Source organism: Prionailurus bengalensis, chromosome A2, assembly GCF_016509475.1.
Source record: "Prionailurus bengalensis isolate Pbe53 chromosome A2, Fcat_Pben_1.1_paternal_pri, whole genome shotgun sequence".
NCBI lineage: Eukaryota > Metazoa > Chordata > Mammalia > Carnivora > Felidae > Prionailurus > Prionailurus bengalensis.
Window position 1 is genome coordinate 125,975,730 of NC_057348.1, and position 144,179 is coordinate 126,119,908.

At 45.1% G+C, this 144,179-nt stretch overlaps 1 protein-coding gene across 1 annotated transcript; it reads left to right on the forward strand.

The window, feature by feature from the left end:
• Nucleotides 1-6,656: 6,656 nt before the first annotated feature.
• EEPD1 (endonuclease/exonuclease/phosphatase family domain containing 1) lies at nucleotides 6,657-118,992 on the forward strand. Its single transcript, XM_043589251.1, has 8 exons — nucleotides 6,657-7,164; nucleotides 7,630-8,697; nucleotides 76,223-76,274; nucleotides 104,805-104,915; nucleotides 108,593-108,727; nucleotides 110,957-111,095; nucleotides 115,856-116,050; nucleotides 118,275-118,992. Exons 2-8 carry the CDS (start codon nucleotides 7,820-7,822, stop codon nucleotides 118,472-118,474), a joined length of 1,710 nt encoding a protein of 569 aa, XP_043445186.1. The 5' UTR covers nucleotides 6,657-7,164; nucleotides 7,630-7,819; the 3' UTR covers nucleotides 118,475-118,992.
• Nucleotides 118,993-144,179: the final 25,187 nt, after the last annotated feature.

A 144,179-nucleotide genomic window follows, 5' to 3' on the forward strand; every position in this document is an offset into this window, starting at 1 on the left:
TCATTTATTTTTCTAAATTTTATTTTCAATTTTTCTAATTTTTAAACTTTTCTTTTTTGAAGCTTTTCTTTCTTGTAGGAATGAGTACTGAGCAGAATGTACAATATTCTCTTCTATATGACAGTGGAGTATGAAAACCTCAAGAAGTTCTTCATCCTCAACCCAATCAAGGGGGGTACTTTAGAGGAAATCATGAAGGTTCTGTAGGTAAACATGGACCATGGAGAGGAACTAGTACCTTACATGGAGCCACTCCCTGACTCCAAGGATCCTGGGCAGACTGACTTGATGGTATCCCAGGGCTACACAATGGGAAGGGATCAAGGACTCATAGATGGGCCAGAAGTATGATGAAATGATGGTAATCTATGTGCTTCTGGCCTATAAGAGATCTGAGCTGGAGGGTGACACCATCATCCTGAGCCCCATCCTTTGGCTTATCCCACCCACAGCTGCCCTTTAAACTCATCCTGCAAGGTATGGCATCGTGACTCTGCTAACCCAAAGCAGAGGAATTTCAATGAGCCTGCCACTTCCACCTTTAATTCCTACTCTGAGAATAGTCAGAAGAGCAGGACAGAAAATCAGTGGCTTGAGGAGAACCAGGAGTTAGGATGGAACGCGAGCAGCTCAGGCAAAGCATCTGACAGTCCCCTACTTGGCCTAGAGAGGAGACCACCCAGCACAGCCCCCAGCATGGACCTTTGGCCTCCCCTGAACCCATACACCAGCAGCAGTGATGATGTCCTGGATGCAACCAAATTCCCCCAGGGTATATCCTCCAGGAAAGCCCCTCCATACCGGCAGCTTAGACAGTGGTCTGACAAACAGAATTTGCCTGATGGTGTGATCCCATCCTCTGCCTCTAGCAGCAGCCAGGGCCGGCAGGGGGTCATTGGGAAGGATGAAGGTTCACTTTCATCCACACCTGTGTTTGAGGTCAGCCAGAAAGAACTGGCATGAAGCAGAAAGAGTGGAGAAGGAAACTTCAGGTGGCCAAAGCAGTGAGATAAACAAGGAAGCATGCTGGGAGGTCAGGCGTGCTCCCTGTACTTTACATGAAGCATGGAGATCACGAGCTCCTTGGAGCCCATCAAGTGTGGGAGATTGGCCAGGTGCTGAACACAAACAGCTGCACTGGGAACTGGACAAGATGTACATGATGCTGTGCGTGCGCGGCCCGCTGAGAGAGGACTTCGTGCACTGGGGGATAGAGAGTATGACCTGCCCAGCCTTCGCCCCCAGGGCTCAGATAAGGGGCTGACACTTCCAAAGCCTTCAAAAGCAGTCTCCAAGATAATGCTGTACCTACAGGATGCCAGGGGCCACCTAGAGGACAAGATGAAAGGCCTCTTTGCCCCACCTGGGTGAACTTCAGAGACGGATAGGACTGTTGCTTTTGGAGCATTTCTCCTCTTCCCTGCTCTTCTCCATCTTGTCTTCCGTGTTCGTGGGGGAGGGGAAATAGAGCTGTAGAAATAAACGCGATTATAAAAATGCTAATTTATTCTGTTTAAATACGATAGTTTAACAAAACCATTTTCTTTTTATTGCTACAGATGTCATACAATACTCATCTACTGCTCTACAAGAGAAGGGCCCTGAAGGTTTCCAAATTCTCCTGTGACCCAACTGAAAAACAAAAACAAAAACAAAAACAAAAAACCTCAAACCACTTTCCTTGAGGGAAATCAAAGCCTGGTGAGGTCACCTGAACATGAACATGAACATGGGACAAATGTCAGTGAATTGTCAAGGGAACTACATTTGGAACTATGACATTGGTTTTTCTTGCTGGGAAAACAAGGCCTGAGGGTCACATCTATATGATAAATACTTCTGTGAGGCAACCTTTTCAGTAATTGTAAGCCTATAACAATGACACTCTTTGGTAGTTCTGTAGGTTGGCTGGGCTCATCTGGGTTGTTTTCTCTGCTCCTTGTGGTCTCTCCTGGGCTCACTCCTGTGGTTTCATCTAGCTAGTGGCTGGGCTAGGCTGGAAGGTCCTAGAAGGCCTCTCTCACCCATGTGAGACCTCAGTGCTTATTGAGGGTGGGGATGCCCCCTGTCACAACAGGATAAGCCAGAACTTTCCGATAGCACGGCAGCTGGGTTCTAAGAGGAAACATTCCAGGGAGATCCAATGGGCAAATGCTTATCAAATCCTTGCTTGCCTCTAGTAAATGTCCCCTGGTCAAAGCAAATCACATGGCCAAGCAAATCACATGACAAGTGATCACACAGGGATGAGAGTACTAGGACATATGACTCACTGGGGGCCACCAATGTCACAGTCTGCCACATACCGCTGTGTAACAGAGCAATAGACTCATTTAGAGAACCCAACGAAAATGCTTCTAGTGGCGAGATTCATGGCTGAGTGTCTACACACAGAAGAAGAAATTTGAAGACTGAGGGTATATCCATTGCCACTGTCCATGAGATCCATCTGGGGGCATTCTGGGCCATCAAACACCGTGACTCCCAGGGAGGCAGGGTCTGATTTAGAAAGTTCCCATATACTGTCAATGTCTCATGCTTCATCAGTTTGGGAACACACAGAAGCCTACTGTGGTAGAGAGTGACAAATCTGCTGTTGAGGTCATACCAATATTCAGGACAACATCCAGTTTGGCCATTGCGTGAGTGTGGGTGCCAGGATAGCTGTCAGTGGTCTGACTGAACCCCTTGTTGACTAGGAAAATGGGGACTTCTCTGCAAGGGCTGAGGTTTTGTGGGTTGCGGTATCTTTCCTTATTCATCTTTCAGATCTCATCTTCACCTCCCAAGGAAGTCCCCTACACTCAGTTATTTTTAATTTACAGCTGTATCCTCCTCCCCTTCCCTTTATTCTAACATGCTCTGTTCTTATCAATTTAATGTCTGCATTCCTGCTGGCCTCTCTGCTCTGGGAATAGAGAAATCGTGTATCTTCCTCATCAACATGTTTCTAGTGCCATGCATGTTGAAATTTTAAATTGAAAACTTCTCTCCCTTCTTCCCTTCCATCACCTCTCCCTTCCCCTGAAGCGCCATTTCCCTCTGAAACTGCTGACTCAGAAGCAGGCCAGAGACCTCCCTCACTCTGTCTCTCTGGCCAAAGCCCCAGGTGAGATCTCTGTTGTAAGGAGCAGTGGCCACGGGACGTGGCACTCAGAGAGGATGATGTGACCCTTGCTCTTTGACATACTCAGGTAACACAGGTGTCAGCCAGGTCCTCACTTCCTGTCCTTCTGACAGGCAAATGACACTGGCTCAAACTTCCATTCTTTGTGGAGCAGGACCTCTCTCCCCACCAGCCAAGCTGCCAGTCTCAGTAGGGATTCTTGAAAGTCAGACATGTCACCGGGTCACTCAGGCTGTGAGTTTTGCTTGCAATGAATCCTGGATCTTTCATCTGGCAGCTTGCCACTGGCCCCTTCTCACTATCCCATATCTCTCCAGAGAGACTCAGCTTCTCTACCTTATGTCCCTGATAGCACTCATTCGAGGCCATTACATTTCTTATTAAAGATTCTGGGTGTGGGGGCCCCTGGTTGGCTCAGTCAGTAGAGCGTATGACTCTTGACCTCAGGGTCATGAGTTCAAGCCCTATGTTGGGAGTAGAGCCTACTTAAAAAAAAAAAAAAGATTCAGAGTATAAGTGTGGGGGTTACATCAGAGAATAGCACATTGGATAAAATAGACTGTCAGACATGATTAGTCTTTTTTTAAGTTTGTTTATTTATTTATTTATTTATTTATTTATTTATTTATTTATTTAGAGAGACAGCACACGCATGAGCAGGGGAGGGGCAGGGAGAGAGGGAGAGAGAGAGAAGGAATCCCAGGCAGGCTCTGTAGTGTGAGATCACGGCCTGAGCTGGATGCTTAACTGACTGAGCCACCCAGATGCCCTGAGACATTATTAGTCTTAAAGCCTTCAGGTGTCCCCTCTCCTGGGGCCCCGTCTTTAACTGGGATTGTTCACTGGTCTTCTCTTCTGTTGGCTCCAGACTCAACTCCTTCCTGGGTCCCTTTGTTCCCCTTCACCTCCCTCCTCATCACCCTGGCTCACCTACTCCTTCTCCCAAAATAGTCCCATCTTCTTCTTCCTCTTATTTTCCATCTTCTCCTCCTCTTCCTCCTCCTCTTTCTTCTTCTAGTTCAAGCAGCATTTCTTTTTATCTTTTGAGGATTTTTTTCAGTTTTATCAAGGTGTAATTGAAGTACATTAAACATCACAAAAAGTGTGTGAGTCTCTGTTTTGACATACATACACCCATGAAACCATGACCTCTCAAACATTTCCATCATTCCAACGGTTTCCTTGTGCTCTTTGGCCAGTTTCATCCACTCCTCCATGCATCACAACCCCAAGCAACTGTTGAGCTGCTTTCTTGGTATATAGATTAACTTGTATTTTCTAGAGTTTAGTATAAATGGAATCAAGCATCATATTCTCTCACTTTTTTGCCAGGCTTCTTTCATTCGGTGTGATGATTTCAAGATTCTTCAATCTTGTGTGTATTAATAGTTTGTCTTTATGGCTGAGTAGTATTCCATTGTATGGATATACCACTATTTGTTTATCCATTCACCTACTGGTGGATTTGGGGCTATAACAAACTCCTAGAACATTCACTACACATCTTTGGGTTTCATGCTCTCATTTCTCTTTGGTAAATACCTAAGTGGAGTGGTTTGGTCATCCGGTAGATGAGTGTTGAACTTTTTAGGAAACTGCCTAACTGATTTCCAAAGTGGTTACACTGCCTTGCATTCCCACCATCAGTATCTGAGAGTTTCAGTTGCTCCATACCTCACCAACATGTGGTGTGCCGGTCACTTTCAATTTAGTCATGTTATTTTGGTTTTGTTAGTTTGTTTCAACACCCAGGGGTTTAGCTACCTCTTGGCTTCATTTCTACTAAGGGGGAGCATATGCTTCGATTTACAGAGAATAAAACCAGGTTATGCCTCTTGTGCCAGTAAAGTTGGCAGTGCCCCTCTTACCCTCCCATGTGTCCTGGTTTGTATTATAAAATATGTAGTTTCTCTGCTTCTAATCCCACTGGCCGTGCCCCCAGGCTCTTCGAGGCATTCTGCTCAACAAAGACTTTTCCTTCCTCTACAAGGGATTTTCCTGCTTTTCTTGAACATGTTTTTCCTTATCACAACAGGATTTCAGGAGGAAAGGAATGGCATAATGTAGTTTAGTACTGGGGTTGGGGAGTAGGGTGGCAAGTGAAGGGGATAGAGGGAGGGAGTCAGATTAGGTCCTGATGACATCATTTGAGCTGGATGCAGCCATTCTTGACATAAGCTCTCTTCCTTAGTTTTAGCACATAAGAACCTGGAAATCCCTCCCTCCCTTCTTTTCGTCTAAGCTAGTGTGACTGGGATTTCTGTCACTTGCAATTAAGTCCTGACCCGTATACACAGTAGGGGAATGTGCCTCAGAAAGGCAATAGCATTTTGCCAAGCCCTGGCTGCCTCTTACTTCACATCTGAAGTACTTTGTGCCTTCCCTGAGAGTTACTGTTTTTGCTGACCTAGCCCTGGGAAATTTAAAGCAGGAACATTGGTCACAATGGTTGGGACGAAACTTCAGAGCACACCAAATGCCCAGGGTCAAAGTATTCAAAACCATCACCACATGGTTTGTTTAATCAAATACTCTAGCTCCATGTATCTGCTGTACTTCAGCAGGTTCTTTAATCGTTAACTGAGTTGTCATTTAGTGGTTATGATCCAAGGACTGTTCTGAATTTTGGTAAGCAATCTTCATTTCCAAGCAGCATTTCCTTTCTCTTTAATGACTAGATTTAATACTTATAGAAACATATCGATATATACTCAGAGCGCTATACGTGCCAAAGAGCAACCCTATTAAGTGTTGTGTGCGAACATATCTCTGAATAATCGGTGGTGCGTGACCTCTCCTAGCAGCAGGAGTTACTAGCATTGTTTGAAGACATCTCTGTGATCGCAGCGCAAAGGCAATACTCCAGTGAAAGAAAAGAGGAGGCCAGAAGTGGGGGGCAGAAGTAAAAAAGATCCCATTCAGTCCCCTCTGGGAACGTTCTCAGACTTGACCGCAGAGCTGAGCGAGACCCTTGACACGCAGGGGTGCCCCCCCCCCCTCCACAACTTGGAGTGCCGGGACCTTAAGCCACGCCCCAAAGATGATCTAAACTCAGACTGGTGGCCTGGTAGTATTTGCGCCCATGGGCGCCTTCTCTTCTTTCGGGCTCCTCCTGCGGAAAAGCAGCTCGGCAGGTCTCGCCTCGGTCAAGACCAAACACTCCACCTCACACATATAGCCTTAAGTCTTTGGTAGTATCTCCACTCAGGAGCTGCAGGCCCCAGGGCAAGCTCCTCTGGACCCGACACTGCAGCAGCGATATCGGCCCCGCCCATTCAGTCCCTAAATCCCGCCTCCGCGCCTCCGTGGCCCGCCCCCTTCGCCATGGCCCCGCCCCTGCGCTCCTGCATTCCATCTCCACGCCCACGCGCTCGGGGCCCTCCCCCCGCGCAGCAGGGCCCCGCCTCTCAGATTTGCCGGCCCCGCACTCCACCCTCTCGCGTTCTGGCCCCGCCCCCGCGCTCCGTGGCCCCGCCCCCCGCACTCCAGGGCCCCGCCCCAACGCTCTCTGGTTCCGCTCTCCCGGGCTCTGGTCTGGCGCTCGGCCCCGCCTCCACGTTCCCTCTGGAGTCCCCGGAGGAGTTGCCGCGCGGGGGGAGGCGTGGCCGTGGTGCCGGCGGAGGCGCGGGCCGAGCCGCCAGGACTTTGGCTTTGACACGGACGGCGAACTGGAGCCGTGGCTTTGGTACTCGGCACCGACGCGGTCCTGGCGGATCCCGCGTCCGAGTCGGGCGCAGGACTTTTTGCTTCCATCAACGCAACTGCGGCGACGCCGCAAGTCCTGGTGCAGCCTCGGCGGCCGGATTTCACCGCCGCTGCCGCCTCCGCGCAGCCCTGCAGCTCTTGCTGGCTCTGGGAGAGCGACTCTAAGAGTTTCTCCCGCAGAAAGAGCCGGGACGCGCGGCTCGAGGCGGCCCAGCCACTGACCCACACCTGCGCGGGCACCAGAACTGGAGGCAGGGGGCCCGCGCAGTCCCGGGTTGAGCTCAGGCTTCCGAGCCGCAGGTGGAAGGACGCCCCGGGGGAGCAGCGGAGAGGTGGGGCGCGGGGACTGGCGGCGGGTCTGGTGGGGGTCCGTAAACCCCTTCTTGGTGCCTATACTAGTGAGGACGGGATTCCCAAGTTGCAGGTGGTGCTGAATGTCCGGCGGCGGGGTGGGCGTGGGAGATACACCCTCTCTGCTGCCTGAGCCCTGGTAGGGGCGACCTAAGGGGGGATGGTGGTGAGAGGAGAGTAGAGGCAGGGATCAGAGGTGTGGACTGATGAGGATAGGTCTCTTTCCAAGAGAAGAAGCTCATAGCCTTTTTGGACCCGAATGTGATAAAAACCAGACCTCTTCAGAGGGAAATCCATACGGGCCAGCCTCGCTGTGTGTTCAGGGGTTCACGGACAGCCATTAGCCTGAGACTCCTGGTTAAGAACTCCTGCTCTAGGTAGGGAATGCTAATGCAAACTGATTAACTGATCCAATCGATTTGTGTGTTTATTAATTTGTTTTCCAGGTGGCCAAGTGAAAGGTACTTTTGGACACCCTGGGCATGGAGATTTAGTGTTTGTCTTTGGTAACCGTTTCATTCCCTGCATCGTGCACCTTCCCTCCTTCTGTGCCTGTAAGGTTTGTTGGGCTTCCTCCATAGCCAGAGAGTTCTTCTGCGGTGGTGAGGCCTCCCTGGGCCACTGACCCTGGCCGGCATGGGGAGCACCCTGGGCTGCCACCGCTCCATACCGCGGGACCCCTCGGATCTATCCCATAGCCGCAAGTTCAGCGCGGCCTGCAACTTCAGCAACATCCTGGTGAATCAGGAGCGGCTCAACATCAACACGGCCACAGAGGAGGAGCTGATGACCCTGCCTGGTGTGACGCGTGCGGTGGCACGCAGCATCGTGGAGTACCGCGAGTACATTGGTGGCTTCAAAAAGGTGGAGGACCTGGCGCTGGTCAGCGGCGTGGGTGCCACCAAACTGGAGCAGGTCAAGTTTGAGATCTGCGTGAGCAGCAAGGGCAGCTCCGCGCAGCACTCTCCCAGTTCCCTGCGGCGGGACCTGCTGGCTGAGCAGCAGCCTCACCACCTCGCCACCACTGTGCCCCTCACCCCACGGGTCAACATCAACACGGCCACCCCTGCTCAGCTCATGAGCATACGAGGCCTCACGGAGAAGATGGCTGTGAACATCGTGGACTACCGCCGCGAGCATGGGCCCTTCCGCAGCGTTGAGGACCTGGTGAGGATGGGCGGTATCAACGCCGCCTTCCTCGACAGGATCCGGCACCAGGTGTTCGCGGAGCGGTCCAGGCCCCCCTCTACCCACACCAATGGGGGCCTGACCTTCACCGCCAAGCCTCACCCCAGCCCAACCTCGCTGAGCCTGCAGAGTGAGGACCTGGACCTCCCGCCAGGGGGGCCCACCCAGATTATCTCCACTCGTCCTTCCGTGGAGGCCTTTGGAGGCACAAGGGATGGGCGGCCGGTGCTGAGGCTGGCCACCTGGAACTTGCAGGGCTGCTCAGTGGAGAAGGCCAACAACCCCGGGGTGCGAGAAGTGGTGTGCATGACACTCCTGGAAAACAGGTGAGGACAGGAACCATGGAGGGGGTGGGGTGTGAAGACAGTTCTTGCGTGGCCTCATCTGTACACGCAAATGAGTGGACTTTTGGGGGGTAGGGAGAGGGCAAGATTATTTAATCAGTGTTCTTGAGGCCCCAGCCAACATTGTCACCTGCAGCTGAGCTCTCTCTCCTGCTCCAGAATTTTCTGAATACAGCTACCTGGGCTTGTGGCCCATGTCTTAAACCTGGCGTATCTGAGATCAATTCATAATTTTGGGGTAAGTGGAGATTGTGTTGGTGTTATTGTTCTGGAAAATGTTGTTGGACTTAGAGGACTTCGTGGGGTTTACACCAGATCAGACACTCAGAACCTGGGAAGCGTTGCACAGTTTTGCATATGAGAAAGAGCTAGTTGGGATTTTTTAAAAAATGAGACACAAAGTCACTTTTGTTTCACCAAATATGCCTATTTGTGTGCACAAAATCCACTTAAAGGCCAGGTATTTGCAAACACATACACGCTATATATTCACCAAAATGCTGTGAATGAATCACTCCTCATTCTTTTTCCTTATTTAGCCTGAAGTTGGTGTTCAGGCCCACAACTGCAACCCCAAATGTATGTAACCTCTCCTGTCCCATAGCCAGGAAAGGTCAGGCTGACATGTGGTGACTGTTGGCCAGATTTTCCCATTTTGAACCACAGGAGAAGAGACTTGTAGGATGGGCTCTTATCGCAGCGTGTTTACATTATTCACAACACTGCTTTCTGTAGGAGCTTCCATTAACCCCCTGTAAAACAAAACAATATTATTGTAGCAGTAACTCCTGCTGTTAGTAAAACAGTGTGGTGTATAATGTAATCAGCTTGGGGAAGGAAAGAAATATCTTTAATGGTCTCTTCTTGGCCAGAAATCCTCTGGTCCTGGTGTTGAGGGATTACGCCCTGCCACCCACCAGACAGACATGTAGTGTGTCTGTGGCCACTAGCTACTTTCCTTTGCACTGGATTGTTGGTGAGCCTGACAGTTCAGTGGCAGCAGTTTAGTGATGCGAAGTGAGTTCTCAGCGGGCAATCACAGTGCATTGTGGCAGAGCATCAGGATAAATGAGTGAGGAGAAAACCAGGTCACACCGTTTCCCTGGCACTGTCCCCGTGGCACACTCTGATCACAGGACTGAGGGAGCACGCACCAGGTCAGAGAACTGGACCGGGAGAGCTCCCCAGCACTCTGCCTGCGCTGCTGTGTCCTCTGTTTTGCACTGTAACTCACTCCTTTTGCAAAATCATCTTGTTCACAGGTGAGAACTGAACTTGATGCTGGGTGATATTTATCAGGAATGGCTTGATAGTTGTTTCTCTTCATCCATAGCAACTTGGGTGCAAGTATGGGAAAGGGGAAGGGAGGGTAAAGGACGGATGGCTGTTTAATTCTTATCCTCAGTTTTCTTTTTTTTCTTTTCAAATTTTTTTTTTAACATTTATTCATTTTTGAGACAGAGAGAGACAGAGCATGAACGGGGGAAGGTCAGAGAGCGAGGGAGACACAGAATCTGTAACAGGCTCCAGGCTCTGAGCTGTCAGCACAGAGCCTGACGCGGGGCTCGAACTCACGGACCGCGAGATCATGACCTGAGCCGAAGTCGGACGCCCAACCGACTGAGCCACCCAGGCGCCCCTCCTCAGTTTTCTTAAGGCTCAATTTGGGGGGATGAATCAAGATCTGAAATTGCCCAGGGGGAGTGACAGATCGGGCAGCTCTTGTCCATTTACTGTGACAGTGGTTTTTAAAGTGTGCTGTCTGGACCAGCATCAGCGTCAGCTACTGACTCAGAAACTCTGGGTTTCTGTGTGTTCACGCATCCTCCTGGTGGTTCCGATGCTCACTGAAGTTTGAGTCCCATTGTACTATGTGCTGGGTGATCAGCTGCCCCCTGTTTTGGCTGTAAAGCACCACCTCCCCCTTACTGGCTTTTCTGACAAGGCCAGTGAATCCATGCAGAGCCTTCCAGGTATTATGTTTTCTTGGATCGTTCTGATCATCCCTATAGTTGTCCAACGTACGATGTTCTTTCTGGCCAGAGTTAAAGGGCTTATTCCGCTTTTAGAACAGGTGAATGTGAAGGCTAGAAAATGGGAGAGAGAGCAGGGAACAGCTGGCCTCAGAGAGTGCTCTGCTCTGCAGTGTGGACCTGGGTCAGCCAGGGAAAGAGCTAGCAAGTCGAATCCAGCATGGGGTTAGGGTTTGTTCTAGAAGGATGATGATTTGTTGAAGACATTTAATTGTTGTCCTCAAGTGAGAGTGCTAGAGCTTACCCAGACCTAGTAGGGTGTAGAAGTAGCCAGGGCAGTGACCTAGGTCCTCGTCACATATCTCACATTTGGCCCCCTGTGTTGTCCTGTGTCTTGGTTTCTTTTGCGTGTTCACAATGTGTTCGGAGCGTTCTCGGCACTCGTACCACCTTATTAGCATCTGGTAAACATATAGTAATGGGCTTAGGGCTTGATCCCCTGTAGAGCTGGAGTGGATCCCTTTGCCTGTGTGGCTGTCCTAGGGTACCAAAAGATGGCTGGCTGTTCCAGAGTGGCTCACATGTCCTCAGAACAGCAGTGCACATTCTCCAAGGGCTGTGTGTTCATCCTGATTCACAGAAATCTCTCACCATCCAATTGATGCCTTCATTAGCAAGAGGAAATACATTTAGTGTGGGCAAGAATGGATGCAGGAGATTTTCTAGGTGATTCTTATTTTCACACCTGTGTGTGTGTGTGTGTGTGTGTGTGTGTATGTATGTATATATGTGTATATATACGTATATATGTATACATACATATATATAACACAAGTATTCTGGCTATGTCTTTTTTTTTTAATTTTTTTTTCAACGTTTACTTATTTTTGGGACAGAGAGAAACAGAGCATGAACGGGGGAGGGGCAGAGAGAGAGGAAGACACAGAATCGGAAACAGGCTCCAGGCTCTGAGCCATCAGCCCAGAGCCTGACGCGGGGCTCGAACTCACGGACCGCGAGATCGTGACCTGGCTGAAGTCGGACGCTTAACCGACTGCGCCACCCAGGCGCCCCTCTGGCTATGTCTTCATAGTGTCTAACGCTTCCATATTCATTTCATTTCCCCATTAACCTTGGATGTAGGTAATGCTTGCTTTTAGCAATGATTCTCCATCTCTGTGTGAGGAAACTAAAACCAAAGAAGTTAAATGACTTGCCTCCATCCCATAGCTCATTAGTGACTTGGCTGGGACTAGGACCCAGACCTTCTGACTTCAGTCCCGTGCCCTTTGCAAGCGTGCTGTGTTTTGTAAGCAAGCCACGTTGATCCTACCTCTTGTTCAGGCATCCCGCCCTCTGCCCAATCAGGGGCACTTGCTGATTTGTGTGCTAGTCACATTTAAGAAAATAAGTCCATTGTAAGGGCATTTAAAAAACCCATGGCTCCACCTTTTTCGGTGTAAAATTGGTGAAATTCCTTAACATTTCCAAGCCTCAGTTTTTCCATCTGTTAAATGTAGCTAATGAAAGAAAAAAAAAAAAGAACCCTTGAAAAAACATAAGAAAAAAAATACTTCTTTTGCAAAGAGAATAACTAACTGGCTCTTCATTTCCTTTCTGTGGGTTTGTTTTAGCAGGTGTGTTTTCTTAGGCCAAAGGGTACCTGTGTGGGACCCTAAAGAGTTAGAGTCCCTTTTTGCCTTGAGATGCTACTGCTGGGTGGACAAGAATGTGTGAGTAATAAGAAACCGTGTTTTGCAGGAAACTGAGGTAGGACAGCTAGATAATCATCCAGTCACCAGTAGCCTTCAGGGACATCACCCTATGGCACAGAATAGATGGGTTTCATCAGATTCCTTTGCCAAATCTCAGTCTTGGGCAATGTTTTCCCTTGTTCAGTGTTTATGGAGCAAGGCAGAAAGAGGAACACTTCTGCTAAACATCCTTACAAAATCTGGTGGCAGCTCACATATGGAATGAAGATTAATTTTTAATTTTTGGTTTTTGCTGAGTAGTTGTCCTATTTTGAAAAGTCCCTTTGGTTTGTGAAAGTATAAGCCCTGGAGGCGCCGACTTTGGTAATCTCCAAAAAAAAATTAATAAATAAAGAGATTTAATATCCCACTGCACACTGGGGCGCCTGGGTGGCTCATGTGTTTGAGTGTTTGACTTCAGCTCAGGTCATGATCTCACGGTCTGGGGGTTTGAGCCCCACGTCAGGCTCTGGGCTGACAGCTAAGAGCCTGGAGCCTGCTTTGGATTCTGAGTCTCCCTCTGTCTCTTTGCCCCTCCCCCACTTGTGCACACATGCATGCTCTTTCTCTGTCTCTCTCTCTCTCTCTCTGTCAAAGAAGAAATAAACATTAAGAAAATATCCCACTTGCACATTCTCCCCATCAGAAAAGAACATGTCAAAGTCTTCGGCCTTATAATGGTCTCAGTCTGTTTTCTTGCTACATGTCTGTCTGTAGTATCCAAGCACAAGGTGAATTAGTGCCTGGCAACATGTACTGATTGTGAGAAATGGGATTTTAGTTGATCTGACTTGATTAGTAAGATCAATATAGACACAAGCCATCTTGTCATTTGATTCATTCATTGAAAAATACGTATTGAGTAGCTGCTGTGTACATGCATGTGCTAAATCCAGGAATCAGCCTGGCCTATTGTTTAACACAGTTAAGTAAATGTGAATCAGCTTGTACGGCTCAGCCTCAGAATAGTCTGAGAAACCCAGATTTTGGGGGAAAGTGACTGAATGTGATTGATTTCTGGTTATATTTTCCTGTATGAATAATGGGCTGATCCTGGGAGATTGAAGGGTGGGGAGATGCAGCCGGACATAACGCCTGGGGCAAAACGCCCAGCAGTCTTCTTGCAGTAGAAATTGGGAGAACTGTTTTGACTATGGAAACCGAGGCTCAGACAGATTAAATAGCGTCTGTGTGGCCTTCAGAAATGTTGATCGGAGTTAGGATTTGAAGCCAGGCGTTTGTCTGATTTTCGAGTGGGGAGTGTGAGTGTCTCTTCCCAAACACCATGTCCTTTCACTGACCCCTGGCACACCTGCTTTTTCCTCTCCGTCTTGGGTCTTAGGCTGGCCAGGCATCAGGGCTTCACCTAGACTCCTAGGACCATGTCAAGCCTCCCGAGGCCTCTGCTCCCTTCCTGTTTTTGTTCCTCTGAAGGACAGGGCTTATGGCCAGAGGTAGAGCAATCCGGAGGGCGTCAGGGCCTCTCCACCCAGCCCCTCAACTCTGAGTCTGTGACCTTGGCTCAACTCCAAGGTAGAGTTCCGGTTTTGTGAGCCAACGGGCTCTGGGTGGTTTCCAGAGGGAAAGGTGGTCAGTAACAAGACTGCTGTGTATTAATAAGAGAAGATAGTGTGAATGAAGGGAAATCCTGGTGTGTGCACCATGCAGACTTTATTTCACCCAAGGGGAAGATGTTAGTTTATCTTCCAAGAAAGATGGGCTCATTTGGGATCTGATTTTGGAGGCTTGATAGTATTGCTTCTCCCAAGGGATATTCATTCCTTTATTATCTGTTCATTCGGCAGATATTTTTTGAGCTCTTATAAGGGTACTGGGTTCTGTGTCCGACTCCTAATAACAAGACACGGTCCCTGCTCTCATGGAGCTTCCATGTAAGGTGGAGAAATGGACAAGTCAATGCATAATAGATAATTACAGATAGTGGTAAATGCTGAGGAGGATGGTGGCTGGTTGAAGAGAAGCCTGCTGAGGTGGATGGGGGACAAGGAAGGCCTCAGCTAAAGCTGATGGATGAGAAGGAGGCATAGGAAAAGTTGGGCGAAAGGGTACTCCCCTAGAGGAACCAGCAAGTGCAAAGGCCCTGAGCATGCTTGCTCCAGACAGAAACCAGAGTTCTGGGAGCGGTGGGTGGCTAGGGGTGCAGGGGGAGGCAGGGCCAGATGGGTGGGGCCTCCACAGCTCTTATTTTCCCAGGAGGAGGCCACAGAAGATTAGAAGCAGAGGTTGGCGACTTAACCTGTTACCAGCCTGTTCTAGCTGCTGGGGTTGGGGGAGGCACTTGGAGCAGGTCCTGGAAGGTGGGTAGTGGGTACAGATTGAGAAAGTTAGATTTCAGAAGAAAGGCTACAGAGGATAGTGAGTGCGAGAAGGGAGAGTGGGGTGGAGATGAGAGCATCCTTTAGTGGCAAAGACTGGAAAGCCTTGCGTGTATTCAAGATGTTGTGGGGATTAACCATGTGGATCCCTAGAAAACAGGCTCAGAGGTGAGGAATCCCGGGCTAGCTCACACACCTCTATGTTGTGTTGACATGATGCAACTTGCCGGCCTCACCCCTCCCCTCTATTCTTGCCTCACTCTGGACAGGTACACAGTGCTCCTTTTGGACAAGGCAGGTCTCAGTCCGTAGTGGATAGAGGAAGAGGTCTTGTGGTCTGTCCTCTGTTCAGACCAGGTGTCTAATGGGGCCACTTTCTTTTAACTATCAATTATACATGTAACAAGGGCATATTTGGCGGGTTTGGGGTAGCTATTTGTATTAAGAGACATTTAAATGAGTTTAATTCAATATTGATTGAGCACCTACTCCTTGTCTCTTCCCCAGTTGGGTTGGGGACACAGGGAGAGCCTACCCTGTCATCAAGCCTACCCTCACAGTCTTACAAGGGGATGCATTCACTGGCACTTACCAGGGTGCCACGTGCTAGAAGGGAGGAGGTGAAGCTTAATCACAGGGATCTGGTACCTGTCTGCTCAGCTCTGGAGGTATGTGAAGTCCTCAGTAGAGAGGAAAGATGAGGGGATAGAACCAAGGCAGGTGGTTGGGAGGGAGGGTGGTTGAGAGGAGGGTGGGATCTGAGGTGTAAGAGCGTCATGGCCCTCAGGGTGAAAGTCAGCAGCCCCCCCCCCCCCCCCCCCCCCGCAGTTCCTGACACTCAGGGGTCCAGGCTGGCTCACTGCCCAGGCTTATAATCTGAAATATTCAGGCGGGGAACACAGCAGGTTTCCATGAACGGTGCCTCACAGCAGAGAATCGTATTGAGGTATGTGTTATTTGCAGCGTGTTATTTTTATCTCAAAATTCCCCTACTTTACAAAAAGATTTTATCTCAGAATTCCTTAATAACGGTCTCTGCCAATAACAAAATGATGCGTTTCATTCAAATTTGATGTGCTCATCACAGACACCCGGTCTGAGTGCAGGGATGAACAGTTGAGTGGAAATTTCACACCAGTGACTGCCAGCATTGAAACATCCCACAGATGCCACAAAGATGCCCTGCTCTGCTTTCAGGCACGTGGTCCTCAACAAATACTTAGGAGGCTCGGAAGCTCCCTGACTGTTGCCTGTGACTGTACATAGGTGTGGTCTGGACAACAGCTCTTATTGTAATATTTGGATTGACAGCTGTCAAACAGCCGGATAGGAACCCTGGGGAGGTATGCTCAGAGTAGACGTTTCATTTTAAAGACAAGGCTTGAATTCTTTCACCAAACTCCTGGGTAGAGAAACCCTGGGTTTTCTTTACTGAGCACAGATCCCTGCCTGTGTTGCTTTGTCATTTGTTTCCAGCAGCCCTATTTCCTGGGAATTCTATTTTGGCTCAGCCATTACCTGATTAAGCTGTTAAGTTGGGCCTTCAATGGTTTTATCTAGAGGCCACCATAAACTCCCGAAACATAGTGGTTCAGCCAAGAGAATATTGTTGCCGCATTGAAGGCTGTGTGCATTTTGAGTGTGGTTTTATCACATTCCAGGGATCTGAATCCTGTTTGCTCACCCAGAAGTCAGTGAGTGAAATCTGTACTTTATCTTTCTCAGCCTGTGCTAAAAAACACAGTGCCTTTTCAAAAAAAATTTTTTATGTTTATTTATTTTTGAGAGAGAGAGCAAGTGAGCACGGAGAGGGGCAGAGAGATAGGGACACACGGAATCCGAAGCAGGCTTCAAGCTCTGAGCTCCAATGCAGGGCTCGAACTCGTGCACTGCAAGATCGTGACCTGAGTCGAAGTGGGACACTTAACTGACTGAGCCACCCAGGCGCCCTCACGATGTCTTTTAAAGCAGATCTCATCGGATGGATTGTTGTGGGTTGTTTTGTTTTGTTTTGTTTTTGGACTGTTGTTTTTAAAAATACTGATCCAATACTCTGTTAAAAAAATGTAACTTCAGAATATATTTTCACTAAGCAAATCTAGTCTGACTTAAAATTTTTTGCAGTATTCTTTTAATTAAGTGGCGAAAAAGTAAGCATTTTAGTGGCCTTGAAGTACCATGAGTGGCATTAGGCCGTGGACTCTTCTGCCAGTAGACCCAGGGCGCTGACCTTCTGTGCTTGGCGGGCAGCCTCTGCAATGTCAGGTTACTGTGTCACGTTACCGGTCAGTTCTTTGCAAAGTGGTTCCCCGTTGTTTTTAATTTGAAGACTCGTTGTTTTTTGTTTTTAAAAAACAGCAAAATACTGCATGTCCCTCCTATCACCCAGTGATGGCTGTACTTAGTGTCCATGTGGTAGTGGTCATTGTACCAAGAACAGAAACAATGATAACTAACGCTGACGACTCCTGGGACTGAGGTCACAAATGGGTATCATCACTACTCCTCTTGTACAGATATAGAGAGGTGATTCAGAGAAGCTGAGTGATTTTTTCCAAGATCGTACAGCTTTTAAGTGGTAGAGCTTGGATTATAACCCAAGAAATTAGACTCTAAAGTTTAATGATAAAAACGAGTCTGAGTTCACTAATACTTTTCCATGTACCTGTATTTCATTCATTGCCCTAGCCTGCCTGCCTGCATCCTAGACTAGACATTCTCCTTCACCAACTTGGTTTGAATTCCCTAGGTCATGATCTTTCATAAATATACTGATCTATAATGATACCTGTGTGTGTCTCTTATATTTGTTTCTTCAGAGTGGAGCAAGGATATTTGCAAAGCAATCTGAGTGCAGGAAACTGTATTTTTATGACTTTTCAGTCTTTAACAGTTGTCTTGCCCACACCTATTATGACAACAGTTTCTTTAAACGACTTGCTCTTATGCAAGCTTCCCAAGCATTTGTCTTAGTTTTCTTAGAAACCACTTCTCGTTCTGCTTACACCCCTGTGTCATCAGTTGATGTCACATTTTAGAAGACCACAGTAACACATACAGCTGACATAAACAAATTTGGGGATGGATACAGCTGACCCTGGGTAAACACATGATGCACAGTTGATCTAGCCAGGAGTACTCCATGTGCCATGGGCATCCGTCCCTTGGTATGTTTTCCAAAGGGACTAAGGATAGTCTGGTGGGTCCCCTCGAGTAGAAGTTGGTTAGGAGAATACTTGTGTTGTTTTAAAAAATACTGGTATCTGGGCACCTGGGCCCAAGTTATATTATTTATGTAGCCTAGAGACAATATTTGCACTGTATGTATATTGCAGATCTCTGGCAGTGACTACAGGTTGTTACTGACCCACTATTCTTTTCTCTAGAAGATGGACTCAAAAACTGTTACTAGTTATAAGGTCAAGGGCTCATCATCCCCAAATTCCCACACCCCCCAAAACTCTCTTGCAACTTTTAGAAATAAAAGAGGTGAAGAAGTAATGAGCTTTTTTTTTTTTTTTTCGACTTAAGACCTGTACTAGTCAGCATTTTCTTCTGTGACATAGATGGGCTGCTTATGAAATTCATGAATAACAGCAAGCTGGGAGGGATTTAAGCAAATGGACTGGACTAGATAAAGTATCTTATAAAGTAAAAAAAAAAAAAAAAAAAGTACCTTATAAAGTTAAATACATGTCCATACATGTGAACCTGTGTAAGAGACCGTTGTATTGCAGTACCCACGTGCTGACCTCAGTTAAATGCCAGGCAAGACTGTTTGGGGTTGACTTGTAATCTTCAATTATGTTACTATTAATGCTTCCAACATTTCTAATAAAAATGCAAGTAGTTGTTAGGTATCGTTAGAACTTCAACTTAGAAAGAGAAGTTGCTTCTGTCTTTTAAACTCTTGACTAAATTTAATTGAAGAGCTTCTGAGATCATGAGATGGTTGTTCAAAACGGCCATTCTCAACCGTTTATCAAATCTTTGAAAATCAGGCATTTCTTGTCACTGACCTACCAAAACAAGGTATAGCAATAAACTAGGTGATGGGAACTCCCCTCTACTTGCTAGATGGGGTACTGCCCAATTCACAGATAGATAGATCTTCAGGAAAAAAAGAGAAATAAACTGGATGGAGAGTGAGAGGTGATGACAAGATCACCCATAACCCCCGGTTTCAAATGCAATGTTTGCATTCATCAAAGCAGCTGCAGTGTTTTTATTGATTGGTTGTATAGGTAAAGGTTATCCATTTAAATGTATACATTTCTTCTAAATCACAATGATCTCTTCCAATCCTGAGGCTTTTTCCACAGAGAGGGAAAATGATCACCATTTCTGGCAAATGTGCCCTTCAATTCCGAGAAAAAGTGGTTGTTCCTATGGGTAAGATGTATATTGGTTTGCGAGGGCTGTCCTAACAAACTACCAAAGACTGGGTGGCCTAAACAACTGAAATTTACTTTCTCCCTATTTGGGAGGTTGTAAGTCCAAAATCAAGGTGTTGGCAGGTTTTTACTTACCCCCTGAGGTCTCTCTCTTTGGTTTGTAGATGACACCATCTTCTGACTGTGTCTCAAAGGGTCATCCCTCTGTACCTGTGTGTGTCCAAATTTCCTCTTCTTATAAGGATGCCAGCCATATTGGTTTGGGGCCACACTAATGGGCCTCTTTTATCTTAATTACTTCTTTAAAGACCCTGCTTCTAAATACAGTCACATTCTGAGGTGCTGGGCGTTAGCATTTCAACGTATGACTTGTGGAGACACAATTCAGCCTGTTACAACAAAATTTTGTAAGATATATTGCCCAGGGATTCCTTCTTGGCTATTTGTGAGGAACCCGCACCTCTGGGTTTTTCCTGGAGAGATGATGATTCAAGGTAGTTGTTTAACCATTTAAATGCTAGAGATCATTGTATTAGAGTTTCCCGATGACAGTCTGCTCTATTAGAGAGATGGCTTTCTTGCCAGCCACAATCAGCATGGATCAGCTCCTATGGGCTGTGATCTTTCTCTCTTTGCAACTTGCCAATGCTTGGTTTTCTCCTGAAACGTAGCAGTGACCTGAAACCCTTTACCCACCCTACCGAGGCAGCAGCTCCACTTTGCCGAGTTCCTGGCTTGCCCTTGGCCTGCGAGTTTACCCCTTAGAATGTAGCACCCTTTAGAATTGTTGAGGGAAGGTGAGATTCAGAGGGACCACCGTGAAGCCAACTCAAGTTCAGCTCTCCTTGGCTTGTGTTGTTAAGCGCTGCAGCTGTGGACTCCCCTGGCTCATGTTTCCCTCCAAAGTGGCCATTCTGTTGTAGTTGCCCGTGTGATGCCATCTGCACGCCTGGACTATATGAACAGCCTACTTTCAGCACAGTAACAATCAGGAATTTGTGGAAAGAAGAGACCACCCCTGACATTTATTGACCTATTTACTTTGCCCCAAGTGTGATTGCTAAGCCTTTTACCTTCACACCATCCCAGTGAGGTAGGTAGAGTGTCCCCATCTTACATATAAGGAAACGTATCTTAAGGAATTTAAGTAAACTTGCTTAAAGTCAGATGGTTGGTGAGCATGGAGCAGAAATTCAAAGCCAGGAAGAATTGCTCAGAGCCCAACGTCTTTCATATTCACAGGCAGAGAGTCCATAAACTTGGAGATTTCCTAGATTTTTTATATCTAGAAAGCATGAAGAGACAAGTTTAATCGGAGGGTACTCCCCGGAGTGGGTCCCAGCTGGTATTGAGGAAATCATCCCATTCTGTCATCTGGTGAAGTCAGGAATGTGGGACTTTGGCGTGCTGGATTTTTTTTTTTTAATGAGATGTAATTTACATGCCATACAATTTAGCCTTCTGAAGTGTACAATTCAGTGGCTTTTTGGTATATTCACAAAGTTGTTCAGCCCTTACCACTATACTAGAACATTTTCATCACCCCTGAAGAAAACTCCATATTAGTGATGCATTAGCAGTCATTCCCCTCCCTCCCTCAGCCTCTGGTAACCAGCCAGCTACTTTCCGTATCTTTGGATTTCCTATTCTGGATAGGTTATATAAATGGGATTATATAATATGTGGCCTTTTGTGTCTGGCTTCTTTTACTTATTAGCATGTTTCAAGGTTCATCCATGTTGTAGCATGTATATTTCTTTTTTTTAATGGCCGAATAATATTCCATTATGCGGATACACCACATTTTCTTTATCCAGTTGTAACTGATGGACAGTGGGTTGTTTCTGCCTTTTGGCCATTATGAATAATGCTGTGAATATTCATGTGCAAGTTTTCATGTGGGCCTGTGTTTTAATTTCCCTTGGGTATATATGTAGGAGTGGAGCTGCTGAGTCATGCGGTAATTCTATGTCTAACATTTTGAGGAACCGCTGGACTCTTTTCCAGAATGGCTGTACCATTTTATATTCCCCTCAGCAATATATGAGGTCTCCTATTTTGCCACATCCTCTCCAGTACTTGTTATTCTCTTTTTGGTCATAGCCATCATGGTGGGCATGAAGTAGTGTATCATTAGGGGTTTGAGTTGTATTTCCCTAATGACTAATGATGTTGAGCATCTTCTTGTGTGTTTATTGCCATTTGTAGATCTTCTTGGAGAAATGTCTGTGCAGATCTGGGTGGGATGTTTTCACACCTGTTTCCAAGCTGATAAAATACAAGATATTTTTATACTGACTCCCTTTTTATTCCGTATTCCCCCCCTCTTCTTTGCCCCTTAATCATGGGGTCATTATACTGGAACCTAAACTAGAATAATTCCTCTGTAATAGGAAAAAGTGCTTGCCATCCTACAGGAATAAATATCTCTCGCCCTATTCCTGCCCCCCCCCCCCCATCCTCCTGCTCAATCTGGGAAGGAACCTGGAGAATTTCACTTTGTGCTTCATTATTCTGGCTGGAGCAGTCTGTCTACACTGGACTTTTAATACTGTCCTTGGGAAGTACTTGGTGTCCTCTGATTTTTATATTTAAGGTATGTGTTTTGGATGAAACTTTAGCTCTTTTTATCTAAAGCCAAATACGGTACGCCAGGATCTGCAATGAGAGGCGAGCTTTGGATAGTTCATAACAATATCTGCAAATCACATTCCTGAGCCAGGAAAGAACCTTGAAGGAGCACTGTCCATGGGAGTCTGCCTAAGTCATCACAGACAAATGAAATTTTATATATAATATTTCTATAATTCCTTATTCTTTTGAACCTGGCTGTGGAGATTTCAGTCATGCTCTTCAGTTTATGGCACTCTGTCACCAGTCAATGCTAGGCCCCACTGCCATTTTGTTTTATTTGTCAAATGTCTTCTTCATCCCCTTCCCCATTCATCCCCTTCCATAGATCTCCAGTACGAAGTGTTAAATACATAGCCTGAGACGTAGATTTTAAAAATGGAGTGTTTTTAATCTGAAGAAACCTTGTATTTTTATGGTTGCCAGCTAGTCCTTTGCTCCTGACTACTGCTTAGTCATTGGCCGTGCATGAGGGTGGGGACCACACATACTTATCCATCTCCAGATGGGGACAAACCAGTCCGCCTTGGGCTCCCTGCCACCAGCGAGGCCAGCATGTCCTTCACATACTTTTCAACCATTTGGATTTCCTCTTTGGGGAACAACTTTTCTCAACTTTTGCTCATTTCATAAATTTTACAATTTCCTTAAAATTTTTATTGTTATTATTATTATTTTTAGCTGTTTGGAAGTGTTTGTGCACGATCTAGATGCCAGTCCGCAGAGATTGCAAAGCTCTTCGCCCAGTCCATCACCCCCTGTCAACTTTGTCTTTGGTAGCCTTCAAGCAACAGAAACTCTTTATTTTGATATGGTTGAACCTGTAGCTTCCCTTTTGGCTGCTGTTTCACAAACCCATCTCACCCAGAGTTCATGTCTACATTTTCCTCTCCTCCTCAGTTCATAGTTTTCTTTTGCATCTAAGTTTTTAATCTATCTGGAGAACATCTCTGTGTAGGCATAAGGTGGAGAATCCACTCTTAGTCTTTCCAGTTTTCATAATACCATCTGCAAACAAGTTATCCTTTCCCCACTGATTTGGGATGCCGCTATTAGCATCACATTTAATGACCCATTTGTGTGCTCCTATGTTGTTCCCACACTGATACTGTGGCATCTGGTCAGGTGAGTCCCCTCTGTTCTCCTACTAAAAAGTTTCCCTAACCATGTAAATTTTAGAATCAGTTTGCATCTCAAACATCCTGTTGGGGATTTGGGAATTTTGACTGGGATTGCACTGACTTTATAAATGAAGTTTGAGAAAATCTGACGTCAGTGCGACGTTAAGTCCCCCTTTCTTTGAACATCTGTATTTCATTTATTTATATCTTCTTTTGGAACATTTCATGGATCTTAACATATTTCTCCATGGAGGTCCTATGCATTCTTTGTTAGGTCAGATCGTAGATACTTTGATTCCCTGTTTTTAAAATCCCCAGAGAATGAAGTTCTACAGTTTTGTTCTGTTATTCATTCTAGTGTTTAACTGTCCTTGTTACCACAATGCTCTTCCTCCACTTGCTGTACATCCTTAATTTGTCGTTTAGGCCTATTTTGCTGACTGTTTCCTGGTAGAAGTAAAAACCAGCCAGTCAGAAGCTCTGTGACATTTGGAAGGCTCGGTTTAATCGCCTTTCACCTTATCCTCTCACCCTAAATAATGTTACTTCATTTTGCCTTTCTCTATGATTCATATTTTTCAAGGATAAATCAATTCTCTGACTATATTCTAGACTTAAGATTGTCCTCTTTTTTTTTTTTTTAAGTTTATTTATGTTTTAAGGTAATCTCTACACCCAGCTTGGGTCCTGAACCCACAACCCTGAGATCAAGAGAGTGGCAGGCTCTTCCAAATAAGCCAGCCAGGCGCTCTAGAGTGCCCTTCCTGTATGAGTAGATCTACAAATATGAGTGGACTCGGTGGGAGAGCCAAAACACGTTCCACTGGCTTAAACCAAAAGAAAAAAAAAAGTAGTGGCCCTAAATTCTAAATGTTTAAGTTTAAAATTAACGGATTAATGTTATTTGTGCAGAACAACTCTAGCCGCGAGTCGCATTTGGTCAAATTTGAGATCAAAGACCCTAGAATTATTTTTAATAGTTCAAACATCATTTATGGAGTCTCATTTTTATAAATCTTATTTGCTTCTCACGTGTCCGTGGATTCCTGTGTGTCTGACCACAGACATATGTCTGTACATGCCTCCACCCACAGAGTGTCTGGGTATGTGTGAGTTATAAATATACCCATCGTTTTAAATAGATCTTTATCTTTAGTGTTAATTGCTTCTTTCTTCTTCCACTTTCTCAGTAAGTCAAGTTGGGAGGACCTGTATGCGGTTGGCTGTGCACTGCCTTCTAACTAATTACTTGTAAGTTCTCCTCTGTAGTTGGTTTCAGCCAAGCCCAATAGTACCTGGTGTCTGATTTTACCTAAAAGAACCCAGGTGAAAATGAGAAATTTCTTTTTCTATCAGGTTTCCAAATGGCCTGGTGGCTGCTAAAGTCAATGTCAGGTGCCATGACTTAGGTCATTTGCATAGTTCAAGGCCAAACTGTAGTTTGTGTTTGGTGTCCAAGTAGGCACCTTTAATTTTGATGTGAAACATTTAAAACATGCAAAAAATATATATAAATGGTACTTAAGCCTTTCCCCCCTCTTGTCAATGCATTTTACTTCCTTGAGAACCCAGAGCCCTTTTATCCCACGGTCATTCTTTTAGATCTGTTCCACCCCACCCCATTGGTGCTTGGAATATTACCTTCCTTCTAAGGACTTGGAAATGCAGGCGCTCACTTTCCCAGCATCCTTTGCAGCTAGGGCCTAGCTGCTCTGCAGGCTCTGCAGGTGGATGCGTCCATCCTAATCTTTGAGTTGGGAGCCTGTGGCACTGACAGCTCAGGGACGTGAAGAGCTTGCTCTGGCCGTGGGGACAGTTTACACAGGATCATGTCTCTGGGACAGCAGAGGGTGTGGCTGCTGGCAGTTAGTGATGTGCAAGGGTGGTGCTGTTGGCTGCACAGGCTGCAACTTCGAGTTTGGAATTGTGGCAGAGGGCTTCTCACACCCCGGTTCTGGGGCATGTTTGCCTCTCATTCCTGATTGCCCGGTCTGAGCTTCTTGATATGCTGTCAGTGAAGTACTTTTCTGCTTAAATCAGTCACTGTTGGTGTCTGTTGCTTGCAATCAAGTTGGTGACTGATACACTCTGATATATAGGCCCTCACAGTGGTTTTAAAACTCTTTGTAACCAACAAAACCTTTTCTTAAATGAAGTCACACACATGGGGAAGCCAATGAAAGGAGAGCTTCTCTGGGTGAGGGGCCTGGGAGGGGCCTCCACTGTACAAATCACAGTTGAAATCCATGGCCCTGGATATTAACTGTCCCTGGATCAGTCACTGCCTCTTTGCCCACATTACCCAAGCCCTGTTTTCTCTGCCAGGCAGCCTCTGGATGAGCCGAGGGTGGCATTTGCTACCGGTTGTTCATTGTTTTATATGTCCAGGCCCCTTCACGTGCCGTCCATTTCCTCTAAGACTCTGGCCTTCTCTCTGATGGCTTTCACCAGGTGAATGGTTACAAACCTGGCCCACATCCAGACCCTATGCAAGTGTGGATACCTGGATCAAAGGACATTTGTTACACGTCTCTCTTAGAATCTTCTTCGAAACACACACCCATTTTTAAGATAAAAAACTTAATAGTCAACTACTCAGTGAATTTTGCCCTCACATGTAATAAAGGATGTGCCTTAGAATGACGTCTCTCAGCCTTAGTAATTTTGACTTAAAAATTTTTTTCATTTTGAGGTTATGATAGATTCACATTCTGACATTTTGAACTAGATAATTCTTGGTTGTGGGGACTGGCCTGTGCATTGTGGATGTTTAGTGACATCCCTGGCCTCTACCCACTAGATGCCAGGAGCACCCTCCTTCTCCAGGTGTGACAACCAAAAATGTCTGCAAACATTCATTGCCAAATGAATGTCCCCTGGGAGCCATTTGTACAAATCTGGAGCCATTTGTAAAGAAGGCACAGAGAACAATGTAACTACTGTGGGGACAAGGGCTCAGCCTGGCTGATTTTCCTTGGCTTTGGTAGAAGTGCTGGACCCTGGGGCATGGACTGGAAAGGGAAGGAGGGAAGCCAGAGGGGCTGACAAGAAGACCACTTTGTTCCAGTGAGGTTGAAGAAGGGGCGTGGGTGACTTCTCACAGCTGGAGAACTGGGGGGCGGGGCAGAGGCTGGGGCATATACGGTTTCCACCATGGAGCATGTGGTGTGGATGGAGCCGGTGGGATTTGCGTGGACTAGAAAGCCGGGATGAGGAGGTGAGGCCTGATAACCCTTCTGCACCCCCGACCCATGCTGGGACTGCTGAGTAAAGAAGGAACTTGGGAGCCACAAACTGACCCACCTGCCTGGTGATGGGGGTGAACCTGGGATGTGGGAAGGGCAGGAATGCTGAGCAAAGGCCCCTCCCTAAAGAGGACAAAGCAAGGCCTTCCCAAGGGAGATCGATGCACCTGCTGGACTGCAAATCAGTGCAGGAGTGGCCTGGAGAGAATCCCTTCCCTCACACAGTCTGGGGCAGAGCAAAAACCTGGAAGGGAAGAAGAGGTAGATCTAATTATCTCTGGGCCCCATTTTACAATAGAAAAATTGGGTCTCATGGGAGCTTAGGGACTTCAACAAGTTCTCTTATGCAATGGCTATTTGAATAAAATTATTTCTGTCCTCCAGTGCTGAGAAACATCACTATTACAGTTGTGGATGTGTAGGGAAAATATTAGCAGGGTTTCAGATACTCAAGCATTAGTGTTCATACTTCTATGGGGGATGTTATCATTTTCACTTATTAATGACCCTCCCTTAAAATAAACACAAAAGCCCAGTTGAAATAAAGTATTGTTTTTTGTGTGTGCAGAGAAACCTCTCAAATTAAGAAGATAATCGTATTTGACTTTAGATCATGCTAATTTGATATGTGCTTGGCTGTATTATAAATACAATCCTAAATAAATTGCTAATGCCAAAAAGCAGACTAAATCATTTTCAGTAAGGAAGAAGATGTGGGAGGGAAATAGCATATGGTATAAAGTTGTACAACCTAAAAATAAAGCTACTTGGTTCTCCTCAAGACACCTTGAGTGTCTTCTGTGGAAAGAAAAATAATGAATCGAAAAATGATAAAGCATATTTTGGCTTATATTGTTAATGCTTAAATTTTTAGGGAGAGAAAGTGGGGCTGGTATGATGGCAAATGGGCACAAGGAAGCTTTCGGGGAGGATTGACGTGCTCTAAAACTGGGTTGTGATGATTGTGTGACTGTAAGTTTCCTAAAAATCGTTGAATTGTACATTTGCAATGGGAGGATTTTATGGCATGTAAATTGTACCTCACTAAAGTGATCAAAGAGTTATCGCTCTGTGCTTTAGGTAATATCTTATTTGACTTCTCAGCAGTTTTTCTGTGTCTGTATTTCATCGGCCTTTTTAACAAGTATCTCACTTAAGGTAAATCTTAAACCCTCTATCCCTCATCCTTTTCTCCTGGAAAATGGGGGGGGGGGGGCGGATAGTGTACCTCCTCGGAGGTTGTTGGGACATGTAACTGAATTAGTGAGTATAAAGCACGTACAGCTTCCTCTCATCCTGGTGTTATCGTAACCACCATCATTATCATCATCGGTATTCAAGGCACTTGTCATTTCCTTCTCTGGCTTGGCCCAGGCCTGCCTCTGAGCCTCCCGCACCTTCCTTTCCACATGCTGCAATTAGGCTGCAGCTTCTAAAAGGACAACTTGATCTTTCTGAAAACCCCGTGGTAGGTGGTTCCCCACAGCTCTTTGGGTAGAGTCCAGACTCCCTGTAGTAATAGGGACCCCCACCCCAACTGGGTCCCCTTTGTCTCTGGCCTCACCTTAAGCTCTCCAGCCATCTCTCAGCTCTCTGTGCTTCTGCCAGTCAGGAATGCTTCCCCTTCCCCATCTGGGCTCTTCCTGGGAGGGTCTCTCCACCATTTTATCTTTCTGTAGGTGCTTGTATCCCTGTGGCTCCGGGAGAAGCCAGCCTGGAGCCTGTATCAGGCCCTTCCCAAGCCCTTCAGCACTGGTCATTACTTTCTACCTGCCATGAGCCCCACAAAGTAGGGCGTGCCCACCTATGCCACCTATATCTCTTACGCCAGCACCGTGCCTGGCACTTGATCACCAACCCTTGAAGAACAGCTGTGTCTTTCAAGTGCTGGCTTGCCTTCCTGGTTCAGTTGCCCCGGGGAAATAGCCTGCTAAGTGTTTGTTCTGTTCATCTTGGGAGGCCTCACGTCTGGAACCCTTTCTCTTTGGGTCTTTGTTCCAGAGAAAGCTCCGTTTTGTCTTCCGTAGGTTTGACTTAAACTGGAAAAGACATATGACCTTAGCATTTTACAGGATGGTACCTTTCCAAGGCAAAAATCTTTCTCCATCTGATCTCCTGGGATCTTAAAGCCCTAAATTAGAAATGCTTTCTTTGCATGGAATAAAAGAGCTTACCCATTAGCCATCTGCTCACCTGTACACCAACTTTTTCCTGTGGAGATGCTCTTCAGTTTTTCTACGCATGTATTTTAAAAATGTAATTAAACAAAGCAATGTTTCCATTTTAATCTGAGGGATTCTGTTGTTTAGCTCCTACTCTGGTAATCAGCCTTCCCCCCCCCCCCCCCCCCCCCCCCCCCCCCCCCCCCGCCACTGCTGGGCCAGCGGGGGCTGGCAATTCCCTGGAGTTTTATTGATGTGAATTTTATTTCATCCTTTTAGCATTACTATGTATAGAAATGCCATATAGAAATTCTATACATGTATGTGTATATGTGTACATACGGTAACTATATATACAGTAAAACCTTGGATCAAGTAACTTGTTCTGCGAGTGGTGTTTTGCAAGACAAACATTTCTAATAAATTTTAACTTGGTAAATGGGCGATGTCTTGCAATATGAGTTCTATGTGACACCAAACGTTGCATGATCACAGCTGAACCAGCGGTTCATCTCTCCCTCTCCTTCTCTCACTCCCTCTCTCTCTCTCTCTCCCCTCCCCCTCCCTCTCCCTCTCCCTCTCCCTCTCCCTCTCCCTCTCCCTCTCCCTCTATCTCTTGTTGCGGGATTGTGGCTGATCGGCTCCCATGCTCGGATGCTCGGTCTCAGGCTGCGGTGTTTGGCTGAAACCAGTGATTTTTCCAAACGTTGGAAGGTGCCCACCACTGGCACTAGTGTATTTTTGGTCACTTCAGAGCACCTATGGACGGTCCTTTGATTCTCCAAACAAGAGTAAGGAATGCTTTGCTTCATTCTAGGTCGTTGGATAGGTTCCTTGTTAAAGTTGCACAAAAAGAAAAAGATTCCATTGAGCCAACAGAGAGCAGTGATTCTGTTAGTGATGGTGAAAGTCGTCCTACGCGATAACCTTCCTCTCTCTTGTCTCCCTCACGTCAGCCACAAAGGTTTATCAGAGATAAGTGTGGGTCAGTTTGTTTATTTTACTTTATAGTTTGTGTTTTCTTCATCGTTTTGTGTTATATTACAGTATTGTAATCATTTTTATATGAATATTTCTGGGTTGTGGAATGAATCCTCCGAGTTTCCGTTATTTCTTACGGGGAAATTCATTCTGATATACAAGTGCTTTGGATTACAAGTGTGTTTCCAGAACGAATTATGCTCGCAACCAAGGTTTTACTGTATATAACCAAGAATATACGATATCAAGAATATTGGTGGTGCTCTAAGGATGGTGGCGGTAGGGATGCATTATTTTAAAATTAGAAACAGGATTGCAACCACGTAGAAGCTTATCTACGTGCAGTGGTTTGCAGACTTGCACAATCAGCAGAAGCTTTTCCTGAAAGGAACTTGTAGGTGGGACTCCACAATGTGCACAGTACACACCCCCGTGTGAGCATGAAGGGCTGGGGCCTGGAGTCTTGCCCACGTAACTTCCCCTCGCAGCGCTGCTCAACCCTCTTTGTGCTTCACAACTACCTAAAGGAGCTTTGAGGATGTGTTCCCAGGCCCGCTTCCACCCCAAGATGCCCCTGTGCTGGCCCGGGGTGGGGCGGGGCGTGGGAGTTTTCCTCAGGGCTCGCTCCTGGTGCTGAGGGCAGCAGGTTGAGAACTGTCCCTCCCAGCAAGTGAGCAATGACTCCAAGAGGCGCTCGGGTACGGAACTATAGAGCAGTACGAAAGGCTCTCTGAAGACTCTTCTCCACAAAACCAGATTCACGGATAAAGGAATTGGGTAACTGGCAGGGCATGATATGCTCAGAATAATTGTGCAACCACAGGAGGAAGTGCCATGGGATAATTCTCCACTTGTGCAGTAGGCGTGACAGTCTTCTGTCTGATTTACCATTTGTCTCGTCATTAGCAGATGGCACGGCCCATCGTAGCCCTTCACCGCTTGGCCCGACAGGGGGTTTTAAAGATAAAGGTGGCAGGGGAGGGGAGAGGTGATGGGACCACAGCTATTTGCTTCCTTCTCCTCTTGCGCTGCCCACTCTCCTTTCCCATTATGGGCTAGTGGAAGACAGGTGTCCAGAAAGGCTCAGGTCTACCCTGATGTCCCTTCCCAGAAACCAAGGCCATGGTGCCTCTGCCTGGCACTGCTTTTGGAGTCTTGGGGAGCATGTGACTGTCTTCATAGTTGTAGCTTGTCCTCAACCATAGAAATAGGGAGGAGAAATGACCCCCTCGGGACACAGGCATGGTGGCTCACAGGCAGGGTGAGAAGCACCTTGGGTTGGTTTGTATCTTAAGGATCTTTCCTATTCTTAGTCCCCAACCACCCCCCTCATTTTAGATGGAAATGTGGGTACATTCAGAAAGACTTTGGTGTAGGAGGTAAATAATTATGGCAACACAGTTAGAAAACATCCAAGTTTCTCTTGGTGCCCCTGAGACCTGAGCACCTTAGACCAGCAGGGAAATAGAGCACATGGCGTCCCTTTTCAGATACTTGTTCGGTGCATTTACTTTTATGTCCCACATGCTCAGTTGTTCTTTCTCCAACTCTTTGTAGTATGAACAAGAAGGAGGAGGAGGAGAAGGGGCAGGGCACCCGGACAGCCTTGCCACAGAATATTATCCCCTCTCTAGTGTTGCCAACAAAAGCACGGATTCCTAAGACTCCCTACCCCAATTGTCATCTCTTATGTTTTTTACCATTGACTAATTGACTAAAGCCATTGATAAAAATAAAGATGATTTATAAAATGGTAGACTGGGGGGTGGGTGGGATTAAAATCTGTGATCTGCTGCTGGGAGTTTATCTTGCAAACAAACCTAAACACATCTGAGGGAAGTCTGGATAAGGTTGCATGTTGTTTGTGACAACAAAGCCTAGAAATAGCTTGTGTTTCTACTGTTAACAGACTAGGCCCAGCCACACAAAGAGGACTCTCTGCAGCTGTCACAGAAGAAACAGAAGGTCCGTGCAAAAAGCTAGCCATTCTGTATTGTAGAGATCCAATAAAATGGTAATCCATGGTGAGGGACACATAGGGGTAGGGACAGGGTTTGGAAGGGACAGGGGATGGGTGGGGGAAGCCAGATCTCTCAGCATGTGTCTCTATTAGCACCTTGATTTTTTGAAGTATGTGAATGTATTTCCTTTAAAAAATTATATACAGATAAAAATATCTCCAATATGGTTTTATGTAATGCTAAATCAGCAGACTGCTTATTATTTTGTAATTAAAACCAGACTGGTTTCAACAGCTTTTTCCTTGCCTAAGTTCCCATCAAGCTTTCATATTCCTTCCATTGGGTCTTTACAAGGAAGTTATGGACTTTCTCAGGGGCATGTGGCCGGAAGTGGGCAGGCAGGCTGGAAATTTCTGGAACTCAGTCTGCACCATCATAGAATAGAAGCAAAGAGCTTCCTTCCCTTCAGCAGATGGACATGGGACCGCCATGCAGATGCAGGCATTAAAATGGCACCCTTGAAGTAAAATCCAATATCCTGGGTATTTTCACCCTTTTAAAAAAGTTTTTTTAACGTTTATTTATTTTTGAGAGAGAGAGACAGAGCATGAGGGGGCTGGCAGAGAGAGAGGGAGACACAGGATCCGAGGCAGGCTCCAGGCTCCAAGCTGTCAGCACAGAGCTCAATGTGGGGCTCAAACTCATGAACCACGAGATCATGACCTGAGCTGAGGTCGGACACTTAACCAACTGAGCCACCCAGGTGCCCCTCTTTTCACTCTTTTAAAGTTCTGCTTCACTTCTATAAGTGCTCTTTAGGGTGTCCGTGTCCAGTTATGCTCCACTGTTCATGTGTTGATGACCTTTGACCTCTTGCCTTTTCCTTTTTCCGTGGACAGCAGTAACCACGGCCGCCCCTAAGTTCTGGTATTGGTGAGTCAGGGCTTCTTAGGTGGATGGGGTCAGGCAGGCCTCAGAGAGGAGGGCCCAAAAGGGTGCCAGTCCTTCTCTGTAATCCCCTGCTTCTAAGCCAGCTCACATTCCAGTTTGTAGAACTGTTCTCAAATTTGAGCAGCTGACTGTGGGCTGTTCCTGAGTGTCTTCGGATGTGCAGATGGCATGCACACATCATCGTGTTCTCCACAGAGACTGGAACCTGGCTTGCTTGGCACAGGTTTTGTACTTGGCTAACACACAGTCAAGTTGTGCTCTTGGGAGAAGATGATGAAGACCCAGTAAGGCTGAGCATGGTCTCCGTTTGAAAAATCTGATCACATCTACCTACTAGACCATCCTGACCGAGGGCTCCGCGGAATTGTACACTTGCCTTCTGTCGCCGGAAGCTCACTGTGGGGATGTTGTCAGGACACTGCCAGTCAGTGCAGTGGCTTCACCCCAATGGGGGAGCATCTTTGCTCCAAGTAACTTACATTTTTGTTTGTTTTCCTCCAACTTTGTGAGTTTTCCCACAGTACTTTGGCTGCTCAAGGCACAGATTGGTATTCCATTATCAATAATGGTGTAGATCTCATAACCTGGATGATCTGTCTCTCTGGGCCTGTCTCCCCATTCTCGTCAGATTATTCCCAGCCCTTATTTTTAAAATCTATATTCTACTTTATTGTATAGTTTCACAAAAGCCATAAATTCTTTATGGAATAAGGCTGAATATAAGCAAAGAAGCAAATTTTGTGTCTTAGGTTCTTCTCAACTTGACCTGAGCATTTTTTAAACCTTTCTCTGGGATGAGGGTTGGGAGATTTTTTTTCTGCAAAGGGTCAGGGAGTAAATATTTTTGGCTTTTTGGGCCATACCATTTCTATTGCGGATTACTCTGTTCACTGTCATGGAGTGAAAGCAGCCACAGACAACACACCAAAGGTAGTGGTGTTCCAGTAAAACTTCATAGATACTAACATTTGAATTTTATATAATTTTCTCATGTTAAAGAATATTCTTCTTCTTTTGCTATTTTTCAACCATAAAAAATGTCAAAACCATTCTTCGTTTACAAGCTGTACAGAGACAAGTGGCAGACTGGATATGGCCTGTGGGTGTGCAGTTTGCTGATGCCTGCTCTAAATCACTGATGTCTTTTGATCACTTCTAAGAAAAAGGAGGCCTCACATACACTCAGCTGCTCACAGTGTTGAACCCACAGCCCATCTTATCCAAGTGACCATCACAGAGTCAAGAATCAAGTGGACCCTGGGAATATCAGACCTGGGAGTGCGTGAGGGCAGGAGATACCTCTGGAAGGACAAATCTATATTTCTTCCTTCCCCTGGAGAATTCCAGTCCCTTCAGTTTGAAGCAAGAATTACACTATAGTTCTCTCCCATAACCAGGAGGCAGGCTGTTGACTCCCTTTGCTTTTTAAAATAGCATTTTTTGTAAAACCACAAAAACTTTCATAAAATATCGGTAAGAGGTAAAGAATTAGTGATACGATGAATACCCATAGGCTACCGCCCAATGTAAGAAAGAGAACACCATTATTTTAAAGTTTCTTTTGTGCCCTCCACACACAGAGATGACTCCTTGGGGAATTTGTGTTCATCGTTTCATTTTTTTTCTGGAGAGTTTTGCCACATGTGTCTGTGTCCATAAACAGATGCATTGTTGAGTTTTATATCATGGAGTAAAGTGCCACGTTATTTGTAGCTCAATTTTTGTTGCACTCAGCCTCATGCTCCCGAAGTTCATCCATGCCTGTAGCCGTAATTTATTCAGCTCCACCGCTGTGCTGTTCCATTGTGTGGGTGTACCACAGTCTACTTATCCATTCTACTGTTGATGGACATTTAGACTGTTTCCAGTCTTCTGTTATCACAGGCAGTATTGCTGCAAACATTCTTGTATTTGTCTCTTGGTGCATGTGGGCAAGAATTTCTCTTGGGAGTAGGTTAGAAGTAGACTGGCCGGCTTTTGGTGTCTGATTAATAAATTTTTATTTTATTGATCATGCTAGCATCAAGCATCCCTTTGCCAGACAGGATTTACCAGTGATTGGTGAACACGTAGATTCCCAGATCCCGTGCTCCCAACTCCTGTGAGCTGTGGCCCTGCACATTATTACCCTAGAAAGATGTTGCGCTTTCCAACTGATGAAGGTCGCTGGTAAGATACGAGCCTCCTGAGTTGGAGATGGCTTCTGTAAGGGAGGCAGAATCACGCCTCTGCATCTGTTCATGGTTCCTAAGCAGCCTTGATGTTTCACTGGGTGCCCTTTGTGTTAGTGGCAGTGTGTTTGTTTGGCGTGTTGTTAGGCTTTGTAGGGATCACATGCTCTATATCAAGTTTCTTTTAAGCTCCATAGAAGGCCTTCACCTTGGCATAAAAGTGTACAGCATAAATCAGAATATCCCTTTACCAACTGGCAAAAGGGATTTAACACAAGGACCATTTAACACAAGCTGTGATAAGTATAGATACTTGAGGTGCATTTACTCCCCTTTTCCTTTCCAGAGATTAGATTTATTTTGCTTGGTGGGTTTCTTATTTTTCCTGGCATTTGTAGGAAATCAGCAGCATGTGATCCTGTCTTTGCATTCCCCAGGGTTCCAGAGGCCAGGTGGCCGAGACTCTGTTGGCACCCAGACCCCACTGTAACACCTCTCCAGGCCCTCCCTCCCTCGAGTAGTAGGACACCGATTTCTCCTGCCACTTTCCTTCCTTTTGTCTTTTACACTCCTCTTCCTCAAAAATCTAGCTGTCTCGTCTTCAGCTTCCTCAGGGTTCACAATAAAGGGTGCCAATGGCCAGTGGGGAAGGGGCTGTCGGGCAGATTGGCTCTTCTGATTCCAGAAAGTTTATCCCAAGTGGGATCAGCCTTAAGTTCTGACCGTGCTTTCCAGAGGGAGAAGCAGGGCTCATTCCCCTGGCTTCAACTCCAGACCTTCACTAGGAGTCTTAGAGGGTTCTGTCAGCCTCATTTAAGGACATAAGAAACGCATCCCCACATCTTCCTATTGGATTATGAAAATATAGCTGCAGCCTACTGGAAGGACCCAAATAATTGTCTGTTTTTCCCTTCACAACTTCATAAATCAGAATTTCTGCATTAAGCTAAGGGGAATAGCGTGAATCAAGGCAAGCAATTAAAAGTAATTCAAAATAAATGGACAGTTAGGGATGCATAAATGTGTACTTGTGGGTGGAGGTATAGGCAGGGTCATTGCTGTGGCAGGGGTATATACAAAATTTGGACCGATTAAAAGTTTGCAAGCTAACCATTCTTTTAGCAGTGTTAGGAACTATTATTCGAAATGTTAGATACCAAACTCCTGCCGCATCACGTGTTTCTATAATGTAGGCTAGCTCCTATACTGTTATGATGGTAAATATGGCAGTGATATCAGTATATTATGGAAGTCATTTGTTCCACATTAATATGTTCCAGTGTATTAATATTTTCCAGCAGTGCACAAATCGAGCAGAACTCTGCAAGCCAAGGAGGAACCCATTCACCTTGTTCTTGGTTTGTTTTGGCTGTGCACTCTGTTCCGGAAGTGACTTTGCCGGATCTGTCTGAGCGCTGTGCAGTTTGCCCTTGTCATTAGAACTCAACACCTCCAACTCCCCCATCTTTCAATCAAGCCACCTTTACCTCTTAGAATTTTAGGCGAAGTCTTCTTTTTAAAAATTTTTTAAAATTGTGGTAAGACATACATAACATGAAATTTACAGTTTCACCATCTTTAAGTATATAGTTCATTGGCACTAAGAACATTCACATTTTTATGCAAACATCACCACAAGACATCTCTAGAACTCTTTTTTTTCTTGCCAGACTGAAATGACGTGCCTGTGAAACACTAATTCCCCATTCCCCTTTCTTCCCCCGACCCCTGGCAACCTCCGTGCTGATTTCCATCTCCGTGAATTTGACTACTCTTAAGTACCTCAGATAGTGGAAATATACAGTATTTGTCCTTTTGTGACCGGCTAGTTTCACTTAGCTTAATGTCCTCAAGGTTTATCCATGTTGTAGCATGTGTCTAAATTTCTTTCCTTTTTAAAGCTTAAGAATATTCTACTGTATGTATATGACACATTTGGTTTATCTATTCACCTGTCTGTAGATACTTGGGTTGTTTCTACCTTTTGGCTGTTGTGAATAATCCTGCTATAATACAGGTGTACAAATAACTGTCTGTAAGTCCTGTTCCTCTACTTCCTAGTGATAACATTTACTTTTAACTGTGCTGATAATTTTTTAAATTGTAATTGCTAGTTTCTTTCCTTCTCTGGATACAAATTTGCATCAGTTTTGAATGGTATCTTTCTCTTTTTTCCATAAGCGCTGTTATTTTTACTATGGGATTTTTAGAACACGTACTTTTTTTTGATAATTAGTATAGCAATAATGATTAAATGTGATGATGAGGCCAGAGAGGAGTAGGAAGAGGCACTTCCTATTCTACCAACATCGGTTATGGTGACATAACTTTATCAGTCATTCCGCATGTCTGGCACCTGCCAGCACAGTGCAGGGGTCAGTCTAGATGGTGTGGTAATGGCCTTCGATCCCTGCAACACTGTTGAGAGGTAGGACACTGCAGCCGGCAGCATTGTGACTGTAATTAAGATGGGGGGGCTGGATGGCTGTCATCTGGATCCTGCAAGAACCCAGTGGCTATGAATCAATAATCAGCTTCGATGAAAAGCAAAATTTCCATCAGGCCTTTCCTTCATGCAGGTGAGATCTCCAGTAATTAGTTGATGAGAGTTAATTCAACATCCTTTTCCTCTTGTCCTGATTTCTAGTTATCTGCTGACACGAGTGGTTTGTGTTAGAGAAAAAACAAAACAAAAAAAAAAACCCCAAAAACCAGATTGGTGATAACCAGAGAGGTGGGGGTGAAATGGGTGAAGGATATTGAGAAGTACAAACTTGCAGGTGTAAAATAAATATGTCATGGCGATGTGCTGTGCAGCATGGGGAATCTACTCGGTAGCATTATATTTACTATGTGCAGTGACAAATGGTAACTAGACTTACCGTGGGGATCATTGGATGGTGTACACAAATGTCAAATCACTATGTAGCACACCTGAAATGAATATATTGTGTGTCAGATAAAAAAAAAAAAGAGCCTAAAAAAAAATCAAGCTCTGAAGTATGTATATAAATGGCTGACTATAGATATTTATTTTAAATGAGTTGGAGAAATGAGTAGATGAATTCTTATGAAGCTCATTGGTGGACTTTGTTACGGAACTGCCAAACATTATCAAGGATTTATATGATTTCGTATTTGGAAATGCTTTGTAAGAATATACTAGCAAATATTGACATCCACATTTAAAACATATCTGCTTAATGCATGACATGTTGAGTGTCCTTTACTGGGTTCAATTGGACAGATACTGTGGACATATGAATTGTAGCCAATGCCACTGAGGCATTCCTGCCCTTCATCCTGGCCTCTGCAGTTGTCACTAGTAGGTGTCTGACCATTTCCTCTGTGCCAGCCTTCACAGGACGAGAGATGCAGTGATGACAGCCATTGTGGAGGCTCCAAAGCATCGAGCCCAACACGTGGTGTGGTGTGGTGTGGTCCTCAAAAACATATTTGCTGACTGGTTAACCCAATTTATAAAAATTTCAAGATGAGCACTAATCTGAATTCTGAAGGGTGGAACATTTGTCAGTTTGAAAAATAGGGATTTTTTTTTTTTTTAGTGCCACGTCCCAGAAAAAAAAAATAATGAATGGTTTTATTCAGTCTTGAAATATTAATACTGATGTGATTATTAAATATTCAGTAACTGTGGTGTAACATAGTCAACTTCTTTATGTTATCAGCGGACATTAATTTTCCTAAATCTTTTGGAAGGTCTTTGCTTCTGTTATCTTCTTGAGGTAGATTTTTGTTGGATGTGAGACTCTGGAAATCCAGCCGGTACCTGCTGTGGGTAAAGAGCTCCAGTAGCGTAGGTGCTTAAGAGATGGAAGAAAGTGCGTACCCGACCATTCCCTAAGATGACTGAGAAGGAAGGCTTCCCCAAAATTCATTATGGTCATTCCCTTGCTGAGGTTATTTAATGCTGTGGTTAAGGGATCTGCAAATAGTTCAAATTCTATGCCTGATGTTTGCTGAATCTGACGTGTTAGATTACCTAACCTTCCCCTGTCTCAGTTTCCCCATCTATGAAATAAAAATAACAACATGGGCCTCTTTGATTTTGATAACATGTAGATGAGAAATGCACCTAAGGCTCCCATAGCCCAGGGCCGGATCAATGCCGACCCTTATTTTTAGCTTGGGTGACTCTTGACTTGGCTCCTGTGTCAATCTCCCATTCTTAATTCCTGGGCATAAGCAGACAAAAATCAATATAATGGTGACCAAGAAGCGATTCTTGTTTGACTTTTCAAAGCCGCACATTTGATCCTTAAGCACAGGCCACTCTTGAAGGTGAAGCTGGGCAGGCAATAGCACACAGGTTGGCCTTCGTGGACTCACCGAGAGAAAAACATCTGGCAGCTTCCACTGGTTTCCTTTGTTCTCTGCGTTTATTTTAGTTCTCTGAGTCTGATACCTAGTGGAAGCCTGACACACAAAAATAACACTAATCCGAGTACAGATGTAAAACAGCCCTCTCTTTGAAGGTGGGGGAGTTGGGGATGAAAGCCTTGTAGCTTGATGGTCCCCAGGTTATTTTCAGAGAGGAGAAACCCACCGTCAAGTAAATTGCATATCCATCCTGGTCTCTGCCTTCTGGGGTTGTGTGGGAGCTTCTGAGCCTGGCTGGGAGCGTGACTTGTGCCCACCACACCCAGAATGTTCGGGCTTCCTCATTCTGGTCTCTTGCCAGCCGTCTTCTCTTAAGTCATTACTGGTCATTACCGGTCATTGACCTCTTCCCCAGAAAAATGATTAAGAGGTTTCTGAACTTGAAAAGATTTCTACATTCGATTTTACTCAGAAACTTTGCAGTTTCCTCATTTGGGCCAGGTGGTGTAAAATCAGATAGGACCAGGAGACAGGTTCCTGAGGCCAGCCAGTCTGAGATGGCTTTCGTTTAGAACCTGAAATTGGCGTTTCAGCCCTTAATGCTCTGCTGTGGGTGAGGTCTTTCTGGCACAGCTGTATAGGTAAGCATGAAAGAGGGTGTTTTCTGAGCACCCAGGAGATGGGGAGAGGGACACAGGACTAGCCTGAAAGCAGCTGCTCTCCAGCCTGCTGGGTCCTCCCCATTATGGCCGAGACCAGTGGTGGTACTGGCCAGGGCTGTCATTTGCTTCCCATGGTAAGACTTCCAGCCCACACGGAATAAGAGAGGGGAACGCTCGGATCGGGAATGATTTGTGACCCATTCAGCTGCCTGATCAAGTGTGAGCCATCTCAGGTGATATACACGTGGGCATTTCTGATTGAAACCAGATGCACACTCGTGTCCTGTCCATCCCGGACGGCAACACAGGGTCTCCAACCAGACACCCTTCATGTTGTGACTCAAGGGTGCTCTGTTTTGTTAGTCTGAGGGAATATATCCCATTGAGTTGATGGCTAGAGACCACAGCCTTTTCTGGAGTCTGGGATCGTGAGGGTGATTGGGACCCCTGCCATGTGCTTTTGAGATTGAATGGGCAGGTCTGGGAGGCCACAGTTTGGGGGCACAGAGGCGCTCTCAGGTTGTCGGAACCCTGCAGGTTAAATTCTGTACAGGCTCTGCACAGGCACATAAGGGCCTGAGTCGGATTGAAAAGAAGGCTCTGGGCACCCAAGTCTTTCATCCTTTTCTAAAAGTGGAAGGCCTGAGCGTTACATTGCAGATGCAGTTTTTATTTTTAAACACCGAGAGTGATGGTGTATGTGCAGTGACGCATCCCCAGCCAGCTAATCTGTATTGTGTAAAAACACACAAACCACAAATTATTTTTAAAAGGGAAGAAGGCCAGAGAACAGATGCAGAGAACTCCTCACGTCATGTGAATCAAGGGAAAAACTCGGCAGGAGGCATTTCTGAGCAGCGGCAGAGGGAAGACCAGCTTGACCAGAACGAACAGGCAGCAAATTATCTGCTTGTCTTCTAGGGGGTAGCGGATACCTTTCTTTGTGATGTTCAGAGCACTGATGGTGTCCATCTTTATGTGGAAGGATCCCTTCTTTCTGTTAAAATGAATTTGAATAGCTTTTGTATACACACTGCAAAATGCAGAAATCGGAAGTATAGAGTGTGCGGTATTACCACAACGTGAACAAACCTGGGCACTCGAGCAGTAGAACCTCACCGGTCGAAGGGCTGCATCTCCACACTGGGTAATACCGGGCAGACCTGGTTTACTGAAGTCAGACTGTCCTATCACCCAGCTCCTCTTATATTACCAAAAAAAAAAAAAAAAAAAAAGGTTTAAAATCTGAGGCTAGAAATGATACTTTTTGGATCAATAACTAAATTGTGTTTCCATGAATGAATTAGAGACCTTCTGGATAGAGTAGAAAGAATTCCTTCTTCCCCGTTCCTAGGTAAGGGGGCTGGTTGTTCTGATGTTCTCCCTGAGGATGAGTGGCACCCAGATGCCCCTGGGCGGGAACAGAAGGCTATGGCACAAGGTTCCTTCTGTCCCTCGGTCTCCTGTGTGGGGCTCAGGACATTGGAGGAACAGCCCAGCCAAGACCCTTCACTGCTGCTCTCCAGTCACAGCCTGACCCTGCTGGACTCTGGCCTGTGTCTGTATGAAGCAACTCGTGGGCCAGTGGAGGAGGCAAGCAGGGCACAGAGTGGGACGTTCACGGCATGGAAGCTAACCCATCTTGGGGTGAATGGGGTGTTGTGGAAGGCTTCCAGAAGACTTGATGATGAATTATAAGATCCAAAGTGCCAACCAGAAGTTTGGTGGAGGAGGAGGAGGAGGCTTAGGGAACAAAGTTCCAGAGAGAGAGAAAGTGTGGAGGCCCGGAGCCAGAAGAGGAGAGGATACTTGTAGAGTAACGAAGGCAGAGTATGGCGATTTACAGGAAGAATCCCACAGGGGAAATGAGGGAGAGATGAGGCTGGACAGGAAGGGAGGGACCCCCTCAGACAGACCTTGGAAGGCCACTCAGAGGTCCAGGGTGACCAAGGGCAGAGGGAAGCCGTGGAAAGAGCAAAGGAGGGCTCAGGAAGCTCTGGAGTTTTCATTATTCGTGTTGATGGAGTTGTGCCCGGAGGTGGCCAGATACCCTCTCCTAGTGGTGACGTAGGGCTAGAAAAGCTCCAGGGACCACAGTTTCCAGAAGGGCCAGCCTTTGTACACTGTTGGCTGTTGTTCCATGTTCGGTGAGGGGCAATCTTATTAAGGATGTGCTCAGGACTGTGTTTTTTAAGGAATTCAGGAATCCAGACCATCAGTAGGTGACCAGTAAGCGACTAGTAGCAAACCAGCTGCACCCCTCCAGGCATACACTCTTCTTAAGGCTTTTTCCAGAATAATCGTCACCTCCCTCTAAGGTGGCCTTTGGAGCCATATCACCGTGCTGTGGCAGAGCTGGCCGTAATCTAGACTTGGACAGGATGTGAGGAGTTTGGAGAGTTTTGCCTAGAGCCTCTCATCTCGGCTTGAGTCCTTAGGGCCAGGCAGACCCCTGTCAATCCTGAGATGTGCCAGTCCTGGGTTTATTCTGTGTGGCCTTTTGAACCCCATGTTTTGAGTCTTTTTCATTCCAGAAGAACGATGGCTACTTCTGTTGGGAGGTGAAAACAAGGTCTGAGTTTAAATGTGAGGGACCTTGGGATGCCTGGGTGGCTCAGTTGGTTAAGTGTCTGACTTCGGCTCAGGTCACGATCTCATAGTTCATGGGTTCCAGCCCTCATTGGGCTCTGTGCTGAGAGCTCAGAGCCTGGAGCCTGCTTCGTATTCTGTGTCTCCCTCTCTCTCTGCCCCTCCTCTGCTCACATTCTATCTCTCAATAAATAAATAAACATTTATTTAAATGTGAGGGACATTTTGGATTTCTCATTCCATGTGGTAAGGAGGATTTTACCGTCCGAAGTAGTGGACTCAGGAGGCCACCGCTTGTAGTGGCTGTCCTCTCATTCGCCATGTCCTCTAGACCTCAGGGACCTCCTTTGCAACAACTTGAACATATGTGGAGCCAGATTCATGCTTTAGGTTCAGACCCATATCCCGGCACATTAAGTGCATGTTGGTGGAAGAAATCTTGGAATTTATGAAGGAATGAGTAAATAAATCAGTGAATGAATTCCAGGTCCAAACTGGCAGTATTTTCAAGTTGGTAATCGTTACCCAGTAGTTCTTTTGACATTCTGCCCCGTACATTCCCTGTGCCTCCCCCTCCATGATGAGTATCCCCTAGGGGTGAGGGCATCTTACAGGACTTCCCGAGTCCTGGTCCCTCCCGCTGCCACCTTCTTTCTGAGGCTTGTTACCTCCGCATTCCCCTTGCTTCACAACCCGAGTGTTATGAATTGAATCTTCTGCTTGTGCACACTCCTCTCAAGTCTTAGTCTCATAGGAAAAGCCCCCCACGCACGTGGACATCCGGGGATGCTACTCTAGTCCAGGGAGGCCAAATAGGATGGACTCTAAGTGATTGTTAGTTCTTGCTAGACAGTGGTCCTCAAATGCCCCCCTACTGAAAGCTCACCTGGACATCATTTTAGAGATGCAGATTCCCTGACCCCAGTCCCAGTGAGTTTGACTTAGGAAGCATGGGACGCGAGCTGGGCGTCATGATCTCTAACAGAGCCCCAGATACTTCTGAGGCAGGTAGCAGTGGGGGTGAACGGTACGGTTAGTGTGCACTGGGTGAAGGAGTCCCAGGCTAGGTCTGGGCTGGCCCCGGAAGAATGGAGGGATCGATTATGGGGGTCTGCCGTGAGAGACGTAGACGGGAGAGGCAGCACTGGATCCTAAATCAGCCCTTGTCATTGCAGCCTGCCTGACTCATTAGTCTGGAGGTGTACGTTTTTAAAATGTGGTCAGTGTATCGGAAATCCACGTGTCCCTCTGTGTGTTAAGATTGGTTATTTGGTTCCGGTGCTGACTTGGGTGTGTCTTTACCTAGTCTCCAAATACCAGACACTCAAACTTATGCCCTTAGAGACTATGAAAATCTTTATTATTATTATTTTTAATTATTATGTTTATTTTGAGAGAGAGAGAGAGAGAGGTGGAGTGCAAGCGGGGGGGGGGGGGGGGGGACAGAGAGAGGGAGACACAGAATCCGAAGCAGGCTCCAGGCTCCGAGCTGTCAGCACAGAGCCCGACGTGGGGCTCGAACCCACGAACCATGAGATCATGACCTGAGCTGGTTGGACGCTCAACCGACTGAGCCACCCAAGCACCCCTAAAATCTTTATTTTTGAAACGAATCCTTCATTGTGCAGTCGGTCTCCTTCTAACTCATTTCTTGTTTTGTTCCTTTCTGTATTCCCTTGATGATCAGGTATTATTGAGTGCTTTCTCGGCAGGTACGTGACCGGGACCTGGTGATACAGTGAGAAGCCAGAGGCAGGCTTCCTGTCCCAGTGCCACAAGTAGATACCCTATTAGCGTGGAGTGTGGGGCCAAGAGGGCTAACAGGGCCGAAGACCTGACAGACTGTGAGGTAGGAGAAAGGTGAGAGAAGCAGGTCTGGTTTGCTCGTGGGAGAAATGAGGGACTTAGAGCTGCCAGGCTCAGAGGAAGGCTTCCCTGATGGTGGAACCCTGCTGGCAGAGATTCCATTACCTGCCCATCCCCAGGAAATCAAGGGTGGGTCTGAAAAATGGTTCCCTTCCTAATAATTCATAAGAGAAGCCAAGAAAGCCATCAAGAAAGTCCTGATGCCTTTATGTACTGAGAGTGTAGTGACTTCTCCAGTTTTAGTTGAGGACTCTGACAAAATGTGCAAAGGTGAGCAGGGTCTGCATACGACATGCAGAGCACTTAAATGCCAGAATGTCCAGGACCTTCTTCCCTGAAGATAAAAGAGAGAGTTTTAAAAGATGACACATTCTGCATTCCTTAGTTTGTGGGAACAGAATGAGTGCTATCTTAAATCAAGGCACAATGTATAGTACATGCTTTGGTCATGATTGCCCTTTGCCCAGAGGCTCCAGCCAGCGCTGTCTCCCCACGCCTCTGTTCACGGTCACTGGTATGGAGCCCACCTGTGCCATCCATCCCTGTCTTTGGGGGGGTCTGACTTACTAATGCCTTGTGGCCTGAGCAGTGAGGCTGGTGGGATGAACTAGATGTGCCAGGGGTCCTGTACAGTGAGGGGAGGGCCACAGGGAGGCCCAGGAGAGTCTCCTTGCTGCTCCTGTGAGGTCGAAGAGCACCTTCCACCCTGGGGCAGAGGCGGGTGGGGTGGGGGGGTCCTCCAGACTGCATACCCACCCAGCCAGCCCAGGCAGGATGCAAGCTTTGTATAATGCCTTCTACTGGAATCCAGACCCAGAGATGCAGATTTGTCCTTGTGAGATAGGAGATAGGTACTCTTTTTCTGTCTGAGAAATCTGAGAAAAGTTCTCTGAAAGTTGCAGTGTCTCTCCAGCGCTTAGCACGTATTGCCTTAGGCCCATTTATTTAGGATGCTGCCTTCACTAGCACTTTCTCCCTTGGGTGTCAAGAAATGCCTTGGTTTTCCAGGGACTGTCTAGATGATAAGTATTTTCTAGGAAGGGGGATTTATCACTAATGTCATAATCATTATTATTATCATTAGCAGTAGTATTAAAAGCTCTTTAATCCCCTCCCTTAAGAATTTTAACTTTTCTAACTATTGGCATGGCCCTCAGAAGCAGGGAGGGTGGGGGCTTGCTAAGAGGTGGCAGGACATGGTGTTTGTGGGAAGTGAGGCCTCATGCCCAGGTTTAATAAGAATCCATAATAATCGTAATGTCCGGGTTTAATATGTCCACGACTTTTGAAACTTTGAGGACACCTCGGAGGAGCTTGGCAGAGGCTTAGGAGAAATAGGTGCCATTGGATGGGCCTGGGTTCGGACCCCTGTTTTCCCTCTGCGGCCTGGATGATGGTATCCCCCAGAGTCTTAGCTGCTTCTTCCCCCAAAATGGGACTAATATTCTGTCTCCAGAAATTGTGGTGCCCACTGCATCTGGGGTGGGAGGAATACTTGCCCTGGAGGCTGGGAGCTTCCAGTAAATCTTGAACTCTTCCTGTTCTTTCCTAAGATTTCTGGGTATTTTCTCCCACATCACATTCCTTTAAGTACTCCCAGTTTTGCTCCAGATGAGCCCAGTTCTAGAAAAACAAACAAACAAAAAACTTACTTTAAGGAAATCATTACCTGCACCTTCCAATTTTTTTAGCAAGGATGCTTTAGGGTGCTAAATATGCCCTTGAGAACATTCCTCCTGGGAAGATGACACCAAGGGATTTGTTTGTGTTTTCGTTTTTTTCTGTCACTGAGATTACCAAATTTCCCAGGCTGGATTCATGCCTAAGGCTGTCACTGCAGAGATTTGCTGTAGTCTCTCAGGTTGTCTGTTGTGCGAACTGGCTGCTAACAGCCATATAACCAGGTTTCCCAGAGTCCTGCAGCTTTAGCCCCAAGGCATCCACATGTCAATGTGCACCAAAATCAGCCGTTTGGACATTCTGGTGGCCCCCAAGTCTCCCCACAGGATACTTACTAATTACAAAGGAAAAGGTGGAGACTTTCCAGTGGAGACACCTGAGGATGCCACCCTAACATGACCTAGGTAGCTCCTCATCCATCTCCTGATACGAGCCCATAGCCCTGGGAAGAGCACAACCTCACTCCTGGGGAACTTTTGCCAAAAGTGCACAGTCTGCATTTAATCACGAGGACACAGCAAGCGGACACAATTGAGACCTATTGTACAAATTCCAGGCCAGTACTCTTAAAATATGTCAGCGTCATGAAAGACAAAGAAAGAAGGGCAGCGGAAAGAAGGGCTGTTCTGTCCTAGGTTGCAGGGGACCAAGGAGACGTGGTGACTCAGTGCAGTATGGGATCCTGGATTGATCCTGGAGCAGGAAGAGAACCCTAGTGGACAATTGGTGAGATGTGAATATCGTCTTTAGAGTAGTTAATAATAGTATTGTGTCACCATGACTTCCTTGATTTTGATAATTATACTGTTTTGCAAGATGCTGACCTTTTTTTTTTTAACACTTATTTCTTATTGTGAGAGAGAGAGAGAGAGAGCGAGCGAGCGAGCATGAGTGGGGAGGGGTAGAGAGAGAGGGAGACACAGAATCCGAAGCAGGCTCCAGGCTCGGAGCTGTCAGCACAGAGCCCGATGCGGGACTTGCACTCACAAACCGCAAGATCATGACCTGAGCCGAAGTTGGACGTTTAACCAACTGAGCCACCCAGGCACCCCAAGATGCTAACCTTTTAAGGGAAGCTGGATGAGGGGTCCCGCATCTTTCCCACACCGGGCTATGGAGAAAGGTGCTCAGGTTTTGGAGCCCAAAAGGCCTGGTGTGGGTTCAAATCTTGCCTTTGATAGTGACGTGCTAAGTGACACTGGTCAGAGCCTCTGTCTCCTTGGCTGCTGGTCTCCCAGTGTTACTGTGAGCATAGAGGAGTATATGCAGCCCACAGTGTACAATGTTCCCTTCCCCGGGTAAGCCAGGGATTCGTCTTCTCTCCCACCTTCCAGCCCCTCCCAACCTGCCCCTTATCTCTGCCAGCCTCCACCATGCACCCTCTCGTGCAGAATTTTCAGAAACCTGAACATGCCCGTATGCCCAAGGTCTAGAAAGCTGGTTCTACAGGTGAGAAATTCTCTCTGTGGCTCTTGTCCGAAGAAGCCTGAAGTGGGATTAAGCCCCGGTCCATCCTGCCTCAGCTGCCCTTGTGGCCGCTCTGGCTTCCTGTGGGATTCTCCTTCAAAGGCTTCTAGCCCCTGCAGCGGACCAGCAGCATCAGCGTCACCTGAGAGCTTGTGAGAGCTGCAGAGGCTCAGGTGCAAAGGCTGTAGCAGGGGCTTCATGACACAAGCTCCAGAAGTCCTTTACCTGAGGACTTGACATGGAAGTAGATCCCGAGCCCGGAGCAGTTTGCCTTCCTGTGTGTGTCTCTGCAGGAAGGGACTAGGCGAGGGTCGATGGGATAGCTGAGAAATGTGAACACAGTTAGAAAAATCTTCAGGATGCATCGTTTTAGGCCAGGCCCTTGTGTGGAATTCTCCCCCCCGGAGACTTCAGAGGCATGAGATCCTGCCAGCAGCCTGGAATTTCAGCCAGGGCCTCTGCGTGGGGTGGCCTGGCCAGGGTCTTGCTGGGGAAGGGCTGTTTATTTTCTGCGGAGACTTGGGTTTCTCACCCTGTTTGCTAGCCTGTGCCAAGCATGCCTGGGGCCTCCACACACAGAGCTAGTAGCATCCAACTGCCCCGAGGGTATCCACAGGAAATGGATAATGGCACAGGTTGCTTTTCAATGCTAGGCTTTGTGGCAAGACTTGATAACCCACAGCTTGACTCGGGTACTGCACGGCTTGTCATTTAAACTGAGCTCACATTTCTTAGATGATCCGGTGTGCCCAAGAACTGAGCCATGTGCTTTTATGTGCCTTGTGTTTAACTGTCACCATGCCCCTACAAGGCAGGACCACCACTAGCGCCATTTTATGGCCCTGGACATCAGGATTTAGAAAGGCTAATAGGGCTCGAGGTCATGTAGCTGGTAAGTGGAACGAGGATTTGAACCCAGAGCCGGGTTCCTGAACCCTCTGTTGTTCCCTTCTAGTGTCTGAAGCGAGACAGCCACACCAGTGCTTTCCTTCATGCGGGGCAGGAGCGAGACCTTGCAGCCTCCTTCCTGTGATTCTGTGCTTGCCCTGACACCATGGGCCAGGACCCCATACCCCTGCTCTCTGGTGAGGTGCAGGGCATATTGGTTTCAAGTGTTGAGTTCTGGGTTTGGGTTAGAAGGGAGAGCTGCAGGCTGGGAGACCAGGCAGAATGTATGGGTAAACGATGCCTTTCCTGGTGGCCAGACCTGGGCCAGCGTCCGGGCTTCTTTGCACCGTGGTTGTGAAGTGTGGCCATTTGGGTTGGGCCTGGAGCATTCACCGAATGGGCTGCGCCTGGACAGAAAGTAGCTCAGGAGGGTTCCGCAGTTCGTGCGCCACACCACCCAGGCTCGTCCCCGTTCTGTGGGCATTTTCCTTCCTTTCCCTTCCCTTTTGAACAGATGAGCAGCAGAAAGCGGAAAACCACCAGAAACTAAATTAATACCCAGCCAGTTTGGTTTCTCCCCGGGACTCCAGCTCAGGAGAGGCTGGTGGTTTTGAAACTGGTTCTCTTTTAGAATCATCTGAAAGGCTCAGAGGTAATTAGCCGTTATAGGAAGACGGGATCGTCATTTAAAAAAGCTGCCTGGTGGGAGTAATCGTTATTTGTGATGGGGTGGGAACACGGCGGTAAAAATAGACCCCGGACCTCACTTGCAGGAGCTAAAAGAAACCGGCCAATTGGCTTCATGAAAATTAGGCAGTGGGCCTAAAGTTGTCGCTCTCTTGCTTTTTAATGTGAAAAAGAAAAAGTCATGAAAAGAATACATTTTACTGTGAAAATTTCGAGGAGTCAGAAAAGAACAAATAATGAAGAAAAATCACCCCTAGTCCTACCATTTGACATAACTGCTATTATTCCTGCTTGTATTTCCTTTGCTCACAGGTCCATGCTTGTTTGCACAAAATTGGGATCCATTGATGTATAGTCTTCTAAAGTACTTTTTTCACCAAATGTATTTCAGGTGTCCCCCATGTCATTAAATGTTCTTTGTCATAGTAAAATGACTGCATTAGATGAAGGCATTGTAACTCACCTAGAAACAGCAGCAACTGCAGTGATGAGGAGGGACAGGAGGTTTTGTGTGGAACTCACTCTGTGTCAGGCACTGTTCTAGGCTTTACATACGAATCCACTTTATCGTCACACAGCCTGTCAGATGGGTCCTGTTGCGCTCCCCATTTAATCTGTGTTGTTTGACATTTAAACTTTTCTCTTTTAAAAAAAAAATTTAATGTTTATTTTTGAGAGAGAGAGAAACAGCATGAGTGGGGAAGGGCAGAGAGAGAGAGACATATACACAGAATACGAAGCAGGCTCCAGGCTCCGAGCTGTCAGCACAGAGCCTGATGCCAGGCTCGAAATAACAAATCGTGAGATCATGACCTAGCTGAAGTCGGATGCTTAACCGACTGAGCCACCCAGGTGCCCCTAAATTTTTCTCTTTAAAACAAAAATGTGTGTTAAACAACTTCATAATAAGCACACATCTTTAAGCACACCCGTGTTTTCCCATGGGTTTCTGCTGGGTCAAAGGGCCTGCACATTTTACAGCTTTCATGCCCTTTCCCTTTGTCCTAGAGAATGAGTCTTCACTCCTGTCTCATTTCTTCTTCCTTTCCATTTGGTCTGGAGGTGGCCTCATAGTGGCCTGCAAGGTAAGTGAGGGCAACCATCTGGTGTCTGCTGAGCATTGCAGCTTGTGACCAAGGGGTCTGGACAGGGAGCATTGTCTTTAGTCCTGATTCTTTAGGACTCATTGCCCTGATCATTTGCTTGCCCCTTTATTGCCTCATAATGTCGGTGAGCTCCAGTGCCTTGATTTGGTGTCTCCCAATCAGATGGAAAATTCTTTGTGGGCAGAACCTTGTCTCACGTGATTTCTCAAAGCTCAGTGTCCGCCACAGGGTACTTGTTTGGTAAACATTTACTGACTGAGCAGAGAGGAAGAGAATAGTGGTAGTAAATATGGGTGGATTTTACTAGTGGCTGAAATAGATTTAAGAGGGGGTGAAATGTGATCGCTACTCCAGGCCAGATCTCTAGTGAGCAGGCCTCCTTTGGAAAGCCCTTTGAGTTGTGTGAGTGTGGATCATAGAGCCTTGAGTCTTAGAGCCCCCATGCAGGTGAGTGCTGTCTGGCCCTCTGGGATTTGTAGCTGCCCCAGAACAGATTGGGAGTGAAGTCTGGGTGTCCAAAGCCTGGCAAAGAGATGGGGCCACGTGGGCTACAGAAGTTGGGGCTGCCGCTCTCCTAGGTGCGTCTCCCTTTCTACCCAGTTTTGGAGAGCCTACATGGAGTTCCTGAAGTGGCTAGAGATTACTGGGCAGGAGTGGTTTAAAAAGAAAGGTGTGCCTTGGGACAGTGTAGCAAATATCCGTTGATTACTTCCTGGGTGCCAGGTCCTGTGCTGGACACTAGGGGTATAGGAATGAATCAGTCATGGCTCTTATCCTCTAGGAAGTGGGGGGAAAACCATCCTGTAATGGCTTTAAGACAGGATAAAGCTTAGCGGTGCGTGAAGCTGGGAGCAGTTTCTGTTCCCATCAGTGGCCTGCAGACACAGGCCATACCCCCCCCCTCACCCCCCCCCCCCCCGCCGCGATGATTCTCCATTGGGGGAGGGGTGGCTGTGCCTGGAACCTTGGCCTTCAAGGCAGTGCTGATGGGCAGGGGAGTGGGGGCCAGCAAGCAGACAGGACAAGCAGACGTTGAGTTGCATGGGGAACAAAAGCTGAGAACAAAGTCCTGGAGGTGGCAGTTGTGTGGGCTTTGTGTCACTCTCGCTTCTGTATTTTGGGGATTATTTTCACAATGAGGATGCAGCCATGTGTTATTTGTATAAATAAAATAATTTAGAAGGTAAACAAGAGAAAAGAAAATTATTCTTTGACTCCAGACTCTCCAAAGACTCCTCACCTTTCAAAACTATCGTATCTAACTGAGTCACTGCCCTTTGATTGGCTTGTTCTATACCTCAGATAGGGGAGGGAGGAGCGGCCTGCAAAATACTTCTGGCCTCTGGTGAGCTTTGTAAATGGTTTCAAGTTTCAGGGCCCAAGCAGCCCCGGTCCTTCTTGGTCCCAGTGCTGCGTGGGGAAGGGGAAAAGCATTTGTCTCAAGTGTGGTTTATAAAAACTGAGCTGCAGGTGAAAAGCACAGAATGTGATTCTTTTCCCCCAAATGAAATGGCACTAGATTTTGAATGATAGATTTAAGTTTTGAAAACAGTAACACATTCCCAGAGTGCCTAGGCCATTTTATCAGGAAGGGTTGTAGTGAGTAGCACGTGGAAACCAGATCTCTGGCTCTTTTGAAAATAAAAGTTTTAGTGCCTCCGCAACATGGTATTTTCTGCAAAGAGGGGACAAGGGTAGCAAAGAACGGCAAAGACAAAACCCCATAGAAACTCTCTCTCTCGGACTCTGGGGTAATGGGGCCACTGACCTAAATAAGGGCAGGAACCCGCTGGGTACAATGAGCTCACGCTGCCAGAATGGGCTGAATTGAGGCCGCCGCATCCTCCATTCACACACCGGCCCCATGTGCATTCAAGCCCCAGACGACATGTGGGCTGCCTTCCCGAGTCAGCCAGACTGTCCCAGCACCACCCACACGAGGTCTCCGGGCTCCAGGAGCCTGGCTGAAGGCTGAGTGATAACAGTGCTAAATCCCTGGACAGAGACACTAAGGAACAGGATTTTTCTCCCAAGAACCCGAAGAAATGAATGGACCGTGTTGCACTCTAGGGCTGGGTCAGTGAGAACAGTTCTTGGTGGACTCTCTAGAACACACCGTCCTGCTGAGACGCAGTGTGAGACACATATGCAATTTGAATTTTCTGACAGTGTAAAAAGGAAAGACAAAACAAGTGGCATTAATTTTAATATTTTTTATTGAAGTCAGCATTTCCAAAATATTTACATTGAACGTTTATGTGCACAATCAACTTGAAAAGTACTCACGAAATGGTTTACATTCTTTTTGTGTCTTGGCTGCTGTATTGGAGAGTTGAGGTCTAGAAGACATATCCTTCAGCATTTTACAGAGTGAGAGGGTGGAAAGCCGCCCGGCTGCTGTCGGGGCCTGTGAGATCAATATAGTGTTTGATGTAGCGTTCTTCTAGTATTCTTTTGCCATTAAAACTAAAAACCTTTAGACCTTAATAACTTAAGTTATAAATAATAATTCTTTACATTTTCATTTTCATGGGGCTTTTCCATTAGAGGATGCTTTTGTATGTTCTTTCTTGCAGGTACCATTCCTTTGGCAGATGTTTCTGGAGGGTGTTCTGGGTGGTAGGCCCTGATTCACATACAACTCCTGCTAATGTTCATAGCATTGTAGCACCCCAATGTTTATAGCAGTACTATCAACAGTAGCCAGATTATGGAAAGAGCGCAAATGTCCACTGACTGATAAATGGATAAAGAAGATGTGGTATATCTAGACAATGGAATACTACTCAGCCGTGAAAAAGTATGAAATCTTGCCATTTGCAACAACACAGATGGAACTAGAGTGTGTTATGCTAAGTGAAATTAGTCAGAGAAAGAGATGTCCTATGATTTCACTCAGATGTGGCATTTGAGAAACTTAACACGTGAACTTAGGGGAAGGGAAGGAAAAATAAGATAAAAACAGAGAGGTAAACCATAAGAGACTCTTAACTACAGAGAACAAACTGAGGGTTGCTGGAGGGGAGTTGGGCGGGGGATGGGCTAGATGGGTGACGGGCATTGAGGAAGGCACTTGTTGGGATGAGCACCGGGTGTTATATGTAAAGTAACGAATCACTGGGTTCTACTCCTGAAACCGGTACTGCGCTGCATGTTAACTAACTTGAGAATAAACAAAAAGAAAAACAACAACCACCTGCCTTCTTGGAGCTCAGATTCCAGTGGAGGAGAAAAACTCATCATTGTGTCAGTATGATTGGAACTGTCGTGAGAATGTGAGCAGGGGCTATAAGAAACACAGAAGAAACACCTGAATTCTGCCTGAGACATCAGAGGACAGATAGTTGAGTAGAAAAATGCAGAATGAGGAGGCCCTTTTTTCTGGCAGAGGGAGTGAAAGGGACAGGCATTCTGAACGTGATCCATTTGGGTTAGAACTTCCAAGACTGGTGTGTCCGTTTTACCGTGCAGACAGGGTGGGCCACCTGCTTGAAGTCCTACTGGCTATCTATAAGGCAAGGGTTCTGGAGCCCAGGAGTTTGGCTTAGCCATGCCTAAAGCTGCTATTCATCTGGAAAAAAGTGGTTTCTGGGCAAGTTCTTTAGGGAGTAAGTGATGGGAAGGGCCTTACCCTGAAACTTGATGATCTGATAACCTCTATTCCAGGGCCTTTCCTGCCCGTAGCCACCATGTCTTGTTTTGAGATCTGCAATAAGAACATCCTGCATAGGGGGCACCTGGATGGCTTAGTGGGTTGAGCATCTGACTTTGGCTCAGATCATGAACTTGCAGTTCGTGAGTCTGAGCCCTGCCTCAGGCTCTGTGCTGACAGCTCAGAGCCTGGAGCCTGCTTCAGATTCTGTGTCTCCCTTTCTCTCTGCCCCTCCCCTACTTGCGCTCTGTCTCTCTCTGTCTCTCAAAAAATAAAAATAAAAAAACATTAAAAAAAAAGAATATTCTGTATATAATTTTGTATTGTCATTACGTTCAAAATCAGTAAGGGTGTATGCTTTAAATACTGCTTGCTCTATTTCTGTTGTAGTTATTGAGGAGTCTTGGGAGAGAAATCACTCTTTCTGGATGATTCCATCCCCATGTGAACTGACTGCCCATCTGGAATCTCAGTTCACGGATCTTAAGCCAGACAGGGATCTGGGCTCTTGCCTTTTGTGGACAAAAGGCCCTTGGCCACCACTGGGGCGGGACAGAGACAGCACCCACATGCCTGCCTGAGGCCTGCTGCCCTCCAGGAACGGCAGCCTCCTCTATACTCAGCAGGTTTTATTTTTATCTCATCAGCGTGTTCCTCCTTTTAAAGTGTGAATCCTAGTGACCCGAATGAGCTGTCTGCCTGGGCCTGGGCCAGCGGGACCAGGTTACTCCAGTTCAGAGGCGGCCCTGGGCTGGGATTGCAGGGATGGGGGTTTCCTGTGTGACTAGCTGGGAACAGGGCAGGGTGGGCTCACCCTGGCCAGGAGCGAAAGTGGCCTGCCAGCCTGACCAGTTTCCAAACTGGGAAAACGGTACGCTAAATGTAAATTGGGGCTTTTCCCCCTCCCACACCCCCTTTATAGCAGCCCTTTTAAAAGAGCAAGTAGAGTTTGCAGAATTCAGATGTTAATATTTAGAAACACAAAGTCAAGTGCGGGTACCTCTCAGAGTTTGGCTGTAGATAAAATTCAGGCCCGTTGACTTTGACGTTCACGCTGAAGCTGTGCTGAGATTTTATCCATGCTGATGCATCAGAACGACATGGTTTCCTATTCAGAGGTTGGGCATCGGGGGTGTGCTTCCCCTGAAAATGAGTACTCCACAGCAGCTGCCCCAGGCTCTCAGGGGAGGCTATGGTAGAATTTTAGAAACGGGAAGGTGGATGGTCTGCGCTGCCCCTCTCTTGGCTGACGCCTGAAACTCACTTGAAATCAGAGGGAAGGAAAATAGTGTTTGTGGGCCCCGTGTGCTATACTAGGACCTGTGTTAAGCACTCTTCCTGTGTTGGCCCGGGAGTTCTACACAACTGTTCTGTGAGCTTATCATCATTAGAGGGAGTTTTCCTTCCATAGGGCAGTGGTTCTCCAAGTGTGGTCCCTATACCAGCAGTGTCAGCCTCAGCTGGGAGCTTGTTAGAAATGCAGATTCTCAGGCCCCATCCATGATCTCCAGAAATGAGGACACTGGGGAGGGGCGCAGCTAGCTGTGTTTTAGGAAGTCCTCCAGGCAATCCTGAGACACTCTGAAGCTTGGGAACCCCCACTGGCAAGGTGAAGAGCACAGATTTCACCTAGTGAAGGCTAGTCTGGGCTCAGATCTCAGATCTGGCTTTGGGAGAGTTGGGCCACCACTCTGTGCCTCAGTGTCCTTATCTGTAGATTGTGGGGCAGTGTTAATAGTGGATTATGCAAATGTGTGAATTACATTAAGTCATTTATGTTAAAACTAGGAACAGTTTCCCTAGTGCTCAGCATAAGTGCACTAAGTGTTTGCTTTAGTTATCTCACATTCGGCCTTGATCCTAGGTCTGATTAAACGAAAGGCTGTTTACTCATTTATTATACTGGCTGTTTTGTAGAAACCTAATTCATGTAGCTGTTACAGCATCTCGTTCTATAGAAATGTAGGATGCTCTGTAAGCCCACGGTGCCTTTCTCATTGCCAGCTCTAGTTCCTTCCTGGGAGCTGCTTGAACACTGAGAGAAGGGTTTTAAGACTAAGCCTGATCTTAGCATATTTGTGTCATTGTTGATTGGTGATGTCTCTCCTGCATGCCCATGGCAGGATTCTTCCTTCCTGCTGTTGGTGGTTTTCAAGCCACCTAGTGTCAGTTTCTGATCCTTTCCTGTTACTGCGTTTTAATGCAAGGCTGTTAAGAGTCACCACTAAATGCCGCAGGCCGGAGGAATTATTGTGGGCTACGTGTATTCAGGGTGGGTTTGTAGGAGGCTGCATGTGGTTTGTGGGTCATGCCTGGCCCAGGAATTAATGTACTCCTTGGGCTGGTGCTGTCCCTTTTGGGACTTGTGGGTGGCTGTGGCCACAGGAAAGGACTGGTTAAGGATCTGGATGTTCTGGATCCTGGCCAAATAACTTTCTATTTTATCATGATTAACAGGATTAACATGATTAACAGTCCCATTTTGCAGATATGGTAAGGGCTGTCACAGCAAAGTACCACAGACTGGGCAGCTTAAACAACAGAAATTTATTTTCTCACAGTTCCAGGGGCTAAAAGTCTGAGATCAAGGTGTTCCCAGGGTTGGTTTCTTCTAAGGCCTGTCTCCAAGGTTTGTAGATGACTGTCATCTCCCTGTGTCTTCACATGGTCTTCCCTCTGTAGCTGTCTGTATCCAAATTTCTTCTTCTTATAAGGAACCCCCCCCTCCCATATTGGATTAGGGCTATACTATGACCTCCTTATAACTTAATCCCCTTATTGGGGATCAATATTTAGATTTTGAGGGGTATAATTCAACCCATAACACCTGCCTTAGATTATCCATATGGATCTTTTTTTTTTAAGTTTATTTATTTTATTTTGAGAGAGAGAGAGAGTGTGTGAGCAGGGGAGGGGCAGAGAGAGAGTAAGAGAAAAGAGGTAATCCCAAGCAGGCTCCACACTGTCAGTGAGGAACCCAACTCGGGGATCAATCCCATGGACCGTGAGATCATGACCTGAGTTGGAATCAAGACTCAGGTGCCCAACTGACTGAGCCACCCAGGTGCCCCTCAGTGTGGGTCTTTCATAAAAAGGAATCTTCTGAGGGACTCACCAGTATAGCGGTCTACTGTATATGTTCATACTATGATTGCCATTTCTAAATATAAGACATACAAAACCACATGCACATGTGGAAATAAGAATGTTATCAGCGGTTATTTTCTAATTTCTTTCTGTGTATTTTCAAAATTTTCTATAATGAGTATGTGTTTTATTATAAGCAAAAAATATACATTGAATTAGGAAAGTATGGTTATGGCTTTGGAGAACCTAACATATGACAGGAGATGAATTCAGAAGATGGTTGGATGGACAGAGTTAGCCTGTATTGGTGGGCTTTTTAGGTGGTGGACGTGGCAGGGAGTAGGCGGGTTCAAGAATAATGATGTGCAGGCCTTGATTGGATATGTCTAAGATGGGGGAAGGGGATGTAGAGCAGCTTGGCTGGCGGACATCTGATTTAACGTGTTGAGTCTGAGGTCCCGCTGGGACATTGTAGTGAGAGTCCAGCAGATGTTGGAAATACAGAAGTGGAATGAAGAGGGGAAGTGGGTACTGGAGAGAGAAATATTCTTTTTTTAAATCACTGCTAGTCACTGTGAGAGAGAAAATATGATTAGGATCCTTGAAAATATGTTTAGACCCAACATTTAAGGCCCTGGAAGACAAGCGCCAGGCCAGTTCCACTGGCCAGACACTGTTCAGTGTGGCTTCACTCAGAAGGCCTTCCCTGCCCCAGCCCCAGACTAGGTTACCCACCCCCCTGCACCCCTTTGTAAGTACTTTCAGCACTCTGTGCTTTTCTTTTGGAGCACTTGGCATGTTTTTAGTGAAATGACCACTGGTATAGTCAGTTCGTCTGTGGGAGTGGCCCCACTGGATTGTCAACTGCATGACAGCAGGGCAAAGCCCCATCTTGCCCACTGCTGTTAATCACTGTGGTCTGGCCCCGGGTTTTCTGGGAGGATGAGTGAGTGAAAGCATACACAGCAAGCAAGCCAGAGAATAAATGTGTAAGAAGGATTCAGAGAAGGTGTTGGGGGTCCAGCAGCATTTCTGGAGAAGGGTTTCAAGGAGGGAGCAGGCACCAGTACCATGCAGTGGCTAGAGGTGGAGAAAGATGGGTTCTAGAAAGAGTGGAAGCAGATCCGGGGAAAGAGAATGTGATTGGTCTTTTAAGAGCACAGGTGAGTGAATTGGTTTTGGAAAAGTGGCCTAGGAGCTCTTCAGACTGGCAAGGATAGGAAAGAAGATGGAATGAACCATAAGAAAGAGGAGGCCATGCAGTAAATGGGCATCATGGCTCAAGGTCAGCTGGGCTTTGGTTTTTCAAACTGAGTGTCCACAGAAAACAGATATCCGACTTGAGAAACAAAGTGATAGTCCTATTTTGCATCCCCACCAAGCCACCCAAGAGTCTCCCCGGAGAGCCCTACTCGCCGAGTCCAGTTAAGGAAACCTCAGATATCTGCCATGTAAAGTTGAAGTCCTCACCTAAGTGGCATTCCTCGTCAGATATCATGTTCTGATTCAGTGCTTCTTAAAGTAAGGTTCCCAGTCTGGCAGCACCTGCCTCTCCTGGGAACTTGTTGGAAATGCAAATTCTCAGGCTCCCTCTCAGACCTACTTAAATGGAAAACTCCAGGCTGGGGTCCCAGTCTGTTTTAACACTACAGCTCAAGAACAAGTGTGCTAACTGCAAAACACAAGCCAGCGCTTCTTGGAAATTAACTCACTCCACTGACATTTATGCAGGAGCCTCCAAGAGCAGGGATGTCTGTTTTCTTCCTGCCTGCTCCCTGGAAGAGATTTTGAAGTTGTCAACTTAAAACCTACTTTGGAATTCCCTGAGAACTGGGCTGATAAAGTCCGAGTTATCCAGCAGTTTCTGCAGGGATCTCAGGCAGCTTTCTGGGCCTGACTCCACCACACAGGAGGCTCTGAGCCAGCTAGTAAGGGGTGAGGGGAAGAGAGAGGGCAGGGGAGGGGACCTCTCGGTCTCCCTGAATTCAGCATTTTAAATTAAAGACAGTTAAGAACTGGAGGGGCTTGAATTGCAGGCTGGAGGATAAGGTTTCACACTCAGCAGCTGGAATTCATAGCGGTGGTGTCTGGGACCTATTGCTTTGAAGATACCGGGTGAGATGCTGTTGTTTAACAAAAACCAGTCGCAGCCCACCAGCCGCTGTCCTCACTGTGACTCGGCACCCTGCTGGGACACCAAGCTCCTAGTGCATCTTGGGATTCCTGGGAGACAAAAGTTCAGCAGTGGTGGCTGCTGCTGTTACTTTTAAGGGACTTAACTTTTTAGCTGCAGTTCGTAGAACGGACACCCAGCAGCAAACATTAATTGCTAGAGAGATAGAGGGGGTTTTCTCCCCTTCATAATTCATAGGGACAGATATCCAGAGACCAGCCAGATCCCCGCACATCTGAAGCTGACTCTAGAAACCAGAGGTTGAAGTTTTACAGGGAACCAAGGCTCTCAGCAAAGAGTAAGTGCCATTTGTCCCTGCATTGTGATACTCAACTTTTGAAGGGTTGTAGATGTGACATTTGGGGAGCCTGGGATTTGTGTTCCAGTTTGTTCTGCCCTGTTGAGTGCAGTGTTGTGGTTAGATCCTGGGGAGCCATGACTGGCTCCGTTCCCTGATGTTGGGGTTATTCCCGGGTGGGAGGCCAGAGCAGGCAAGTACGTGTGATGCCCCTCAGGAGCACCCTCTCCCCTTCTGGAAAACTGGTGGCTTCCCCGCAGACTGCAGACCTATGTCCAATCTAACTAAATTTTTTGCATTTTGCACACTTGTATAGCTACCTCTTCTGCTGCCTCCAAAACCATGGGGAAGATGGGAGCCCTCAGTTCTGGTTCTGGTTTACCCGTATGATTTTGAGCCAACAAGTAAATGTTTCCAAATACACTTTTTATACTCTTTCTCCAGTAAGTAGGCTTTCATCATACTTCTTCCAGCTGTTATGCCCCTATGCAAAACTTTTTTTGGGCAAAATATTGATAGTAGTTATTTACCAAGAATTTTGGGGAATTTAAAATCCCTGTATATTCCTGTCCTAGTGTCTCCAGAGAAATAGATCCAATTAATAAAGGAGAGGAAGGAGAGAAATGGCTTCAGAACTTCCACTAGGGTCTAGAGGTTTGGTTGTTCCTTGATTACCCTGCACAGGGCTGCTGAGCCCCACCCCCCATCCCTATACCGGGCCTTCCAATGTGACTCACAGGTGCTGGAAGATATTTCCTTGGGACTGCCCCCCTCCCTCGCCATCACTCACTGGCTCTGATGAAAGAAAATTAAAATGTTCAGTTTCTCTGATAGTCAAATAAATGTAAATTTAAACAGCTTAATAACAGCTTTTCCATCTATTGGATTAGGGAGTTTTTACATAAATTATACAGGGTAAGGGAGTGGGTCATAAAACTGCTAGTAGAAGTCTAAATCTGCCAAGCAATTTTGCAAAAGTTATTTAAAATCTTAAAAATACACATAGCCCTTGACCTCCTGGAAATTTATTGTTTGAAACAGCTAAAGTTATGCAGAAAGTAGTATGTTCAGAATTGTTCACCAAGTGATAATTAGAATAGTGAAAAAAATTGAAACAGCTGCTGGGGTGGAAAAAAGTTTATTCTACCCTTCTAGGTTCTTCAGCTGATCTAATAATTAAGTTGACATAAAATAGATTAATAGGAGAAAAACAACATTTTAATTTCACACCAATGAGAGCCCCATAAAAATACGAGACCCAAGGGCAAGTCTGGCAATTGAGGCTTATATGCCATCCTGAGCTAAGGAATGGGCTAGGGACCTGGGGCTTCAAAGGGGAGGAGGGTGATTCACAGACCGAAGGATGCAGGACAAAAACAGGTGTTTGATAATTAGCTGTTCGCTCTGCCCTACAGATGGGTCATTCACATGAAAAGTTATCTGCGATAATAACTCTCTTTCTGGACCAGCCTCCATATCTAAATTCTTTTTGGTAGTTAAGGGAAAGGTAAAAGTTTTTCTTGCATCTGCTGACTCTTGATAGCCTTTAGCTCAAAACAATCCACATGCCAAAGTGGCACACTGTAGGCCAAGCTATTCTCACTGTGACAGCTTTTATGTCCAACAAAAATTATTAAGTATAGCATATATATATTTATATCTCTTTATATGTCTCCATTAAAATTACATCAAATAATACTTAATGACATGAAATCATGGCAATTCATAATAATGACAATAATTTATAGTGTAATGGTAATTTAAAAATAATAGAAACAGCATGGACAATATAGTCCCAATTTCACAAAATGTATATATTCATTTTGTTCAAGTCTAAATGGATATACATGAAGAAATTAATGGTAATTCCTAGGTAGTAGGATTATGGTTATTGTTTCTTTTCTCTCTCTCTTTTTGTATTTTTCTAAATTTTTTCAATAAATATGTGCTTTGTAAATGACTTCTTTAAAAACATAAAATAACAGATTCCTGTGAAATATGCCCTCTTAATTGCTGCTTTAAACAACTCCCTGCTCAAAGAATCTTACTGGCTGGTTTGCATTACAAGGAGGGATGACTGTTTGCTTTTTAAGCTGATTAATGAGGCCATTGCTTCTGACAAAACCCAGGGGTGAATTTTGTCTGGCCTAAAAGGAAGAGGAGCCTTGCTAAGAGGTGAAAGGTTAACACTGAAGCCAGATGAAAAATTTTGGCTGGAGCCTTAAGTTGGAATCACAGACCCTGCATTGTGTTAGATGATTTTCTAATTTCTAGTATGTTCTTGAAAGGGGAATTTTTTTTCTCTTGAACATTCAGTTAAGCACTCTTTCTTTTTCCCAGTAACTAAGTTCTTATGACGATGCCAGTGCATAGTTGAAAACAGCAGCAAATAAGCCTCCTTGAGCATACCACTCTGGTGGTTTCTAAGACATTGTCAGTGGGCTGACACGGCCATGAGAAAAGCCCGTGTCCTTTGGTTTTGAAGTGCACCAAGAGGAATCATTTATACTGAGTACTGTGTGAAGATAGCACTCTTTTCCTGGCTGAAAATATGTGATCAAATGTGAAGTTGAGCTTTAGAAATATTCATTTCATGGTGGCTTGATGGAAACATTAAAAGGTGGAGGAGTTGAAGCTGGGGTGGGCGGGGAGAGTGGTGATTTAGCCCAGGGTGAGAGGGCCTTTGGTTAATGAAAGCTTCCCAGGGAGCCTTGAGAAAGGCCTGGAGAGCAGGCCTTCATACCAAGGGATCTTCAGTAGAGTCCAAGGGTGGGCTTTCACACTGGGCTCTAGGAGTCCGCAGGGAGTGGTTCAGTTGAAAATGAGAGGAATTACTTTGAAGCCAGCCTTTGTGTGAAATACCAGACAAATCACGGGGTGGTAGCTTACTTTGAAATGTGTTAAAAAAATAATAATAAAAGGTGGGTGGGTGGATGGTTGGAAGGACAGATGTGTGATAAAGCGAATAGAGTGAAAATGCTAACAATTATAAAATGTGGGTGATAGGTGTTTGCTGTAGAGTTCTCTGAATATTCCTGAAGGTTCGAAAATTTTCATAATGAAAATATAGGAGCAAAAAGAGCAACTAGTTGGCAAAACCTAAACTTGTGGGCATTTACAGAAAAAACTAGGTAACAAGGAATCCCCCGTGAATCCCAAAATACAAGAAGGGTGGGGACCAAAAAAAACCCCCAAACCTATCATTATTGACATGATAGCTGGCCAGTACTCATAAAAAAAAAAAAAAGAAAAGGAAAAGAAAAAGAAAAAGAAAAAGAAAAGTGTGTGTGTGTGTGTGTGTGTGTGTGTGTGTGTGTTGCTTACTTCCATCCTCACAGGATTTGATTCATATAAGGAAATACATATAATGCAAAAAAGATTATGGGGCCCCTGGGTGGCTCAGTTGGTTAAGCATCTGACTTTGGCTTAGGTCATGATCTCGCAGTTCGTGGGTTTGAGCCCTGTGTCAGACTCTGCTGTCAGCTCAGAGACTGGAGCCTGCATTGTTCAGATTCTGTGTCTCCCTCTCTCTCTGTTCCTCCTCCACTCACACTCTGTCTGTCTGTCTCTCTGTCTCTCAAAAATAAAACATTAAAAAAAATTTAAATGTTGGAAGGAAGCTTTGTGAATGGAAAGGGAAGACAAGATCACCCTTCAAAGTATATCCCACATGCTTCTGAAGGAGCTGCTAGGGGAAGACTGCAGGAAACTCATTTTATCTGATTACTGCTTTTACCTTCCCCCAATGAAAGCCAAGGAGCAACCAAAGAGGATTTAGGAAAAGCAACTGGAGAGGAGTGTGGTGAAAAGTACTTCTTTCTGAAGGAAAACCTCTTCAAATGATATCTGCAGCATTTTCTGAATGGTCTTGGTCAGATGGCTCCTTCTTGGGCAGAAGTGTATTGAAATAAATTAAGGAGGAAGGTATGAGTTCCAAGAAATCCCCAGGTCATTTGAATTAGAGAAGGAACAGTACCAATTTGAGAGCTCCCTTGGTTTAGGGACATCTGGGCCTGCATTATCGTAACCACGTGGGGTAAGAATGACCCAACAAGAACCTCATCCAAGTTCTAAGGCTCCATCATTAACCAGTTGGATGTGACACCAGTGTGGGAATTTGGAATGAAATCAAGAGGTACCAGTCAGGGCCCCGAGCCCTGGGTTTGAATGATGGCTTCGCTCCAGCAGAGCTCTAAAGCAGAGCTTATGACGCCAGGTCTTTGCGATGGGCAGACAAACTGGGGGTGTTTGTGGGGCACCTGGCTCTGTGCACGACAGATGGCAGGCTAAGAAGAAAGTTTTTTCCTTTCTCCTTTAATCCTCTGTCCTGATAATGAACCTATTACTGTACCTCAGTTCTTAAAGAAATAATAAAAGTAGTTGATAATTTTTCTCAGTTTGAGGGAAAAGTTTCACTCTTCAATTTAAAATAACTTAACATTTAATTTCTTTTCAACATTTGTATACAATTTTATCTTTGCAGGGGGGTGGGTTCTAGTCTTTACCCTTTTGTCAAGAGACTTGCATCCTGTGTGACTGTTAGGGCTTTGAGCAAGTTTAAGAGCCAATTCTATAGTATATGTTTTACTTATTATCTGTGTGTCTTTTTGTTTTCGGTTTAGAGGATGAAGGAGAACAAAACTCTGTGGTCTACTCAGCTCAAGAAGAGTTATGGCGTCCTTTGTACTTCTTTGAGGGAGAGTGGCCTGGATTGATCTGGAATTATAGTGCTATTAAAGAATTTAATCAAATTGTTCAATAATAATAGGGAAACTGCAATGGCAGTGTTAAAGGGCCTCGCATTATTAAACCCGAATTTAGCAACTCCATCTTTATGGGAACATTTCCAGGTTGTTGCTCAATCATTTAGAACTTGTTTAAGTGGCTAAAATACCAGTTTGGTTTTTAGGAATGAAATGAAAGCTTTAGATATGTATTAGTTCTAAGGAAGATGAGAATTGTGTACTAGGTCATCTCCATCTCAGTTCAGATCAATATTAATAGCTTTCATTTATCGAGTACCTATTATATACTAGAAGGCAACATTTTACAATCGCTGCCATTTCACTGAATCCTTGTGATGACCCCATTAACTAGTTAGAATCATTATCCCGATTTTACAGATGAGAAAAAAATCCAGTGTCTGATCCAGGTCATCTCATGAGATAAGTGTTCCTGATTTCCTCACAGCACACTGGCCACTTGCTACTCCTTTATCCCCCTTTAATTTTTATAAACTCATCACCACTAGGCACATTACATAATTACGTAATTTATTACATATTCAATCTATCATAAATATAATAGAAATACTGATTTGTTGCCGATCCCTCCTCACCAATGATGTGCCGGAGCTGGTGTGAGATGGTGTGCCCTTCCCGTCTCTGTGTTTAGTCATGTCAAGTTGGTGGCCTGAAATGGGCTCTGATGGTAGTATTTACACCATGGAAATTGGCAAATGCTATGGCTCCCCAGGCCCCACTCCCCTAGGGCCGGGGGCTAAACATATGCCAGCAGACCACCACTCCTTACCCCTCAGTAGATGGAAGCATCATGAGAATAAAGATTTTGTTTTGATCATTGCTCTATCTCTGCTGCCCAGAAACGTGCCTGGCACACAGTAGGTGCTCAGTAAACATTTGTCGAATGAATAAAAAGTGGAGAGCACTTTTAAATCATACAGACCTGGGTGCAATTCCCTGCCCTCGTGTGGATTTTTCACAAGACACCGAATCTCTCTAAAGCTATAAAATAGGAGTTGAAATCCCTGAGTCTTCAGTTGAGGGTAAAACATCCCAAAGCCAGGAGTAAAAAAAATAATATTGTAGCATTACAAGCCAAGTCAATCCCTGAATACTCTTTAGCTTTGGAGTCTGCAGTTTGTCACAGCTATGGCTACCATAGCTTTGAGGTCTAAGGAAACTTTGAGGTCTAAGGAAAATAACGTGGTAAAGGCTTAGTGCCATACCTGACGTCTGGAAGACATTCCATTAACGACACCCCTTCATTGATTCTGTCAACATTTCAGTCTGTTCCTGTGTCTTTTCTTCCAAATTCCCCATGAATAAAATTGCCCAGTCTACTGTAGCTTTTTCTCGTGCCGTGAAACCATGCTATTAACTTTCTAATGTGCTCTCCTGTGGGGCTTCAGACCTTAGGTAGGTTAAATGTTTCAACCTTTTAAAAAGTGGCATTAAGTAGGCAGTTTGCTGCTGAGAAAAAAGCGCAGGTATGGAAAAGTGATTCCCAGTCTCCAGTTGGGAGCCAACCTCACTTCCACTGTTAGCTTGTCCAGTCTTGGGTCTGATCATCTTCAGCTGTTTTCAGTTAAAATCAGGCTTCCTCACTTCTGGCCATCCCACTGGTTTGTGCTTGAAGAGATTTCTGGAAGGTACTATCCTGATTCTACCCTGTGGGCACCCTGCCAGGTGCTCAGAAGCCCTGAAGCCTGAAGCTCTGGGAGCCCTGAAGAGCCAGATCTGACTGAGGGAGATGGGTGTCTTTTGAATATTTTTCCCCACGTGGGGCATGAAGAACCCTGCACTTTGAGGAAGAGCCAGTCTTTCCATTTACTGAGCAAGCCAATTGCTAAAAACAAGAGACTAGACATTATTCTGCCCTTCAGAGACCCATCTCTGGAAGGTTTGGCTGAGATAGCCATTATGACACAGAAAAATAACAAAAACTCGCAGGCCAGCAAAAACTGAGAAGGACTGACAAATGGCAGAATCTTGGAGGCCTCAACCAATGACAGTGATGAGGCAGACAGTGCTGGTCTCAGGGAGCCTTTCTGGGACATTGCTTATGACACAAAGGGTCACCAAGAGGAGACCCCTCCTCACCACCCCCCGACCCCGCCTGAAAAAAAGTGAGAAAGTAATTTATACCCTTTTCATCGTTAGTTTCTGACTCATGCACTCAAAGCAAATTCCAACTGGTTAGCCTTTCTTTGCCATCCTCAGTTACTGGCCTCGTATGTGGGCCCTTGTAGAGCCATCTCTTTGGGTTTTTTTCCCCCATTGCCAAGTAGAGAAAGAAAACATCAGACTATGACCAGATGGGAAATAGGGGGAAACTGGCATGAATTCAGTGCATTCTAGTAAATCTACTCCCCAAAAGCAAAGTGCTACAGGCAAGGTGCCCTGACAGCTGCACATGCTGGCAGATAGGATGCTTCCGATCTTGGATTGATTGAGAGTCTCAGAGGAGGAGGTGAACCTCACTAGAGTGAAGGTTCTGAGCTGGCTGGGAGCTATGCCCTCAGCCAGTCCCCTTCCATAGCAGGTCTGAGGAAGAGATTCATCCTTTACACAGAGGGGCAGAAAACAGAACCATTGTCAGTCTGCTCATAATGTCTGTTGAAAATCAATCACCGGTCAGGACAAATTTCTCCTTATTTATGGATGAATAAGACAAAAAAGGACTTTGTGGAGAAGTCCGGCAGAACATAATAAAGACAGCAGCTTCGGAAGACCCAGAAAATCATCTATAGCAGGCCACAAAGTACAGTTTTGGGGAAATGTGTGGCATCCTTAGCATACTCCAAAAAGACATGGCCTCTCTCGAACAGGGGCAGAAAAACATAAGGAAAGTATGTGTTGATGGGAAAGGGCAACAGAAATAAAGTTTTAAAAAGTAATGGAGTAAATAAGGAAAGGGTTTTGAGGAAACAAAATCCAACAACAGGAGTATAAAGAGTATTAATGTGTGGTAGGCTGCATAATGACCCCCAAAAGATATCCATATCCTAATTCCTGGAACCTGTAAATGTTATTACCTTATGGGGCAATAAAAGACTTTCCAGATGTGATTAAGTTAAGGATCTTGAAAGATGGGGAGATTACACTGAATTGTCCTAAGTGCAGTCACAAATGTCCTTAAGAGACAAGCAGGGGGACATTTGATAGAAGAGAAGGCATTGTGGTCATGGAGATGGAGACACATCACGGACGCTGGCAACCATCGGAAGCTGGAAGAGGCAAAGAATACATGCCCCTCTAGAGCCTCCAGAGGGATTGGGGCTGCTCTGACCCCTTGATTTCTGTTTAGTAATACTGATTTGAGATTTCTGGCCTCCAGAACGGTGAGAGAAGAAATGTGTGTGGTGTTAAGTCACTAACTTTGTGACAATTTGTTAGAGCAGCCCCAGAAAACTAATACAAGTGCTATGGGAAATCAAATCAGTGATGTGAGTTGGGGGGGGGGGGGAACTTTGAGAAATCATTCTGGAAAATACAAGAAAGAAAAAGAAAAAGAAGAGACAAGGTTATAGATGTAGAAAACCAAACCGATAGCTCATATTCAGATTGTTGGTGCTGGTGATTACAGAGATCAGTGATCTGGCATCAGCTACCTCCCAGAGCTACGTAGAGACTGGGTGTGAGAATTAGGCGCTGGCTCACCACATTCTGAACATTGTCATGGAAAAGAGGCCCCCATCTGGGCATAGCCTAGGAAACACAGGGAATAACAAGGATGAAGGGGGATGGGGAAGTTAACAAGAATCCAAACAGGGAAAAGGGTAACAAAAATCAGGTTGACTTTAGGCTTGTTCTTTGTAATAGAGAATCTATGTCTATGGAAGCTGTTGGAAGATTAGAACACTGAGAGTTTTGTTTTGTCTTGTTTTGAATTCAGGTATTTTCCCAGCCCCTCTATCACTCCTCCCCAGGTGGGTTCTGTAAATAGGACACATTAAAAGTTCTTCTGATTATCAAGTAAGTTTGCAAACCATCTATGCAGTTTGGGTAGTTATGTTGTAACCCAACAATTTCACACTCAGCTGAGTTGTCTTTTCTGTATGAAGCTGATCAGAAAGACATTCTCGGACATGCAGGGGCTTGGAAAACATATAAACATGTTCCTTTATTATTTTTTTAAATTTATTTTTTATTTTAGAAAGAGAAGAGCATGAGTGGGAGAGAGGGGCAGAGGGAGAGAGAGAGAGAGAAGGAGAGAGAGAGAGAGAGAGAGCACGCGCGTCCAAAGCAGGCTGCATGCTCAGTACAGAGCCCAACGTGGGCTTGATCCCACAACCCTGCGATCATGACCTGAGCCTAAATCAAGAGCCAAACGCTCAATTGACTGAGCCACCCAGGGGCTCCTACTTTAAAATTTACTTTAAAGATATGTTGTAGAAGTTCGGGAAATAAAACAAAATACTGCTCAGGAAGAGGTAGCACAAGCCCAGGAATCAGTAGACGTAGAGAGCAATTTAAATTATTATTTTAAGTCTGGTTATCAAGCAAATATGAGTGTCAGAAATTGTCCTTAAGAAGAGCTATAGAATGGAACAATGACAAAGTGACCTTGCCTGAGAAGTAAACTGTAGCCTATTGTTAAATGACATCAAAAGGAGAGCAGGAGATAAAGGTTTGTTGCGCTTGTCTGGAAATGGGTTGGTAGCACAAAAAAGCTGTTTCTTTCTTTATTCTGATCTTTAGAGGAGTATTAATAGCTAAAGAAAGGCTCTGAACAATATTAGTACCAATATCCACCACTGATGGTAGTTTACCCTGAGCTAAGCAGTGTGCTAAATACTTCTCCTGTGTCATCTCTGGTCAAGGTCACAGGGGTGGATGCCAGGTCCCTTCCCTGCCTCCCACTTACTATTCTTAAAGTTCCTTAAGCTTGTACACCAGGGAGACTGACTGCAGAGCCCTTCCCTATTCCCCCACACTAATATGAAAACTTAAAGGTACACACTGGGAGATCCAAAAAAAAAAAAAAAAAAAAAAGTTCTAGAACTACTCAAACCTAGGAAGTAGAAAAGGATCATAAAATAGACCCTGCAAAAATTATCAAGAGATTTTAAAAAGCAGAAAATGTACAGGGTGCTTCCTTTAACTTCAGTGCAGTAGAATTATAGAAAATACAAAATGATAAAATTTGAATCCCAATTACTTAGAGATAGAAAAATACAATCCAAAGAACCGTGGGCTCCAATAAGAGACCCAAATTGCAACTGTAGATTTGGTGGAAGGTAACAAGGAAGGTACATAATGAAATTTGAAACAAAGACGAATATTTACATAGAGAAAAATTCATGGCTTTTATATAAGACATATAAATATGAATACCCCACTCAAGAAGGTAAATAGAGAAACAAAAGAAAACAGTAGACATTTGGAGAAAGGAATTAATGAAGGTAAATGTTGACCTACTTAATTAGGAAAAAAAAAGGTAGGATTGATGAATCCTGGAGGTATTTTTTCCAGAAGACCAACAAAGTAGACTGATTTCTCACAAATCTAATTTTTTAAATGAGAAAAAATATTTACATGCATTAAAGAACCAGGAAGAGGACATAAGCACAGAAGCAGAGGTTGTTTTTAAGTTAAGAGTGATGGTTAGTACCATTCTGTGCTCAAAATCTGAAAATCTGAATGGTTTGGTCAATATGCTAAGAAGTTTGTAAGAAATAGAAATTACTGTAATTGATTCAAGCAGTTGAAAACCTAAATAGCACAGAAACCATGAGACTGTCATCAGAGAAGTTTCCTGCCCACCGTTTGGCAGACCACTTTTTTCAGACCTGCCAAGAACAGCTACCCAAGCTAAATACCACATAGATTGATCTGGTGCTGATGTTCTAGTTCAGTGCCTGGCTTTGGAAAGGAAGGATGAGATGGCGAGCAGGTGCTTGGCGGCGACTGGAGGAGATGCTGAAGAGGACATATCTGAGAAAAGCAGTGCCTTCCCTGAGAGCCTGCCTTCTCCCTGCGGCCTGTTGTCACTAATATCCAGAGGCGGATGTCTGCTGTGTTTGCCCAGCCCTGAGCTAATGGTGGGAGAAAATAAAGCATCAGGGAAAACAAGTCTGCATCTAACATCCATGGCCCCTTCTAAAATTTGATGACCAAGAGAGAGCTCTCCCTTACTTTGTTCAGGGGAAGTTAGTGTGGAGCCTTCCTTCAAAGAAAAAGAAGAAGCATTCAGACAACTGGGTTGACATAGTTTCTGTTCCTAAGTGGCTCCCATGCCCTGTGGGGGGACATGTGGATAGTGAGTCGTCATTACCTGTGGCCACTGGCTGCGACTCCACCTCCTCTCCCGATTCTGCTCTTCGGACCCCTGTCCCTTGCTGGAAGGCTGCCTGCAGTGTCCTTTCTGCTGTCACGGAGATTCAGATGCTGAAGACGCAAGCGGAAACCCCTCCTTCACTTGTCTGGCTCCCTGTCCCAGAGACAATTTGGGCTGGTATGCCGGGTGCAGAGCTCAGGTCTCACTGCCTCCACTCTTGTCCCCACCCTGACCTGACCCGATCCCAAGTCATTCACACCAGAGCCATTTTTATACCTTTATTGGGCATCTTGAGTGTCTTGGGCCCTCTACAACACCACTGCCCTAGCTCATCCCAGGGGCACCTGGTTGGCTCAGTCAGTTAAGCAATTGACTCTTGATATTGGCTCAGGTGGTGATCTCACAGTGGTGGGATTGAGGCCCAAGTCAGGCTCTGCACTGAGCATGGAGCCTGCTTGGAATTCTCTCTCTCCCTCTGCCCCTCCTCTGCTTGCGCTCTGTCTCTCTCTCTCTCTCTCTCAAACTAAAAAAAAAAAAAAAAAAAAAAAAAAGGTGCAGTCCAAACTCCTTAATGTGGCTTAACAAACCCTCTAAGCAGGCTTGGCCTCACTTGTTTCTGCAGAATCATCTTTCAGCATCTATCCCACCCTCCCCTGCCCCTGTGTTCCCTGGTCTGTGTTCAGTCTTGGGGTGGTGGTGGGCCATGTTCACTCTGTCCCCCGGTTCCTTGGCTCATGCTTTTCCTCCCACTCGACCTCTCAGCCTTGCAAGCCTGTAGGCATTGGTCTAGAAGTCACTTCCCAGGGACCTGCCAGCTTTGTGTAATGCCCTTCCAAAGGGCCTTATGGCATCCTTGAGAGTGCTCGTCTTGTGGCTGATGTACATACCTGGTTCCTCCATTACACTCAGGAGTTTGAAGGCAGATGCTGTGCTTGCTCATCACGGAATCCCCAGCGCCCATAGTGCCTGGTGCATAATACATAACCCTTAAATATTTTATCCATGTGGTGGGTGGATGGCTCCACCATATTATATATCCATCCTTTATGCATTTATCGAATGCTGCTGTGTTTCGTGCACTATCATGTGTCACTTCACAAATGCAGTGGAAACTCCGTGCCAAAATCCTCAGAGAAAGGGAGCTGGAGTGAATTCTTGATTCTGATGCCCCTTCAGGCTATAATCTGTTCTGGCTACATGAGTTTCTGCATAGTTGGGAGCTGTCCTTTAAGTGTTTTTATAGCACCCATAGAGCTATCTGTCTTTTATCTTATCTGCCTCTTATCTGCCTTTTCGGGGCCATCAAGGTTCATTCCGCAGTCCTAAGCCACCCGAGACTGCAGAGGTGCCCTCCAGCTTCTGTCTCTTCAACTTTACTGCTTTTCTTCCCTGCTTTTGGTGTCACCTGGCACTTTCCCCATTGCCACCTCTAGTTCCTTGATAGACCGCACTGTACCAGGCTCTATCCAGCTGAATAAGACCTTGCCCTCAATTACCTTACTCCTCGTAGCTTAGTTAAACAAACATTAATTGCATGCATTCTAGGTCTAAGTGTCATCCATTTAGACCTCAGAACTTGTCCATAAAGTTGTCATTTTTCTACGTAAATCGCCACTGCCAGCTGCATTTGTTATTTACCTCTGTTCTTAGTGGAGTGCAGAAAAAGAAATTGTATGTCATTCCATCTGATGGGAGCCCTGCTGTTTTCAGAGGATGCTGGCCAAGCCCCAGGCAGCCCAACAGATATGTCCTCTTTAGTCCAGCTCTGCCGGTCCACAGAAGCAGGAGAGTCTCAGGGACACATCTCCCCAGCACATGCCCAAGCAGAATCCTAGCCTCTTTGAGGGCAGAGACAGTATGTGTTCATCTCTGTCACCGTGGTGCCTGGCAGTTTCTGAAATATAGGAGGTATTCAATATACATTCATGGAAGTAGCAAAAGGATAGAAGGAGGGAGAGGAGGAAGAAGGGAGAGAGGGAGGGAGGAATAAAACAGACTGAGAGGGGCACCTGGGTGGCTCAGTCGGTTAAGCATCTGACTTCAGCTCAGGTCATGATCTTGGGATTCGTGGGTTAGAGCCCAGTGTCAGGCTCTGTGCTGACAGCTCGGAGCTTGGAGCCTGCTTCTGATTCTGTGTCTCCCTCTCTCTGCCCCTTCCAAATAAATAAACATTAAGAAAAATTAAAAAAAAAAAAAACAGACTGAGAGATGAGGCTAAGAAATGCCAGTTGGAGGATTTGGTAAAAGGGTTTGTTGCTCCTTGGTATGAGTGACATTTCATCCCAGGGACTATCTGATGTGTTAGAAGAATCTGATACCATAAATACTGAAATAAATACCCCAAACTTGGAGAGTTTCCAATAAAGTAAGAAAAAACATTAGGAATAGTTATATAACAGGAAGCATCTCATATACTCTTAAAGACTACAGCTCTAAGGAGGAAAAAAGCCCCACAGCTCCCTGAAGAAATCCCATGTTACAAGCCGCTGTAGCATTCACTTACTAGCATGTGTTCTTTCCATTTTGAAACTCAAGCCGTATGGATTTGAGTGTCCTTTCACCTTCTCTCCATCTTTTCTCCCCCTGCCCGTAAAGCAATCTCATCTCACGGTGCTGCATTTTAGTAGTGTGGGGATGCCCCTGTTTTTTTTCTGACCCGTCCATATGTTAATACCCTTTGGTATTAGTTTTAGAGTAGATGTTAAATCAGTGTAATCTCATGTGCCAACCTGAGTAGATTGGTTGTGCCTCACTGGAGTGTTGAGAAGGATCCTGAACCTGTGTCTAAGTTAAATGGGGCAGGGTTTATGGAAAGAGGTGGAGAGGGTTGGGGAGGGGCGATAGTCATGCCACATATTTGCCACCCCCATTCAAGAGCAAAGGAAGGCAATGAGAACAGGAATCCTTCAGGCTTTGACTTAAATGAGAATCCATTGATTTTTTTTTTTTTTTTGAGCGAGAGTGGCGGGGGAGGGGCAGAGGGAGAGAGAGAGAAACTTAAGCAGGCTCCACACTCATTGCAGAGCCCAATGCAGGACTTGATCCCATGACCCTGGGATTATGACCTGAGCTGAAATCAAGAGTTGGACACTCAACTGACTGAGCTACCCAGGCGCCCCTGTTTTAATTTCATTTTCCTGTAGAGCCTGAAACTGTTGATTTTCAGCTCATGTTCTACAGTTGCTTGAGGGCAGTATCTTTGCAAGCAGAGAGGAAAAGAGAGCTGAAGATCTTAACAGTGTTTAAACCTTTCCTCTACTCGGTGGATGTCTGATATCTGATCTGGAGTCAGACTTCATAGCCAGGGATAAGGGCAGGAACAAGAGACCACTGAAAAATTTCCTCTGGTAGAAATATTTTCCAGTGCTTATTTCAGAAGCAATTTAAGCTTCTGAAACTTGAGCTGCAACTGGAAATCCCTAACCCAGCATGTAAGTCGCCATCCAAATTGGTGGCCTGGAATTGAGATTCATGTGTTGGGAATCAGAATGTGCTGAGGAGTAGCCAGTGACTTTGACCGGCCACCAGGCACGTCCCATTAATGGCAGGCATTTGCACAGGAATGTTGTGCCTGTCACCAAGGGAAAACACACATAGTATTCTTGTTTGAGGCATTCTGTTTCAGAGGGAGAAACTAAGGCCTGGCCAGTAGATCCAAGCTGGAATGGGTCAGCTGTAATATCGACTGGGCCCTGCTAGTCGGTCAGTGAATGTTCCTTGAGTGCTTTCCACGTGCCAGTGATAGACATTGCAAATGTATAGTGAAAAAACCCTCGAGCACCCAGGTGCCAGGAGCTTCCATGCTGCTTGGAAAGAGACAAGCAAGAGCACCCCAAGAAATAAATGCTTTAAGAGATCAGCAAGTGTACTGAAGAAAATAAAATGTGATCATCAGGGACACTGCTTGACCTCGGTGTCCAGAGAATGCTGCTTAGAGGACATGGCCTTCACATCTGGCCCGGAATGACACAATATACCAGCGTCAGTGTTGGAAAGATCTTGCGCAAGACCCAAGCCAGACAAACAACAAAACTAATGTCCAAGAGATGAAGGAGAGTCAGTGTGGTTGGAGCAGAGGGAATGCCCAGAGTCCTCTGAGCTCCTATATTTGCTAAATTGTTAGCAGTGGTCATAGTGTCTTATAAGCTTTAAAACTTTTATTGTGCTTCTTGGAGTTGCTTTTATGTAAACCATTGCATTTGGTTGGATGTGCTTGCTTAGTCATATGGAGATACTGTGAAGAATTCTGGGGGCGCCTGGGTGGCTCAGTCAGTTAAGCATCCGACTTCAGCTCAGGTCATGATCTCACAGTTCCTGGGTTTGAGCCCCGCATCAGGCCTCTATGCTGACAGCTCAGAGCCTGGAGCCTGCTTCAGGTTCTGTGTCTCCCTCGCTCTCTGCCCCATCCCCCACTTGCACTCTCTATTTCTCTGTCTCTCAAAAATGAATAAATGTTAAAAAAAATTAAAAAAAAAGAATTCTGTAAATTAAGGTGAATCTTAACATGAGCATGACCCCCTTGGAGGGAGGCTCCTGGTACAGGTGGGCAGTGGGGACATTTCTACTCCGGAAAACCCATGCAGGTTAGCTGGAGGTAGAGAACACAGTGGCCAGTGGCCATAAACAGATGAGCTCAGTGGGGAGGGAGCGTCATGTACCATCGGAAGCTGGCCCACTCCCTGAACAATCTCAGTGAGCTCTCATGCTTCCTTCCATGTACTGATGAGTCCATGTACTGATGAGTCCTTCCATGTGTCCACAGACATGTCAAAAGCAGCATGCCATGAGGGAAAGATATCTTCCCTGTAAATCCTGCATCCACTTCTGAATTCTCTCATCTGAGTTGCTGGCTACAGCTCTGGCCCCTAAACTGGAAACGGGCAGGTTGTGTACACTCCACACCCCTACTCTAGGCTTGGTGCCTTTGCCTCTGCTGTCCCTCTGTGGGTCGCCTTTCTCCCAGGTCAAGGCTAGCCAGACCCTCCTCCAGGAAGCCTTCCTTGTTCTCTGCCAGGGCCAGGCTTCTCTCTGCATCTTGGCCTGTCTACTTGGTACCCTGCACATTGTATTCTGACTGTGGTCTGACTGTGGCCTCCAAGAGGCTGTGAGCTCCTCCCGGGCTGGGACCATGTCCCAGTCCTGGGTACCCTCGGCCACCCACATATTGTAGGGCTTGATCACTGTGTGGTAAACAGATGAGCAGCTGAGCCATCCATGTTTATAAGCAGCGAATTTAGCTGTTGGCTTGTTATCATCAAAAGGACATCGAGGGAAGACTAATTTTAAACATGGGCAACTGTTTTCTTCTTTATATTCCTCTGAATTTGTTCATATTCCTTACATGAAGCCGCTGTCATGATTTTTAGAATTTTTCTGGTGAAATGTACATAACATAAAATTTATTAATTTAACCATGTATAGGCATGCATCTTAGTACATCTATATCAATGTGCAGCCATCACCGCCATCGATCTTCAGAACTTTTTGGTCATCCCCGACTGAAACCCTATACCCACTAAACAACAGCCCCCCTTTCTCTCCTCCCCCGTCCCTGGTAACCACCATTCTACTTTCTGTCTCTTTGAATTTGACTACTCTAGGTATCTGATATAAGTGGAATCATAACAATACTTGTCCTTCTGTGTCTGGCTTTTCATTCAGCATAATGTCTTCAAGGTTCCTCTATATTATAGCATGGGCCAGAATTTCTTTCTTTTTAAGGCTGAATAATAATTCCATTGCATGCAGGGTCACCTGGGTGACTCAGTCAGTTGAGCGTCTGACTTCGGCTTAGGTCATGATCTCAAAGTTCATGAGTTTGAGCCCCACATCAGGCTCACTGTCAGCTCAGAGCCTACTTCGGATCTTTCTGCCCCTCCCCTGCTCACATTTGCTCTTAAAAATAGAATAAACATTAAAAAGAAATAATCCTATTGCATGTATACACCATATTTGTTTATCCATGCATCCATTGATGGACATTTCAGTTGTTTCTACCTTTTGGCTGTTGTGACTAATGCATCTATGAACATGGGTGTGCAAGTATCTGTTCCAGTTCCTATTTTCAACTCTTTTGGGTATGTGCCCAGAAGTGAAATTTCTGGATCATATGATGAAATCAGCTGTACAATTTAGAAATATTTTTAATAGTTCTGAATTGGTTATTTCAGTTCAAAGCAGAGGTTGATTTTAGATGGGACTAAGCAGAAATGCAGGCTGACACGTCAAACTTTTGTTCTCGGGACTTGGCTGATGCTTGGTGACGTGAAATGATTTGTTCTCAAGTGTGGTTTCCATTTTTTCTTACAGCATCAAGCTTCTAGCTGTGCAGGAACTACTTGACAGAGAGGCCCTGGAAAAGGTAAATACTTTGTTCTTTCTACCCCACGTTCACAAACTTAGAGCGGAGTGCCACACGCAGGAAAAATTCAGCTTCCTGTCGCCAGAGACAGCACTTACTGCAGAGTGGCTCTGTTAGTTTGTGTTCTTAACAGTGAGAGAACCATGCAGAATTTTCACCAAACTCCCCACATTGCTCACATCCTGTTACAAACTCAGCCTTGCAAGGCTCCTTCAGGGTTGTGTGACAGCAGGGACTCGCCATGTAGGCTTTCTGTTCCTCTTAACACCGTGCAATGGGCCAGACTCCATGCTGGCCGCCGCACATCATTTCTGCTTGTGGCTGTTGCCATCTGGGCTTACGGACGGTAGAATGGAGGCCCAGCGAAGTTAGGTAACTTGCCCAAGGAAAATTAGCTAAGTGGCAGAGTAAAGATTTGAACCTCTTGGTTCCATTTCTGAAATCAGTGCTTCTGTTCGGCAGGCAAGTTCACGAGTTTGATCTTTCTAGGCTGTTTGTGAAGATTAGCAAATTCCCTCCGCACCTGAAACTTCGGTTTCACTGTGTTATGGAAGAGATATCCAGTGTCTCAGCTTTCTGTGATCAAGCCAAGCACACATCTGGGGATCCTTTGCCAGTTATGAGTTCAAGTTCTATGCACATGGTGGTGCAGGCTCTGGAAAACAGATTGGGCAAGGCCAAGGGCCAGCCCATGGGCCTCCCAACTCATACCAAGCGGCTCTCCTGGGGCACCTCAGACTCTTCCTCAGTATGTAGCTATGTGCAGTAATTAGAATCTATAATGTTAACATAAAAGAAAGTGGTTAGAGATATAAACAGTGAAGCAATATTATTGTATTTATAGAATTTTAAATGTTTGGATTGGCGGTCAGTCTGCTGGTTGGCATGAAAACAAAGTGTTTAAGCACCAAGCAGTGATGTGAGGGGAGGGGATGCTGAGCTCTGGCTCTGAATGTAACATTCCTTCAGCCTCATTTTCATCACAGGGATAATGCTGCCTGCCTGACCTCAGAGAGGCACCATGAGAACCAAATGAGTTGGTGTTGTGGAAGGGCTTTCTAAATGCCAAAGCACTCGACTCATATTAATTCTTAATTACTTGTATTAATTCTTAATAGACATCCAGCCATTAAAACGTATGAGGTCCAGCTCGAAAAGGCATCCTTGGGCCAAATGACAATGTTGGATGTGGATTGTAGATTAAAGTATTAGATCAACGTGAACTTTTCCCGGAGTCGATGACTAGTACGTGTAAGAGAATGGACTTATTCTTAGGAATTATACACTGGGGTATTTCGGAATCAAGGGGTGTGCTGTTTATAACTTATTCTCCAATGATTCAGAACAAAATAGTGGAGATCTATGTGTGCATATGTGAGCCAGAGGGAGAAAGAGCAAGCATAAATGATAAAGCAAATGGGGCGGAGTGCAGGCGGGTGGCCCTTCCGGGTGAAGGAGTATATGAAGATTCTTTGTATGTTCTTGAAACCTTGTAAAAGTGCGCTCTCCAAAAACAGTTTTTCTTCTCAGTATTCTCTACAGTTTTTTGTTTGTGTGTTTGTTTGTTTTACTCTTCAGTTAGGGAAACTGCAGAAACCATCCGACAAAGCTCATAAACATGTGGAGTCTGTGTGCTAAGGTGTATCAGTATAATAAAAACACAGGCAACGATTAGGTCTTTAATGCTGTGTTAATATTCAGTTTGGAGAAGCCGCACGGGCAAGCCAATTTGGGGTGCTAACTGCTTGTGGAATATAGCAGAGAAGGGGGTCAGGGCTTGCTGTGGGGGGTAGCAGTGCTGCCCTGAGGGTTAAGTGTTGAGGCTGCTGTGAAGAGGGGTGTATAATGTGCAGCTCAAGCAGCCTGGGCCCAGAGCCTGCCTCCTCCTTCCTCACTGGGGTGTCTTGGGTTAGTAACCCTCTTGTGCTTCAGTTTCTCAGTCTATAACGTGGAAATCTTTATAATCCCCAGTTCACAGAGGTTTTGAAAAGATGAAGTTACGTCAATGTGAAGGACTTAACTCTGTGCCCGGGGCTCAGTGATCCCCATAAGTTACTGGCTACACGCATTATTTCCCCATCTCCTCCTCCTTCCCGTTTCTCACCAAGGCTGATGATGGTTTTGAATTGTTACCCTATCTCCATACATGACAAGTGGAAAGATTTACAAGATGGTCCAAATATGCACAGAGGCAGGGTGGGAGCCAAGTTCACTTAGTGTCCTTCTTCCTTCCGTCTTTCCTTTGTTCATTCGTTCATTCATTCATTTATACTACGGGCCTCTGTTGAGCTTTCTATGTGCCAGACAAGTAGGAAAGAAACATTGTAAGTTTATTTATTTTTGAGAGAGAGAGAGCCAGAGTGCCAGCCGAGGAGGGCAGAGAGAAGGAGACAGAATCTGAAGCAGGCTCCGGGCTCTGAGCTGTCAGCACAGAGCCCAACGCAGGGCTCGAGCCCACGAACTATGAGATCGTGATCTGAGCCAAAGTGGGACGCTTAACTGACTGAGCCACCCAGGTGCCCCCAAGTAGGAAACATTTTGAGGAAAGTCCAGAAACAGCCAGTTGACACGAGCTTGGTAGTCAGTGGCACTTTGAGTGACACATAGTATATTACCTGCCATGGTACCATCTTCTGCAGCAAGATTGGCCCAGTTCATATGCTGGAATAAGGTACGTTCCCAAAGAGGTGACATATGGATTCTCATCCACCTGGATAAGTTAAAGAACCACCAAGAAGAGTTCTTAGTAAGCGGGAGAGCTTTGCTACCCCAAGTGTGATCTGTAGATCAGCAGCGTCTGAAGCTTATTAGAAAGGCAGAATCTCAGTCTCTACCCAGACACCGGAATCAGTCTGCATTCTTTTTTTTTAGTGTTTATTTCTTTTGAGAGAGAGAGAGAGAAAGAGAGAGAGAGAGCGTGTGAACAGGGGGGAGGGGCAGAGAGAGAAGAGAGAGAATCCCAAGCAGTTTCTGTGCTATCAGTGTGGAGCCCGACATGGGGCTAGATCTCACAGCTATGGTACCATGATCCGAGCTGAAATCAAGAGTCAGACACTTCACTGAGCCACCCAGGCGCCCCCAGAATCAGTCTGCATTCGAACAAGACCCATTGAGTTGTGCGCACTGAAGTCCAAGAAGTTGTCCTGAGGAGAATCATTCATTGTCACCATCTCTGCTATCGACTAGTCCATCTTAATAGAGAACTTCTGCGGTGTCAGACTTTTGCTTCTGTGGCCAATTAAGCTCTGTTTTTTCTTTTCACACCAAAAGAGAATTAAACATCATTCTATTGGTAAGAACCCAGTTTTTATCTTTAGTTTTCCTGCTTCTTCCTTTCATTTAGAAAATAGTCTTAATTTATTTATTTATATTTTTTAAGTGTTTATTTTTTGAGAGAGAGAGAGAGTGAGCGGGGGAGGAGTAGAGAGAGAAGGGGACACAGAATCGGAAGCAGGCTCCAGGCTCTGAGCTGTCAGCACAGAGCCCGACGTGGGGCTCGAGCCCACGAATTGTGGGATCATGACCTGAGCTTAAGTCAGATGCTTAACCGACTGAGCCACCCAGGCACCCTGTCTTATTTAATTTAATAGGTAGAGCCAGAAAGGCCTCAGTGAGACACATCCTACAAACCTCAAACCTCTTCGACTATCTTCACCGCTGGGCTTCCAATGGCAATCTGCTTTTGGGGTTTGCGATTACTGGACTCCTGAGATCCCGCCATGGTGGAACTAGTCACCTCCAGGCACAGTCCCAAGAATGGGAACCCGTTACCTGAATGCCTTTCTCTTGTAAGATATAAGCTATTGAGGGGTCATTTCCCTCACAGGTACTTGCAGGTTCAATATGACCAGTAAAATAATCATATTATGTAAAACATAATATAAAAGGCAGAAGAGAAGCAGCAGTGTTTTGGAGTGTCCTAGCCAGTAAGATTTCTAGTGCTTTTTCTCCCTAATAGTGCATTATGGTCTTTGTATTTTAGCTTCAAATTTGCCTGGCTTCTACTTCCCCTGGTTTCAGGTAGAAAGCCTGTCTGTCGTAAAAGTGCCAAGGCTTTCCTGGCTTCTGCAGCACACAGGGCCAGCTCAGGGGAGGCTCTCTTATGGGAGAGCTGAGGTCGCCTCCCAGCCTCGCCCCTGTTTGGCTGTTGGACCTGGCAGAGGACCTTCTTTGGATCCCCTTTCTTTACATAAAACTGATCTCTCTGGTTCCTTCCCACCCTAAAACTCTTGGGTTTTATTTTCTCAGTTGATCCCTGATCCCATTGTGAAGAGGGGAAATTCTTTTTCTCATACCCTGTTTTCTAGTATTTTCTCTACTTCCTAGTGGGTTTCGGGGCCTCTATGTTTCATGTGCCCTACTCACCATTAAAACACACTTTCTGGGGAGAAGCGATGGTGAGTTCATGCCCAGTGACCCTTGCACACAGAGCAGTAGGCTTCTAGTTTTTGCTTCTTCTAATATTATTTGTCTTAAGTGTAGTAGATTGGGGTGGAGGTTGGGGACCCCGGGTAGGATAAGGTCTCTCAATTTCTCTTCTCTAAAGATACTACATTAAGCCATTTCCTGGACAAGTGACAGTCATTTGTCATTTATGTAGAAAATAAGCTATTGGGGCACTTGGGTGACTCACTTGGTTAAGCGTCTGACTCTTGGTTTCAGCTCAGGCCATGATCTCACAGTTTCATGTGTTCAAACCCTGTATCAGGCTCTGTGCTGACAGTGCAGAGCCTGCTTGGGATCTCTCTCCCTCTCCCTCTGCCCCTCCCCTGCTCACACTGTCTCTGTCTCTCTCAAAATTAAATAAATAAATTTAAAACTTAAAAATAAACTTAAAAAAAATCTATAAGCCATACAATTAATAAGCTAAGTTTCTCTACCAATTTTTTGTCTTAAAAAACCTTGGAACCATGGGAAGATTATTTAATTTGCATAAATGTCAGGACATGTGACATTTCTCTGATAAATGTTTTGGATTTAGATGGGCTTTGTCATCAAGCATCTATCAGGTGCCAAGAGCAAGGGCTTGCTCTGAGAAGGATGCACACCATCCCGTTCTCTGTGTTCTCTTTGCTTTAAGTGTGAGATGCTTTTGTTTTTCTGAAGTTAAGGCACACAGATTTGTTTCCCAGGCTCTATAAACAGGCCCATCTAATGCCTTTCAATGTGGCATTGCATGAAAGGAAATAAAAATATTGGTACAGCTTGATTTAGTAAGATCATTTTTCAATGACCCTTTCAAATAGCATCCTGCAAAGTTGCAAACAATAGTTTGGCCGTTTGCTCCAGCTGGAGTCACCCTCTTACTGGACGGGCCAGCGGGCAGAGCACTGGCCGACCCAACCCAGGATCCAAGTCTGCCTGAAAAGCTGCCTGTGTGAGGCTCAGGCCACCCAGCTCATGACCATTGCCCGTGTTATCCCTACCCCAGCCTCTACAGGCCATGACTCAGCCATTAATCACAAGCTGACTGAGTCCCGTGCTGTGTCTCCTGGAACCCTGGTTCCGAGGGTCCATAGACTGGGGTTGAATCCAGCTCTGACATTTACCAGCTAGGAGATCTCTTGGGCAAGTTATTGATCAGACTTGGTTTCTTTTTTAACGTGAGTGGAGATCACAGTAATACCTACCTCACTGAGATTTTTTTATGAGAATTAAACAAGATGGTATATGAGTTAAAAGAGTTTTTGTAGGGAATAAGCATCAGAGCAATGGTAGCTAATGCTGTCCCTGCTACTGATGTCATCCCTGGTGTCGTCGTCGTGATCATCATCATCATCACTGATACCTCTTTCTCCTCCTTTTTGGAGAAGCCCAACTTGAGATTGAGCTGATGGCATTAGAGGATGTTAAAAAAAGGAGTTCCCACCCCTGCCCTCTCCCTGTTTGCCAGATGACCAGGACAAAATGCCTGCTGCTGGATATTTTTCATAGAATTTCAGCTTTGCAGCCTGACTCTGAGTCTAGTTTTCTTACAGGTGCTGTGGATGATCCCCTGGACCTCTTTTGGTACCTTACATGCGAGATGAAGCACATACATTTCACTAGCAAGCCTGAATGCAGAAAACTTGAACTTGATATTTGCATGTGGTGGTCAGGGACTTTTGCAGTTGAACCCTAGGAGTGGGCGACATTGGAATTGGAAGTTAGTAGCTTCCCGGGAATTCTCAGAAAGAAAAAGGACATAAATAACAGTCACATCAATGTGTGTCTGTGACCTAAGGATGCTAAATGCTTAGATCTATAACCGGTGCTGGTGTTTTCTGAACACACACACAGGTACATACATAAGTTCTAGCTCTGCCATTCCATGCATTTAGAGGTTTTTTTTTTTACTGTGATTTGGACTTCCACTTAATTTAGTTTGTGCAACAATTGAGTACTTAACATTGTGCCTAAGTTGCACTGCATACCAAAGAGGGTAGAGTTCTCTTTGCATTTTTTTCGAATGCACTCGTAAATGCATTTCTTTCAAATGCACTCATAAATGCATTCGAATGGCATATATAACATCTCAGAATGCCAGGGCTGAGGGAGACTGTTCAAACCATGGAATCTTACCCTGCCATTTTGTGGATAGGACATGGAGACCAAAGGAGCTGAAATGTCCTCCTGGCCCAGGGCCCATGGCAGTTGTGTTGTAGAACCAAGAGTGGACCCCAGTGGATGGGACTCCATTCCAGAGCTCCCTTCCAGCCACTGCCTATCTCCCATGATCTCCTTTAATCTGGACATTAGCTTTAGCGGACTTTGTGGAAGCTTCTATCTCTGCATATCGCAGGAGTGGGAGCAGACCCACAGGCTCAGGCCCTGGCCAGACGAGGGAGAGCTGAGACTCAGGTCTTTGAACAGCATGACTTGTAGTAAAACAGACACAAGCATATAATGTTTGTCTCCCCCGAGGACCCTTTGGTCCAGCAGGGGAAACAGAATGTGGGCTGGGGTTGAAGGTTCAGGGCTCCGGATGTGGACAGTACCAGGGGAGCATCCAAGAGTGGAGGAACTCGCAGCTGTGTGAGGGCCACGGGGGTCCAAGGACCTGCCAAGGAGGCAGTAGAGAACATGCAGCAGACACCCCCTTCATTTAGGCTCAGCGTCAACATGAATAGCTTCGAGAATCTTCACGTAAAGTCTACTTAAAAATACCTTTTAAAAAATAGCACTCTGTCTTCATTTAAAAATATCAGAATGAGATTCTTCAGCTCTCTGGGTTTATTTTTTCTCCCCTGCCTGGTCCTTCATGTAGTCTGAGCTTAATCTGAATGCCATCTTGAATGGTCTGTATTCATGTATCTGTTAGTTATTTTTTTGCTTGTTTGTTTTTTTTAAGTGGGTTGAGCCATATCAGTGTCTAAGCATGATTAAACTCACGGTAGTCATGTTTCTGGCCAGATCCCTTCCAGCAGGTAGCTTTTTACCTTCCTTGAGGGGCCGGGAAGCAGAAACGGAGGCCTCTGTGAGTGAAGCACAGGCTCCCCCTGTTCGCCGCGTGGAGTCTGGCTCAGGCCCACTGCCCGGCTGCCACAACCACCCCCTCACCGGCTCTGCTTCAACAACTGCACACTTGGGCCCCACCCCCGTTCTGCAAAGGGCTGTTGGCTGGAGTCCCCCCAGGCACCTTCGCTGCCAGAAAATGGAGCATCTTGGTGAATTATGGGCCAGACTTCACAGTTCACTTAAAAAAAAGAGAGAGATGTATTTTCTCTTTTTTTTTTTTAGAATCACAAGATACCGTGTATGTTTAGGGGCTCCCACTACCTTTCTGTCTTTATGAAAAGCTTTTGTATGGAGTGAGCAAAATGTAGAGTCCCAAATAAGATTCTTACATCCCCTTTAGCTTTATTAGCTATCAAAGATATGCAAATTAAACAAGAGATTCTTTCACATTTAGTACATTAGCAAAGTATTTTAGGCAATGCTGTAAGATGTTGAAAGTGCCGATAAAACCAGTGTCGGCATTCATTGCTGGGGAGGGGTGGTGAAGAGGCACTGTCCTTCCATAAGCTCTTGGGCAGTGTATTTTGTCAGCCTTTGAGATGCCCCTGCCCTGTGCCAGTGATCCCGTTCGTGGAAGCGTTTCTTAAGGAAATGATCCATAAAAACAGAAAATAGCAAGCATGTTCTGTCATGCTTTCTAATTACGAATAATGAACGGCAGTTCAGTGCTCAGTGGGAAGGGAGGGGTTAAACAATCTGTGGTAGCAGGTCCCCAAACCTGAAATGTGTCCCTACTTGTCCTACTTTCCTCTTTGCTACTGTCCTATTTCTCTTCTTTCATGTGCTGGTAGTTTTCTTGAATGTAAACTCTCCCCCCTCCACGGTCAGCCTTCACACTTCCTCATCTCTCCTGCACCCTTAGGAACCTGGCCTCTGACCCAGTTCATCTAACAAATCATAGCTTACCCTGGCCGGCTTCTAAGCCAAAGCATTTTCATGTAAGCCTTCTTCTTCTTCTTCTTCTTCTTCTTTTTTTTTTTTTTTTGCTTTTCTTAAAAAAAAAAAAACAACTATGAACTGGTTTGATATAGAACTTAAGAATTTTATAGGCACTTACCCATTTTTAGTAATTTCTGTACAACAGTTCTGTTTTTATAATGAATGCATAATGGTTTTATGTTAACAAACATTTCATAGCATTTTGAAGCCATTTAGATACAACGCTAGGAATTTGGGAGTGGGAAAAGGAAAGAGATTGTATCAGAAGCTTGTCTTATCTAGGTGCGTCTGAACCCACTATTGCCTTCTACCCACGGTTGTCCCTGGGGCTGTTCTTCTGGGTGGTTCCGTTACTTTGGCTTCATACTCTAAGTTCATTATTTCTTAGTCTCCTAATTGATTATATATTTATATAGGAAAAGAGAAGAAATCTTAGCATTTCTGTTTGGATCTCAAGCTCAGGCAGAGGCCAACACGAGGCCTATAACAAAAGCAGAAAGATCATTTCATTCAGGCTTCAAAGTGAAGAGGGCCTTGAAAAATCACCACTCTCTGTGTTTTGCTAAGAATTGTATTATTAGGTAGAGAGCCTTTTGCTGGCCTCTTCTAGTGGCTTATAAATGATGGGCTGGTCTTGTGCACTTATCCAGCCCATGATTTAAACATAGCATGTCCATGTTAATATTTTTCCTGTGCTAACTCTTTGCTTGAGATGCCCTCTTTCCTCTTCAAGAAGGTATCTGGAGTCTCCAGTTCTGGAAATGGCAGCGCAGCTTATATCAGTATAAACTTCCCTCAAATAACAATTATAAACTCTGGGTAAAATGCAGACAACTATTTGAAAGCACTAAGAGCTACCAAAAGCAGGCAGAAACTGGAGAGCAGTCAACCCTGGAAACAAGAAACCAGCGCTGGGCGAGATCTACATCTGTTTAGCTTTTCCCCCTGATCACATTGCCCAGTCTGTGTGAGCAGCTAGAGTTCAGGCAGGAAATCACGAGTCTTCTCTCTCTTTTTTTTTCCCCCTTTGTCAGTCTACCTAAAGGTTTCTCATTTTTTTGTTGTGCTTTTCAAAGAACTTTTGAGTTTTTAATTTGCTCCATTGTGTTTTATCTTCTATTTCATTCATTTCTGCTCTGATCTTTCTTATTTCTTTCCTTCTCCTTGCTTTGGGTTTGATCTTCTTCCCCGCCACCCCCCCCCCCCCGCCCACCATCCCGTGTCTGCAAGTAGAACCTTAAGTTATTGATTTGAGACCTTTCTTCCTTACTGATATAAACATCTACAGCTATAAATTTTTCTTCTAAGTGCTGTTTTAGATTACTCCCATAAGTTTGGGTATGTTGCATCTTTATTTTTATTAATCTCAGAGTTTTTAGTTTCCCTTGTGATTTAGTGTGTTGTTTAATTTCCATTTATTTGTGGATTTCCCAAAATTCTTTCTGCTGTTGACTTCTAATTTTATTCCATTCTACTGCAGTCAGAGAACAGGCTTTACTTGACGTCAGTCCTTTTGTTTTTTCTTTCCTTTTTTTAGATGTTTATTTATTTTGAGACAGAGGGCATGAGCACAAGTGGGGGAGGGAGAGAGAGGGAGAGAGAGAGAGACTCTTAATGCAGGGCTTGAATCCATGTACCCTGAGATCATGACCTACGTTGAAATCAAGAGTTGGCCACCTAACTGACTGTGCCTGACCTCAGTCCTTTCAAATGCATCAAAGCCTGTTTTATGGCCTAGAATGTGGTCTCTTCTGGAGAATGTTCTATGTACACTTGGGAAGAATGTGTATCTGGGGTTGTTTGGCTGAGTGTTCTGTAAATGTTTATAGGTCTGTTTGGTTGATATTATTGCCTAAGTCTTTTATTTTCTGTTGATCTTATGTTTAATTGTTCTAACCATTACTGAAAGTGGAGTATTGAAGTTCCCAACTATTGTTCCTTCCTTCAATTCTGTCAGTTTTTGTCTCATGTATTTGGCAGTTTTTTTAAAGTCAATTTTTCTAACATTAGTTTAGCCACTCCAGCTTCCTTATGGTTGCTGTTTGCATCATGTGTCTTCTTCTGTCTTTTTACTTTCAACCTACTCATATCTTTGAATCTTATCTGTATCTCCTGTTCCCAGGATAAGTTTGATATTGTTTTTTTACCCAATTTGATAGTCTCTGCCTTTTGATTGGGTTATTTAATCCATTCACATTTAATGTTATTATTGATACAGTCACATTTACAGCTCCCATTTTACTTTTTGTTTTCTATATCTTATGTCTTTTTGTTCCTTTTTTCCCTCTTTCACTGCTTTCGTTTGCATAAAGTGCATACTTTCTACTGTAGCATTTTAATTTCCATAATGATTTTTTTCACTATGCTTTCTGAGTTGTTTTCTTAGTAGTTGCTGTTGAATTTGCCATATAAATGTTAATTTATTAGATTTATACTAACTTATTTCAGATTTGTACTAACTTAATTTCAGTGAGAGATAAAACATTATTTCTATATAGCTGAATTCCCTCTTCCCCCTTTGGGAGCTGTTGCTACTACACATGTTACATCTAACTACTATGCTACAGACCCAACTAGACATTATTATAGTCATTACTTTATATACTATTATGTCTTTTAAAGAAGATGAGAGAAGAAAGGAGAACAAGTATCTATTTATAGCAGTAGCTCCATTAACCTTATTATTTACTATTTCCAGTTTTCTTCATTTGTTCCTGTGGGTTCACATTACTATTCGGCATCATTATCTTACATGCATATACAAATGGGTGGAGGGGTGAGTGGGTGGATGGATGGATGAATGGATAGATGGATAGGTACATGGATACATACATACTTCCATGCATACATATACAGTTGGCAGGCAGACAAATAGAATATACCAGATTGCCATATAAAAATGTATTTATTGCTATGGCTCATGGTCAAAAATGTTTAAAAACTGCTGTCGTAGACCATCTGTTGGCTGGGAAGAGGGGAAGAGGCTTGCTCTGGGATTTTTTTCAGTACTTGAAAGGCTCTGTTTGTCCTTCAGTATATCCTAAGCACTTTCCCTTCTGATCATGTTGGTCTCTTGACTCTATTTTCTTTTCTTTTTTATTTATTTATTTTTTTAATTTTTAAAAATATTTATTTTTGAGAGACAGAGTGAGACAAAGTGAGAGTGGGGGAGGGGCAGAGTGAGAGGGAGACACAGGATTGGAAACAGGCTCCAGACTCTGAGCTGTCAGCACAGAGCCTGACGTGGGGCTTGAACCCACAGACTGTGAGATCATGACCTGAGCTGAAGCCGGATGCTCAACCGACTGAGCCACCCAGGCGCCCCTCTATTTTCTTTTCAACAGAGAGAAAATGTGCTCAACTCACTGCACTCCCTTCAAAATTGTTGCATGTAGCCACCACCTTGTACAAACATTCACTTAGCCATGTGACAGGAGTTACATGCAATTTCCTGTCTTATTTAGTCCACCCTCAAATGCTTCTGTTATCAGGAAATACTAACAATGAGTTGGTACCTAGAGAACTTTCAATTCACTTCTTTAGAGAATTCTGAGACTTTTCACGAATGATTCATTCATTCATTTCTTAAGAGCATGACTGCGTACTTAGTAAAGTTAGGGTTAGTTTGTCATTTAAAATGAAACAGAGGCAAAATTAAGGTTAGTTTGTCATTTAAAATGAAACAGAAGGGCAGGCAGGTAAAACTGTTTTGCTCTGTCGCTAAAAACATTTATTCTCATGTTCTCAGCAGGTAAAATTGTCCTGATTGAGCTGGTCACTAAGGCTTGAATTAATTCAGTGGAGAAATCTATCAGACTGTTAACTACCCATTTAGAATGAGTAATTCCTACAGCTGATAAAATATTTTTTTTTATTAACCTTCAGGAGGTACTGAAATGGTGAGCTTGGGCCTTAACAAGATTCCAAACTTCTGGGAAAGCATCCAACCTGCTTTCAGAGACTTTGATCTATCTTGGTAGAATTTCAGAAAAGTGTACTGACATCGCTTGTGAACACAATCCAAGACCTCTTTCTAGATCCTAGACTTGGTTCCTCCTCTGCATTCTGAGTCTGCTGTCCTACACTCCTTGCCTCGCCCCCAGCCTGTCCTACCTAACTCTGGTCCATGAAATGCAGACCCGTTTTCACAGACAGAATTAACTAGGTTCAAACAAGGCAGCCAGAGAAAACAAAGTAGCTCCCCATATATGCATTATTCTAAAATTACCTGCTTTCCTAGTTATCTGTTGGTGGCTTCCTACACCACTAGCCAGTCAAGAGATTTTTTTAAGTGGCTCTGTAGTGTCATTATTGAGACACGGAGCATCTTCCTGATGTGTCCAGCCCTGGGGATCCACAGGAATCAGAAGTGCCCAGGACTAAAGCAAGATCCCCAGAGCTTTGGCTTTACAAGCCAAAGAGCTGAACTTGGAAGGGAAAGTGACAAGTTCTGTTTTTTTGCCTGAATTTTCAGCATTTGCACCAGCTCTGGAGAGGCAGGTGGGAGCAGTGGAGGGAGATTAAAGCCTTTCCCCATGTTGATTACAAAATTGTGACTGTATTACTGCAAATCTTCTGTATCAGGCAAGATTTGTCTTCCCTTCTTCTGTCCACCTGGCTGAAACCTCTAGTTGAAGAATAAATTGCTACATATCGATTGTTCATTTTATTTGTCCTTACCAGACATCCTTGCCATGTACTTCATTTGTGTGGCTATATTTGAAAATAAGAGGAGAAGAAGTAACATGTATTTTTAGGCTTCATTTCAGGATGTGGCCGGGACATTTTTTTAATGTTGTTTTTGGTACTTAATTTATTTAGTAACAGCACTCAATTTGCTTTTATTTATGAAAAAACGCAACGTGTGTGTGTGCATGCACCTGCATAGCTTCTACCTGAATGAAGTTCAAGTCAGTTGATCAGTATTTATACCATGGCTAGAGAAGTGAGATTTCTAGAAAGCTTGGAAGCAGAAAGAAAAATTAAAGTACATAAAAGGGGGCTCCTGGGTGGCTCAGTCAGTTAAGCATCCGACTCTTGATTTAGGCTCAGTTTATGATTTCACGGTTCGTGAGATCAAGCCCTGCATCGGGCTCCACGCTGACAGTGCAGAGCCTGCTTGGGATTCTCTCTCTCTCTCTCTCTCTCTCTCTCTCTCTCTCTCTCTCCCCCTCTCCCCCACCCTTCCTCCCTCTCTCCGTCCCTCCCTCTCTCTCTGTCCCTCCCCTGCTCCCTGCTCATGCTCTCTCTCTCTCTCTCTCTCTCTCTCTCAAAACAAAACAACAAAAAAACACCACTTTTGAAAAAACATATAAAAGGGTGATTTGGTCTCTGTAATTTAATTTTGTTTCAGTTCCTCATTTGTAAGCTTACCAGATAACCCTTCTAAAACACAAGATGGATCATGTGACTCCTCACCTTGTACTTGCCACAGCAGGAAGCTGAAGGGCACAATGGGGTCAGATAGACATGGATTTGGGTCCTGGCTCAGCCCCTTGCCCTCTGGGTGATCCTAATCCCTCCAGCCCCACATTCCCCATTTCTCCAGCCATGACGTGGGTCCGAGCCAGTGGTAGTGTTTGCCCTGTGGTGAGCTGTCTAGTACCAAGCGCTGTTGTGGTTACAACTCATTACCGTGGACTTCTCTTTGTGCCCTGCAGAACACTGTTCTGGCATCCAGGACACAGCCCTTGCCAGGTGTGCAACTTGATTTTTGTAACGCTTCGCAGTGCCCCGTTTGCTTGTACTCTACCCACTCCCAGTAGTTTGAAAGGAGCTCTAGACCCTGTGAAACTAACCTCCGGCAGTTATGCTATTTTTAAGTGCCTCTGGCCAAAAATGTAATGGGAAGGGAGGTTGACTAAAAGATAGTTTGGGGATTTGGCTTTCCATTTCTCCCATTAGCACAGAAAACTGAGAAGTGATGAGTCTCAGGACATTCTCCAAAATGAGAATGCTATGTCATGAACTGCCACCTATATAGTTCTTGCTGTCATCACGTGCCTGGGAGTAAAAAAATCACAGGTCTCTCCATCCCTTGCTGCCCACACGGAAAAGAACAATCAAATCTGTGTGGTTTGCCCTGAAATAATTTAGGAAATATGAAGGCTTTAAAGCGTAGGATTTGGCATAATGCAAATCAAAATAAAATAAGTCATGAATCAGTAATACTTTCACCCACGGCTTTGAAGTCTTTATTTTTATGATTATGGCTGCTAAGGACGGCAGGCTGCATAAACACCATTTAGAATAGCTGAAGGCTGGCATTCTGTAAGAAAAATGGCAACCAGAGCGATTTCCCTGGGGGTCCATAAGAACTAATTTTGTGTTTAATGTAACGGTTCCTAAATAACTCTGGATGCTTCACAGGAACACACAGGAAAGTGCTGGGAGCTCTGCAGCCTAGAGTGAGTCTAAGAGTGAATGAGTCTTCAGTGTTTATGGACTGAGAAAATCTATCTCTGGGGCTGAAAAAAAAGTGGGTGTTCTCATAAGAGGGTAGGGATGGGAGCTAGTGTAAACCATGGGCTTTGTTCTGCTTCTCTTTGGATTACTTTCTTTGAATGTAAGTACCTACCCTCTTGTCTCGGCTTTTCCTCTCCTCCCATCTTCCTTTTCTGTGTCCCCAACCCTTTCTGTTGTCATATCTGAAACCTCAGAAGTAAAAATACTCGCCTGGGTGGCTCAGTCAGTTAAGCGTCTGACTTCAGCTCGGGTCATGATCTCACAGTCCGTGAGTTCGAGCCCCACGTCGGGCTCTGTGCTGACGGCTCAGAGCCTGGAGCCTGCTTTGGATCCAGTGTCTCCCTCTCTCTCTGCCCCTCACCTGCTCATGGTCTGTCTCTCTCTCTCAAAAATAAATAAACATTAAAGATTTTTTTTAAAAAAACTCTTATTAATACATTGTACTGTTGGATGGTTTTTTTGGGGGGAGGGGGGTTTAGAAACACTGTTTCCCCAATTGGTACCCATCTTACCCATTCTTTGAGTCTGTCACCTGAAAATATCTAAAACGGAAGAAAATTCTAGAAAGGGAAGAGCTCCGGTAGGCTAAACCAACATGGTTTGTCTTAGGAAATGTTACTGTCACCTTACAAGCTTGGGTCAGGTGCCTTTTTGCTTACAAGTAAAACATCGTAACATATATGGTTGACATCTCACAGCAAAATTTCAGTTCAGCATTTCATTAGGAAGTGACAAATGAAACTCTGTTTCAACCTTCGTCCTTGGCATGTTTCTTGAGCCAGGTAAAAATTTAGAATCTACGGAGCGGCATATTCAGGGCAAACCCTGGCATGGCCATCACGGTGTTTCTGCTCTGACTTGGGGTCCTTCACTCTGCCTGCAGCTTTCCTACACTCTCCTAAAATAGCTGCAAAATCCTCCAAAACTCCAAAGCTATTTTCAGACCTGCTTTCCACTTAGAATAATTAGTTTCAATCATTACTCACAAGTTTAGTGCTAATTTGGGACAAAGTATTTATTTTATTTGCCCTAAAAATGTCTTTTTTGAGCTTCAGAGAGCCTCTATTCCAGGAATTACTGGGTGGTGTTCTCCTCTTCCAGGTGCTCAGTGACCATGTGGTGAAACACTGGATTGTCCCTGTGCAGAGGTGGCCTCCCTGGGGGTGGAACTGACACCCTGATGGAGGGCTCCTGAGGGACAGCCAGCAGGCACAGCTGTAGCCTGGTGTAGCGTCTGGTGTGTGTTGAATGAACAGAGTGGTTCCTCTGCTTTACTTTCAACATCCAATTCATTGTCCAAGTCACTTTCTTTAGTATTGTTTTAAATGTGTTATTTATTTTGAGAGAGAGAGAGAGAAAGAGAGAGAGAGAGCAGGGGAAGCGCAGAGAGGGAGGGGGACAGGGGATCCAAAGTGAGCTCTGCACTGACAACAGTGAGCCTGATGTGGGGCTCGAACTCATGAACCACAAGATCATGACCTGAGCTGAAGTTGGACCCTCAACCGACTGAGCCACCCAGGTGCCCTCACTTTCTTTATTATTGATGTAAAATTCACGTACCAAAAAAGTAACCATTGCAGAGTTCACTTGAAAGTGTGTCATCCGATGGCATTTACTGCATTCACAGTGTTGTGCAACCATCACATCCGTCTCGTTCAAGACATATTCGTCATCCAGAAGGAAACCTAGTATCCTCTTCCTCTCGTCCCCTGGCAACCACCGGTCTGCTTTCCGTCTCTGTGGATTTGCCTATTCAGTGCTGCTGTGAATATTCACATACTCGGTCGTATTGGTTTAAGTACCTGTTTTCATGTTTTTAAAGTCAAGTTATGCTTCCTTCTTAATTATCTTTCAGACTGTGATTACTTTCCTTTTAGTCAAGCTGTCCCCATGTCTTACGGCCTGTCGGCCCTTCTCCAGCCCACACTGTATACTACAGCTCTACACCCGTGTAAAAATGCAGATCTCTTTGTGCCCTCTGTCAATTTTAGGATTTCTCACAGGAGGAGGAACAAACTCCCTTCAGGGCAGACTGAGCTCTGTATGGTCAGGCTCTGACATCCCTTGAGGCTCATTCCACCATTCTGCCCCTCATCCTCTGTGCTGTAGCCACATTCACCTTTCTGTCCTACAAATTCTCCATGTCTGTCTCACCACAGGCCCTTTGCATGTGCTGTCCGGCTGCCTGGGTTGCTCTCCCCTCCTCTTTAACCAGTTAACTCTGACTCATCCTTGGGTTCTGAGCTCAAGCGTCACCTCTTCAGGGAAGCTGTCCCTGACTAAGTCAAACCCCTCTTACCCCCACCCCCACTGCCACTGTCATGGATGCCACAGGCTCCTGGAACCACTCCTTTGTGGCCCACGTCTCAGCCACAGTTTTGTGTGTGGATGATTATTTGATTAATAACTGTGTCGACAGAGACAAAAGAAGGCTATACACAGAACACGGGTTCTAGAGTCAGACTGCCTGGGTTCAAATGCTAGCACTGCCTCTTACTGGCTGTGTGATCTTGGGCAAGTTAATTAGCCTCTCTGTGCCTCTGTTTTCTCATCCATCAAATGAGGATCATAATAACACCTACCTTAGGAAGCTATTTTGAGAACAAAATGAATTCATGTGTGTTCAGTACTTGGCACTAGAATGACCTCAATAAAAGTATCATAAATATAATTATTTTTTTAAAGTGTGCTTACATCACCCCCTGCCCCTCATACATAGACTGCAAGCTCAGGGAGGGCAGGGGACCATGCTTCTAATGCTCACCATTATAGCTCCAGAGCCTGACCCAGGATACACACACAGTTAATGCTTGTTACATTTTTATTGAATGCTTGCATGAATCCTTTTTCCTCTTCACCAGAGAAGAATATTAGCAACTAGTTTCCTGTCTTCCTGTCCATATCTGCAGGGCTGTATTTCAGTGGTCTCTATGTCCCAGCTTGCGATGTGTTGGCTTTTGGCCCTGGCCCCTGCCCCTGCTCACTTCCTCAGCTGGTTTGCTTTGAGAATTGTGCCATCGTGTGTGGAAAGTTGAAGGCGGGGACCCTCCTTCCATGGCCTTGTCATGGTGGAGTGGCCCAATCTTAGAATAGCCACAAGAACACACAGGAGACTTGCTGTGTGCCAAGCCCTGTGCTACCTGCTTTAGAAATGGCAAGGACACCTGGGTGGCTCAGTTGGTTAAGCATCTGACTTCAGCTCAGGTCATGATCTCATGGTTTGTGGGTTCGAGCCCCGTATCAGGCTCTGTGCTGACATCTCAGAGCTTGGAGCCAGCTTCTGATTCAATCTCCAGGCTCTGAGAGCTCAGAGCCTGGAGCCTGCCTCTCTCTCTACCCCTCCCCAGTTTACTCTCTGTCTCTCAAAAATGAATAAATGTTTAAAAAAAATTAAGAAATAGCAAACTGGTAAGGCAGGAACAGTTTGTGTCCTCTTGTTACAGATGGGGAAACTGAGGTGTGGAGCAGGTGAATAGTCATTTGCCCAGAGTCAAAACTCTTGATAAGTGGTAGAGCCGAAGTCTGGATGTATGCAGCCTTTTTCTAGAGTCTGTGTTCCTAACCTCATCCTTGAATAATGAACATGACCCCATTTAACATCACAGCTTAGGTTAAGGCACCAGAGCGGAGTAGACATCCCATTGAGTTCTGACCTGGCGATCGCCCCCACCTTCTGTATACGCCTGAGGGTCCTAACAGATAGACGGACAGCAGGACAAATTCTCTAGAGAGACATTTTGTTAAAAAACAAAGCTAGAGGGAAAAAATAAAGGTGACAGTTATTTATCTTAAGATGAAAGAAACTATTTTTTAAAACTCTCATCTCTTATACCAGGGGGTTAAAAAAAGAAAGTGTCACTTCCCTTCTGATTGTACATTTCAGGGGTTTAATGCACTCTGGGGCCCTGTACTGCTGTGTGTTTATCACAGGTATACATATTTAAATAAACAAAGACCTCCTGATGCATTTTCGAAAATGAACACATTATAATTTTAAATGCCAACTTACTCGGGATTTTTATTTACACCTGTGGATGAAATCATTTTGAGCAGGCGAGGGTAGAATCGGTCTTACAACTACTTTGTTAGGTGATTTTAAGATGTTGACAGTGAAATGAGAGGAGCCTCAAGCAGAAATTTCTTCCAAGTAATGAAACCTCCACCACCGTGGTATGGCTTGCCCTGTCCGTATCATAGCATGTCAGATGGCTCATGGCATGAATTTAGAAGGCATTGTAATCCTGTGGCACAGTGGTAAGCAGGAAAAGCAGAACGCAAAACCGTGTGCATCTATACGGACAGACAGATGTAGCAACAAACTCCACAGGAAATAGCCTGCAGGGAAATCCACAGAAGGTTGGCAGTGCTTGTCCTGCCCAGTGGTATTCTGCTTAGATTTTTCTGTGTTTCTCTACTTTACAAATTATCCTATAATGAGCTTGTGTTCGTTTATATCCAGACATAAGCCTCAATTTAAAGAGAAGGGGAAGGGGCGCCTGGGTGGCACAGTCGGTTAAGCGTCCGACTTCAGCCAGGTCACGATCTCGCAGTCTGGGAGTTCGAGCCCCGCGTCAGGCTCTGGGCTGATGGCTCAGAGCCTGGAGCCTGTTTCCGATTCTGTGTCTCCCTCTCTCTCTGCCCCTCCCCCGTTCATGCTCTGTCTCTCTCTGTCCCAAAAATAAATAAACGTTGAAAAAAAAATTAAAAAAAAAATAAAGAGAAGGGGGAAAAAAAGCCACAAAACTATCACAGTCTTCGCTCCTAGCTGAGATGAAGAGTCTTCACATCCGAAGACCTTTGAAGAAGACGAGAACCTTTGGAAGTGTCCCTGAAGGGCGACAGTGAGGGATGATGAGGAAGGTGGTGAGGGTGGTGGCAGTGTGGCAGTGTGGGACCCCATGCCCCGTGTGGCTCCGTCTCCTCCTAACTTCCACCTCTATGAAATCTCCCTCTCCCTCTGCTCTCCATTTTATAGTTCCCCTTGCAGAAAAATGTTTTGATTGTCCTTGAAAGGCTTTTTAGCCCTTTTATTTTTTATTATTATTAAAAAAAATTTTTTTTAACATTTATTTATTTTTTGAGAGACGGAAACAGAGCATGAGCAGAGGATGGGCAGAGAGAGAGGGAGACGCAGAATCCGAAGCAGGCTCCAGGCTCTGAGCTGTCAGCACAGAGCCCAAGGTGGGGCTGGAAACCATGAACCACGAGATCGTGACCTGAGCTGAAGTCGTACGCTTAACTGACTGAGCCACCCAGGCACTCCCCCCCCCCCCCACCACCTTTGTCATTTTTAACCATCTTGTTCAGGAAACCCATGATAAGTAACTTGGGAGAACACAGAGGAGAGGTTACCAGAACCAGCAGCCGTTCTGTTGACAGGAGTGCCTATGGGTGTCCCTTCCCTTGACTCTGTAAAAGCAGCTAATGATTAGCTGTTTGTGGAGGCTGAGGAAATGTCTCTGTTTGCTTTTGATCTTCCTCAGCATGATAATGTTTAAACAAGGATGAACACTCGCCCAGAATTCCTTTCGGGTGCCCATGGAAAGAGCTTGTTCATGGAGCTGATCTTGAAGTGGCCCCTGGGCCGAGTGATGAAGGGGCTGTAAACTCACTGCCTCTCCCCGCTGATGAGGAAGGATGGGGCCTGAGCTTTAGAGCAGGGGCTGCCTTATGAAGCTCTGAGTACTTGGCTCTAGGTTACAGAATGGGCACGTCCCGCCAGTGCCTGGTCCCTGCCAGAAGGTAAGCTGTGGTCTGATGTGGTGACCTCTCCAGAACTCTGTGTCCCCGGGACCCCGAGGGCACTGATGATGAAACTGACTCAGTTCCAGAGAACCCCAGATTTCGAACGCGTGTGGTACGGTGCCTGCACCACATACACCATCGCCTAGATCGGTTGGCAGGCTTGTGTTTTCTGAGCTTTCTCCCCTCTGTGCGTTTCGGCATTAGAGCTGGCCAGACCCGGTTCCCATCCCACGTGGCCCACTTGCTGGCAGTGAGTGACCTTGCCATGGTGCCTGGTTTCCTCAGGGGTCAAATGGGAGCATTATTACCTGCCTCGCGAGGTTATCAGTAGGAGTAAATGTGATAATCTGTGAAAACTGTCTGTCAAATTATTGGCACTTACTTCCCCTGCCCTTCCCTTCCCCCTCCGGCTCTTACTTTTTTATAGGTTTCAGAAGCTGACTGGGCTGTAGGTTACTGGCCACCTGTGTTTCTGACTATTGTTGGATTTAGCCAAACTTAACCTATTAGAATTACTACCTATTAGGAGTATGCTCTTATTCCAGGCAGTTTAGCGAGGGGTCTTCCGGGTGGAGCCAAGGGGACATGAAAGAAAGCTGATGCCGTTTTTTGGAAGAGTGGAATCCACTCTCATGGTTTGGGGGAAAGGCCTTTGGATAGTTCAGTGTCCTCTCAATGCAATCAGCTTCTCCGTGGAGTTCATACAGCAATTATCACAGAGAAAGAGGGAGAGAGGAGTTTATGAGAATCTTATATTTCCTCTCCCTACGCTTCCTTCATCCCTCCCCCCTCCACCTTTCCCTCTTTTCTCATCCTCGCCTCCTAGAATTCCAGAATCGTATGGTTTTGGAGCTGGAAATGCCCTTGAACGGGGTCATCTCCTCCCGTCCCTGCACTTGATGGATAGGGAGACCAAGACCTAGGGTCTCAAAGCTCCCCCTCTTCTTCTAGCCCATGAAGGTGGCCCACTGAGGAAACTTGTGAAGCTAGAAGAAACCAAGGCCAGTTCTTCCTTTTAATGTTGGAATATGGTAGTTGTTCAATGAGCCCCCAAGGAGCAGAGAGAATGACCGACGCTCCCCCTCTGCAGATTCCTGACCCTGTAGGGAAGGCCCTGTAGGCAGTGTTGTAGCAGTAAAGTCAGAGGTGCTCAGAGCCCTGGAGAACCCTCACCCTATACTGCTCTCTGTCCCACATTGCACCTGTCTCCCCTCAGGGATACGTGCCTGTGTTTGCATTGACCTAAGACAGGGGCTTCTTTCTTCTATGATAATCCTGGCTCTTTGGGAACATAGGGCATAAGCCACCGAGCAAACTTTATCTCTTCTGGACAGATTGAGACAAAGAGGAGGTTGAAAGACTTTTCGCTATTGCTTTGTGTCCGTGTTACACTGTGTGTGTGAGCCCTTGCTCTGCAAAGAGGCATGCCAGGGCCATTAAGACCGCTGATAACCATTAAGGCACTTAGCTCCTTGGAGAACTAAGCAATGTAACTGAGTACTTGGCTGCCCATCGACCTTCAAAATATCAACATTCTAAAGGCTAAACAAATATCCCAGAAAAACTTTGCAATAGGCTTGTTACACTTAGAAGGCCAAACATGGTTCTTATTGAGCTGATACTGAGATGTAATTTGCTTTTGTGTTGGTGTTTTCTTTTAGAGTACAGTGACGGTTTTTAATGACCTCAACCATTCTTTGGTTCCACTCCAAATGGGATCATTTACAGATACCCATAGATGTGCTGGCTTCTATTATTGTCCATGGCATTTCCGCCCTTGAAGATGCTGGCAAAGATAAGCCCTTGCTTACAATTAACGGTACAGAAACTGTTGTCTCTGTCATTTGCACCCATGCCTGTGGCATCCAAATGAAAGTTCAGTCTCTTGACCTTGCATGGTCTGAGTCAGGGACTTCTTTATTTTATGATGGCAATTTATCTTTTTTAAGGAAGCTCACCTGTGCTGCTTTATCCATCATATACTGCGTTTTCAGAAGCTGTCTTGAGTGTGCAGAGAAAACTAGCGGTTCACATGTGGAAAACTCACTGTCCAGGAGGTCACCTCCAGAATCCATAAAGCAAGCAAAAACAACCAACTCAAAACAAAGCAACTTTATCTGGAAATTTGACCCAGAGGGTTCCAAGTGAGGACACCCCTCCCCCGCCATCCAGGATGCAGGATAAGGGTGGCCATTTGGAGTTTGCTTTTGAAAATGCCTGCCAGTAGTCCTAAAAGTCTGTCTCCAGCTAACTCTGTGGGCACCGCTGTAACACATGTTAATACCTAGCTCACAGGTGTTTTAAGTTAACTGAACGGGGAAGCCGAAAGGACCACTGAGCTTGGTGGTGGCTGGACAGGCCACCGAGTGAAATTAGATTGCTTTTCCTATTTGTGTTTCTCACTCAGGACCGGATGAGCAAGGAATATTTGTTTCAGGAAGGGGGAGGAGTAGAAAGAAAGAAAAAAAAAGTCCAAAGGTCCACAAACAAATCGAGGTTGGTCTCAAGCCTTGGAACCCTTCTGTCACTGCAGAGACAAGCTGAGTCAGCTGATCCAGGGCAGACCCAGGGTGCAGCACATCTGAAACATAGCCAAGAGTGTTTTCTCTTAGGACTTGGCATTTCTGAATGCCTATGCCTTGGGCATCTTGTAGATTGGAGTTAAAATCTCTGACACTGAGTCCCATGATTGCTGAGCCAAAGAGCAGAGGGGATTTGGTGTTGTTGAAGCTGGCAGTGGGGTGGGTGCGAAAGAATGACGGTATCACCCATGTTTGGTCTGAAGCTAGAGAAACAAGTCCAGCCTACAGTTGTTCTTGTAACTCATCTTGGGAGAGAGAAGCCATAAGGTGGGATCCTCAGGAGACCTCTCTGATTCATCCATTCAGCGAGTACCTGTCACATGCCTCCTGTGCGCTGGGCTCCCTTCATGTGTTACCTCATGGGATTATCTGAGAAGAGGCCCAGTCAGATGCTTGCACCGTGTGGGGGTGATAGCTGAAATGGTAGGTTTGTTTTGAATAATGAAAACTGTCTTTCCAGACCACAGGTATGAAAAATATGAAGGCTGAGTTCAAAATAAGCAATTGCAGAGCCTTGTCTGAGTTGCTCACGCTTCAAAGCTGATTGGGGATCCTGTGAGAAATGCACAGATTGGCCCTAACCTCAGAGATTCCGATTCTGTGAGGGATGGAGTTCACAAATCTGTGCTTTTAAAAACAAGAACCAGTGTGATTTTGATGGAGGCAGATGGTGGGCTAACCCCCAGGATTCTAGAAATACATTTGTAGGGTCGTAGTTTTGGGTTGTGCAGGTCAGCTCCCTGGGAGATTTTGTCCCAACCCTACACACACCCCCATTTCCACCCTTTCTGCCCCGGTGAGCCTCTTTTACTTAGAAGAGTATTGTTTCTACCTGCTGATATGTGGACGAAGCAGACAATTTGAGAACCAGCTGTTCTAAATAAAACAATTTTAGGCAGAGTTCAGAGGGAGGGCTCTCAGAGGTTGCTTTTGTTTTCCTGTGAAGTTTTCAGGAGGAAGGACCCAAGGATCCATCCAGTAAGGCGGGCTGGCCTCATCTGGGAGCCTGCCCTACTCCGTCTCTTATACCTGCCTGGCCAGGAGATAGAGCAGTGGAAAGCAGACCTCAGTTCAGACCCTCCTCTAACTCTTCTCCACCGTGTGATCTTGACTGGAAACTCACATATGGCTTAACCTTTCTGTGCTGTAGTTCACTCACGAATAACTGGTAGGGTGTTCGCCTCATGCAGGCCGGCTGGGGCAGGTAATAGGGACGATGTCTACAAAACAAGGAAGGCTCCGAAGCAGGCTTCTCAAACTTGCCAAGCTTGTAAATCACTCCGAGGTCCTGAGAAAATGTTGATTTCAAGGCAGTAGGTCTGGGGTGAGCCTGAGACTTTGCATTTCTGACAGACTCCCAAGTGAGGTCAGTGCTGATGGTCCACGGACCGCACTCTGAGTAGCAGGAATCTAAAAGGTGCTCTTCAGTGTTGCTGTGAACTGGTAGTGCAGTCAACTAAGTTACCACACTGGCAATTCTTTTTTCAGCCCTAGAAATAGAAGACAGTCCTACCCCTTACCTAGCACTGAGGTCTGTGCGTGCAGATGTCGCATAGAACGCTTCTAGCCATAAATAATTTTCCCCTGGTTCCTTAAACTATTAATTGTCTCTGATAATATGAGATACTGAATAAGAGGGCATAGCAGGGGGATCATCTACTCTGTGGGCTGAGAGAGGTTATCAAGATCAAGGCTTCAGATGTACAAAATATAGGTAGCCCTTAAAGGTCAGGAATTAGGGTTCCTTAAATCTCCTAGAGTTTACCCACGAAAGAAAAGCTTTTAGATAGAAAACAAAAGGAGAATGTCTTTCCCTCATCTGATAACACCAGCTTTAAAATTGTATCCAAGGCACCTGGAGGGACTGTTTAAATGCAGATCACCTGGCCCCCGCCTGGAGTTACTAACTCAGTAGGTTGAGAGGGGCCTGGGAATATGCATGTTTCATGAATTCCCAGACGATACCGATGATCACACTTTGACTAGCTGACTTTAGGCTCCAAAGGCCTTCTCTGAGAGTCATAAGCATGGAGAGCAATGGAAGCCTGTGTCCCTTCTTCCTTCGCATGCTAACCCTTCTGATCACAGTGGTGTTGCCCGGAATGGGCGTGTTTAAGTGGGGCTGGCGTTTACAGCGTGAACGGGAGATTCACCTGTCTTCAGGTATCTGAAGGCTCTCTGAGGGTTAGGAAAGATGTGATTTGTGGCTCCTACATGTTGCAGTTCCCAGCACAGCAGGGTCCTGCGGGTTCTCTAATCTGGGTGGCTGGCTAATCACCGGAGGGGGTATCTAAAAACAGAGCCTCCCCAGGGTGCATCCTGAGAGATTTGGGTGAGCAGCCAGGTGTGGGACTCCCTGCGTGGAGAAGAGCGAAGCACCAGATGGGCTTTCGGAGCTTCTTTCCTTTTTAATGATTCTCAGATTCAGCTCTAATGATCACTCAGCAAGCAAATGATTCCCTGGCAGGAAATTGGACCCTTTGTGGAGTCCATTTCCTCGCTAGATTCCCTAAAGTTATAGTCAATACATTCCGGCTGCATTTTCCAAAGTGCTTCATTTCCCATCCAAGGATGGCTTCCAGCCAAGACCATCTGGCCAAGGGGATTCATCTGGGGTGAAGGCCCTCATTAGGAATAGCACACTGTCCATGGTCAGGAACCGATAAAAGCCCTAATGATCAAATCCCAAAGAGAACACTTCTCAGGCAGACTCAAAGTGAGGTTAAAATTGAGGCAATTATTTAGATAATCAGCTCGCAAGGAGCAGTCCCCCCGCCCCCAATTTGTGTGTCATACACGGACGGACTGGGGAGTGCCGTCTTCCCTGGCGTTTCCTGGTTCACCAGCAGAGGCTTGGTGAGTGTCAGGGGGCACCGTGCTCAGTGTCAGCTGAGCTTTATAAAGGCGACTCTGGGAGGTGCCGGGTGGCTCAGTCGGTTGAGGGCTTGATTCTTGATTTTGGCTCAGGTCATGACCTCACAGTTCGTGAGTTGAGCCCTGCATCAGGCTCTGCGCTGACATTGCCAGGCTGCTTGGGATTCTCTCTCTCTCTCTCTCTCTCTCTCTCTCTCTCTCTCTCTCTCAAAATAAATAAACTTAATAAAACAATTTTTTTAAAGGTGACTTGGGTACAGTGTCTGTTCTTTATGTTATCTGCTATCAGGGAAAGGCAGACACTTAACCGTCTAACTGGAAAGGCAGAACCCCAAGAACAGCACATCTCTTTTTTGTTTCTTTAATATTTTTGAAAGTTTATTTATTTTGAGATAGAGCGTGCAAGCACGAGCTGGGGAGGGGCAGAGAGAGAGACCGAATCCCAAGCAGGCTCTGCCCACTGTCACCACAGAGTGCAATGCGGGGCTTGATCTCATGAACCGTGAGATCATGACCTGAGCCGAAATCAAGAGTAGGATGCTTAACCAATGGAGCCACCCAGGCGCCCCTGCTCTTTTTTTTTTCTTTAAGTTTATTTATTTTGAGAGAGAATGGCATGTATCTAAAGTAGACCTCCTGCCATGCTTCCTCCCTTGCCCAGGGAGGGATGCTCATCTTCCCTCCTAAAGCTAAGCAGTGTGAGGCCCCGCCCAGGAGGGGCCAGGAATGCAGCTCTCTGCAGCTGAGGTGCTCCTGCAGAGGGCTGGCAGCTGACAGCTGTTTGCCCACAGCACTGCCTGCCTCTGGGGCAGAGACTTGTGATGAGGGTCTGGCCAGCTGCAGTTCTCCAACCTTGGCAGGAATCAGAATCACCTGCAGGGCGGGCTCGTTAACAACAGGTCACCAGGCCTCACTCGCCTTTCTGATCCAGTCGGTCTAGGATCAGACCCTGGCCGGAGGCTTTCTAACAAACTCCCAGGTGATGTTGAAGCTCTTGGGCCCCGGGCCTTACTTTAGGAACCACAGGGATAGCAGCTGTCAGCATGGCCATCACAACTTACCCAGAGGACACATGGAGGGTGACTGAATGACAGGTAGGAAGACTTCACAGTTCTGCTGGTGACCCAGGTGAGAGAAGATGGGGCTCTGAAACAGGCCACGGTCATGGGACTAGAGAACAAAAAGAGCGAGCTCCAGACCCATGAGGCGGTGGAATCAGTGGGCCAGGCCGGAGGAGGAGAGGGACGAGTCAGAGCAGCTCTAAGGATGGAAATACCAGGAACTGAGATAGACATGGGGGGAGGGGAACGGCAGGTCCCTTTGTGACCCTGTTGGGCTTGTGGTTCTGTGGAGACATTCAGGTAGAAATGTTAAAAAGGTTGTCGAAATGCCGTTCACACCTTGGGAGAGAAATCTGAGCCGCAGGTACAGGTTTGGGGGCCTTCGGGACAGAGGTTTAAGCTGAAGCACTGGAGCGAAGTGAGGTTAGTGGAGGACAGCTCACGGGGGAGGGGGTGGAGAGGCGCCCAGGGGAGCCAGAAGACTCACTTTGTAGGGCCGGACACAGAAACGGGTGACTGGCATGCTCCGACTTGCATGACACACGGTGTGCCCCCAGAAGGGGTGGAATCCGATGCTGGAGCATCTCACAAACAAAACCCAAATATGACAAACGCTGGGGCCCCCTCAAAGGAACCGTCGTCAAGGGGCTGGCTTGTGACTGAGGCGTGAGTTCGAGGAGCTGGTCCACCTCTTTGGGAGCACGTAGTTTGTTAACCCTTCATTTACTTGGCTGGTGCAGTTGTCTTTTGCCTTGGTGATCAATCAAGTCCCTCTGTGGTTCCCATGCCATTTTGGAGGAGCCGCGCAAGCGAAAAGCAGCACAGCCTATAAACACACGTGGGGTGTTGGAGCCACCACAGCGGGGCTTTCTTCTCGGAAGAGCATCAAAGCGAACATATGGTGGTTCTAGATGGAGCGGGGTGGGGGGGGGGTGGCTTTTCCACCTGTGAGCTAGGCTCGGGGGAGAAAAGACCCCCACGTATTCCTCTTCCTTTCTCCACGTTTGGTATCTAGATCCTCCTGGGACCTTGAAACCACTGGTTTTACAAGGATCGAAAGGATTCTGACAGCTTGTTTTGAGCTATCTGTGCTAGAATGCTACAAAGCGAATTGATTACTATGAACTGAGACCCCCCCCCCCCCACCCCAGGTGATAACTGTGCGTTTATAGGTAGTTTGCTTTTTAACTTGTGGGGCTTTTTTAGTCCTCTGCGTCTTCACGAACCCTAAGAACAGAGATGAAGCCCGACAAGCCTCTGAATAAGGCTGATGAGTCAGGCTCAGGCATTTCCTGGCTCCTCCGGCTGCCCCCAGCTGGGTGTGCTTTCGGTACGAACACACACCAACTTGTGCTCTGTCTTTGCAGTTCTGTACGGAGCTAAACCAGCCTCTCCTGCCCAACATCCGCAAGTGGAAGCAGCCCCGGGGATGCTGGAAGGCCGTTGTCGCCGAGATGCCCTCCACGCCGCTCCAGAAGGTACCTTCGTCTGCAAAACTTGGATTTTATCTCCGTTTTGTGGAAACCTTTCTTTTCCCTAATCACAGACATTTAAAACTTTCCTTCGCCAACATCCCTGGTGCAATTTTGTGTTGCTGCACATTTCTTAGCTCTTTGCTATTCGTTGCAAAATGCCCTGGTTCTTGCTTCATGTTTCGATCGGGAATGGACGGCTGCCCAGGCGGAAACGGGGGTTTGGGGTATTGGGAGGAGTGGAGAAATCCTGTCTGGAGCCAAGGCTGCAAATGGGGTATTTCTGTCCTTTGTCCTCTTAATCCTGTCGCCACAGTTCTATCCTCTGCCAAGTTTGTGGAGAGCCCATTGTTCATTGACTGAAAACTTCAAATTCACTTAATTCATAGGCGAAGCATTTGCTTTTCGTGGTAGAAATTGTGCACATGGAAATGTTCTGTGGACATTTTGAGCAGATTTTAATTTTGAGTCTTCTTTCGTTGGTATTTCCCCTGTGGCTGTGGGCAAATCACTGTAAGGGTATGTTTTCACTCTGACAGATCTATTCAAGACTGAGGTTTTTACTCATTTGGAATGTTTGATATTAGTGGGGTTTTAGATTTTAAAATAGAGTTCTGGTAGCTAATCTTGAGTTGGAAATTGTGTCATCACATAGTTTTTCTATCAATGCAGATGTTGTATTTCTTTCTCTCTAGTATGCCCAACATGTTTATAAACACACAAATAGCATTTATGTGAGGGATATTGAGATTTGGAACTTTTAAATTATAAATATATACTGGCTTAAAGTTATCTGGTTAATTATTGACAATAAGCTCTCTTTTTTAGCCACGACTTAAAAAGGTGGTATAAATCTTATTTCTCTGGGATTTATGTTTTGGAATGTAAATTGTTACTATAGGCGATAGCCAGTGTACTTTCCCCATAGGCTGGAAATTAAGCCAACTTGGAATGTGTCTGGTCTTTACCTCTGTAGCCCATGGTTGTTCCTACTCAGGCTACATAGAAATAACACTACCACCTTGCCTTTTTCTTTAATGTTATTTATTTTGAGAGAGAGCGAAAGAGTGAGCATGAGTGGGTGAGGGGCAGAGAGAGGGAGAGCGAGAATCCCAAGCAGGCTCCACACTGTCCGCACGGAGCCTGATGTGGAGCTTGAAATCGTGAAACCGTGAGATCACTACCTGAGCCGAAACTAAGAGTCAGATGCTTAACCGACTGAGCCACCCACGTGCACCCCCCCTTCCCCTGCCCACACCTTGCCTTTTTAAAAAAAAAATAGTATCTTATAGGTGGGTTTATTAGGATCTTATAGTCCATTTAACACTCTTTATTTGTCCGCTGAAAAATTAGAAAGGTTACTGCATGCCAGGCACTTTGCTACATGCCAGATAGACATCAGTAAGAAAAACAGACCCGGTGACACAGCCCTGCCTGTTTTCACTCATTGTGAGCCCAGGGCAGGGATTCAGCCTGAGCTGATGGAGCCCCTCCCTCCAGGAGCTCACAGCCTGTTGGAGGGACGAGGCAGGAAACCCTGCTCCAGCTTGGGGCATCAAGGCCATTGGAGAACACTGTGCCGTTGCAAGGAGACCCGAGTTCAAGCCACTTAACCTTCTCAGCCTCCATTCCTTCATTTCTAAAATGGGAGCAATAGCCCCTTCCTTAAGTCACTGGGTGGCTGTAGGATTTGAAAAGACAATGTGCATTGAAATGCTTTATTAACTGCACACAAGCCAGGGCCTGGCAGCGTCCACGTGAGGCGGCAGGCTGTGCCCACGCACTTGTTGCTGTGCCCACGCACTTGTTGTGGGCCTCGTGTGGACAAATCTTCTGGTCTCTCAAAAGATGCACGTACCTGGATTTTAATGTGACATTTATTGAATCTTAAATATGGGCAGATAACCTAAAAATTCTTTAAACACTATTTGATAAGTTGTATCTGTGAGTGGCACATATTCGATCTCTACCCAAGACGGAGACGGGAGAGGGATAGCTGCACCTGCTGTCTGCCCCATGCATGCGGTGACGTCCACGCGCCTCTCTTCAGTTCTCGGGTCCTCGCCCCACAGCTGGAGGCACAGCTGCACATGAGAAATTGCGATCTGTAAAGACAAAACGACTTGCCCCAAAGTCCTCTAGCCGCCGCCAGGTGGAGTCAGCCCCGAACCCCATTTTAGGGCTCTGGCTCTAACACCTGATCTCCCGTGGCCCGGCTTGGAGGCACAGCAGTTCTTCTGGAGGTGGGGCCTCCTGGGTCCTGGGGCTGGGAGACGCTCCCAGGAACACCCGGTCCTGCTGAGAACGTGGGTGAGCAGGTGTGAAGGGCCGCATTGAACACGAAGGTGCCTACCGGGAGGGCCCCTCGCGCAGTGGGTCGTGCACACTGGGGAGCCACTGAAGGTTCTTCAGCAGAGCTGACCACCTGAATGGTACTTTAGGAAGGTTACTCTGGCACCACTGCTTGAGAAGCAGTAAAGGGGGGGATAACCCTCCCAAACCAAAAGGGCAAATCCTGTTTCCCTCACTTTGTACCCAAGGAAACAGGTTTAGAAAAGGGAGGGGGGGGCTCCCGTAGTCCCGCAGCTGAGTGACACAGGTGGCCCTGAGATCCGGCTCTTCAGATTCTTAAGCTGGTGCTCTCTCCAGTGGGCGGGCAGGCCTATGGTTCTATAAATACCAAAGCATGCAGAACACAGTTCCCTGTTCACCCCTTCCCTCCTCCTCAACACAAGTTGGTCTAGTTGAGGTGCTGAGCCCAGCAGGGCGTGCGGCTGGAGTCCAGCCTATGTTGGGGACTCAGCAGAGGCCACTTAGGTTGTGCAGAGTCACTTCCTCTCTTTTCGCAACGAGCACCACCGGTCCCTCCAGCGATGCCACGGGTCCCGCTGCCAATCTCGGGCGGCAGAGCCTCTAGATGCTGGAGTGGGGTGGGAGAGGAAGCTTTTCCTCTTTGCAGAAGGCCCCCAGGGATAACAGTGAGAAGCTGGCAGATTCTGAAGCCGGAGATGGCAGCGTTTAGCACCAAGCCCTGGGACACTCCTGACACGACTCTCTGGCCCTCATGGGGCCCTGCACCGGGGCTGCAGACCTGTCCACCCGCAGAGGGCCCTTGACCACTTCTAAACCACTGTGACTCTTAGCACTGACCTCCATTCATCCAGCAAATACTGAGGATTTGCTAGGTGCTGATTGTTGTATGCAGCCACTAATTGGTAAGCAAAGCCTACTGCTGAGAGTTTTCTATTTGATTCTCAGCATTGCTGCTTACCAGCTGTGGGATTTTAGGGAAGTTACTTGACCTCTCTGAGCAGCTGAGCCCCTGCCTGGTAGACAGGGATATGAGTGTCTGTCATAGGGATGTGATGATTAAAAAGATAATTCTGTGCTTAGTTGGAGCCTCCCTTCACTTCACCCCAAAGAGATAACAGCCTAGGTCCCTCTGGCTCCACATAAAACTCTGAAATTGGCAGCATGGGAAATTTGGGGCTGGGGGCAAGGAGGAATGTGCTGTGGCTTTAGGGGTGTGCTTTTGTTTCTGAAACAGTCCCTATGCATGTGATCTCAGGACCCAGTGCAGAACCAACCACTGCCCCCCCAAATCTCCTTCTGGCTTCCCCTGCCTCTTCCCCCAGCGTGGGGCTGAATCCTGATTCAGACTGATAGCTGTTCCTCTCCCGCAGGGGGCTGGATTCTCTGGATTCCTGTGGGACTCTGCGGCCGGGGTGGAGCTGAGAGACGCCACCTCGCAGGAAAGTTCACCTGGCAACGGGCATGGGAAGCCCACGGGTCCCAGCCCGTACCTTGCGAAGTTCAAGGTACCATTCCATGTTTCTGTGAAGGTCTACTTCTAAAAGCTGGGGGGTGGGGTGGGGGGTCCCTTTCTAAACTGTGATCCAGAGCGGCCTCATCTTTTTGTCTTGATTTCATTCTCTTTGAGGGTCAGGTCAGCATGTCCTCCTGGGGTTCCCTTGGCCAGTGAACTTGTCCAGAACAGGAATGAGAGGGATTGGGGGCAGGGGTGGGGGGCGGTGAGGACTCTAGCTCTGATAACTCTGGCATCTGGGCACAGAAGATCAAATGGCTGGCTCCCAAACCTAACGCGCGTCAGAATCACCTGGGGGGCTTGCCTTAAAATCAGGGATTCCTGGACCGTCCCCCAAACACACAGAATTTCTGGGACAGGGCCCAGGACGGCCTGTTTTTCAAAGGTACCTTCAGTGCTTCTTCATTCCTCTGGCATTTGGAGATCACTGGATTAGAGGACAGCAGAATGGGTTCTGAGGACATGCTTCTCCTTACCAGGAGGTGGAAGGGTGGGGTGGGGGGGTTGGGGGTGGGGAGGGGAAGACCCTCAAGGGGTCATCTGGGTTTGGAGGGGTTCAAGAGGAGCTTCTGGGTTGTGGAGTCAGGGCAGCCCCACCACTGACCTCTCCAGATGAGCCCTTCCCTACGTGAGCATCGATAGGAGCAGGGGGACTGATCTGAGCTGTCTCTTTGTTTCCTCGGGATGCACCTGGGATACGTCATGAACAACAAACAGTCAGAAGCTGGGCATTAGGAGGAAAAAAGAAGCCAGCAGCCAAAATAGATCTCCCAGTCGGCACTCAATTGACCTTATCCCCATGGCACTTACCTGTGAAATGCAGGGTCAGGCAAGAGTGGTCCCTTGCCACAGAGCCTAGCAAGCTACCTGCTGGGTGTTTGAGCACCCCCTGCCCCCCCCCCCCACACACTTCTGTGTGCTCCAGAGCAGTTCTGGAGCCTGAGAGTTGCCTCAAATCACAGCACGGTCTCTGGCGGCATGTGGCAGGGGCAGCCTCTGTGCTGGGAGCTGTGTTGGTTGCAGCCGGGATCTGGACCAGGCTCTGCCCCCGGCTGCAAAGTTGCTGGGGTTCTGTGTGCACACGCACGCCTGGGGGTGCCTGTGGTTGTACTTAGGAGATTGATGTGCAAAATCTGCCAGATTTTTTAAAACCTCCTAGTGCTGCCCTGGATTTCTGTTTTATGTAAAGTGGCCGCACTTGCTTTGACCTAGCAGGGCAACAGCCAGACCAACCGGTGTCTCCAATTTTGTTTATTTATTTTTTAACGTTTATTCATTTTTGAGAGAGAGAGAGAGTGTGTGAGTGGGGGAGGGGCAGAGCGAGGGAGACACAGAATCTGGAGCAGGCTCCAGGTTCTCCTCCTAGGCAGGGTTTCCCTGCCTGTGGCCTTAAGGTGGTTTCTCTGTGGTCGGAGCCACAGCTGCAGAGGGCTCTCCAGGCTGGGTGGTGGTGATGGTGAACTGGGGTCATGTCTGTAAGATGAAATGAAGTGAAGCCTTCACTTCCTGGGGGCTCCCCCTGCACCCCTGTCCTTCCTGGCAGTATTTAGCGTTTGTCACCATGACAAATGGAAGGGCAGGATTGCCAAAACCCGAGCAGCTGAGCAAAGCTGCTGTGCCCAGGAGACCCATCTCTGTGTGTTTCTGTACCTGCCCACCACGACACCTGCCCTGGGGACCCAAGGCTGCGATGTATCCGATGCTGCCAGGCTTCAGCCAGCTTTCCTGTTCCTTTGAAATCTGGTGAAAGTGAGCAGCAGGGCACAGTGGTCTCCAGAGAGAAGAGAACACAAAGGGGGCGGGTAGGTGGGATGTGTGTGGGGTGGGGAAGGAAGTGGGTCCCAGTGGTGGGTCCTGGCAGAGGGATCACGGTCTGGCCCTAGAGTGTAAGACCCCAGTCTTGCTTAACCACCAGCTGCGGGAACCACCGCCTCCTGTTTTGTGGTTGCTTACAAGGAAAAAACAAAAAACAAAACCTGACCTTTCCAGATGCACCTGGTTTTCCAGACCCTAAGTTGGAATGGGGGTGTGATGTCCTACGGGGGCCTCAAAAGAATCCAAGCGCGATCTGTCTTGCATTATCTCTTGGAGTGTGAGCTTGCCTTGTTTGTGTTTGCTGTTGTCAACATCGTGCAGGAAGCTGTTCCTAAGTCAGAAGCAACGAATACAGGAAATATGAGCATCTGAGCCTGTCCCTGTTGCTTTGTTTCTTCTTGCCTAGGTGGGAAGCAATGACTTGACCCTTGTGAACCTTCACCTGGCATCCATGATCCTCCCAGGGGGCGACAATCCAAGCAGGAATCACAGTGACAGCCACCGCTTGGCTACCTTTGCACAGACCTTGCAGGAAACCCTGAAAGGTAGGAGATTGTCTTTATCCTCGGCTGGGCCGACAAGTCCCACTTCTGCAGGGGGCAGGCAGGGGGCTGCCTCTTCGGAGCATCCCTCTGATCCCTTAGGCTGACAGGGCTGTCAGCAGCAGTGCATGCTGGGGGCACAGAAGACCGTCTGTCACAGCCCCTGCATCTCGTGGAGCCCAGCCACCCCTGTGCATGGTGACACCTCCATCTCTGGGCCTACCATGCACGCTCCACACTGTTGGTTTTGGGGCTTTTCAGCCTCTCTTTGATGGAAAGGATTAAGGGGGAAAAAAGTGACGACACCCTCCCCCGTGACAAGTCCTCCTGCGTTCAGCTGCTGCTGTGGTGATGCCACCTGCAGATTGGCACGTGCTCGTCTTGTGAAGGAAAGACAGTTGGTGACTGGGAAAGTCCTGATTAGCACAAGGTAGATTTTTTTCTCCCTGCTGGGATGCAGATCAGCCCGGAGCTCTCAGAAAACCCACATTTAATCTTGGCTCCTTCAGTCGCTGTAGGACCTCAGGGAAATCACCACACTACTTGTAGCCCGTCCAGTCAGGGACTGTCCAGTGCTCGCCTCAACAGGGGCGGCTGGGGAGGCGTGGTGGTGATCTGTGGATGTACTGGGCACACAGTGAGGGCTCAGCGGACACGAGCTGACTCAAAACATACCAGAGGATTAAGAGAGCAGTGAAAAGAGCAGAGCTTCAGTAGGAAGTGGGCTCTCTGTTTCCAGGCTCTGCCCCAGCAATACAGAAATTTTCCCGTGTGCAGGTTGACCAGAAGGAAGAGTTAACGCTGCTGTAAAGACTGGGCTTTTTGGCTGGACTTTTCAGAGCCCTGCCCTTCTCTAGGTGGGCGTTTACAGCCGGAGGCCCAGAATTGTCTTAACGTGTTCTTGAGTTTTCACCAATAGTCTCTAGTTTTCTAAGCCTTGTCCATGTTAGATTGGCCCCTCATAGGGGCGACTCGTGAGAATTCAGCTATAAAAATAATTTGGTCAAATTAGAGCTTTACATTTTAAAAAGACTTTTTGGGGGCGCCTGGGTGGCGCAGTCGGTTGAGTGTCCGACTTCAGCCAGGTCATGATCTCGCGGTCCGGGAGTTCGAGCCCCGCGTCGGGCTCTGGGCTGATGGCTCGGAGCCTGGAGCCTGTTTCTGATTCTGTGTCTCCCTCTCTCTCTGCCCCTCCCCCGCTCATGCTCTGTCTCTCTCTGTCCCAAAAATAAATAAAAAAACGTTGAAAAAAAAAATTTTAAAAAGACTTTTTGATTGTAGCAAAACATACATAACAGACACCATTTACCATTTTTTTTAAGCGTTTGGTGGCAGTATGTACATTTACATGGTTTTACAACCATGATGTCCATCCGTCTGCAAGACTTCTTCATCTTCCCAAACCGAAACTCTGTGCCCGTTCAACACGAGCTCCCCACCCCCTCCTTCCCCAGCCCCCCGCAGCCACCCTTCTACTTTCTGTCTCTATGAATTGGAGCACTCTAGGTACCTCGTACAAATGGAGTCATGCGGTATTTGTCCTCTCGTGGCTGGCTTACTTCACTTATATCATGTCTTTATGGTTCACCCATGTTGTAGTATGTGTCACAATTTCCTTACATTTTGGGCGCCTGGGTGGCTCGGTCGTTAAGCATCTGACTTTGGCTCGGGTCATGATCTCACTGTTGGTGAGTTTGGGCCCCACATCAGGTGAGTGTGAGCCCCGCTTCAGGCGAGCCCCTAATAGAAACTTCTCTATCTCTTTGTCTCTCTCTGTCCCTTGCTCACATGCACATGTTCTCTCTTTCTCTCTCTCTCTCTCTCTTTCAAAAAAAATTCCTTCCTTTTTAAGGCCAAATACTGTTCTGTTGTGTATATATACTGCATTTTGTTTATCCATTCATTGGTCGGTGAATACCTGGTTTCCATCTTTTGGCTGTTGTGAATAATGCTACTGTGGATGTTGATAGGCAACTTACAGTGTGAACCAGGATGTGCTGTGACTAGCATTCTACTTAAATCAGGGGTCTTCAGGCTAAAGAAAAAGTCACAAAGATGTCTAAGCTGAGATACTCCATCCAAGAAGCAGCTCTGTGGGAAATTGTTCACCCACAGCTTGTCTCTAGCCTATTAAAAAGATGACTTCATAGCATTTAAAATCTGTGGACGTTTCTGTTCTTGACCTCAAGCTTTTCCTTGTCTGTACACGGAAGCAGAAAAAAAAAGATGCCAGTTCATAACTTCTCTGATAACGTCTCACTGTTTTTTCTGACATCCAGAGCGCGGTCAGGTTTTCATTCCAAGTTGCCAAGGGACTGTTGACCCATAGCCCGGCTCGCCTTGACTTGTCCGGGTATGGACAGTGACTCATGTTCCCAGTGCCCTTGTGCTTATAACTAATATCCAGTTGTTAACTGGTGACACAGCAGACCCAAGGGTTCAGGAAGTTCTCGAGTGTGCCCAAGGTGCAAGGGCAAATTGATTATTAGCAGGGGTGGCTGAGCTAAAACAAAGACTAAGCTTTTATTCCACAGCTATCAGAGCAAACAGAGCCAATTTGATTAGGGAACTCTGGGCCTTTCTGCCTTTGTCTGGAATGTGCATCTGGGTTGACCTCAGCATGTGGTGTGCCAGTCCTCTGATGGGATAGCTTTCTTTCAGACCCCCCTGGGACTCTCTCTGTGAACTCAGCGTGAAACAAGGTGCATAGTATGGCTTGGCATCTGGGTAGGACTATCCCTCAGTGGAGACCAGCTCCTGCTATTGTCACTGGCGTTCTATAAATCTAGGAACTATCTGAGGAAGTCAGCCCCAAGCATCCTCCCTGCTGCTCCTGGGAACTAAGGATCCCATCCCAGGCGGATGGCTTTTTAGGAGAATTCAGGCCTCTGTGCACCTGTGCATTCTCGAAGGCAAGGACTGTGCTTGCTGCCAGCACAGAGCCCAACGTGGTGCTTGAACCCACAAAGCCGAGAGACCTGAGCCGAAACGCAAGAGTCAGATGTGTAACTGTCCGAGCCACCCAGACGCCCCATCACGGAGAGCAATTTAACCAAAAGCAGATGAGTTGTGAGAGACCTGGATGTGCGCATTCAGAAAGAGCTGTGGTGTTGTCATTCCTGAAGTCACACGGAGCTGTGTCTGCTGACCTCTGACACCAGCATCTCTCCTGGTTTCAGAATCGCTTTTGGCCCAAACTTTTTCGGGTCTGCGTCCCAATGAAAACGTGTCTCGTTATATGGGAACGTCCTGCCTCATTTCTCCTAACCTTCGGCTTTTCTTGTTATTTAGTAAACGTAGCATCCTTGTCTTTTCTCCTTTCAAAAAATGCACCTTAATTCTAGGGGCTTTCCTCGTGCCTCATTCACCCATTTGTTCCATACGTGCTTATCGAGGGTCTGCCGTGCAGCAGGCACTGTTCCAGGCACATGGGATTTTGTGATGAACAGCCACCCACATCCTCATGGCTCTCGCATTCTAGCCCTTCATGAAGAGCCGTGAGCTTGAGGGCTGGCAAGCCACTCAGCCTCTCAGAGACTTAGCTTCTTACCTGTGGAGAAGGCCCAATCCCAGGTGAAGGCTCATGGATGGCCAGGATGAAGGCTCATGGATGGCCTTAGCACTGGCCAGGTAGGAGTTGTTCACTTTATTCTCAAGTCTGCTTTCCTGTTGAAGTTGGCACTGATTTCTCAAGTCATGTTGAGATGTTGTTGAGATACAGCCTAGGGGTACCATTACATCTCTGTAGGCCACAGGTGGAACCCCAGGAGGGTCTTCCATCATACCCCCTTTTGTCGCTCATGGTCCCCAGAGCAGGTGTCATCTGCAGTGCACGAGTGCCCTCTGCTGGTGGATTTTGTCATTTCACTTCAGAGTTCTTTGCCTCTAGCCATTATTGCTGAAACACGTTGGTGTCTCGGAGAAAGACTTCCTGCAGGTCTCGGATACCTTGGGCCCTCGTTTATGAACTGCCTTTCTTAAAGACTCCCTTGAAAGCTAGGACAGACACCCTGCTAGCCACAATAATGTGACTCCCCTGAAGGGAATCTCGAGACGGCAGAGGTATGGGAATCCCAGAGCCTAGCTGGGGTCCACTGTCCTCTCAGAATGTCTGCTCCCTCCGGGAAGTACTTTGTGATGACTCAGTACTTCGTGATGATTAAGTTGCTTTAGTGAACATCAAACAATGGTAGAAATGTTGAAAATAAGGGGAAAAACCTCTCACTCTGGCCCTGTATTAGTCTGCTAGCGCTGCCATGACAAAATACTATATTCTGGGTGGCTTAGACAATAGGAATGTATTTCTTCACAGTTCTGGAGGTTGGAAGTCTGAGATCAAGGTGTCAGAGGGATGATTTCCTTGACTTGTAGATGGCCACCCTCTTGTATTATTTGCATGTTTTTTTCCCCACTGTGCCCAATAAATGTTTTTTCCAGCTCTTGTTAAATATCTGGACAAGACCCTCAGGCTTTTTCTGCCATGAGATTTGGAACCTGAGCTGGAACACAGGCAATCTCTGCTTCACGTATCTTTCCTTTTCCAAACAGGTCACAAACCTACTCAAACTTTTGTGCGTATTTTGGTTTTATGTTTGTTTGTTGTACGCGGTATTGGGAAAAATTGGAAGAATGAGAACCATATGCATTCCTAACCCTGGGGAGTCCAATCAAAGAATCAGGATCCCACTTAGTGGGTTATAGTCAATATTGGGTTTACCTCCCATGACCTCTTAAATACCTGATTTTCTTTGTTCTACCTCCAGGAGAAAAAGACATGATTGTTTTAGGAGATTTTGGCCAGGGACCTGACAGCAGTGACTATGATATCTTAAGGAAAGAAAAATTCTACCACCTGGTCCCTGCACACACCTTCACCAACATCAGCACCAAGAACCCCCAAGGCTCAAAGTCTTTGGACAACATCTGGATCAGTAAAAGCTTAAAGAAGGTTTTCACAGGTAAAGCAGAAGTCACTCGTTCTTTTTCCTGTTCAGAAATGGTGTAAGAGAGACCCGTCTGAACTGATAGTTCCAGGTCCTTTGGTTTGATAACTCTGGTCAGGAGTTCTTACCGCCTCCGTGGGCATTGACAGGATTATGTATCGTTTAGGTGCCTGTATAATTATCATTCAAACAGAGCCACTTTTAAGGGCTAAGAGGGGCTGTGAAAAATAATGAAGAGGCATTCACTGATCTTCAGGAGTGGCAAACTGTGTCTCAGGCAAACCTGGTTCTAGGCCAGCAGGGTACCGATTCAGAGATGAGCTGATAGCTTACTTTAATTTAAGGACACTCAGTCATTTAGCAGACACTCCTTAAGCACCATAACATTCAGGCACCGTGCTGTGGCCCGAGGCTTCCTGCCACACTGTCTGGGTGAGGGACAGCCACTGAGGATGAGCAGACGTGTCTCAGAGCCTCACAGTAGGACAGGGGACATGCTTCTCACAGACTGTATGAGGATCAGGGTGCGGTGGGGAATCTGAGCGCCGCAACGCAGCCCCCAACCGAGTCTGCTGAGCAGACTTTGGGTCAGGAAGCAATCGGTCGGAAATACGACAGTGACGGTAAGGTTTTTTGATGAATGGCGAGAACAGTGGTCCTCAATCCTGCCTGGTTGTTTCACTCAGTCCCAACGTGTTACACATATTATACTTCAGGGAGACATTCCACATTGGTGAAAGTGCAATTCTGGGGTCGCCTCTGTAGAAGCCTAACGGGCAGCCAGGGCTGAGACCTTCTCACCAGTCCAGGCTGTGTCACCAGCTTCTACCTCTGTCTGGGTGCCGGTTGCCTGTTGGACTGTGTCGGGGAGGATCTGAAGGACGAGGGAAGCGGGTCTCAGGGGGAGTGACCGTCCTCACACTAGGCGAGATGCAGCTTGCAGAAAATGCGCGGTGGGCCGGAGAGCGGCCACAGCCTGCCCAGCTGCCAGGAGGTGCCTGCAGAGAGCGGCCCTCATCAGCAGAGCTGGACGGTTGAGAACACAGGGCCAGAAGGAAGGTAGGAATCATTTCATCCGTCCCCTTGCTGCGAAGCTAGAGACGAAGGTACAGGGAAGAGTGGCCACCATCATGGAAATGTCACGTGGGCAGGCCGTGGCTCAGCCCAGACCTGTTCGCGCTTCCACTAACGTGACCTCGCTTCTCACTGGAGGTCTCTGGCCATGCTCCCTCACTAGGCTCGCTTCTGTAACTATTCTGTTAACTATTCTGTTACTGTTTGTGTTTCGTTTTTTTAGTTTTTTTGTAATGTTTGAGAGAGAGAGACAGGGCACGAGCTGAGGAGGGGAAGAGAGAGGAAGACACAGAATCCAAAGGAAGCTCCAGGCTCGAGCTGTCAGCACAGCTCAAACTCACGAACTACCCTGAGATCATGACCTGAACCGAAGTTGGACGCTTAACCGGCTGAGCCACCCAGGCGCCCCTCACTGTTTTTTAAATATACTTGTGCTTTATATGTTTCTAAAGCATTAGAGTTTTTTTTTTTAAATTTTTTTAATGTTTATTTTTGAGAGAAAGAGACAAGGGCGAGCAGGGGAGGGGCAGAGAGAGAAACACAGAATCTGAAGCAGGCTCCAGGCTCTGAGCTGTCTGCACAGAGCCTGATGCGGGGCTTGAACTCATGAACCATGAGATCATGACCTGAACCAAAGTCGGACGCTTAACTGACTGAGCCACCCAGGCACCCCCTCAAGCATTATTTTAAGATACTTTTATTTGCTCATAAGCTTCTGTAAGAACTTTTTCCTTTTTACTCTTTCCTGTAGAACTCCTTCACCTCCCTCCCCCACTTACTGCCTTTGCTTTGTGAAATAAAACTTTCACTTTGGACATCTTTGAGAGATATTTGACCTTACGTCAAATATATTTACTCTTGCTGCTCAGATTAGAAAAGGTGTATAGTGAGGAGGAGGTCAACCATAGGCCGATACGTGAATGGGCGGGAGGCCTAGACTCGGAGGGTGGGGGGGGGTGTTCAGTACCTACATGGTAAGCCCTCACTTGTCCAGGAAACCAAATTGGCTGGAACATTTTGTTTGCACAGGCAAGCTGGTTATCTGAGGAGTATCGCCAGGGAATCCTGACTTTGCAGACATTGAACAGATGCCTCTTCTTGCCAGCCGGGACCCCACCCAGCCCCAGGCCTCATCTCTGCATCTCTTTTCCCTCTGTCTCTCCAGGTCACTGGGCTGTAGTGAGAGAAGGCCTCACGAACCCTTGGATTCCAGATAACTGGTCCTGGGGAGGAGTGGCTTCTGAGCACTGCCCTGTGCTAGCCGAATTTTACACCGAAAAGGATTGGAACAAGAAGGAATGCCCTCGGAATGGCAACGGGGTCACTTTGGAGCGAAGTGAAGCCAACATTAAACACGAGCGATGATGGCACCAAATCTGTTTTTTCACGCGTGACCCGGAAGGCCCGGGCAGGGAGTTCGCCCTTCCAGGTGAAGACGAGGACTCAGAACTTTGTCTCAGTCTTCATCCTGACAACACTAGCACCTGGGCCTCGACCTGCCTGCCTTCTTTGTGGACATTTTTGGACCCCTAATGGGGGAGGGAGGTACCGGATGGTCAAATCGGAAGCACAGTGGGGAACTAAGATGGCTTCTAACGTGTGGATGCCATCCACCTCAGCAGACTCGGGCTGGCTGGCTGCCGCCCTGGGTGGCAGCATACAGAGGACAGTAGTGGGGCTGACAGGGCAAGGGAGGGCCATCTCAGGCTGCCAGGCCCTGTCCCAGCAATGCCAGAAGCTCTCCTTTCTGACCTCCAGTCCATGATGCTCTGGCTGCAAATTACATAAAGCTTTTAACTGTGATTGAGCTGAGCACTCTCCTCAAATATTTTGAGTGGTGATTTTTAGTTTTGTTCTGAAAAAAATAAACAGAGATGAACATGCCTGGTTGCAGTGAGAGTCCTGGGGGAAGGGGCCGGGTGCTCCCTGGCCCGGGTGTTTTGTGCCCACTCCCGTGCCTCTCTGACACCGTCATCCGGGGAGCCTGCTCCTTTACACCCCACGTTGCAGCGATGCCTCTCGCATCCCTGTTGACCCCCTGAGATCACCATAAAATTCATTCTGTGACCTTCTCCCTCCCAGCCTGTTCTTCGTCTTCTGAGCCCTTGGTTAGACTGTCCTGTACACTGAGCCCCACTTGTGCCTCTGGACGCTCGGCAGAGGTTCCTGTGCTGGACAAGAATTCTGTCAGGGTGATATCATTTCCTCCCTCCCCGCCCTCATCACTTTTCAATCAGATCCCGAGCCTAGAGCTGCCTGATAGTGCTTCTGAGGAATATCTGTTGATTCTGGGTCCGCAGGAAGCTCAGCCTGGGAGTATTGAGGGAGGGTCTATTTTGGGGGGTGGTTGGGCAGGGGGGCAAGCACATGTTAACCGCCACCAGGGGCCCTCCCCTTAGATGGCATGGTTCTCCCTGAGGTCTCCCGTGAGACCAGGATTATAACACCCACTTCACAGCCAAAGGAACGAAGGCTTAGAGAGCTTAACCTCCTGCAGCTTACACAACCGGTAAGTAAATAGATGGAATCCAAACCCAGCCCAAAGTCCAGGCCCACATATCAACTCTACACTTGCCAACAGCAGTGCTGTGTAAGTAGCACGGTTGATAGGGAATGTGTGAGTCATGAGCCTGGATCACCTGGGTTATTCCAGGTCACCATGGGAGCTGAGGGTTTATTCTTCTTCCGCACTGAAAACCTGATGCAGACCAGCACCCAGAAACTGTTGTCACCACACAGTGTGATCCCTGTGACTCGGGTCTGGGGCTGGATGCAGTGAAAGAGGCCCATTTTCCACCAGAGACCATCTTTGGGACTGCCCAACTCCAAGAAGCATCACTGATCATGGGCCCAGGAAGGAAGGCCTTCCTTGGGGCTCTGAGCGTCCCTGGGCCTCAGCCATGCCCGCTCCGAGGGACCGTCTCTCCAGTAGGAGGGTGAGTAGTGCCTCTCCCTTGGACTCAGACTGGACCACTGGAGGCATGGAGTCTGTGATGGCTGAGCCTTGACCCAAAGAGCTCTAGTTAGAAGGAAACAACATGGCAGGGAGGAAAGGGTGATCTCAGCTTCCCAGCTGAGCAAACCTTTTTTGGTGCCTCATCTAGAGTGCAAACCTCCACCAGCATTTGCCAGCCAGCTGCCCCAATCCTTTTAGCCAGGCTGACTTTTGCACCAAAACTATGGAAAGAAAGGCTTCTTAAGTGAGAGGAAGGGAAAAGAAAGCCAGTTAAATGGCCCTGATGAAGGCCATTCTGTTTGAGCTGGAGGCAGACTCAGCAGCCACACCTCACATGCAGAGTGGCCTCAGCTTTAGCTCCTAAGGTCCAGGCCATTGCTCAGGAAGCTGTGTGCTGAGGCAGCTCTTCTAGTTCGAGACCCAGCCCTCCTGGTTTTTGCTTTGGGGGATGGTTTGGGCTTGGGTTTTGCTTTGCTTTGTTTTCTTTCTTCTCGTTTTTGCTGTCTTCAATAGATTTTATTTTTATTTTATTTTTAATTTTTTTTTTCAACGTTTATTTATTTTTGGGACAGAGAGAGACAGAGGGAGACACAGAATCGGAAACAGGCTCCAGGCTCTGAGCCATCAGCCCAGAGCCTGACACGGGGCTCGAACTCACGGACTGCGAGATCGTGACCTGGCTGAAGTCGGACGCTTAACCGACTGCGCCACCCAGGCGCCCCTATTTTTAATTTTTTTAATGCTTATTTATTTTGAGAGAGTGAGAGAGAGAGCAAGCAGGGGAGGGGCTGAGAGGAAGATAGAATCCCAAGCAGGCTGTACACCATCAGCACAGAGTCCAATATAGGGCTCGAACCCATGAACAGTGAGATCATGACCTGAGCCGAAATCACGAGTTGGATGCTTAACCAACTGAGCTACCTGGGTGCCTTAATAGATTTTATTTTTGGGGCTCCTGGGTGGCGCAGTCGGTTAAGCATCCGACTTCAGCCAGGTCACAATCTCGCGGTCCGTGAGTTCGAGCCCCGCGTCGGGCTCTGGGCTGATGGCTCGGAGCCTGGAGCCTGTTTCCGATTCTGTGTCTTCCTCTCTCTCTGCCCCTCCCCCGTTCATGCTCTGTCTCTCTCTGTCCCAAAAATTAAAAAATAAATAAATAAATAAATAAATAAATAAGATTTTATTTTTAAGAATAGTTTTAGGTTTGTAGGAAACCAGAGCAGAAAACACAAGAGTTCCCATACTCCCCCGGAAGAGTTTCCCAAGTTGTTAACATCACTGTGGTATATTTGTTACCACTGACCAAACATTATTGTACATTATTATTAACCGAGGTCCAGAGTTTACATTAGGGTTCACTCTTTGTACATTCCATGGGTTTTGACAAATGTATAAAGACATCTATCTACTTCGATCCAAAACTCCTCTGTGCTCTGCCTGTTCATCCCCTCCCCCTGGCAACCACTGGTCTTTCTACTGTCTCCACAGTTTTGCCTTTTCCAGACGCCATATAGTTGGAGTCATACAGTCTGTAGCCTTATCGGGTTGGTTTCTTCTCTTAGCAACCTGTGTTTAAATTTCCTCTCTGTCTCCTCATGGCCTGACAGCTCATTTCTTGTTATTGCTGAATGAGAGTCCGTTGGATGGAATGTATCTGTCCCCCACTGCCCCCGTGGATTGTTACTAAGCCCTACCCTTCTCCAGAGTTTCCTTCCACCCCATCTCCAGCTCTGTGCACAAATGTAACATTGCCATCAGATTTTTCCTTCCCTCCCCATTCTTTTCTTCTCCCACCAGGATTGTTGGAGAAGGGACCCCACTGCGAAGCCACTTTGTTGGAAAAGCCAAGAGGATTTTTAAGAGGATTAAGCACTAGGGAACCGGAAAGCCCCAGGCACCAAGCAGAAGCCCTGGCATCCTCCCTGGGCCTCGCTCACAGGAGCACTGCAGGCGACCAGAGCCCCTCCTCTCCTGCCCCAATGGAACCTTCCTCTCCTGACAACTGTCCCACAGAGGTCCTGTGATCCGAGAGCTCTCGTCCTCTCTCTGTGCAGGAGCCGGTCAGTAGGGCTGCCTCTCTCAGTTCTGCCCCACCAGCCTTGTCCTTTACTGTCAGCAGACTTAGTGGGACTGACTAGGAGGCTAGCCAGAAGCCCTCCTGTGCCACAAATAATTGGGCCCAAGCTATGACTCCCTCACTATTGCTTGGAAGATGTCAAGGGAAGCAAAAAGGGCGTGGCCCTCAAGAGAGGGCTGCATTCTTTCAAAGCTAGAGGGAGGTGGTTTTCTTTGTGTTTCTTTGGATCTAACAGTTGGAGTTCTCCTCCCCTGCTCCCACACAGACACCGTCCCACTTGAGCGAGGGAGAACCCAGCCTGGCATATGTCTCCACCATTGTGTGATGGGAGGTAAGTGCGCATCACAGGTGACTGTCACAGGGTTTGCTTTCAAAGGAAAGGAATTAATGGCTTCCGCACTGCTCACTTATCTTAAATAATCCTTGCCCTCGCTTATTGGCTCCTTCCTGTCCTAAGCACCTTACACTTTTAACTGCTTTTATTCCTCAGAAGAGTCCAGTGAAGTTGGTACTGTTGTTTGTGTGTTCTTTTACAGATGAAGAAACTGAGGCACAGAGTAGGTAAGAGACAAGGGACTCTGGTTTCACGGTGATTAAGGACTACAGTTGGCCTGGGACATGTCAAGCAGACAAGGAAGATTATGGAAAGAAAACAAGTGGCCTTGACAAAGGCAGGTTGAAGTAATGCAAAAGGGACAGGCCAAGGAGCTTCTGCTGTGACATCCTGCTTTCCAGAAACCTCTTGGGAGGCCGAGTAGCCAAGAGTGACTCAGCGTCGGTCTTGCCCCAGCAGCACACAGACTGAGGAAAACAGGTGGGAGAGAGTCAGGGGTGGCCGGGTCCCTCAGCCATCACAGCCCCAAACAGCAAGGACAAGATCTGAAGGCAGCAGGGAGGTGTGGTCTGGGGGGACCCTGGGGCCTCTGGCTGTTGCCTCTAAGGGTGTCTCCAGCTCCTCCCCTTCTATCTGAGCATCTGGGTGGCCAGCTAGGGTTTGGTAACATGGACAATTCAGGCCCATGGGAGCAGTGAAGTTCAAAGGCCTGTAAAAGAGAGCAGCAGAAAAAAAAGTGCGTGCTATTTCGTCACTGGAGAGTTCTGTCCTTGTGTACGGTGGTTGCCTATGGCTGGGGAAGGAGGGAGAAGCGAGACAGAGATACAGCCTCAGACCTTTCCCATCTGCTTGTGTTTTCCTGAGTTTGGGGTCAAATCACACGAGGCAGGCTTCACTTGCTGCTTTGGGTTGTGGGGATGCTTAATAATAGTGTCTGCTGGGGCGCGTGGCTGAGTCGGTTAAGCAGCCGACTCTTGATTTTGGCTCAGGTCGTGATCTCGTGGTTTGTGAGTTTATGCCCCCAGTCGGGCTCTCCACTGACAGCATGCAGCCTGCTTGGGATTCTCTCCCTCTCTCTCTCTACCCCTCCCCTGCTCATATTCTGTCTCTCTCCCTCTCTCAAAATAAACTTAAAAAAAAAAAAAAGTGTCTGCTGAGCAAGCTGGGTTCCAGTTAATAGTCTGTGTTGGAATATGGACTTGCCCAGGCACCCTGCTGACTTCCGTTATGATGAATTATTTAATTAAGTGATTATTGTGGAGGGCAGAGCAGAAAGGACTCCGGTTTTACTGTGATGAGGGAGTGCAACTGGCTGGCATTGCGTGATAGCATCAGAACCGGTAGCCTTGGACAGAGCCTGACTTGGCAGCTGGAGGAAGGTGTCAGGCTACTGGGCCCAGGCCCGCTGTGTTTCCTGTGGTAGTTTCTTTCTTCTGGGTTCTGAGATGTGCTGAGGTGGCATTTTTAAACAGAGATTCCAGAGATGGCTTTCTCTGGAAAGAAGGGCCAACAGGACACTATCCCTATTCTTTGCTTTAAAAATAGCTAATGAATCCTGGCTAACCATCCCCCCGCCCCCGCCTCCACATAACCCCTGCTCCATTCACTGACTTGAAAAGCCCAAGGCCAGGAAGCAAGGAAATGCCAGGATGAGGCCAGCCACAAGCACAGATTTGCTGGGAGCTGGGGGGCACCTTGTATACTGCATTTCCCATGCCGTCACCTTACCTTCTTCTCTAAAGTGTTATGTCTGACCCAGCTATCAAGCAAGGGGAAATTCTTTCCAGGTCAGTGGGCCTCCCACTCCATTGCATGGAAGAAGCACCCAGGAGCTTTCTGGCAAGCAGGCTCCTAATCTGTAGTCCAGAGAGTCTGATGATAGAGCACTGAGCCCAGCAGGATCCATGAAGGTGGATCCCACCTTAAGAAATAGCAATGAAGGAGGGTCTTTAAGTGCCTAGAAACACAGCTGAGCCTACTATAAATAATACTAAAGCTAGCGATGGGGGTGAGGGGGGTGACTAAAGGATCAAGAAGGAATGTGGCAGTTTATTAGAATTTTAGTGTGGCTTTTAATGAGTAGGTAAGAGATTCCTTCGGTGGGGACAGTAACTATGAATAGTCCCGGAATCTATGTCGGAGATCAACAGTTACTGAACAAGTGAAGGATCAAAGTTGACAGGCGTCGGAAGCATTATTACTGTGACTGCCGGATTAAGTGTCTGAGCCCTTGGCTTGCTGATGCCAACGGGGTCTCTTCATTACTTTAATTACCAAACCCAAGACCAGGTTTCAAAGACTGATGTCAAGTAAATGCCCACTATTTGTAGAACTGGTAAACAACTGGAGCTCTAGGAATTTGTTTAATTTTCCTTCTGAATTTTTCTGAACGTCATGGTTCACCACTTATTTATCCAAGTTTAAATTACCAGAGAATCTTTTAGAAGTCCAATCTTTTCATGTTTATCACACTAAGGAGTCTCATGGGCCTACATGCAAGCAGCAGTTGGACTGAGTAGTTTCGGTGATGAGGCCAGCTAGACCCAGTGAATTTATGGGATCAGACCTGAGAGCCTTTGCAGGCAGCTTCCAGACAGACCCTGGAGGCAAGGGCTCTAATTCCTATCCTCAACATACAGTATGCTCATGTTCTCAAAGCCTAGGCTTGTCCCTGACAAATCTAGTCACTTATGTAACCCCTAAATGCCTCAGTTGCCTTCCCACAGACCCTCCAGAATCCCAGTTTTCAGGACCCTGTTTACCTGGCGGTATGGAGTTAGGGAGGTGAAGGCCTTTGTCTGCTTTCCACTGTTTCATTTGAAGACAGTCCAGAAGCTTAAAGGGTTTGAAGGGTGCACTGTTACTGGGTATCTGGGGTCTGGGACAGAAGATCTAAAGATGCCACAGAGGTGTGGTACATCAAGGTGGGGCTTGAGGTCAGAAATCGTGAATTCCCTAGCCTTGTCTGTGATCCAGAAACAATGGGGACCTCAGTTTGTGGGCCACTGTTAGCTGTTGAGCTGAGAAATCTCTTTGACTGGAGGATCTGGTATATTCTCTCTCATTTCTCTAAAAGGAAAACACTGGTTTTTCTAGGAAGTGTCTTAGGTAATTGTGTTAGAAAGCAGTGGTAAGGTAAAATAGCATCTGAGTTTCAAATTGCTCTTATCTCACATAGGTGTTGCTTTTTTTAAATAGACATATTGAAATACTACTGAAGATATCCCTCAAGACTGTAAATAGTATTTAATATACTTTAGCATACAATATACTTCATATATTTATACACAGTATGAATATTGGCTTTTAGCCCAACTCAAGGAACTTTTATGAAAACTTAGAGATTTAGATTGGACAGAAGAAGGCACCCAATTTTGGAATAGGCCTGCAGGAGACTTTAGTAACTACTTCTCTTGAGCTCTTTAAAGGGATATACAAATATTTCCTAGGAGAATTATGCTTGCTTAAAGTTAGAGTGTAGGTCTGGGCTTAAATTTAAGGGTTAACCAGCAAGATTAATCATCTAGGGGGTCTCTAGCCTAAAATAAAATAAGGAAAGAAAGAGCCAGAGAGAAGGGAAAAGAGCTCATCCTCCCTCAAGTGGACAGCTGTGGAGTGGCACTCAAATTTCACTCCACTCCCACTACTGCTCAAATAACTCACTAGAGAGAAAATCAGGTCTTCCTAAATCCAGGAAGACCCATTTACCTGTAAGATCCAAGATACTTAATTTCCTGGGAGATAATACAGTAATTAACAAAGAAGAATAGTAAACATGATAGTGGTTATTTTTTTAAATGTTTATTTATTTATGAAACAGAGACAGAGAGATAGAGGGTGAGCAGGGGAGGGGCAGAGAGAGAAGGAGACAGAATCTGAAGCAGGGTCCAGGCTCTGAGTTGTCAGCACTGAGCCCGATGGCGGAGCTCAAACTCACAGACCATGAGATCATGACCTGAGCTGAAGTCAGACCACTTAACCAACTGAGCTACCCAGGTGCCCCTGATAGAGTTTATTTTTAAAGGGAAAGAGAAACAAACATCTGTTTTATCTAAATTTGAGATATTTACACCTGAGATAACCACATACTTGCTGCTGTTAAGAACTTTGATATAAATGGTGTTTGTGATTTTTTCAGGTTTCTCATCCCCATATTGGAAAAAATAATGTCCAGCATTCCACAATCTCTTGAAGTTATCACCCACTGAAATTCCACCTATTTTTTTAAAAGAACAAACCCCCAAAACTTTATTTGAAGAGTTCATGTGTTAGAATAATCTGATATATAAAATGGAAAAATCAAAATACAGAAAAATATGTGTATTACTTTACCATTTGTGCTAAAAAATAAGGCAAAGTGTTTTTACATATTTGGTATCACATTTGATAGATATGCATAAAATATCTCAAGGATACAACACACATACACACACAAACTAGTGAAGCTGGTTGTCTTGTTTTCCCCAGATTTTTTTTTTAATTTTTTTAATGTTTATTTTTGAGAGAGAGAGAAAACATGAGCGGGGGAGGGCAGAGAGAGAGGGAGACACAGAATCTGAAGCAGGCTCCAGGCTCTGAGCTGTTAGCACAGAGCCCGACGCGGGGCTCGAACTCACGAATGGTGAGATCATGACCTGAGCCGAAGTCGGACATTTAACCAACTGAGCCACCCAGGCGCCCCTCCCCAGATTTATTGAGATATGATTCACATATAATATTGAGGTATACAGTGTGACTGATGACTTAATACATTTATATATTATGAAATAATTACCACAGTAAGATTCTTAACACCTCAATCACCTTACATAATTACCATTTCTTTTTTGTGGTGAGAACATTTAAGGTCTGTTCTCTCAGCACCTTTCAAGTATACAGTATTGTTTACTATAGTCACCATGCTGTACTTTAGACCTTTCAGAACTAAATTGAAGTTTGTATCCTTTAATATCTCCCCACCCCCATTCCTGGTAACCATCGTTCTATTCTGTTTCCATGAGTTTAGCTTTTTTAGATTCTACATATAAGTGATAATCATAGAATATTTTCTTTCTCTGATTTATTTCACTTGGCATAATGCCCTCAGGGCTCATCCATGTTGTTGCAAATGACAGGATTTTCTTCTTCCTCCTAGCTGAATAGTATTCCAGTGTGTGTGTGTGTGTGTGTGTGTGTGTGTGTGTGTGTGTATCACATCTTTATTCATTCATCTTTTGACAGACACTTAGGTTATTTGCATATCTTGGCTATTATGAAAAATGCTTCAGTACTTGCTGAACTGATTTATGTTCTCACCAACATTGTACAAGTCCCTTTTCTCCATATCCTTGCCAACTTGTTACCTCTTGTCTTTCTGATAACAGTCATTCTAACAGGTAGGTGGTGGTATCTCACTGTGGTTTTGATTTGCATTTCCGTGATGATTAGTGATGTTGAATGCCTTTTCATTTACATGTTGTCAATTTGTATGTCTTCTTTGGAAAAAAATGTTCAGTTCTTTTGTTCATTTTAAAATCAGATTGTATTTTTTGCCACTGAGTTGTGTGAGCTCCTTGTGTATTTTGAACATTATCCCCTTATCAGATACATGATGTGCAGAGATCTTCTCCCATTCCATAGGTTGCTGTTTCATTTTGTAGTCTCTTGTTGTGCAGGAGCTTTTCAGTTGGATGCAGACCCGCTTATTTTTTCTCTTGTTTCTACTTTTGGTGTCATATCCAAAAAAATTAGTGCCAAGACCAGTGTCAAGGAGCTTTTTCCCTACATTTTTGTTTAGAATTTTTTTGGTTTCAAGACTTGTGTTTAAGTGTTTAATTCATTCTGAGTTAATTTTTGTGAGTGGTTTAAGAAAGAAAGACATCCAATTTTATTCTTCTGCATGTGGATATCCAGTTTTCCCAACACTGTTTGTTGAAGAGACCACCCTTTTCCCATTGAGTATTCTGGGCTCTCCATTCTGTTCTATTGGTCCATGTGTCTATTTTTATGCCAGTACCATACTGTTTTGATTACTATAGCTTTGTAGTATAGATGGAAATCAGGAAGTGTGATGCTTCTGGCTTTTTGTTCTTCCTCAGTATTGCTTTGGCTATTCAGGGTCTTTTGTTGTTCTATGTGAATTTTAGGATTATTTTTTTTCTATTTCTGTGTGGGAAAAATACTCTGGGTCCTGGGCTCTTCACACTGGAATTTTGATAGGGATTGCATTGAATCTATAGATGGCTTTGGGTAATACAGACATTTTAACAATATAAATTTTTATGATCCATAAATATGAGCTGTTTTTCCATTTATTTGTGTCTCTTCAATTTCTTTCATGAAAGTCTTGTTGTTTTAGGTATATAGAACTCCTTGGTTAATCTATTCCTAAGTATTTTGTCATTTTTGACGATATTGTGAATGGGATTGCTTTCTTTTTTTCAGATATTTCATTGTTAGTGTATAGAGACACACAACTGATTTCTGGTATCTTGCAACTTGACTGAATATGTTGATTAGTTGTAATAGTTTTTTGGTGGAGTCTTTAAGATTTTCTGTATATAAGATCATATCTACAAATAAAGACAGTTTTGTTTCTTCATTTCCAAGTTAGATGCTTTTTTTTTTTCTTGCCTGATTGCTCTGGCTAGACTTCCAGTACTATGTTGAATGGAGGTGGTGAAACTGGAGATTCTTGTCTTGTTCCTGATCTTAGAGGATAAGCTTAAAATTTTTTTTTAATGTTTATTTATTTTTGAGGGGGGGTGAACAGAGCATGAGTGGGGGAGGGTTAGAGAGAGAGAAACACAAAATCCGAAGCAGGCTCCAGGCTCTGAGCTGTCAGCACAGAGCCCAACACAGGGCTTGAACTTGGGAATGGCAAGAACATGACCTGAGCTGAAGTCAGATGCTTAACTGACTGAGCCACCCAGATGCCTCCTTAGAGGATAAACTTTTAAACTTTTCTCATGGAGTATGATGTTGACTTTGGGCTTCTCATATGTGGCCTTTATAATGTGGAGATTCATTCCTTCTGTACCCTATTTTTTTAGTTTTTTATCATGAAGGATGTTGAAGTTAGTCAGATATTTTTTCTGAATCTATTGAGATGATCATATGATTTTTATCTTGTATTCTATTAATTTGGTATATCACATTTACTAATTTGTGTGTGTTGAACCATCCATCCCACTTGATCATGCATGTGTGATCCTTTTAATGTTATGTTGAATTTTCTTTGCTAATATTTTTTGAGAATTTTTTCAACTGTACTCATCAGGGAGATTGGCCTGTAGTTTTGTTCTTGAAGTATCCTTATCTGCCTTTGGTAGCAGAGTATTATTAGCCTTGCAGAATGAGTTTGGGAATGTTCCCTCTTCAATTTTTTAGAAGAGTTTGAGAAGGAATGGCATTAATTCTTCTTTAAATGTCTGGTAGAATTTGCCAGGAAAATGATGTGGTCCTGGACTTTTCTTTGTTAGATTTTTTTTTATGACTTATTCAATCTCCTTAATTATTGTTCTATATTCAGATTTTCCATTTCTTGCTTATTCAGTCTTTGTGGGTTCTATGTCTCTAGGAATTTACCCATTTTTTCTAGGTTATCCAATCTGTTGGTATATAAGTGTTCATAATAGTCTCCTATGATCCTTTGTGTTTCTGTGGTATCAATTATGTGCCTTTCATTTCTGATTTTATTTGATTCTTCTTTTTTCTTAGTCTAGCTAAAAGTTTGTCAATTTTGTTTATCTTTTCAAAAAACCAGCTCTTAGTTTTGTTGGATTTTTTTCTACTATTTTTGGTCTCTAATTTATTTCTGCTCTGATCTTTGTTATTTCTTTCCTTTTGTTAACTTTGAGCTTAGTCTGTTGTTTTTCTAGTGCCTTGAGGTGGAAAATTAGGTTGTTCAAGATTTCTTTTCTATTAATGTAAGCATTTATCATTATAAACATCTTTCCTAGAACTGCTTTTGCTGGATCCCATAAATTTTGGATCCAGCAAATTTTTTATGTTGTATTCCCATTTTCATTTGTTTGAAAGGTATTTTTTAAATCTCCCTTTGATTTCTTCTTAGACCCGTTGGTTTTTCAGGAGCATGTTGTTGAATTTGCACATATTTGTGAATTTTCCAGTTTTCCTCCTCTTATTAATTTCTAATTTCATACCATTTTGTTTAGAAAAGTTTCTTGGTATTATATCAGTGTTCTTAACTTTGCTAAGATTTGTTTTGTGATCTATTATATGATCTATCCTGAAGAATGTTCTGTGTGCACTTGAGAAGAATATGTATTCTATTGTTGTTGGATGGAATGTTCTGTATATGTCTTTTAGGCCAGTTCTCTCTAAGGTGTAGTTCAAGTCCAGTGTTTCCTTATTGATTTTCTGTCTGGATAATCTGTCTATCGTTGCAAGTGGAATATTGAAAGTCCCCTACTGTTACTGTATTGTTGTCTATTTCTCTATTCATGTGTGTATTTGCCTAATATATTTAGGTGCTTCAATGTTGAGTTATGACTGTTAAATCCTCTTGAATTGACCCCTTTATCAGTATATGATGATCTTTGTCTCATTACCATTTTGGGTTTAAAGTCTATTTCGTCTGATATTGGTTACCTCTGTTCTCTTTTGGTTTATAGTTATATGGAATATCTTTTTTTCCTTACCTTCACTTGGAGCCTATGTGTGTTCTTAAAGTTGGGGGAGCCTGGGTGGCTCAGTCAGTTAAGTGTCTGACTTCAGCTCAGGTAATATCTCATGGTCTATGAGTTTGAGCCCCATGTTGGGGTCTGTAATGACAGCTTGGAGCCTGGAGCCTGCTTTCGATTCTGTGTCTCCCTCTCTGTCTCTGCCCCTCCTCCGTTCATGCTCTGTGTCTGTCTCAAAAAAATAAACAGTAAACCTGAAATAAGTTTCTTGTAGGCATCATATAGCTTGATGTTGTTTTTTTAATCTATCCTTAATCTTTCCTTAATCTATCCAAAAGGCCAGTCTATGCCTTTTGTTTGGTGTGATTATTTATAGGTAAGGATGTATTAATGTCATTGTAATGTTTTCTAGCTGTTTTGTATTTTCCTTGTTTCTTATTCCCTCTCTTGCTTCCTTCCTTTGTAAATTGATAATTTACCATGGAGATATGCATTGATTCACTTCTCTTTTGTAAATCTTCTGTAGGCTTGTGCTTTGTGGTTACCATAAGGTTTACATAAAACATAGATGCAGCCACCTATGCTGATAACAACTTCAATTGCATACAAAAACTCTATCCTTTTTTCCTCCCACTTCTGAGTTTTTGATGTTACAATTTACCTCTTTTTATATTGTGTATTCATTAATAAGTTATTGTAGTTATAATTACTTTTAAATACTCTTGTCCTTTAACCTTTATACTAGTCTTATGTGATTAATACTCAACCATATTACAATGGGAGTATTCTGAATTTGGCTTTATACTTACTTTTACTAGTGTGTTACTAATTACTTTTATTTCAGCTTGAACTCCTTTCAGCATTTACAATTTTTTAAAATTTTCCAAATTATTTTTTGTGTCTTCAAGTTGACTATAATTTTGGTTAAGCAAGCCTGTTATAGAAAGACCTGCAGAGCAAAGTGTCAGGGACATGCAGGACAAAGGAATCCAAGCATTTTAGAGAAGGAGCCACCAGGTGGGCATAATTAGGAGAAGATGTGGGGTGGTAAGAATGCAGTAAAAGAGGGGTGAGACTTCCTAAGGATGGATGGAAATCTAATTTAGAGGGGAACAAATGCAGAAAAATGAAATACAGATGCTGCTGTTTAAAATTCATCTAGGGGTGCCTGGGTGGCTCAGTCAGTTAAGCATCTGACCCTTGATTCTGGCTCAGGTCATGATCTCATGGTTGTGAGACTGAGCCCTGTATCAGGCTCTGCACTTGCTGACAGCATGAAGCCTGTTTGGGATTCTCTCTCTTCCTCTTTCTGCCCCTTCCCCACTCTTGTGCTCATTCTGGGTGCATTCTCTCTCTCTTTTTCTCTTTCTCTTTCTCAAATAGCATTTAAAAAAATAAAATTCATCTAAATGTATATGATACAACAGGATTCCTGTGATTTGGGGATAGACTTTAAAGCATCCTGTGTGAATTACAGAACCCACGTTAGTGGTGTAAAATCATGACAGACTCCATCTCTTGCTATGGTGGAACTACACTGGCAGCACAGAACAGCTACCCCATGATAATATAAGCTGAGAACAATTCTGCTATTAACATTTTACTGAGTCAGACTTTTAAAAATCAGTTTCTTGATTCCACCAGACTAAGTTCCTTGCAACAGGAATTGTTCTCTAAGTTGCACAACTATATCAAGTATGATACTTGGTATAATCAGACTCACCAAGTCCCAGTGGGATCAAATGAAATATCTCAGTTCAATTTCCAGTTAACGTTTCTTGAAGCACAGCTTTAATTTCTCATTCCTTAGTTCAAAAAACTACAAGGGATCCCTCCTAAATCTAAGATAAGCTTATTAAACTTGCTGACCTTTAAAAGTCCTTCCACATTTCTACTCACTTTTTAAAAATTTTTGTTCCAGTATACTTAACATACATTGTTATATTAGTTTTAGGTACACAATATGGTGATTCAACAATTCTATGTATTACTCAGGGCTCATCGTGGTGAAGAGTACTCTTAATACACCTTGCCTATTTCACTCATTCCCCTCTCCCAATTCTTCTCTAGTAACCATCAGTTTGTTCTCCATATTTAAAAGTCTTATTTTTGGTTTGTCTCTTTTGTTTCTTAAATTCCACATATGAGTGAAATAATATAGTATTTGTCTTTCTCTGATTTCACTTAACATTATAGTCTCTAGATTCTTCCATGTTGTTGCAAATGGCAAGATTTCATTCTTTTTTATGGCTGAGCAATATTCCAGTGTGTGTATGTGTGAATGTGTATGTATATATGTCTCACATCTTCTTAATCCATTCATGTATCAGTGGACACTTGGGTGCTTCCATATTTGGCTATTGATAGTATGCATTTATTTCCATATTGTTACTTGTTTTATGGTTGTTTTTGTAGTTCTTCTGTTACTTTCTTCTCTTGCTTTCTTCTCTCACAGTTTGTTGGCTTTCTTCAATGATATACCTGGATTCCTTTCTCTTTATTTTTTGCATATCTGTTCCAGGTTTTGATTTGTGGTTACCAATAGGTTTATATATAACATCTTATGCAGTCTATATTAAGTTGATGGCCACTTAAGTTTGAACCCATTCTAAAAGCATTACATTTTTACTCTTCTCCCTCCCCCCTCCCCCACATTTTAGGTATATGGTGTCACACTTTACGTTCTTTTATTTTGTGAATCCATTGACTGATTTTTACAAATATTCTTATTTTTCCTGTTGTGGGGCTTATTACTTTTCTTACTCCTGTTTATGGTCTTTCCATTCAAAAAGTCCCCTTTAACATTTCTTGGAAGGCTGGTTTAGTGCCAATGAATTCCTTTAACTTGTGTTTGGGAAACTCTCCATCTATTCTGAATGATACCTTGTTAGATAGGGTATTCTCAGTTGCAGGTTTTCTTTCAACGCCTTGAATATATCATGCCCTTCCTTTCTCACCTGCAAAGTTTCTGCTAAAAAATCATCTCATAGGGTTCCCCTGTATGTAACTGTTTTCTTTTCTCTTACTGCTTTTAAATTTTTCTCTTGATCTCTACTTTTTTGCCATTTTAATTACTATGTGTCTTAGTGTGGACCTCCTTGGGTTTGTTTTATTGGAGGCTTTCCTTGCCATCTGGATCGGGATTTCTGTTTCCTCCCCCAGATTCATGAACTTTTCAGCTACTATTGCTTCAAATAAGATTTCTGCCCCCTTCTCTCTCTTTTTCTGGGATCCCTACAATGAGAAAGTTATTATGCATGATGGTGTCACTGGTTCCTTTAATCTATTTTCATTTTTCATTCTTTTTTCTCTCTCCTGTTCAGTTCACTTACTTTCCATTACTCTGTCCTTCAGGTCGCTGATCTATTCTGCTACCTCTAGTCTATTTATTTCCTCTAGTGTATTTTTAATATCAGTTATTGAGCTCTTCATCTATGATTGGTTCTTTGCAGAGCGTCTCAATGAGATCCTCCACTCTGTTCTCAAGGCCAATGAGAATTTTTATGACCAATACTTTAAATTCTCTATCAGGCATATTACTTATCTCCATTTCGTTTAGCTATCTTGCTGTGATTTGTTCCTGTTCTTTTATTTGGGACATATTCCTCTGCTCCTCATTTTGTCTAACTCTATGTTTCTCTGTGTTAGGAAAGTCAATTACATCTCCGGCCCTTGAGAGTAGTGTACTTATGAGGAAGAGGTTCTGTAGTGCCCTATAGTTCAGTGTTCCTGTTTACCAGAACCTGGCACTTCAGGGGTGTCTCCTATTTATTTTGTGTATGCCCTAGTGTCGTGACTGAGCTACATTTGCCTTCAGTTCAATCATCTTAAATGGTTCTATTTGCCTGGTTGTGGGCAAGATTTGGTCCCTGTGTTGTTAGCGAGCCAATCTGGAGCAGCCTTGGATTTGAGTTGGGTCAGAACAGGTGTTTGCCAGAGCGCTGGTAGCATCAAATTGCAGGGTGCTTTCCCTCTGTAGTCTCCTGTGAAGCTTTTGTTGGTAGGGCAGGGTCTGGAATCATACCAGTTATCTGTCCCCTGCCCATTGCCACAGCTGATTCTACAGTCTGACTGGTGACTGTGGTTATCTTACCTCTCTGCAGGGTAGGAGTCACTTTGGGTGGTGCTGGCCCTTGTTGGGATTGCTTGTACCCTGCTAGGCTTATGGCACTGCTTTGGATGGTCTCTTGCTTAAGAAGTGTTGAAGGGGGCAGATCTGCAGAGGAATGCAGGGGTGGGTAATACAATGCCAGCAAGATCTGCACCAGTCCACTGTGAAAGGGGACATAGAGCCACCCTGGAAAAACTCCTTCCCAGACCACGATGGAGGAGGGCAGATCCACAGAAGAGCACAGGAGTGGGACATGATGTTAGCGAGCTAGGTGAGAATATTCATGCTGTACTCGTTCCCATAAGTGTCTGTGTGTCAAGGTTAGGGTGCAGGGGAGGAAATGGTACCCACTAATTCTTTTGTTCGTGAAGAAGTCTTCCAAAAGTTCCTGCCCCTCCAGCACATGCTCTGAGATTAGTAAATAAATCTCTGTATACTGGAGGTACTTTGAAACTGTTTCTATGCTGTATCTCAGTGGGGTTGTTTATTGTGCCGTCTCTTTAAGGGTGAAGACTTAGTTTCCTATTGCCCTCTGAGCCTGCTGATTTATAAATTTCCAGGTGTTAGGTCCCACTGATTATAAGAACTCATAAAGTTAGGCCCCTCTGGTTTTCAAAGACAAATGTTACTGGGATTCATCTTCCAGTATGGCTTCTTTGTGTCTGGTATGGGATCTGATCCTCTCCCCTCTCCACACCCAGGGTATCCCTCTCACCGGTGGACAGTCCCATAGGTCAGACACAGGTCCTGACTGTGTCTCTGCCCTTCCTACTATCTTTGATGTGGCCTCTTCTCTACATTTAGCTGTAGAGTCAGTTTTGCCAGTCTTCAGGTTGTTTTCTGGTTTATTTCCACTGATACGGCAGTTATTTGGTGTAATCCTAGGAGGAGGTGAGCTTGGGATCCTCCTACTCCAATGTCTTCTCTGGAAGTCAGAATTTTTTTTATTATTGAATTTTAAGATGTCTTTATATGTTCTAGGTTACACGTCTCTTATCAGATTTATGATTTGCAAAAATTTTCTCCCATTCTGTGAGTTGTCTTTTCACTTTCTTCATGGCATACTTCAAAGCACAAGAGTATTTAATTTTTAAGATGTCTAGTCTACTTTTTGTGGGTTGTAATTTTCATTCTAAGGTATGTTACTAAGTAAAAATAGCCATTGTGCAGATTTGTTTATATAATAGTAATTTGTCTTTGTAAAAAAAAGGATGAAGGACAAGGAGAATATATGTGTTTGTATTTGCTTATATATGCATAAACTTGTATAAAAGAAACTGAATATAGTTATCTCTGGTGGGGGAGAACTACAGGGATAGGAGTCATGGGTAGGAAGAAGACTTTGCTGTATACCTTTTTTTATTTCATTTTTGAATGAAATAAAATATTGACTCTGCAAAACAATTAAAAATAGTTATTGAATAAACCTAGGATTCTTATACTGAATAAAACAATATGCCCTCAAAAGGCAAGAATAATTGATTATGTGCATATGGCAGAAAAATCCACACAATGCAAGAGTATGCAGTAAAAATGAGTCTCTTTTTCAATCCTGATCCTCAGTCCTTCAGATGTCACCACTCTTACCAGTTTCTTGTGTAGCCTACCAGAGATATTATGTGACTATGCAAGTGTGTATATACCTGTATGTATATGTACCACCCATCTCCTCTCCTTAAGGGTTGATGGAGGAGTGGGGGAGAGGGGAAAATGGGTGATGGGCATGGAGGAGGGCCCTCGTTGGGATGAGCACTGGGGATTGTATCTAAGCGATGAACCATGGGAATCTATCCCAAAAACCAAGAGCAGACTTTACATACTGTATTTTAGCCAATTTAACAATAAGTTATATTAAAAATAATAAAATAAAAATAGAAACAGACTATAAACATTTTTCTGCACACATGCCCTTTACTTAAAAGTAGATTTTGGAGATTGTTCTACAATGATGTAAAATTTGCATCAATACTTATCATCAGTCTACATAATGTTTAAATAGGCTATATAGTTTTAACACATAAATATGTCACTTAACTAGTTCCTTGCTAATGAATTTTAAGGTTATTTTCTACTCTATTGTTACTACGGTGTTGCATTGAATATCCTTGTACATATATGCAATGTATGTGTGATGGATATGTGTATGTGATAGTATATACATTAGATAAATTCCTGATATGGAACTCTGGGGTCGAAGTGTATATGCTCTGAATTTCTTCATGTATTTTTCTAACAGAATTCTAGAATCAAATTATCAAAACATCCTCTTATGATTGTGATTGGAAGCATTTCTTATAAGGCAGGTCTAGTGGTGATGAACTCCCTCAGTTTTTGTCTGGGAAAGTCTTTATCTCTCTTTCGTAGCTGAAGAACAACTTTGCCAGGTAGTATTCCTGGTTGGCATGTTCTTTTCTTTTATATAAAAAAATTATTTTATTTTATTCATCATGATGTGTGTACTCTTTTATTTCAATTTCCTACTTCCCCTATTCCCCCACCCACCTCTCCTATGGTAACCATCAGTTCTCTATAGCTAAGAGTCTGTTTCTTGGTTTGTCTTTCTTTTGTTCCCTTTGCTTACCTTTTGTGTTGTTTCTTAAATTCCACATATGAGTGAGATCATATGGCATTTGTCTTTCTCTGACTTATTTTGCTTAGTAGTATACGCTCTAGTTCTATTGATGTTGTTGCCAATGGCAAGATCTCATCCTTTCTTATGGCTAAATAATATTCCATTGTATATATGCCACATCTTCATCCATTTGTCTGTCAGTGGACACATGGGCTGCTTCCATAGTTCGGCTATGGTGAATGATGCTGCAATAAACGTAGGGAGTATGTATCCCTTTGAATTAGTGTTTTTGTATTTTTTGGGTAAATACCCAGTAGTGCAATTCCTGGATTGGAGGGTAGTTCTATTTTAAATTTTTTGAGGAACCTCCATACTGTTTTCCAGAGTGGCTGCCCCAGTTTGCATTCCCACCAGCAGTGGAACAGTATTTCTTTTTCTCCACATTCTCATCAACACTTGTTTCTTGTGTTTTTGATTGTAGCCATCCTAACAATGAGGTGATATCTCATTGTACTTTTATTTGTATCTCCCTGATAATGAGTGATGTTGAGCATTTTTTTATGTGTCTGTTATCCATCTGTCATCTTTGGAAAAATGTCTGTTCATGTCTTCTGTCCATTTTTAATTGGATTATTTGTTTTTTGGGTATTGAGTTGTATAAATTCTTGAATTTTTTGGAAACTAATCCTTTATTGGATGTATCATTTGCAAATATCTCCTCCAATTCAGAAGGTTTTATTTTAGTTTTGTTGATGGTTTCCTTTGCTGTACAGAAACTTTTTATGTTGATATAATCCCAATAGTTTTTGCTTTTATTTCTCTTAACCTCAGGAGACATATCTAGGAAGATGTTGCTATGACCCATGTCAGATATTACTGCCTGTGCTCTCTTCAAGGATTTTTATGGTTTAAGGTTATTAAATGATTTTGAGTTAATTTTTGTGTATGGTGAAAGAAAGTGGTCCAGTTTCATTCTTTTGGAAGTGGCTGTCCAGTTTCCCCAACACCACTTGTGTTTTTCCCATTGTATACTCTTGTCCCCTTTGTCAAAAGTTAATTAGCCATATAATTGTGGGTTTATTTCTGGGCTTTCTATTGTAGTACATTGATCTTTGTGTCTATTTGTATGCCACTACCACAGTGTGTGCTGTTGTTTTTTTAAGTGTATTATTATTATTATTATTATTATAGTAATCTTGATACCCACTGTGGGGCTCAAACTCATGATTCCAAGACCAAAAGTCACATGCTCTTCCAACTGAACTAGCCAGGCACCCCATCATAATGTTTTAATTACTACTGCTTTGTAATATAATTTGAAATCTGGAATTGTGATACCTCCAGTTTTGTTTTTCTTTTTCAAAATTGCTTTTGCTATTCAGGGTCTTTTGTGGTTCCATACAAATTTAGGATTATCTTTTCTATTTTGTGTGAAAAATGCTATTGGTATTTTCATAAGAATTGTATTAAATCTGTAGGTTGCTTTGGGTAGTATAGACATTTTAACAATGTTTCTTCTTCCTTTTATTTATTTTTTGAAAGAGAGAGTGGGGAGGGGCAGAGACCGAGGGGGGAGAGAGAGAGAGAGAGAGAGAGAGAGAGAGAGAATGAGAATGAGAATGAGAATGAGAATGAGAATGAGAATGAGAATGAGAATGAGAATATCCCAGGCAGGCTCTTCACCATCAATGCAGAACATGACATGGGGCTTAAACTCATGAACCATGAGATCATGACCTGAGCTGAAATCGGACACTTAACTCACTGAAGCACCCAGGTGCCCCTCAATGTTTCTTCTTCCCATCCAAGAGCATGAAATGTCTTCCCATTTCTTTGCGTCATCTTCAATTTCTTTCATCAGTGTTTTCTAGTTTTCAGAGTATAGGTCTCTTAACTCTTTGGTTAAGTTTATTCCCACGTTATTGTTTTTGATGCAATTATAAATGGGATTGTTTTCTTAATTTCACTTTCTGCTGTTTCATTATTAGTGTATAGGAATGCAACAGATTTCTACACATGGATTTGTATCCTGTGACTTTACTGAATTAATTTATCAGTTCTACTAGTTTTTTTGGTGGTTTTAAAGGTTTTCTATATAAGGTATCATGTCATCTACAAACAGTGAAAGTTTGTAAGTGAAAGAAGAAAGTTACTTCTTCTTTACCAATATGGATGCCTTTTATTTCTTTTTCTTGTCTGAATGCTGTGGTTAGGACTTCCAGTACTATATTGAACAAAAGTGGTGAGAGTAGACCTCCTTGTCTTGTTCCCAATTTAAGAAAAGTGGGGGTGGGGGGTGTAGTTCTCAGTTCTCACAATTCTGATGTTGGCCATGGGTTTTTCATATAAAGCCTTCATTATGTTGAGATATGATTCCTCTACACCAACTTTGTGGGAGCGGGGAAGGGTTATTATGAATGGATGTTGTACTTGGTCAAATGCTTTTTCTGCATCTATTCAAATGATCCTATGGTTTTTAACCTTTCTCTTATTTATGTAATGTATCGAACTTATTGTTTTATGAATAATGAACTACACTTACATCCTGGGAATAAGTCTGACTTGATCATGGTGTATGATTTTTTTTAATGTTTTGTTGGATTCAGTTTACCAATATTTTGTTGAGGATTTTTGCGTTTATATTCATGAGAGCTATTGGTGTGTAGTTCTCTTTTTTTATGGTGCCTTTATCTGGTTCTGGTATCAGGGTGATACTGTCCTCAAATTTCAATTGAAATTTTCATTCTTGTATTTTTTGGAATAGTTTGAGAAAAATGGATATTAAGTCTTCTTTAAATGTTTGGTAGAATTTGCCTGTGAAGCCGTCTGGTCCTGGACTTTATTTTTTGGGGTTTTTTTGATGACTGATTCAATTTTGTTGCTGGTAATTGGTCTGTTCAAATTTTCTATTTCTTCCTGCTTTAGCTTTGGTAGGTTATATGTTTAGGAATTTATCCATTTCTTCTAAGTTGTCCAATTTGTTGGCATATAGGTTTTTCATAATATTCTGTTACAATTGTTTGTATTTCTTTGTTATTGGTTGTTATTTTTCATCTTGCATTAGTAATTTATTTGGGTCCTCTTTCTTTTTCATGAGTCTTGCCAGAGGTTTATCAATTTTGTTGATCTTTTCAAAGAACCAGCTCCTGGCTTCATTGATCCCTTCTATTGTTTGTTTATTGTTTTTTGTTTTGTTTTGTTTTTTAAGTTTCTATATCACTTATTTCTGCTCTGATCTTTATTATTTCCTTTCTTTTGCTGGATTTGGATTCCATTTGTTCTTCTTTTCTAGCTCCTTTAGATTTAAGGGTAAGTTGTTTGAGATTTTTCTTGCTTTTTAATATAGACCTGTATTGCTCTGAACTTCCCCTTAGAACCACTTTTGCTGTATCCCAAAGATTTTGGACTCTTGTGTTTTCATTTTCATTTGTCTTCATGTAACCTTTTTTCCATTTTTATTTTTTTTTCAATTTTTTATTTAAGTTCCAGTTAGTTGGCATACACTGCAATATTGGTTTCAGGAGTAGAATTCAGTGATTCATCACTTACATACAAAACCCAGTGCTTATCATAAAAAGTGCTCTCCTTAATACCCATCATCCAACTAGAATATCCCCCAACAACCTCCCTCCATCAACCCTGTTTGTTGTCTATCTTTAAGAGTCTCTTGTGATTTGTTTCCCTCTCTCCTTTTCTTCTTTTCCCCCTCCCATATGTTCATATGTTCATTTATTTTATTTCTTAAATTCCACATACAAGTGAAATCATATGGTATTTGATTTCTCTTATTTCCCTTAGCATAATACACTATAGCTCCATTGCAAATGGGAAGATTTTGTTCTTTTTGATGACATCTATGTCTATATCTATATATCTTTATCCATTCATCAGTCAATGAAAATTTGGGCTCTTTCCCTAATTTGGGTATTGTTGCTAATACTACTATAAATATCGGGGTGCATGTGCCACTTTGAATCAGCATTTTTGTATCCTTTGGATAAATAACTAGTAGTGCAATTGCTGGATCATAGGGTAGTTCTAATTTTAATTTTTTGAGGAACTTCCACACTGTCTTCCAGAGTGGCAGCACAAGTTTGCATTCCCACCAGCAGTGCAAGACGGTTTCCCTTTCTTCACATCCTTGCCAACACCTGTTGTTTCTTGTGTTGTTAATTTTAGCCATTCTTAGAGGTGTGAGGTGGTACCTCATTGTGGTTTTGATTTGTATTTCCCTGATGATGAGTGATGTTGAGCATCTTTTTATAAGTCTGTTAGCCATCTGGATGTCTTCTTTGGAAAAATGTCTATTCATGTCTTTTGTCCATTTCCTAACTAGATTATGATTATGATTATGCTTATGATTATTTTGGGCGTTGAGTTTGGTAATTTCTTCATAGATTTTGGATACTAACCCTTTATCTGATATGCTGTTTGGAACTATCTTCTCCCATTCTTTAGGTTGCCTTTTAGTTGTGTTGTTTCCTTTGTTGTGCAGAAGCTTTTTATCTTGATGAAGTCCCAGTAGTTCATTTTTGCTTTTGTTTCCCTTGCCTCTGGAGATGTGTCTAGTAAGAAGTTCCTCCAGCTGAGGTTTAAGAGGTTGCTGCCTGTGTTCTCCTCTGGGATTTTGGTGGTTTCCTGTCTCACATTTAGCTCTTTCATTTATTTTGAATTTACTTTTGTGTATGGTGTAAGAAAGTGGTCCAGATTCATTCTTCTGCATGTTGCTGTCCAGTTTTCCCAACACCATTTGTTGAAGAGACCATCCTTTTTCCATTGGATATTCTTTCCTTTGTCAGAGATTAGTTGACCGTGTAGTTGTGAGTCCATTTCTGCATTTTCTGTTCTGTTCCATTGATTTATGTGTCTGTTTTTGTGCCAGTACCATACTGTATTGATGCTACAGCTTTGTAATATAGCTTGAAGTCTGGAATTATGATGCCTCCAGCTTTTGTTTTTCTTTTTCAGCATTACTTAAGCTATTCAGGGTCTTTTGTAGTTCCATACAAATTTTAGGATTGTTTGTAATAGCTCTGTGAAAAATGCTGGTGGTATTATAATAGGGATTGCATTAAATGTGTTGATTGCTTTGGGTAGTGTAGTTATTTTAACAATGTTTGTTCTTCCAATCCATGAGCATGGAATGTTTTTGCATTTTTTTGTTTTCTTCAATTTCTTTCATAAGTGTTCTATAGTTTTCAGAATATAGACCTTTTATCTCTGGTTAGGTTTATTCCTAGATATCTTATGGTTTTTGGTTCAATTGTAAATGGGATTGATTCTTTCATTTCTTTTTCTGCTGATTCATTGTTGGTGTATAGAAATGTGACAGATTTCTGTACGTTGATTTTGTATCCGGTGACTTTGCTGAATTCATGTATTAGTTGTAGCAATTTTTTTTTTTGTAGAGTCTTTCAGGTTATCTGCATAGAGTATCATGTCTGCAAATAGTGATAGTTTGACCTCTTCCTTGCTATTTGGATGCCTTTTATTTCTTTTTGTTGTTTGATTGCTGAAGCTAAGACAAATAGTAATGGTGAGAGTGGACATCCTTGTCTTATTCCTGAGCATAGAGGACAAGCTCTCAGTTTTTCCTCATTAAGGATGATATTAGCTGTGGGTCTTTTTTTTTATGCCCTTTATGATGTTGAGATATGTTCCATCTATCCCTTCTTTGTTGAGAGTTTTTATCAAGAATGGATGCTGTACTTTGTCAAAAGCTTTTTCTGCATCTATTGACAAAATCATATGGCTCTTATACTTTCTTTTATTAATTTGGTGTATCACATTTGTGAATATTGAACCAGACTGCAGCCCCAGAATAAATCCCACTTGATCATGGTGAATAATTCTTTTACTGTACTTTTGGATTTGACTTGCTAGTATCTTATTGAGAATTTTTGCATCCATGTTCATCAGGGATACTGGCGTGTAATTCCTCTTTATTGTGGGTCTTTGTCTGGTTTTGGAATCAAAGTAATACTGGTTTCATAGAAGGATTTTGCAAGTTTTACTTCCATTTGTATTTTTTGGAGCAATTTGAGAATAATAGGTATTAACTCTTTTATCCCTGGTAAGCCATCTGGCCCTGGACTTTTGTTTGTTGGGAGATTTTTGATTATTGATTCAATTTATTTGCTGGTTATGGGTCGGTTCACATTTTCTATTTCTTCCTGTTTCATTTTTGGTAATTTGTATGCTTCTATGAATTTATTTCTTCCAGATTGCCCAATTTGTTGGCATATGGTTTTTCATAATATTCTTATAATTCTTTGTATTTCTATGGTGTTGGTTGTTATTTCTCCTCTTTCATTCGTGATTTTATTTATTTGGGTCCTTTCTCTTTTCTTTTTGGTAAGTCTGGCTGGAGGGTTACCAATTTTATTAATTCTTTCAGAG

What these genes read in the sequence shown, in the direction of transcription:
- EEPD1 (XM_043589251.1), top strand. Translation starts at nt 7,820, where the DNA reads ATGGGGAGCACCCTGGGCTGCCACCGCTCCATACCGCGGGACCCCTCG. An exon ending in CGTACCTTGCGAAGTTCAAG is followed by an intron (nt 108,728 to 110,956) that starts GTACCATTCCAT and finishes CTTCTTGCCTAG; the next exon opens with GTGGGAAGCAATGACTTGAC. An exon ending in CTTAAAGAAGGTTTTCACAG is followed by an intron (nt 116,051 to 118,274) that starts GTAAAGCAGAAG and finishes CTGTCTCTCCAG; the next exon opens with GTCACTGGGCTGTAGTGAGA.